This window comes from Eretmochelys imbricata, chromosome 9, assembly GCF_965152235.1.
Source record: "Eretmochelys imbricata isolate rEreImb1 chromosome 9, rEreImb1.hap1, whole genome shotgun sequence".
NCBI lineage: Eukaryota > Metazoa > Chordata > Testudines > Cheloniidae > Eretmochelys > Eretmochelys imbricata.
This window is the reverse complement of record NC_135580.1, coordinates 41,348,430-41,492,608: the sequence shown is the minus strand read 5'-3', so window position 1 is coordinate 41,492,608 and position 144,179 is coordinate 41,348,430. Positions and strand designations below refer to the sequence as shown.

Sequence of the window (144,179 nt, the reverse complement as noted above, 5' to 3'; positions counted from 1 at the left end):
GCTGGGGAGAAGTGATAAAGGTTAAAGCAGGGGATTTGGAAGCCTAGAAAGGACATTATAAGCCTGATTATTCTCTGACTTACACTGTTGTGAATCAGAAGTAACTCCAGAAGAGCTACCTCACGTGAAACTGGGGCAAGTGAGAACAAAAGCATGCCTATGGGTCAAAAAATGCCTTCAGTTAAACTTGTGCAGCTCCTCTGGGGGATTCCATGAACGCAGATAAGGACAGGATTCATTTCTATATGCTGCCTACTTCCTCTGTGAGGACTAATGAGACAAAGTGGGTCTTGCTGTCAGTAAGCTTTGAGCTGTGCGACCATCTCTCCAGAGGCTGACAGCAGGATCTGAGTTCAGAGATTAAAGCTGTTTACTGGGATAAGTTGATGATGCAGAAGTAGGTGTAAGGTCAGAGAGGAGTAAGTTAGCCAAGAGCTGAGGAAGAGGGTAGAACTGGTTACCAGCTGAAGAGCTGGCATGGATAGGATCAACAAATGATAACAGAAAGAGAGGTGAGTGGTTGGGATAAGTTAATGATGCAGAAGTAGGTGTAAGGTCAGAGAGCAGCAAGTTAGCCAAGAGCTGAGGAAGAGGGTAGAACTGGTTACCAGCTGAAGAGTTGGCATTGATAGGATCAACAAATGATAACAGAAAGAGAGGTGAGTGGCTGTTTGGGGCAGGTTTTCAAAGGTCCTTTGCATTGTTGAAAGTCTCTGTTACATGTTTTCAGGGGATGTTAGGGGAATAAAACTGATGGCAGTATTGGTAGAGGAAAGCAAGGGTGTGTTCAGTAAATGAATACACCAAATTGTTCAGGCCATGATCCCTTAAGAGGTCTTTTCGCGGAACTCCCACTGACTTCCATGGGAATTCCACATGTAGAGGGCTTACAGGAACAGACTCAGATAGAACTGGCAATTTTAAAATAATGTGGAGGGGAAAAAAAGCCTTAGTAGTTTTAAAGTACAACTTCAGCAGCAGCTAAATTATAAGTGACAAAATATACTTCCTCTCTTTACTTTTAAATATAGAACACTACAAAGAGGTTTATCATAGAATGACAGGAAAGATTCCTTGCTAGAAAAAATGTAATTAGTTATTGCCCTCACAAATCTGGGAAACCTTCCTGATTTGCCTATAAAATAAATATTTGCAATGTGAAAGAAAAATGCAAATTACCTGCACTTTAGAGACAAACATTCTCTAATATCTGTAAATTGCTTTCCATTATTTTTAGTCAGGAAATTTACAGAACTGCTTGCCCTGTTTTTAACTGCAGTGTACATGGAAATCAAATACTAAGTGTATACCTGCACAACTCGGTTGTCAAGCCCGTTGGTGTTTTCTTCAAATGCCACTCCCACAGAGTAATTCAGTTCATAGTTTCTGAAAGTGCTCAGTGTTTTTGTCTTAAAATTGACTCCATCTTGAACAATTTCTTTCGTTTGTTTCAAGTGTCCTGCAATCTTACGAGTGGCAAAATCAATGCCTATCAACAAACAAAACAGAAGTGTATGATATACCTAGCCAAATTCCAACTTCTGGTACAAAGATGCAAAAGATACTTTTATATATACTCCAAAACTATGAAAACTACACTATGAAAAGCATTTGCACATATAATCCTCTCAATTACAGGTAAAACAAGGTGGAGTAACTCTCTTCTAGAATTGGCTGACATTTCTCACTTGAAACTTTTTTTTAATGACAAAAAAGGTCTTTTTTTTAAATGAAAAATTGAGGAAAGTTTGTGTTTTTTCAAAAAGTGTTCTAGTTTTTTGATGAAAAGCCCGTTTTTTTTCAGTTTTGGGTATTTTTCCACCTTCATATACCTCTCTTCTTTTTTCAGTGACAAAATGAAGGGCAAAGGGAGGCACGAAGTGGGAGAAAAACTGAAAATCTCCAAGATTTTCCGTATTCATGTTTTTGGAAAAAATAAAATTTCCACTGCTTTCGGTGAAAATTTTCAAGAAAACAGTACCGCTCCAGTACTACTCTTTGACCAGGTCTCCTCACATCTAGAGAAGGATCTCAGAATGGGTGCAGTAGATATGCAGTAGATGTGTCTGATCCAGTGAATTTTGGCATGTATCTTTTATTTCACCATAATCACAGATTATTGTTTGGGACTGTGTGTAATCTGTGGAACTGATTGCATTTATATTGACACTGGGACTATACTGCATGTGATTTAACAGCCATCTGTAAAAGCCATTATCCCCCTTATTGTAAAGTAGTTTGAATCAGAATCATATTAATTAGGAAACCTTTTGCAGAAATGATGCTTGCATGTAAATAAGTAAACAAATAAGAGCTATATTCACTAATTGTCCCTAGGAAAGAATGTTAGAAACAAAAATCAAAGTTGGTCAGACTTTAAAGGACAAAAATGGATAGAAAAAGATTATTTTGCAGCTTCCATATGGGTAAAGGATGGAAAGTTAAAAACAAAAAGGCAAATAGCCAAAGAGTACTGCATTTGACGCCCTCTTTAATATTCAGTCAGCATTTTGTGCCTGATCCCCTTTACCATTCCGTACTCTGTTCATGATGAAAACTAACATAATATAAACAACTACTTGCAACTGAATGCCCTGAAAGATATGTCAAATATATTACCATCATGACACAGTTTACTCTAGACAATACACTTAATGCCAGCTGCATTGCCAGGTACAATAAATATCTGACCATTTGGCAGTGAATCTTGTTATGGTGTTATATGCAAATGAAATAATCTAACATGTTTCTCTCAGAGACTGAAAAATAGTGTGGCTTGTTAACCATCCTTGAGCTTTTTCACATACAAATTAATCATTTTCGTCTCGGCACAACCTTGTACAAATGGAGCCCATTTTCTTTTGGTGGATTCATTATGCTACTGCTAAGGCAGTAATTGAATTGAGTGAAAGGACTGGCTGGAAAACAAAACAAAAAATGTTACTTTAACATAGGAAATAATGTTCATATTCAAGTATTTATACTCAAGGGTTCTCAAGTATATTTTTTCTGTTGCTGTGGTTTAAAGGTATCTCTGGGTCTGATTTATAGCCAGGTAACAAAGTTTAGGTCTCTCGGAGGAAAGAAGTCTAATTTTCCAAAGGAATGCTATTTCTGACTAATCTATTAATCTTGCACTACTGCAGAAAATCAGGGGAGGTTTTATTAAACACATTTTGAACACATAACACATTTTGAACAATACAAGCAATAAAGATGAAATATGGTTCTATTAGATTAGATTGAAATACTTTGTAACATGCTTATGAAAAAGTTAAAGTTTCTGGCTTAAAGGGCAAAATGATTTGTTAATTAAAGTATAGGAATGCATATGTAGCAATTATAAGGATGAATGAACCTCAAAAAGTTCAGCTTCATTGTGCTTTGAACCTGAACTTCTTAATTCTTAGAATACCAACCAAATGTAAAATCGGGAGAAACAGAGCAGAAAAATCTCTTTTCACTATTTCCATATAATTTCTTTTTCATTGATAACACAGTAAGTGAGGGACAAATTCTCAGTACCACACACAGAAATACACATCTAGATACTGCTTTGTGGCAAATTAGGTGAGGCACTTTTCACTAGCACTGAAGTGCAGTGCATAAAACATGGCCAGAAAACCCACAGAACAAAGGGCCTGATCCAAAGCCAATTGGTGTAAACATGGCTCTCACTCTGCAACCTCACACCAAGTTTCTTAGGGGGAGGCTATCTTTAAACTCCATCAGGAGGTTCAGTAGGCACATCTCCAGTGGAGGCAGTACAGGAGATGTAATGAATCAGCCTGTCTCCCAGGCAAAATGTCCCTGTTCCCACCTAGTCTGGGCCTGCCCATTCACTGCACTGCACCAACCGCTTCTGAGCAACCCAGCAGATCAGGAATTGTGGGTGGCTTAAATTTCTGCAAATCCTTCTTCAAGTGGACTTCTCAGTGCTGCGCCAACCGCTTCTGAGCAACCCAGCAGATCAGGAATTGTGGGTGGCTTAAATTTCTGCAAATCCTTCTTCAAGTGGACTTCTCAGTGCTGGGTTCCTGTGGTCCTATTTCCACCTGAGGGGCCCAGGGGCTGAATCAAGCCCTTTATTTTATAGTCTAATGTGTCAAACACCCCAGAGAAATCCAGTAAGATAATTTTAGGATGGTTTCAGTCAGGTATCCTGTTGTCATCACTAACTGAAATAGTCCTGAGGATGGAACAGAGATGTGACAAAAGCACTGCTATTAGTTATGATACAAAAGGAAGCAGAGAATTGGGAAGCCCATTGCTTATTGTAGCAGGATCGGGATTAGAATGTTTAAAGATGAAATAATACACATCCTATGGGAGTGAGGCACCAAGCGCCTATTGAATTTCAATGAATATCTCAGTCTAAATTTTAGAGGGGAAGTACCAATCTAAAGAGAGATATTAATAATATTATTACCAATTACTGGCCTTCTTGGTAAAAGTTTTTAAGAAGAGTAGATATGAGCAGTTATGACCCAACTGACAGAATCAATACAACAATATTAGCAGATGATACCCAAGGGAGAGTTTAGGAGAGGAGAAGGGAACAGAGTGTTGAGTGACATTACAACCAGATTAAAAGACTTAGTAAAACTCTCAGTCCTGTTGGAAGAGAGACTCATACTCTTCAAGTGCATGCCTAGACTAGCCTATAAGGAAGAAGGACATTTAAACAATGAAGAGGATTTGTCAGTCACCAAGAATGACAACAATATTAGAGCTCTTTTAGCTGCTTTTCCCAACAGTACATTTGTTCAGAGATCACTTTTGAGTTGAGTGGAAAGGATTTTCCATCCTTCGTGTAGTCTTGCCAGCATCAAGCACTCAGAAGTCATGAGTCCACCCACTCCAAATAATGAGATTGGCTTATAATCTTGATTTTAAAATAATAATAAATGTTGGGCTCTTTTTATCAGCCTCCTGGTTCTGAGCCTCTGGGGTGCTCTCATTTCACATTTTCAGGCTGTCCTCTGCAAAAATGAGGGCTATTTTTCCCCACCCCCCAAAAATTAAAGCTGAAATTCTCAGATCCAGTAGCTAAGACTTTAAGAAAAATACTAAATATCATGAAACTCGCATGAGTCAGACCCCTTAGGTATCCATAATGTCCTATAGGGTTAAGATAGTTTTATCTGCATGCAAACTAAAACATCTGAAATTACATTTGTATTGAAAAGATCAAATATAAAATAGTCCTCAAATTAACAGAAGACAATTATCCCTTGTAAAACTTTTACACTGTCATTATAATAATTGAAGACACTAATGTGGGGAAAATAGAGTGACATTGGCATTACTAGGAGCTTGGTCTCCATTCACATTTCCAGCTTTCTTAATGTGCTGCTTGCACTAAATTAACTTTCTTTCAGTGTTCTTTTAACATCTAAATAAGGATTCCATTTATTAATAACTTTAATTTTCTTGCTGTGGAAATATGCTCCCATAAAAATTGTTAGAAGGTTCATTACTATGTAAACTTTTTACTATACCTGTTAGTTCAGTTACAGTTTTTGCTCCACTGCTATGGAGTATCCTGTTACTTGCTCGGGAAGTCACTCAATTTTATCTAGACATATTATAGCAAGTGTATGATTTTTTAATATTACTGCCAGAAACTCTTATCCCCAAAACATATCAAAGGAGTAAGACTGCTGTACTATTAATTTTTTTAAATAGGCATGATTGATAAATAAAAGCTCTTGTCCCAATATCGTATTTTTTTCATTTACCTAAGGCAACCATGTAACCGTCGAAGTTTTCATTGGATTCCATTTCCCATGTTCCATTGTAATCGGCAGGCATGCTGGCTAAGAAGGGCAGATCAAATGCTGAGCCTGGAAGCAAGTTCTGCAGAGAGAATGTGTTATAACTGTCCTTTTTATATCTTCCTTGGATAAAGTTTATGATTTTCCATATAATAAAGTCTGAAGATCGGAGATATAACCCGAAAGAACTTTGCTTCATTAACAAAGTTCAGGAGGACAGCAGACAGGCCAGGAATGGGTTTCTGAAGCAAGAACTAATAGAGAAAGGTATTTTACAGTGACCTTTGTAAAGAACAGCAATCTCATATAGACATTCCTTTGAAACGTGCCACAATGTCAAACTGTGCAACCCAATGTAAGTTCTCTTTTTCAATTCACTTCTCCTACATACAATAAGTCCCAATTAAGAGCCTGGCCTTGCATATTTCATGCGCCCTAACTCCCATGTGAAGTTGGTGGAAGTTTTGGATGTATAATGAATGCAAGATTGGGCCATTAAAGAGGAAATCCCTATTTTTAAAAGAGAGAATATTTATGATTTTATTTTATTTTACTTCTCAACTTTATATTCCAATGTATTAAAATAGAGTTCAAAGATATTCCTGTTTTCCCTCCCCAAATGTCCCTTTTTATAGATGTCAAATGTTGGCAAATATGCATCAGGCATAAATTCACTTGAATACATTTCATTTAACTGATTGTACAAGTCACAGGGCGCCCCTCAAGCTACCCTGGGAGCAGCACTGTCTAGCCCATTTTTAAGCCTGTTTCTTTTTCATCAAGTGCATCTTTATTCCTGGATTTCCAACTGGGGCAGGATTACAGCACAGGTGTACAGCAGGAGGGGCTTTTCACAGAATTTTTCTCTCTCCCCCGCATTCTCCCTCTTTGTTTACCTCATCTTCATAGTTATATATCATCCCCATTACTAAGCCAATTACCTCATTAACCCAATGGTTGCTTCCAAGTGTTAGTAATCTCCTCCAGTAACGGTTTGGTTGATTCCAGTTAAGCCTTCAGCCTTCTCTGTGCTGCAGCAACCTCAGTGACCAGGGTACAACAACTCACACTCTGCTACAGTGAAGATATTGAGATAATCTGCAGAAAGTCCCACAAATGCAGGAAAAGGCCAAACTAATGCAGCTAGGGTGCATTTTAGGCAGTCGCTTCAATTAGCCTGACTTTTGGTGCTTTGGGTTAGACTCTTTCAGAGTCAGATCAAAAGTCTGTGTTTCAATTTTGAACCTCACAAGATGCACCTACTTAGAACAGAAGACAGACTGTACAATTTTTACTCCATAGCAGAGGCAGGGAGGATCACAATGAGTCATGGAAGTGTGTAGCTGATGGTACCTCAGCAGACCTCGCAGCTGTACTCTGAAGGCACCTTGTCTTTCCAGTGAGGCCCACTGAAGGGGAGTCGCAGTCTGGTGGACAACAACAGGGCTGTCAAATCAGGACTACTGCACAGGACAGTAAAGACCTCCCTGGAGCCTGGGGAGGATGGACATAAGGAACGTGGTGTCATGCTGTCTGGAATGGCTCATGACCATGAGTGTCTACCTCAAGGCAGACTGTCAAAAGCAAGTCAGACACCCCAGTTAGTATTATTAGATTTCACCAAGCCAGTAACAAATGTGAACTCCTGGATCACTAGAGCAGTCTCACCACGGAAATCACAGACAGTCCCCTTAGATTCTCTAGTCTATCTTGCCACCCAGACAAACTAGACTTAGTGATACGTGGTCACTAACACGAAAAATCCCACAATATTCAGGTTGCTTCCAGTCCCAAGAGACCAGTCACTTACTCCAGATCAGTTGGTGCCCTAGATCTTACACCAAAGACAATGCCTGTAGCCCATCCTGTAATAAGCTATCTACAGATTTATTAACTAGGAAAAAAGAAATAAGAGAGTTATTTACAGGTTAAAGCGAGCAAACATATACACACAAATGAGTTATTATCTAAATCCTACAAGTGACAGAGTTGCAGTGATCTGTCAATTCAAAGTGTCTTTCAGGGTGGACCCAGGAAATAACCCCTGGGGAGCTTTGGCTTCAGTTCGGTGTCTCTAGCCCTGTGAGAATTCAAAGAGTGAAGAGAGATGGAAAATTTTCCTGTGTCTTTATTTCCTTCATTCAGCTTCCAAGTCTGCAGAACAAGATTCCTTGGATCTAGTATTGCACCGCTACAGACTAGGGACCGAATGGCTAGGCAGCAGTTCTGCGGAAAAGGACCTAGGGGTGACAGTGGACGAGAAGCTGGATATGAGTCAGCAGTGTGCCCTTGTTACCAAGAAGGCCAATGGCATTTTGGGATGTATAAGTAGGGGCATAGCGAGCAGATCGAGGGACGTGATCGTCCCCCTCTATTCGGCATTGGTGAGGCCTCATCTGGAGTACTGTGTCCAGTTTTGGGCCCCACACTACAAGAAGGATGTGGATAAATTGGAGAAAGTCCAGCAAAGGGCAACAAAAATGATTAGGGGTCTGGAACACATGACTTATGAGGAGAGGCTGAGGGAACTGGGATTGTTTAGTCTGCAAAGGAGAAGAATGAGGGGGGATTTGATAGCTGCTTTCAACTACCTGAGAGGTGGTTCCAGAGAGGATGGTTCTAGACTATTCTCAGTGGTGGAAGAGGACAGGACAAGGAGTAATGGTCTCAAGTTGCAGTGGGGGTGGTTTAGGTTGGATATTAGGAAAAACTTTTTCACTAGGTGGGTGGTGAAACACTGGAATGCGTTACCTAAGGAGGTGGTAGAATCTCCTTCCTTAGAAGTTTTTACGGTCAGGCTTGACAAAGCCCTGTCTGGGATGATTTAATTGGGGACTGGTCCTGCTTTGAGCAGGGGGTTGGACTAGATGACCTCCTGAGGTCCCTTCCAACCCTGATATTCTATGATTCTATGATGATTCCCAAGTGTGATACAGCCATTAATCAATCCTCTGTATAGCAATGTTCCTTGATGGCCCATCTGACTTTGATAGTCCTTCTGGACAGGCAGGGGGATGATTCCTGTGCCTGGGTTCACAAGTTCAGACCAAACATTTTCAAAGTTATAAAGCGAAATTTACATATTTTCTTATAGCCTGAAATACTGACATGACAAGTGAGATTAATGCCTGCAGCAACTTACAAACATTCCATAGCATCTACACACTAAATACAGGCATGACTAAAACCTATTTTGAGCAAAACTAATATACAAGTCAACTGGTCTGGTTTCCAGCTACGAGTTGTCAGTTTCTAGTTAATGCCTGCAGCCTGGGCAAGAGCTGGCATCTGGCCTGATGTTGTCACATATGGATTCTTCCGCCCTCCACATCCCTGATAGTTTGTGGCCTGCCAGATCTCTGTTCACTCCTAGCATCTCCCATGGGCCATCTCACTTCCATGTCTCTCCACCAATCTGTTCGTTCTCCATATCTCCTACTCCATGGCAGCCCGCTCCCTTAGTGGATGGGTGACATGAGGTTGCGAGGGGAATCACAGATATGCCGATGGCCTGGGGCAGAGGGAGTTCAATGCTTCCGTGCTGAGGCATCACTGATGGAAGGACTGTCCTAGTGCTGGTGTCTTCTGTCTATTAAGCTGCAGAGCTGTGGGGAGCCGTTGGTATACAAAGCCTCAGTGCAGAGACAGTTGTTCCCATAGCAGTGCTACCCCAGTATGGCAGGGAGCCTAGGCAGCAGTTGTTGGAGCTGAGTGTCTCCACATAAAGACAGGGCCTCACCAAGGGCTCTACATGGTGTTGCTGCCTCCAGGAGCCAAGGTAGCAGCAATGACGGAGCCCTTCAAGAGCTAATGCCTCAGTGCAGATTGGTGTCCCCTCAATAGGCCTTTTGTACAATTCACTTCTTTCCAACCTGGCTTCCCATCCACACAACTTTACACTGGGCTCACTATATCTCCCCTATTCAGCTCTCCTCACTGCATCACTCAGTTGCTGAGTTTTTAGTTAACCATTAGATTTACAAACATCAATTTTCCTTTAACAAATCTCTTTGTATATAATTTCAAAACATTTCTCTGGGTTTTTTTTAGTTTTATTCCTTAGTTTTCATTGTGTTTATCATTTCCAGAGATGAAGCTAGTTATCAGGCAGTGGTTTAAAGGGTTTGGGCTAAACATCAAATCCTATTGGTTTTCCTCCTTCAGTAAGGGAGGACTTCCTGTTAGGGGTCAGGGGCTGGAAGGGTTAGTCCACAAGCCTGAAGGGCAAGGGTTTAGATCATAACAATTTCTGTTATACTGTCATTTCCTGTGACATCATAGCTAGCATTGCCACTTCCTGTGATATCACAATCCCATATTTTATGACTCTATGATTCTCTTATCTCCATCCATCAATCTCCCTGACATTTGCTAGGGTCAGTATGCTACTCAGGGGAATGCAATGCCTGTGAGAACACAGTAACTCAGGGATGGATTTACAATGTGGCTTCTCCCACCTGGGCTAGACTAATTTGGGCACTCATCACCTGAGTTAACTCAGCAGTGAAGACATATCCTTTATGACACTATCACCTGTTGGATTTTGGAATTAAGAAAGCCATATTCAGCAGCTCCACCTTGCCATGTTATCCAGGGTTCTTGCGGTTGTGTGTGCTGCAGTGGACAAGAAGCCTTGCAGTCATCAAAAAGCAATGAAAAGCAATCCAAGTTTGAAGAGACATGTGAAGTCATGAAAATTTTAAAAATAACTGCATATGCAATGGAACTTTCTGAGAACTTAAAGTGCTTTAGTATGGACATAAGACAATTTCCTGTAATTAAAGTTTTAAATGCTTAAGGAGCTTAACACAGCTAAGGCAACTTAATTGACCTAAGGTCCTAAAGACTGATCAGTTAAGGCAACTGAAGAGGACTCAACACTCACAACTTTCTCTCCTCTCTTCTTTTACTCCCTTTTTTTTAAAACAGGGAACTGTGAATGATTTCCTCTTGTCACTTGGTACCCGAACACCATGGTTACTGTCCCACTTGCCCTCTCAGGCTTCGCAGGATTCTATGACAGGGTCTCTTGCCTCAGTAGTACCCTCCTGGGGGGCTGATTTATTACAAACATAGTGCAAATAATCCATAACAAAGGTCCATCATCCCCTGTGCACGTAGTCCTTAAAATTCTACACCATCTAGTCTGTCAACACACCACACTCTGGCATCTTTCACCGTACCTGGGCTCTTCTTCAGTCCTCTCCAGCCCTTTAGCCACGACAGCCATCCCAGATCATCCAGATGAAGCGCATCACCATTCTTGCCAACACAAACTCCCCCAGCCTTTCTGCTGTCAGGTTATCATCACTAGGGGAACATCCATCTTCCCCTGTTCGATTATCCTCTCACATCCCAGACAGGCCAGCAGCTAGGTCCTTGCTGTGGTCTCCTGGCTCTCAGCTCTCTCCCGCCCTCTGGCTCTCACACTCCAGCACTCCACTACTCACCGGCCTTCAGCCTTCTTTGGCCCATCTCTCCAGTACAGAAGTCAGTTAAAACCCTCTGCTGCTTCCCTGCTTTCAGCCCTCCCCGGCCCTCAATTCAGCTCTCCATTTGGAAGTCATCAGAAACTCCCTTGCTGCCTTCAGCTCTTGTTAGCTTGGGAAGCAGAGCTGGCAAGCCTCTTCAGCTTTCCCCAGGAATCTCCTACATCTTCCTTCTCTCTGGTCCTTTACAGACTCATGTGCTGTCCTGGCCAAATTGGGAGCAGCTGTTCTGGAACAGGGGTTTTGGTCCAGATTCATTTAAAGGGGTCAGCCACTGTGTGACAGGAACTTAAATACAAAAACTAACATTAATCCAATATTACGATCGAGAAATCAAGCACACAGAGAAGGAAGTTTGAAAGCAAAGATATTCACTGTGTTGTGCATGTGTAATACTTTCTCATCCTATTTTACTTTGTTGAGAGGCAATCTTAATCTCCACAAAGGATGCTGAAAAATTGCAGATGGTTCAGACAAGAAGCACCAGAGTTATGTGAGACCTTACAATGGAAGACTTAAGGAGCTCAATTTATTTAGCATAATAAAGAGAAGGACAAGAGGGATGTTGATCATGGTTTAAGTACCTTTCTGGTGAGAAGATTCCTGACACTAGGGGGCCTTTTAATCTAGCAGACAAAGGCCTGAAAAGATCCAATGGCTGGAATGTGAGGTTAGATAAATTCAAATTGAAATATTAGACATAGATTCTTAACTGTGAGTGTAATTAATCACTGGAACAGCTTATCAAGGAAATTGGTAGATTCATCATTGCTTGAAGCCTTTAAGTGGAGATTGGATATATTTCTAAAAGATATGTTCTAATTCATAGACAGGATATTGCACTTAAGTAGTAGGGAAGAATAATTTCTTCCAGTGCAGAATTTATTGGGTGAAATTTGATAGCCTGTGTTATGCAGGAGGTCAGACTAGATAATGGTCTCTCTGGCCTTAAGCTCTGATTCTCTGTTGATATTTTAAAATAAATTTAATTAAATATACAGGGTGTTTAACAAGGACAAGTTTTATGCTGCAGGATAAGTTTTAAACTGAATTTCTTTCCTTTGTCTACTCCCTTTCTCAGCCTCCACACTATATTAATGAATATATACATTTTACTTGTATAATACACACAAAAAGTAGGTTAAAAGAACAGGTTGCAAAGTCAAGCACTCAGAAGTTAGTCTGAATTCTGGCATTTCCTATCTGTACAACCTAAATTCATCCCCCTGATGCATAGGGTATGATACAATCTTTAATTACATGATCACATACAAATCCCCACCCCCCCCCCCCCCCGGGCTCCCATTCCCAGTCTCTTCCCCCCTCACCCCACATATACATTCACATTCCCATGCTCCTTGCCCAGCCAGTACCACTTCCCCATCCTGGCTCCTCATCCAACCTGTCTCCCCTCCCCCTGGCATCCAGTCATTCTCCCCACATCCCCAGCTCCTAGTCTCCCTCTGTTAGGTACAAGAAATAAAAAAAAATGGAATGGCAGCAGGGAGCCCCCTAACAATATATGAGCTCACAGTCCTCTATTGCAACATCAGCATCTGTCAGCTGGTTGGCAGCCACCCTCTATTATGTAACCTCCCTTCCTACCCTATGATGGAATAATGCACATGGAAGCAGACGTATATAAACCAAACAAGGTGTGTTTATTTAGGGGAAACTGAGGTACATAAATGGGAATGGAAAGATGCATAAACATTAACTAAAACTTATTTGCTTTACAGGTACAGTAACTCAGTGAATGTGTGGCCTGAAGCCAAGGCCCAAACTAGTCCCACGTGGAGTATAAGGTAAGTATAATGTAAAATATCACCCTTCTGATGGTTACTCAGGACCTCTATCCTTTGGCTTGTACAGAGCCTCAGGAGAGGAACGCTGAGGTGATCCTTCGCTGACTTGTCCTTCTCACCAGCTCCTGATGACACAGAGGCAGGTTCCCGAAATGGCAGCTGGGCGCTCACAGGCGGATAACAACGACGGACGGTGATTGTTGTAGATGGTAATGGCTGTGGATGAGCACTGTCCAGAGTCTCGACGCCCTGTGGAAGCAAAACCTGCACACCTGCCTCTCGGATGAGCAGCCCCTAACTGAGGTAACTGCCGGCCCTATATAGATTCTATGGCACCAAACCGCTTAGGGAAGCCCTGTAGAATCCCCAGTTAAATCCAGTCCAGACTGGTGCTTGTTTACCACTTGCGCCGCTACTGACCATTAAAAAGGGCGGGAAACACTCCAACTTCCCTTCTAATCACATGACCAAATTCTCCATGTTGGGTCACAAAATGGATTTCATAATGATATGAACAATACAAACACAAACCTTAGGAATTTGCCCCTAACACCTCCTCGGGCTGTTCATCCAATCTCATTCTCCTACCTCTACCCCTACACTGACCTTGGCGCCCATTCTCCTTGCTCAGCCAGTCACTGTGCGTATGATGTATGTGCAGTCTGGTCAGTGGTAAGAGCTGTGAGGGGATGGAGCGTGCTCAGTGAGGATGGAATCTTTGGAGATTTTTAACTGCTAAATTCTAAATTACTACTGAGCATGTGTGAGCTGAGATTTTTCAAAGGTTTATAGCTTGGCTGTTAGCATTTCGCAAAGTTATAAGCAACTTACAACAGGGCCTTATAATGGAAAGTGTTGGGCAGTCTTAGCAATAGGCGGTGCTACCATCCCTGCCTATAATATATTTACCTCTCTATAGGGAAAAGGGTATATTCATGGGTGAACAGGATGCTTTGCAATTCATTGTCTAATGGCTAGTTTTTCAGGTCAGACCTGCAGGATTCCTGTGCAATATTCTTTTCAAACCATTCTGGGGACTTGTGTTTTAGTGCAGAGAGAAGGCAACTGTCGGAAAGAAACTTCCACCTCCTTTGTGCCTCTGCACAAGTGTCAGGCACAATCACAATTCCTGTGGTTGGGAAGCATGGGGACTGCACACACCATGCTTGCCCAGAGATACACATCACCCCAAAGTGGGAAGGACGGAGGCAAGGCCTTGGCCCTGTTGTCTCTACACCAAGCCATGGTATGCCAGGGGAATAGACTGAACCATCCAATATAATGGTGCAAAATGCACAAGTCATTTGCCCTAGGGAGCTTTAGGGATGGATTCCTGGCAGGGGATGATTCAGCAGAGCTCCTTGAGGAACAATCCTTTGCTGAGCCCCTCCGGGATGACATGGTTATGCATGGCTCCCTATTTAAGGCAGTGCTAAATGGCACAATCCTGTGTATTAATGTACTTCCTAACAAAGTAGCTTTTCTTATGACTACAACACCAGCAAGAACAGTTTTGCACCTTTGTGCTTTGAAATGAAAGAAAGACTTTGTACCTTTTCATTCAGAGCAGCTAGCGGGAGTGCTGAGTAAAGACAGCTCCAGATTCATTTAAAAATCCCTAGTGATCTCTAGCTTGTGGAGGTCTCCAAATGTAATATTACCTTCTTTTAGTGCAGCACAGGCACATACAAAAAGAAAGCACTGGCACAAAATGTAGATGTCAGAAGATCTCTGATGATTAATATTAAAATAGCACAACCAAAGTGAAGAGCTTCATTTTGTCTGCAAGATAGGAGGTTGTTAAGAGAGTGATTGATAATTAGAGCAAAATTGCACTGTAACTTTTGACCAGTTGCTTATTTGTTATCTGTCTATATCTGTTTGTGTTGCCTTTCAAATTGTAAAGCTTCAGGGCAGGAAACTGTCTTCCCCTCTGTACAGTGTCTAGCACAATGGGCCCTGATCTTGGTTGGAGTCCTGAGACACTACTGTGATAAACATAATATTAATATCATTTTATAAAAAGATGAGGGCAGAAAATGTCTTTAAGCTCTGGATCCATTTTCAGTGACAGATGTGTAAATCTGGAGAAACTACTTTGAAGTCAATGGAGTTACAAAGGTTTGACCTAGAGAAGAATTTGGCTCTGCACCTTCACATGGGGAATGGTGAGCATTTAAGAAACATATAAGGTTAAGTGTCTACAGTCACCTTCTAAAATCAGAGCACATTCCACAAGACAGAGAGACCAGCTTCATGGACAGAGAATTGAAGTAATTTACTATATCTTTGGAAGGCATTCTGGCAGATGACAGAGTGGGTAGAGCTAAGTCACATGAGCCAGTGATTGCTGATTCTTCCGATCTGCCTACTGCTTAATAAAGAAATAGAAGAGGCCATTTGAAGGTAGCTGGACTTAGTAAAATTCAAAGAAAATAAACGATCAGATAAGAAGATATTTTTCTTTTTCTCACAAGGACGTGAATTGTAGCACAGATGTTTACAATGAGGTTTCTGTTTGTCGGATCCTTAATATTACTTAAATAGCATTTTTATAAATTTCATTGTAGGAACTCCCTAAGCATGTCTTTATTTACCCAACAATCTGTAACAGCTCCTTAGGTAAATATGTAATTCAGAAATAAACAGTGACAACTGCTTCATGCAGGTTCTGTTAACACAATATTATTTCAAGCCCCACATGGAAAATTTTTAGTTTGCTGGTCATTGTTCCAGTAGCCTTGTGATGGTCTGTTGGGTCAGTGCTCCGCCAACTAGAATCATCTGTCCCTGGTGACATTGTGGATTAAATAATCATGCTAATAACTCATTCCCAAATGAAAATAGCTCCCGTTGCTTTATATACATACTCTCCATATGGCAAAGTTAATTTAATTTCTGAACTGACAATATGCCATTGTGGAAATTAAGGGAAAAGTGCCCAGTGCTGTTTGTTGTTTTAATTCCAGTGTTCCTTCCTCAAAAGGAACTCCAGCTGAAGTCAATGGGGATTTATGTGTGGCAGGACTGCAACAATGGGCCACGTTGATTCTTCTTCTGGTTTTCCAGTATTTAAAAACAATTGTTTCTGAGCTAACAATTGTTTCTGTGTCAAGTTTCAGCCAAGAGCAAAGTTTTACTGCTGAGTTATAAGACCCAGTAAACAAGGCAATACCATGTGAAGTCAGAAAGACCCTTCATTTTTAAGGTTTAAATTGCCTTCCTATTCTGTATTTGTGTATACATACGAAGAAACAAAGAGGGTTTGCTTGGCCTCTAATGAAAGCCCTTTCCTGTAAAACAAAATTGATTGGTAATTGTGTGAAATAAAATAGATGTATATTGAAGGGCTCATGAAAGCTGCCAGATTGAAAACTGAGGTTCAAGTCTTCTTTCTACAGAACCAATGGTCATAGAAACTACCCCATATGCTGCCCAGCCATTTCTGGCACTATATCTCAGACTTGCCCTGCGCAAGGATCCCGTATCACAGTAAGAAGGGTATTCAGTTTCCTTGCTCTTCAGAAGGACTTGTTTCCCCATTTTGTTAGGGTAGATTGTACTGTAGGCACTGTTGGGTGCATTGGAGGGGTACAGAGCAGCTGGAACCAGACAGAATTCTTCCTATAGATTCCCAGGCAGTACACAACCACTACACCACCCTTGGAGATGGTGTAGCATGCTCCCAATCCTTAGCATGCCCTTTGATTTCCCTTTTTAATCATTTAGCATGCCCAGGGACCTCCGGAGGGAGCATTCCTGTGCTCTCCAGTGGAATCTGACAAGCCCGAATGCTCTTTTTGCTCTACCCCCAAGACTCTGGCCCTTCGTCATTTTGTTGTCATTTAACAGTATACAATTATAGTAGAATCACATCTTGGCAACTGGGAGGAAGCCAGTTCATGGGAGAGTGAAGGGAAGTGGGATGCTGGCGTCAGGGGATGGGATGGAAGGAGGAATCTAGCCACTGGGAGGAGGAATCTGTCACCAGTGGGAGGGAAGGTGGGAGAGAAATGCACAGCGGGAAGGAGCTTCAAAAGGGACATAGCAAACCTAAACTGGTCAGCCCCCACCACAAATGGAACTGGCCACTGTCGGTTTTCCTAATTCGTACTGTTTATTGTCAAACCAAAAACAAATGAAAGTAGCTCATATCAACTCTGCTCTGGAGATTCTTTGAGCTAAGTCATCCTGGCTTCAGAATGAGAGAACAGAAAGATTGGAGAACTTGGGGAATTGGTAACAAGATCTGACGTCTTTTACCTTTATTTTAGGTTACTGGTTCAAATCTGGCTGCTGTCGCTAGAGAATCATGTATGTGGCTGTTGGCTGAACTGCCCACTGGTTTGTGAAGTGACTTGTAAGTTTCACGCTTGTACCTAGCTGTGCATGAAAATAAAATCAGCAATATCAACATAGTGGCTTTCAGCACAGACCCCGAGTAGCCTGGAGAATTAATTATATTCATTCCCCAAGAGGTGATCTCTCCAGGACAGTTCTGCAGTGCACTGGCAGACCTCTACAGAGTAGATTTCATTGCCAGCACTGTGCTGGACATGCTCTATAGTGAGGGGATTTGCACTTCAATTTTATCAGTCTGACACATTTCACAAGCACTTAAATTTACTTTAAATGAAAATACATAAAAATCCATTTTAAGTAAATCTTTAAAAAATAAAATAGTTGGCTTTTTCCTCATCTGATCAATGACACTGTGTCCTCAGTCAATTTCTTGCCATCTTTTCCCATCCCTTTTAATTCTATTCTTGCTGATTTCAAACATAGGTATCATAAAAATCTCGACCCAACTGTAGCCAAGAGAAGTTTCGTAACTGACTTCTCTGGGACCAGAATTTTCCCTACTAAGCATTCTGTATTGTCTGAATTCCCCTTATGAGTTGTGCATTAATATCTATATGTCTAATCTATAACTTAATTGTATTTATTGTGTGACAAAGTTTTCTAACTGCCATTGCCAGTTCTTATCTTCATCAGATAAAGGTTACATTATTCGGACTTTGAACTGGAGGACTGATTGATGGATTTTGAATGGAAAGGTTTCCTAGAAGGCAATGTGGGTTTGTTTTCCCTGTGACAAGCATAATTTAACTAAAAGAATATATATCCCACTTAGCCTGTTCATGCCTGACCACCCTAAGTGCCATAATGTCATTTATTACAGGCTCATCCATTAAGAGAACATCTTAAAGAACTGATTTTGTCAAATAAAAACAGAAATGGGTCTTCTTTAACTCAACTGGAAATCACTTTAATGGGGCTCTCTCAAATATCCTAGACCTTACCCTTTCATGTAATTTATCATTGTTATAATCTGATGAGGAAAATTCTCCACGCTCTAAATATCTTCTTGTTTTAAAATCTATAAGCCCAAAAGTAGAAAAAGTCACACCACCTTCAGTAATGCCCGTTACTGTACAGGCAACAAATAAACCCAGTGTTTTCCCCTATAGAAAAAGCCAACAAATATTCTTAATGAGAGTTTTATTCACACAGGGTCAGTACCTCAGGGCTGCTCTAAATTGGGTGCAACTGCAGCAGCTCTCAAGTGATTGCTGGAGCACAGTAGCACTCTCCCTAAACTTCTCCTCAGCTAGGTTCCTAGCCATGGCTTCTGTGCTGGGGCCTGTGAGGTGGGTTGTATTGGGTTTTTGCCAGTTCTGGGGACACAAGTGCTGACTTTTGTTTTTGCCAGTCAGTGCTCCACTGTCGCTCCATTCCAAGGCCAATCTAAATTTTCTTGCTCCTAATCACTATGACCACAATTATGAGCAATATTTTACTTATAAAAAAAAAGTACTTGTCCAAGGTGACTGGGAAAGTAGAACCACGCAAGTCTGTCAACAAACAAGCAAGTAAAAAATAGCAATCTCCTACAAAAATCCTAAATACAAGTTCTTGACAGGTTTCCTTTTCAAAACTTACCCTTAGTTAATTAACAAAGTTCAAAACTATAGCATGAAAGTCTGGTCTTCGCCTACTAAGGGCAGGGGTGAAAGTAAGTCTAGGGACTTACCGGTATGGGGCTGGGCTGAGGCCAGCTCTGGCCCCCGAAAAGAGCAGGGCCTCAGGTGGAAGGGGCGGGGCTGGAGGAGGTCAGAGCCAGCCCCGGCCTATCCTGTACCGGCAAGTGCCTCCTTCCCCGTCCCCAGGGTAACAGCGGCAGCCAGGGGCTCTGGCAGTGGTTTAAAGGGCCCTGGGCGGTTGCAGCGGCCGGAGCCCTGAGCCCTTTAAATAGTCCCCGGAGCCCCGCCGCTGCTTCCCCAGGGCTCCGGCAGCAGGGCTCCGGGGATGGAGCTCTGGCTCTTGCCAGTACGCCATACCAGGGCATACCGGCTTACTTTCACCTCTGACTAAGAGCTACCCATATACAGTACTAATAATGGGGGGAAGGCAATATGTATGGTCCTGAAAGAGCTCTTGTGATTGGAAGAGCTGGCAATTTTAAACACTCATTTTTTATTTATTTAAAGATCTTTTGAAAAATATGATTGCTCAACATTATGATACCAAGACATGAGTTTAGCAAGATGACCAACACGATTTGGAGTGCTAGCAGCATGGGAGTTTATTGTTGTAGTTAAGAGGCCATTGATAAACATTTAAAAGTTCTAGCTTTGGGGGCCAGGATAAGAGGGATTTCAAATTCCTGATCAGCTGTCTGAAATGTTCAGGTCCTTTTCAGAGAGACCCCGAAGAGAATGCAAGGAGCTCATTTCCAAATACATCAAATGTGAGAGCTTTTATTAGGAGTTATAAGGAATACAGAGATGGCAGTGACCTTGAGGGAGTTTCACCTTGCTCTGCAGCATGGAGTGTGGGTCATTTGCTGGGATTGTCCATGTATGTCTCACTGAATTAGTTCCCTGTCATTGCCGGGCATTGGACATTGGTGCACCTTGGTCCCTTCCATTCTCTGCCTGTGACACACAATAGTTTAGTCTCCTGTGAGCTGTAATATTTTAGTCCAATGTGGGTTGCTGGGTTTAGTGTGCAGGTGGTGTTGGTGGTAGATTAGATGATCTGGTGGTCCCTTCTGGCCTTAAACTCTATGACTTTATGAAATTAAATCAGAGATAAATGCACTAATTAAGGCTGCAATCCTGCTTCAGGATCCACTGGCACAGACCCCCTGTAGCCATGTACAGGAACACCACACAGGCACAAAGGGTCTGTGGTAGTGGATTCTAGGGCAGAATTGGGTCTCATTGATGTGATGTTTTTGTGGTGTTGAGTGACACCTGAAAGCTGCTCAGAACTCCAAAGTCCCCCAGACATGAATGGGAGTTTAAGGTATTCAGCACCTCCCTGGATGAGAGCCATAGCTATAAAATGAAAGATACATAGGCAGCTGGAATGTAATAACAAGCGCCTTCAGGCTGCACTGCTCCACTCACCTTTTCTCCCTTGTCCATGACAAGACCAGGGATAGGTAGTGGTGGCATGGGGCTCTTGGGTTTGTCTGTGCTGGGATCAACTAATTTCAGGTGCATCGATGATGTTGCTGTGGATTTGCGTTCAACTTGGGGAACTGACTGGTCTGCTTATTTTAGTATATTTGTAAAAAGTTGTCAAGGGTGCCCCCTTCTAAAAGTTCGTATAAATAAAAATAAATAAATGCATGCCCTGCTTGACAGAATGGATATATTTTAGTAAATTTTATATATATTATATTACAAGATGGCAAATGGTCTTTCACTGGAAAATCAAATGGAAAAAGAAAAGGGAAACTAAATGAACTAGATGATGTTCAAGTCCCAGAATGAGGTCTCAAGTAAAAATTGAAAGCAGAAGTCTGAGAGAATTCCACAGGGATCCAGGCTACTGCAAATTTAGCTGAAAATAAATGTTGGTGACAGTTTTCTCTAATTTATATGTGGTGGGCAGCAGATTAATCCATTGATTAACAGATAATTGAGGGTTATCTTTACAGCTTTGCATTAAAAGTTTCACAGAAATTGTGAGAAGTATGTCAATGAGTTTCTTAATACACTAATCAGTGGAATAATCAGACCTATATGAATTACTAAAGATAAATTTAATGTGTAATCATAGTAATCATTGTAACAGCCTGCCAATAACTGAGCTGAAAAGGTTAGAACTTAAGGAAGCCAAAGGAGAATGACAGGCCTTCAAATGGTTGAGCTTCTTTTGCTAAAACTCATTTGGACTGTATGGAGGACAGCATATAGTGGAGCCCAGGCTGGAGACTGGAAAGGTTTTACCCTCTCACCACTTTCTGTTTGTATTTTAAGATGCAGCTTTAATTATTGTGAAGTGCTCAGGTGCTGTAGTGTTTGATCTCCAGGGACATCCTATACATGAATAAATACAATCTGCTTTCTAAATATCGAACAGAAAATCAGGCATCTGAGAGGGATATTGGTAAATAATTTGTCAGTTTGGGTTTCTGTATGGCTAGTACCAGCAAAGGAAATTATAATGTAGGAGCTATTTCCGTAGGAGTATCAGAGGCTTTCCAAGGAAGGAAAGTACAACATTCCCAAGCAGGAGGAGATCCCACACTGAAGTTCTATGTATGAAAAACTGTAGGTAGCTGGGTGATTATTTTCTTAACTCTGTGACCATAATTAGTATGTTTTGTGTATTATGTCATGTAAAGTATTGATTATAATGGGCTTACCAAGTATCCCAGGTCTATCATTTGTTTTAATTGATTTTAAATTGTAGGTTCAATCCTGGAACTGTTGGAGAAGAGATTGTGGAGTCAACCTTGAGCTTCACTCCTCTCACTCTGCTCCACTCTTACAATGTGAAGGGAGCAGAAGCAGTCATATTTCTCTTACTGAGGATTTCTCCAGCCCTGGGGAGTCCCAGCCAGCAGAGAGATAGCATAGCCAGCTCCTGTGTCTTCTCCCATGCCTACCTCCAGTGAAGGGTGCCTCTTGGGATTAGGAAGGGATTTTCTGGAATGATGTGCTCCAGCAATCCCCAACTGGAAGATGGACTGGAAGATGGACCAGCCCCAGAACCAGCCCCACAATCAAGAAGCTGCAGCTAGTTCCCTTCTGGCTTCCCTTCCCAGCTTCACTCTTGGAAGTTGGCCACTGCTAAGAATTTGGGCTAGAGGCTGTTCAGCATCTAATAAGAGACCGGTGTAATTAGTACCCCAAGCTCAATATAGTTTCTTAAGTTGTTTCGCAACACCCCCATCCCCAAATAGCATCAGTGCTACAAATGGACACACAACCAAATTCACAGCATGGACAAACAGCAAAAGGAAGGGGCCATTTCAGAGGCTGAAAGGGACAATATCCAGCTGGTTAAATGGAACAAAATATCCTTCCATTTTTGGAACTAAATTCATAACTACATTTCCAGCCATCATTGCCACAACCTTGATTATTATCATGAATTGTAATGGTCACAGTGGCAAAGTGCAAAATAGTAGGAGGCCAGAAAAGCATTGTGATTGGGTAATCATGTAATCTCTTTATGTCTCCAATTACATTGGAAAATGCCAATTATCTTTGATTTCCTATCTTCTGTCAAATATATATGCCCTAGCTGGTTGTTTAAAGGTTATGTTACTACGTGGAAGTGAGAGATGTTCCAAGTCTGAGACACTGTCATTATAGCAACCTTTTGTACGGTGGCTATAACTGCACACTCACATTAAAGTAGAACCAATAACTGGACTCTTGGGAAGTTCAGACTTAATAGGTGCAAAAAAGACATAAAAATGCTTTCTCTTGTCTGGCTCAATCCAGCAATGTACCAACGAGTCTGGGCCCTATTCAGCAAAGCACTTAAGCACATGCTTAACTTTGACATCATTGGCATGTGTTTAAGTGCTTGTGGTTTGGGGTCAGAGTGCACAGCACTTCGCAGGACCAAAGCCCTAAGCATTTCTAATCCATACATCACCATAAAACCCAAGTATCTAGGTGTCTTCTTATAAGAAAAAAATACCATATCAATTTGATCCATGAAGGAGTCTGGCCTTTGAATCTCCTAGGTTCCACTGCAATTATGGGAGGTTTTATTTTCCTTTTTGGGCGGGGGGGGGGGGGCGGGAAGCAAGTCTTTCAACAAGTACTCTTATTGCAAAGAGGTCAAACTATTGGCAAATATGGGACAAGGTGATAGCTTCATAGGGCTGAATGTTAAAAAGATAAGAGAAACACTGAAGGAAGAATAAAGCTCTTTGGTCTATCCCAGATCCAGTGACTCATTTCCCAACTCTCCTGGGACCCATAATGTCCTCTATAGATGTATTGTAGGGGTGTAAGAGTCCAAGGGAGGTTTCCTGTCAGAAAACAGTGGTCTTCAGGATATACCCCTCTTTTTGATACCTAAGAGCTTTAGTTTCCTTTCAGATTATATTTGTATATTGTATTTAGGAACATCAGAATTGTCAGACTGGAACAGACCTGTGAAGCTCATCTAGTCCAGTATCCTGTCTGCCAGTACATGATTGGCCAGTACATGATGCTTCAGAGGAAAGTGCAAGAAACACTGCAGAAGGCAGTGCTTTAAAACGAAGATCACAGCCTTGGATTGTGGCCAGGTATGAAAGACAAGCCACTGGTGCTCAGTATAATATTTTTTATATCTATTATGCCTTTCTTTAGTGCTCAGCTCAAGTAGGTCTTTTGGCATTCCATTGATAAAGCTGGGTATTCCAGACTGCATTCTGCTCTGTTACACCAGTGACACTTTTTCCTCTGGAGATTTCTGCCTAAGCACCATATTTAAAGGTAGGTGTTTGTATTGGGAGAAGCTGAGAAGAAAGGCTGAAGCCACTTTAAATGGTCTCTTGGGTAATTGAGCCACTCTCTGAATCAAGAAAAGGAGTACTTGTGGCACCTTAGAGACTAACAAATTTATTTGAGCATAAGCTTTCATGAGCTACAGCTCACTTCATCGGTTCCTTCCCCACTCTGAACTCTAGGGTACAGATGTGGGGACCTGCATGAAAACCTCCTAAACTTACTTTTACCAGCTTAGGTTAAAACTTCCCCAAGGTACAAACTATTTTACCTTTTGCCCTTGGACTTTCGCTGCCACCACCAAACGTCTAACCAGTATTATTATTAGGAAAGAGTCCGTTTGGAAACGTCTCCCCCCCCCCCCCCGCCTCCCAAATCCTCCCAAACGTTACCCCCCCACCCCTTTCTGGGAAGGTTTGGTAAAAATCCTCACCAATTTGCATAGGTGACCACGGACCCAAACCCTTGGATCTTAAGAACAATGAAAAAACATTCAGTTTCTTAAAAGAAGAATTTTAATAGAAGAAAAAGTAAAAAGAATCACCACTGTAAAATCAGGATGGTAAATACCTTACAGGGTAATTAGATTCAAAACATAGAGAATCCCTCTAGGCAAAACCTTAAGTTACAAAAAGACACAAAAACAGGAATATCCATATCTCTGAATCAGAAGCATGAGACCTATTGACAAGTGGCCTTTATTTATTTATTTATTTATTTTTTAAAAAACTTAGAAGTGTTTTGGAAGCTAGTTGTCTTGATTTGGGAAGTATTCACATTTGCCCTTTATTGAGATGAGACTTAGAAATCTCTCCTCTAAATACAGGTCCCTTAAATCTTATTTTAGACTGATAATAAGTTGACCTGTGTTGTGTACTTACAATCATTCATTTGTGCATCAGAGGGATATTATAGGAAAATGCATGCCTGAGAAAACTGTTGGACACATAGAAAATACCTGAGGTAATACAGGTGAGCAATGTAAAGAGGAAGTAACAGAGATATTGGGCCCAGTGCCTTAAAGATGTTCGGATGTTTCTTCGGTCAGCATAGCAACACCTAACCCCAGGTGTTCTGCTGCCAACTAGAGAAATTTTGTGCCCTGTGCTCGGCCCCCAGGCTTCCAGTACAATCAGTGCTTGGGGAGAGCTGAACACCTTAGAAAGGGATGTTCAGATGCCAGCCAGCTGAGCAGAGAGCCACCTGAACTAGCTAGGAGTGAAATGCTGAGGAGAGGGGATCAAGCATCTGGGGATATGTCTATACTGCAATTAAACACCTGTGGCTGGCCCGGACCAGCTGACTTGGACTCGGGCTGCAGGGCTGTTTAATTGCATCATAAACTTCTGGGCTTGGGCTGGACTCCAGGCTCTAGGAACCTGTGAGGTGGGAGGGTCCCAGAGATCAGACTGCACTGCAGTCTGAGCCTAGAAGTCTACCCTTCCCTTAAACAGCAGCGCAGCCTGATCCCCACAAGCCCAAGTCAGCTGGCAGTTTTTAAATGCAGTGTAGACATACCCTAAGTGACTGACCTAGTGTGGCTGGCTGACAGGCCAAAGAAAGGTATCTCCCTTCGCTCTGCAGCCTCATTTACATACCCCCTCCTGGAGTTAGACACTTACGCCAGCCCTTGCCCTAGCTGCCAAAATCATCTCTCTTTCTTTCACTTGATCATGCCTGCTTGCGCTCTCACTCTCCATTCCCTTGTGTGTATTTTGCATGGGTGCTCTGCTGCACCTCCACCTGGCGATAGCCTGCCTCCAGCCCTCCAAGCAATCTGCTGGCTGTGGGGTGGCATCAAGGCTTAGGTAGTTTTGCAACTGCAGGCCAACTGAAACTTAGGTGCCTTGGGGATCAGGTAGCAGCTGTGAAAAGGTTAGTGATGCCTCAATGGTGGATTTAGGTGCCAAAGTGGGGTTTTCAGAAACACCCAAGCTGGACATGCACCTAACTCCCATTGGTTTCAATGAGAGTTAATGACCGAGGCATTGAAAAATCTTACTAGGCACCTATCTGCATCTTCAGGAACCTAAATAGCTTTGAAAAATCTGTGTGATTAAGCATCCAGTGCTACACTGAGCATGTGGTTTGGTGCAGTGTCAATTTGCAAATATGCAGCAGCCAGACACACACTGCAGTTGTGGTTAAGGTACTTTTCAGGTGATACTGTAGTTGTGGGATGTTTTAGAAACCATGTGTTCAGTGACCTGTCTGCTCACAGCTCCTTCAGCAGTGATTTGAAAAGGGGAGGTCAGATTAATTAACAATAACAAGTGAGTTGCGGAAATTTGTGATTATTTTCCTTTGGAAACTTTAACATATGGTGGGGAGCTGGTGAGCTGATCCATTCAGAACATATCCTAATATTGGACTATGGAACTTCGGCATTTTAGTTCCTGTTTGATTCCATTTTCTGTGTCTCATCTGTTTCTTCCCCATTTAGGACTGCAGAATGTCTGGCCTTTAGTTCTTGTTTATTTCAGTCTTCTTAATTTAGTCTCTAATCCTGACATCAGTAGGAGTGTATTTTCTCATCTGAAACTGGTGTGAAATGTCACAGCTGGAGAGTTTTATGAAAATCTAGCCTCTGGTTTGTAAATGTTGGGTGGTTTGTTCAAGTGATAGCAGGTCTCTGACTCACCTGGACCAATTTATTCAGATTAATCTTTTCTGCTACCATCTGTTTGTGGCATCAGGAAAGCGGCTGGAAATTAAATCTGGGATAATGAACTGTATTTATTGGGATAAGGCAGTTGTGATGGCTGTTCTTTTAAAACCCATATAGTGTTTAGAAAGTGTATTTTCAGCTCTTTCGTGTCTGTAACAGACATTGATTTCAGAGGTAGAGTGGAGAGGGCTGACTGCTTTCTTCACAACCACACAGTGTGTGTGGTATGAAAACTAGTCTTAGATCTTTTAGTTAGACAGCCTCCTACTATTTTTGTGAAGTTTGTGACTGCCAGTCTCCTGGCTGCTTTGCTAGGCTGCTGAAGATTCTATTGTATTCTGCAACATTTTCTTCCCCATATAAATCTGACAATGTGAGAGTCAAGAGTGAAACATGCTTCTGGACAGTAAAAAGATTTCACTGAAAGAGAACTGAAATGTGTTAATTTTTATTCATTCCCTTAGCATGCCACAGGTGAAAGCAAGTCCTGGAAAGAATAACAGCTGTGGCTAGTGATCAGCAATTACTCAGTATGGAACAATTATGACGGATCATGCTAATTTAGGATTACAAAAATTAAAAAGGAACCAGCGATGAGTCATGTTGAACCTGATGAAATGTTAAGTATCAGTGGGCTGGCCTAATCTGTTGTATTTTTAAGTAATAACAAATGATAGCGGTGACTGCATGCGGTTAGAAATGACTCTCCTCATCCAGCATGGAACAGCGGGGGGGGGGGGGAAGGTAACAATTCCAAACACCTGTAAGTAAGCTTTACTAGAGTTAGGCTTAGCACTTCCTCTATTACAGCCTCCTTGTCACCTTTCCTCTCTGCCTTCTCCCCCTGCTTCTCAGAACTAGTTTATTTAGTTAAAAGGAGAAAACAAAATAAGGGCTAAATTTTCAAATGCAGGCACTTTAAAACTGAGCCCACAAAAGTGGTGAGTACACCCATTGGAGCTGCAGATTCTGCAACTGTCCACAGAAAGGTAGTTTTATACGCACATTTACCCAATTTGCACAGCAAATGCTGCTTTTGGGGGGTGCACTATTTTTATGTGCATAGGCAATTGTAGAGTAGCTAACTGTTCACCCTTACCCATATCATTTTCCATTAATTAGTGGCACATTATATTTGAATACAGTGGCCTACATTAAAGAGGAATCATCGTTCTTATCACAGTATTGGTCTTTTTGTAATTAGTTGCAACACTTTTAATCCTGAGTCAGTGAACATAATCAGACATGCTTTCTTTTTACTGTAAAAAAGTGTATATTCAATAGTTGTAGTCACAGCCTCCACCTGCCCCCCATTCCCTTCCCTTTGCAGGTTCCTAAATGATACATCCAGTGTATGAGGAGGAAGGCTGTGACTATGAATACTGAATTTACAGTAGTTTACATTAAAAAGGAAGTTTTTGTCATATTGTGCAAACCAATACAGCCTAAAACAACATTGCAACTAATCACATGAGATATTTCCTTTTAATGTCAGCCACTGTATTCAAATGCAATGCATAACTAATGAACAGATTCTGCACCACTTGCTCATGTTAAGTAGCACCTCACTCTTCATCTAATCCCATGAAAATCACTGCATTTCAGTAGCTCCAAGTGGATTAGGAAACCTCACATTCCAGGCTTTTTCAATTCCCAGTCTCCAAGATGCTGACCAAGTCCTAGTTTTCCCTGCCCTTCCAGTGACTTATGTGCATGAGGCAATATAGAAGTTTATACCAGTGGTTCTCAACCAGGGGTCTGGGGCCCCCCAGGGGTCTGTGAGCAGGCTTCAGAGGGTCTGCCAAGCAGGACTGGCATTTGACTTGCTATGGCCTGGGGTGCCAAGCCCTGCCACCTGAGGCTGAAGCTGAAACCTGAGCAATTTAGCTTTGCTGGAACTGCTGTGGTGTGGGGTCCCAGGCAATTGCCCTGTTTGCTACCCCCTAATGCTGGCACAGTTTTTGTGGCGCAGGTGGGCTGTGAAGTTTTTATAGTATGGGGGGGGGGGGAGAAAGAAAAAGGTTGAGAACCCTGGTTTATACCACTCTGCCCTGGCTGTGCTTTGAAGTTTCCCAATGGCACTTCTAAGGGAAAATCACACAGCCTGACTCACTACCTGTGATGAGCGAGCAGGAACCCAACCGTATTACATTGATTTGTCTCTGGTCAGGGACAGTATTAACATAAGAACGGCCATGTTGGGTTAGAGCAATGGTGTACCTAGCCCAGTATCCTGTCTTCCCACAGTTGCCAATGCCAGATACTTCAGAGGAAGTGAACAGAACAGACAGTCATTGCGTGATCCATCCCATGTCGCCCATTCCCAGCTTCTGGCAAACAGAGGCTAGGGACACTCAGAGCATGGTTTTGCATCACTGAACTAATAGTTCAGCTAATAGTAATTGATGGACCTATCCTCCATGAATTTATCTAGTTGTTTTTTGAACCCTGTTATAGGTTTAGCCTTCACAACATCCCCTGGCAAGGAGTTTCAGAGTCTCTTCAGCCAATGCTGTCCTCAAATACACACCACCAGTCACTTGGATTTCATCGACCAAATGGGCTTTTCATATCAACTTGGATACAAAAGAGAATATGCAGAAAAGGCAAAAGTTTAACCATTAACTCCATCACTCAACATGCTCTCTAGAGAGCCAGTGATGCTAGGCTGAGCTCGCAGTTCCAAAGAGGAAAATAATTATTAATAATTTAAAAATATCTGAACTATGTTTCTAGGCTCTGTGGTTCATTCTGATCCTACAGGGTATGCCCTGTGTCTCTCCTCAGAAGGAAATCTGTCTCTCTCTCTCTGCCACCATGCAGGGGGCCTGACATTTCCTTTATGAAATCTCTCCCTTGTTCCTAACTTATATAGAGGTAAGCACTTTTCTTCCTCTGAGTGACAGGTATGGATCAATGCTCCAAATACACATACACCTTTCATTAGAGGGCTTTGTCTGGTTAAGTCATTTTCCTCCAGATATTTCAATACGTCATACTTTGAAATCCTTGCAAGAAAGGTGCTATAGAAGTGTGAGGTAGTATTATTTATAATTAGTGCTAATTGTCTTTCCAAGTCCTGGTTGCCTAAAGTTAGCAAAACCCGTTCTGCCAAATATTCAGAACAGATAACACCACCTGAAAGACTAGGGAATACAAAACAGAGGTAGAGGAAAGTCTAGATTACTGCTCCTAACTTTAAGTGAGGCCAGGTTTTGCTGATACTCAGTATACAGCCATTCAGAAGAGGAAGGCAAGAGAAGCATGATATACTGAAATTTGTGGATTTAGAAGTATTTTGTTAGAATGTGTTCGCTAATACCTTGTACCTAATAGATTTGTATAGACTGGGACTGACACGCCTACAACTATACTGCATATAGCATAAACAAGGCAGGGTAGATTTTAACATGAGCTAAAATTGTTGAATTGAAGGCTAGGCTCCTCTGATTTGGTTGCATTTTATATCCATTTTGCATTCACTTTGGGCAGAAATAAATGACTATGATGTGTGCAGGGTGGGAGTAATCAGGCCATGCATTTTGATTTTGACTTTTGCAGAACCAACTACCTTGCCAGCGCTTAGTAAATAATATTTCCTAGTTTATAAAAAGACCAAAGATTTTTTTAAATGTCACCTCTAAGAAAATCTGGGAACTATGATATAGTAAAGCATGCTGTTAATATCTTCGATGTGAAGTGTTAGGTTCAAAATGGGAAACACATTTCTCATACACTTAATGTTTTCTAAAATTCATTCTAAGGGGGGAGGGATAGCTCAGTGGTTTGAGCATTGGCCTGCTAACCCAGGGTTGTGAGTTCAATCCTTGAGGGGGCCATTTAGGGATCTGGGGCAAAAATTGGGGAGTGGTCCTGCTTTGAGAAGGGAGTTGGACTAGATGACCTCCTGAGGTCCCTTCCAACCCTGATATTCTATGATTCTGATGGATCACAGGCTAAATTATGTCACAAACAGGCCAAGTATTCCCAAGGCCACACTTACAGGTAGGGTTTTGGAGACTATGTCAGAGTTTGAGCTAAAAACTTCTAAGTTTGAGAAGTTCATTCTGGAAATGTCTGTACAGCATATCCCACCACTGGTGCTATAGTTAAGACACTTCATGCTGAAATTGACTTGTCAGCTGGCCAAAATTAGCTTCACCACAAGATAGGTCAGGTGAAAATCTCTGGGAGACATTATGCTAGAAGCATAGTAGTCTTAGTTTCCTGGAAGCTTACCCACCTACAGAACAAATACTTTATGAAAAGGCTTCAGATTGGAGCTGGTTGGGAAATTATCCCCCCCTCCCCCAACAAATCTCCACAAAAAGAACATTTTTTGAGTTTTTCTACAAAAATGTCTGGGTTGTTATTAAACTGCAGAAAAACACAAAATTGTCAGTTTTGGGCAACGAACTAAACTTTTCCTGCTTTTTACAGCAATCAAAAACTGAAAATTTCAACTTGTCAGGCAAAAGTTTCAGCAAAACCAAACCATCTTTGCCCAACACTTTTTGTTTTTCACTTGCAATAATAATTTTCTTTTTTTTTTAGTTTTTCAGGTTTTTCACTAACTCCTCTGCTCAAACATGACGCAGGACATGGCCATTTTCCCTGGAAATTTCCATGTAGAAGAAATAGCTATTTTCTCTCAAATGGTGATGAAGATTTTTTTATTAGTTCTACTTCTAATATTGAGACCACTTATGAAGACCTATGCCGAAGTGGAAAGGTGTTGTTGAATAGAAAGCATAAGGGATTGTGAAACCTCCCCACATAGACTCTAACAATCTGGAGCTAGTCATCCATTCACCTGCTGTCAGAGCAGTGGGACACAATGCTAAAGTATCTGACTCCCACTACTTCTGTATAAGGCAGTGGGTAAGCCAGTCACCCGTTGAAGATCTAAGCACAATGAGGATGGGGAAAGGAGATCAATAAACACTAAGGAGGTGAATGGAACAGATGTGCAATTGTTAAAGGGAAACGGTTGCATTTTATTTACTTTTTATTTTTGTGACAGATTTCTCTAGACCCAAGACAGAAACAAGACTGGGTTTAATTTCTTGAAACAAGGACAAATTAAGCATGCTTTACTCCTTCTATCCCTGCTGCTGTTTTAATATATCATCTATTCTTTCCCTGCAAAAATCTAATCCAGTGGTTAGAAGGAACGCATTGTGCAAAAATAAGGAAAGCTGGATGTATTGGTTAACCAGAGTTGGATGGTTGTGGAAGATCAAGGAAATAATCAGTGTCAAAGAGAAATCTCTGAGTAGCAAACTGCTGGGCAAGAACTTACCATGAAGGTCTTAAAATTAGCCGATAAGTAGCTTTAGGAGCAGTAGGGGAAGCTGGTATTGTTTGTCAAGTCATAGATAAAGATTTTGACTGCATAACATCCAAACCAACAAGGTATTTTACAGAGGAAGTTAAAATTCTACTTTGATGCCTTGTTGTTAAGGTCTTAATAGGGATAAAAGCATAGCTAGCTCTGTATGCGTTGTTTGGAGGGCACTGCCCGGTAAGCAATGAATAAGTTGAATTTTCTGTGTCTCTTTCAAAGAAAAAGTGGTGTGGGAGTAAAGATAGCAGATAGAGATTATAATGATGAGTAGTTGAGGTGATTTAAAGAAAATCTACTGAAAGGTAAAGATATTTGAAAAGTTTCCATAGGTTCTATAAAATGTCAAAGCATTTCTTGAGTCTGCCTTTTCTCTATAGTTGTAAACAGGTTACAATACCCCTGTTTGATAACCCATTAGTTATTAACTACAGTACTAAATTTGCCCTTGTACCAAATGACCCCACAGAGAAAAGCTGTCTGTTTGATTACAATAATAACAAGTCTCTAACAATTGGATTTACTTAGCTAGATGTTAATTGATGCACTTAGAACCTTCCACAAAAGAGTCTGTGAATGTTGCATAAGATTGCAGGGAGCTGGCGCCAAAAATTAGAAGAGATTTGGTGAATCAAGGGTTATGAACTGTCAAGCTCTATTGAAGGAAAACTAATTTTTTAAAAATATCTGAATGGAGCGGAGCATTAAAAAGAATTATGCAAATTTTAATTACAGATAGAGGCTTGTGAACCATTTTGTTACAGTGCAATCTTAATTTTCACCTGAGAGGAATAATCGTGATCCTTTAATGAATTGAGATTTGGGTTATAAATAAAAGGCAAGGAGATCCGTCATTATTGCTCATTGTATTACATTTCCCTTGGTCAGAGATGTCTGAAATTTTGCAGTGTAAAATCCATAGCCTGGATAGCTAAAAGGCAATTATTAGCTCCTACACCAGTAACTCATCCAAGAGAAGGAAACGTCTGATGATTTGGATTATGAAGATTAGGGCTTCCACCAATCCTGACCTGAGGTGATGTTGACCAGTTTCTAATGGATAATTTTAAACAACTGAGCAAGGGCTCTCCTTTAACAGAACCAGATCCTGACCAAGAGATTAACTAGATTTTTGAGTTTCCCCTCTCCCATTTCATTATAGAATGCCTGTACTCCATTCACTTTCAGCCATCTTTGCATTGTCCTACCTCCATTTTAGAGGAAAGACAGAACATGTGGCATGACCATTCCATGTATCAGCTAATAGGGATGCTAAAAGAATGACACAACTCTTTAGGGATTCAGATACTGCAGTGATGGCAAAATATAGAAACCAAAGGAGACAGACAATTAACACCCTCTGCACAGTGTGTGAACCCATTTTCTCTACATGTCTAAAGCCCACAAGCCCAGTGAGTAGGAGTCTAAATATCACTCCCAAAACCTAAGCACGTGCATTGTCATTAAATAACCACAGAGGACTAAAGTAGAAATATCACACTGAATTTGTAACTTTTCATACAGAGACCTAAACCACACACAAAAAAACCTCCATAAAAAGTTACATGCAAAGGGGGTATTTCATCATGCCCCTTTGTTAATTTCACAGATACATAGGACAACTTGAGTGGGTAGATTTTAATGTACAGTAGAATGACATGACCATGTCATGTACACATTACAACCTGTCTACTATTTAACTTCCATATCATAGCGCTATAATTATGGCTAGAGAATTACATAAACAGTTGATTATCTGTGCTGCATTTCTATATTCGTAGCTATTACGGGCCAGCAGTGATAAAATAAATTAAGAGGGGGAGCTCAGAAAGTGAGAATATAAACAGCCCATTTCAGCGCAAATATGCAAGATGTTTCACATCTATTATTTATCTCAGGTCTATCCTTGGTTGGTCCCGTGAAAACAGCTCATAACAGTAGTTTTTGTGTAAAGAACACTTAGTGCTATATATCGGGTACTACAGGTCTGATGCTTAATGTGCCGAGGGCCCTCAACTTTCACTGAATTAAATGGGAATTGATGATACTCAGCACCTTGCCCACTTGGGTCTAATTTACTATAGCAGTGGTTCTCAAACTTTAGCAACCTGAGGACTCCCCTTTTGATTTAAAATTTTTTGCTGAGCCCCCCGCTCAGTCCCTGCCCCCACTCCATCCCTTCCCCCAAAGCTCCACCCCACCCTACCTTTTCCCACTCTCTCTTCACCCGTGGCCCTCCTCTTCCCTGCCTCTTTCCGCCCTCTCCCCCGAGCGCGCCCCATCCCGCTCCTCCGAGCACCTCCTGCACGCGGCTGAACAGCTGTTTCCAGACATGCAGGAGGCACTGGGAAGGAGTGGGAGGAGTTGAGGGATGGGGTAAGGAGTTGATCAGCAGGGCCCATGGAGCCCCCCTTTGAGAAATGCTGTACTATAGCATTTCAGTACATTGATTGATGTTCCAACAATGAAATAAGTTTTCAATTACTTTTAATATGCTTATTTTTAAACAGATTTAATCACTGTCAGATTGATGCTGTGCTCTACTCCTCCCTCAGCACAAGAACATGAATATTCTGGTATGTCAATTAAAGTTACAAATACTACCTGTGCATTAAATCTTCTACACGGCAGGAGATTATTATGCACAATTTCTAGCAGCCACAGTAAAAACTTCCTTGTAGTTTTATCTACTTACCTGCTAGCCTCTTTGAAATAAGAAACAAAATCAATGTGGAAAGCCTTGGATAATACCCTTAAAAAGGGATTGGCCCTTGGTCACAAGCTTTAAGTACTATTTTTGCTGACTGTTGGTCCACAACATTGCTTAACTTCAGAAACTACAATCTCTCTTCTATTACAACCGTTCAGGTGAAATCCTGCTCCACTGAAGACAACAGCAAAACTGCCATTGATTTCAGTGGAGTCAGGACTTCAATCTTTGGGTTTTTTTAAAAACAACAAAATACTTTGGATCTGATCCACATTTACACGAATGGCCCTTTACATTCTCCAGCACTGAAAAAGGGGCTGTCAAAGAGGGACTCACCAGCTAGAGTGACCCTTTGTGGCAGGATGTGGTGTGGTAGGGACTTCTCCTGTGGCGTCCTCTGCCAATTATCCCTCTGCCCCTGCAGTGGTCTACATCTTCTTGTTACTCAATCCTCTTGCCAGGTCACTTTAAAGTCTCACCCTTTCTCGGGTATGAATGTCCCACACAACTCTAATTATCAACATGGCATCTTCCATCTGTCCTGGGCTCCTCTGTAGTCCCATTCTTTTTTTCCAGGGCTGGGGGTGGGGTTCCAGATTTCTTCCCAACAGAACTCAGGAAGCCCCAACTACTGCTAAAACAACCTTCATCTATCTGGGTTTGAGCTTTCAATCCCTCCAGGTTCTCCGCAGCTCCATTCCTGTTGTGGAAAACTGATCCCGAGGGCTACTTCTCTAGAATGTAGACCCTTTCCCAGGGCCTACCCCTGAGGCTAGTTTCCCTGTGGTTTCTTTCCTCTGCCTCCTGGGTCTTTCTGTCCTGGGTCTCTCTCCTGGACCTTCTCCCCGTAATTTTCACTTCCTTCCATCAGAAGACCACCCAGCTCCTCCCCAAGCCTGAGACACCCTCCAGTTACAGCCAGATGGACTAATTTGAGGTCTGACTCCTGCTAACCCCTTTGTTTATCTATGTGGTTTACACCCCACCACAAGATATTACAAAGAAAGTCCACCTTAAGGATGCTTCACATGACTACTGCAATGTAAAGTGGCCTTAGTGTAAATGAAAAACAGCAATAACAATACTTTAAAACCCTCAAACTCACTTATATTAAACTACTTTAGACTTAGATCTACCATAAAGTAAGGCACACACAGTGATTTATGATTTTCAGTATCTTTAATTGGCATTTCTAAAAATGATTGTGTTTAGTTAGAATGATTTCTTTAAAAAAAATCCTTTTTGCAAAGACAGCACTACACAGTTCTAATTTCATTTGCACAGATGTTCAGGGGGTCTGCTCGCTAGATGTTAAGGATATACTTGGGCACTAAGAGCAGGTGGTGCTTTGGTAGCAAGTCCATACATTCTATTCTGTTCTTCTTCATCTCTGTATCAGCAATGGGCAGGTTAGGTTCACTGTACCTTCTTAAAGACTTGTTTACATTTGACACCGCCTACTCTGATTTCCTGAAAGGAAAATATGAGTCATAAGTGTGACTTACACACATGGATGTACTGTGTAAATGTCAGTTTCTAAAACACCTACTTATATGGTTAAGTCAAATATTAGATGGACAATTACGGTGGATTCAAATTAAGGAACAAGTGTTAGAGTAATCTGATAATAGGAATGTATGATGATGCAGCAACAATAACTGAAATTGGATAGAACTGTGGAAAGAAAAAAGCTAATAATTAGTACAAGGGACAAATATCCAGCCTAGGATTCCACTGTTGTAAGGATTCTCACTTTTGCACACGTTACTTTTTGCACACATCTAAATGGACATTTATCCATTGTGGGCATATAAGCAGCATATCTGCATATGCAAATTGAATAGTACCCAAGCTACATGTGCAAAAATAAGTTTTTGCATCTGCATAAGGACTGTGTCCTCACTGATGCATGGGTAACCAGTTGCAAGTGTCAAAAACAGAAGGCCGCTGAAAAATTGCCTCAGAATCTGACAAATTAACTGGAAGAAGTATATTGAACAGTGAGTGGACCTGGTACTTTTCTGTTTCATTACACATTATGTAAAAGAGGGAACCAAGAAGGGTGCAATCCCTAATTGATGTTTGGATAGCTCCATGAAGATAATTGGTAATGGAGAACTGACAGGGCAGAGAAGAAGCAGTTTAGAAGTGATCCAGTGCATTCTGCAGTGCTCCGTAGGACAGAGGATTTTACCCAAAGGCTGGATTTGAGTGGAGCATGCTTGGCTGGATATCCAGCACTTTTGTCTGGTGGCTGCCATGTTGCGTTTCATAATCTAAGACTTTAAAAAAAAAATCAGTTGGTAGTAGAGGCTGCAGAGATAAACTTCACAGTGTGAACTGCAGCATGTAAACAGATGCACTTCAGGGTGTACCCATCTTGAGAGAACAGCTCTGAGAGAAGTATGGAACATCTTGTTTATCTTAACGAATGTTCGTGCTGAAGCCAAATAAGAACACAATAACACTTTTGTTGCTCATCAAAGCACCTAAAAAAGAAGAACCATTTTATGAAAATCTGCACAATATGCTGCAAGTAGCTCCTCATTTTGGGGTCACAAATGAGCAGAGATTAGGAAACAGCCACCACTTACTTTTTCAAATCTGCTCATTGATTTTACTTGAGCGAACTTAGAAAGAACGCAAGAAATTAAATCAATATGATAAAACAAAAGAAGAGGAAATGAAATGTGTTCAAAGATAAATTAATAAATGCCCATGATCTAGCAATGGATATTGCAGGAATACAAAAGACCAATGAGGGTGAAGGAAAGAGAGCAGAAAATGATCAAGAAAGAAAGGCATGTACAAAATAGGACTGCAGTTAAAAGGAAGGTATATAGAAATCGTATAAAATGATTAGACAAACGAAGGAAAAGGAAGCTTCTATCTAACTCAACAATTATTTAAATACTGTAGATAGAGGAAAAGAGAAACAGATAAAAAAGCCTTCAAGTACACAAGGAACATAAAGTAAAATAAAAGAGACACTGGTGCCTCTGAAAGATGGGGATGATAATTGGTTTGGATCAAGTGTTCGCAAAGGAACATTGGTTAGGAAGGAAACCACTACTGAAGAAAATCAAGATAAAGCCTGAACAAATAATTAAGACATTAAACATCTGGAGTGAAATCCTGACTCCACTGAAGACAACGGGAGTTTTGTTACTGACTTCAACAGGACCAGGATTTCACCCCGAAGACTAAGGTTCCAATCCTGCAAGCTGCTCTGCATAGGTAGACTCTTATTCCCGCACAGAGCTCTACCCAGGCACAACAGCTTGCAAGACTGGGACCTAAGACACAGAACAAGCAAAGAGGATCTGTTCCAGAATCATCAAGGATGTAGCAAGAGAGATGGAGAGGATATCATTAAAAACTGGACATCTCCCATAAGCAGTAGTTACATTTACTATGCTATTTGCAGTATTTTCCACATTAAATATAGGAAATACGGCAATAAAGATAAATACCACAAGGTGGTACATGGTCATTGAAAAATGAGAGCCACTGTAGGTGGTGTTCTGGAGAAGATCCAGCCAATTACAGCTTCACAAACTTTACTTCAGCGGTGGGGACAGTATTGAGAAAACCTCCTGAAGAATAGGAAAGGGCTGAACTTTGACATTTCTGACTTAACTGAACTTAGAGACCTAACTTGGAGAAAATTTTTGAAAATGTCTTACTGAACGTTTTCAGGGCGTGAGACAAAATTGACAGGGAAGCCATGAACATAGTTTGCTAGGACTAAAGGAAAAATTTTGATATAGTATCACACAAAGACTAATCTAGGACAATAAGTATATTACTGGGCTGAGCTACTTGAATGGATGGCTGGATTTCAAAGATACTAGTAAGAGGACACAGTTCAGGATGAATGGAAACAACTAGTAGAGTTCTACAAGGATTGGTATTAGAACCAATTTTGTTCACTCTGATATATCAGTCTGGAAGAAGGAACATGCAGTAAAGTTATGAAACCTACTGATTAAAAAAAACACCACAAACTGTGAGAGGCAGTCAATACAAAAGAAAAAGGTTATAAAATTCAGAAGGAATTGGAGAATGGCCAGATAAGTGCCTGTTTTAAGTCACTGTAGTGAAACAGAATTTGAGGAAGAAAGGGGGGAAAAAAAAGAAGGAAAAAGAAGACCATCATACTACAAAATTCAGACCAGGAGAACTAGCAGGTTGGGAAACTACTAAACTCCAAGGCATAACACTCAATATATTATAAAACTGTGCAAATGTTTAAATAAATATTTGGATCATTGTGTAAAGTTCAATAGGATCATAAAATAATTATTGAAGTATCATAAAATATGTTTATGATAATTTGCCTTGGCACCAAAGGGCTCTCAGAATGACAGAGACCTGACGATCTCAATTATTTAAAAGTTTTACAAGTTTTAAATAAGGTCAAAGGAGAGGAGACCACACTGAGGATTCCAATGGGACTGATGATGCCTTTTTGAGTTAGTGAAACATACAAGAAGTGACAAAATGTACATCAGAAAAGGCTGGGCATTAAAGCAGTTTAGAGACTTTCTCCACCCAGAGTATTTTATATACAGCAGTGTCAGTACTTGGCTGGTAGAAAAGAGTGTGATTTGGCACATGTCATGCTGAGCTGGAACTGGCAATGTTGGTTATGTGTATGCTTGAATAGGAACCCTCCCAGTGGCCTTTTTTCAGAGAGCCCTTGAAGCAGCAGGTCTGGATGCTAAAAAGTCAATGGCACTTAAGCACGTATGTAATTGCTTTGCTGAAAAGAGATGGAGAAATACATGTCCTTAAAGTTAAACATAGCAGGACTCCACATCTGTGCTGCCATTGTGACAAGGATTACTTTCTCCATGGCTCCTAGCAGACTTCCCCTGCCTGGAGCCTGAATACGCCAGACATATGTAGGAATGGGGACCTGGACAGCAACAACAACACATGTAAAGATATGTGTTACAGATAGACGTGAAAAATCGGGACGGGGGTGAGGGGCAATATGAGCCTATATAAGAAAAAGACCCCAAAAGCGGGACTGTCCCTATAAATTGGGACATCTGGTCACTCTATTTACAGAACAAACTAGCAAAGGCTACAGAGCAATTAGAAGAAATGTTTTTTAAAAAGAACTGGCTGCTTTTCCCTGTGATAAGTGCTCTGCAATGTCAGTGGGAGATCCAGCTTTGACTTTTGACCCCCCTCATTAACTTCTCTCCTCAGCAAGGTTTGGGAGCATTACTGAGACAACACGTGTTCAGCTCCACAGAGGGAACGAATGACTGAACGAAGGAGCTGTCACGCAGATTGATTCAGAAGCAGGATTAGCAGGCTCAAAGGGGATTCCTATCCATTATTTCTTGATGCAATGATGGTAGCTCAAGGCCAGTGTGCCAAGTGATGTAAAACTGGGGACAATGAGGCTATACTGACTGTGAAAAATACATGTGTGGGTGAAATCTTGACCCCACTGAAGTCAGTGGGAGTTTTACCATTGGCTTCACTGGGGCCATAGTATCATCCATAGAGGTCACGCACAAAGGCATTAGGCAGTGTGTGGACAAAAAAAATTGATTACATGGGACAGACCTAAATGTGTTTCTGGGCCTCTTTCCCTCCTAACCTTTCGCAGACCCTTCTATGCAGTAAAGTGGAATTCACTTGGCTCTGGGTGCTGTTGCAGAGATCTCTGATGGCATTGTGCTACTGATCTGGAGACAGGGATTCAGCATTCTAAACAGAAAACTCCTAGGTGCTGCGTGAATTGAACGGTGAGTGGGACTAGAGATCTGATTTGCCCCCTTCAGTGGGAAAAGAACATTTTACCACATCAGGTAAGCCTCAAAGAGGATGTTATGAACCTCTATCTAGAAAAAAAATGTTATAAACTTATGTTAGTTGCTGTTAACTAGGAAATATAGATACAACAGTCAGAAAGAGCATGGCGTTTTACAAACAAAACTGCTCTCTTTGTTTTCTAAGCCAGCATTCATTCTGGCCCATATTTAAAAAGAACAATGGTATTTTTTTCTCCCTCTGGCTTATGCTGCTAGATACAGAATTTCTTCAGTCCCCATACTGTTTATATCACTGAGTGCATGAAGGATATTTCTATGACACGTCTTCCTCTGTGCACACAATTTAAATGGATAGATCTGGGAACAAACAGTTAACACAAAGATTGCCTGAATTTAGAACATTGCTCTTTGCAGAAGGGGCATGAGAGAATAATGGCCCGGCATGAAATTATTGCTCTAGAAGCAAGTCAAATGCAACACCAATGTTTAATTACTCCACAGTAAGCCAAGATAAGGTGCGGCAAGCTGTGTGCTGTTACTTTCACCATTTGAATAAATAAAAAAAAATTGTGGCATCTAAAACATGTTACATGACCATACCAGGTGCATTTCATCTCCTTCGATCCACTGGGTCCAACCACGGCCTTCTTTTTCTCCTTTCTGTACGCAAAGAAGTTTATCTCCATCCCAACTCACGTTAGTCTAGCAAAATATATACATGTTATTCAGCATTATTATGGCATTCAGTTTCATCTATTACACTTAGGTGGAGTCAATTTCCTTAAAGGAAAGCTTCAGTGTAATACAATAGGTATTTTAATCACACTATCACATTACTAAGAAGAGAAGAGTATAACTCACACACACTTTTTTTTAAACTTCTTGAAGTCATTAAAAAGAACAATTAAATGTAGTTTGATGGCAAAGCCTGAGCCACAGGAAATGAAGCTGGGTGTCTCAATACACCAGAAAAGCAGGAGACTCTTAAAGCTGTTGTAAGAATCCATGTGGTATAGTCAGATCTATGATTTTTTGGTAATGTAAGCACTCTACATGATTTCTTCACAAATGCTGACCCTCGAGCTCAGGAGAAAAAGCTGCCTTAATTCACATGTATGACCGCTCTCCCTTTTTTATACACACATGCACTCTTTCCATTGGTGCTCAAATTAGTAGTATGTTTCCAAAAGGGCCTGAAACTTTGACCTTCTAAAAGTTACGTTTCCCATCAATAGGTGGCCTCCCCAATCCTTCCTTCAGATCCTACACATGCCTGGGACCAACTACACCCTGCCTTAAAATAATAATCGGCTGTACCTAACAATAACTGTCTAGGCCTTTCCTGTGCATCCAAATGCTGAGCTGCCGTTCATGTCCCAGGCTGTCTGACATCATCGATCAAGACTTTCTGTGGAAGTAGCATCTCTACCTGGGAGACCCTTCTTTAGTTATGGAGATGCTGAAACTATGGCAGATTTCCTTCATTACGTTTTTGGTTTTATTAAATACCCTTTTAGGCCCTGGCTCAGCAACCCTTTCTTATTTAGCAAAGCACTCAAACATGCCCTTAACTTTAAGAAAGGGTGTAAGTCCCAGTGGCTGTGCTGGGTTGGGCATAATTCTGTAAACATTTATACATGACTACCTGAGTAGTTCAATGGGACTTCTCCTATGAGTAAAACAACTCACATGTGTAAGCATTTGCAGGCTCAGGCCCTAAGGCAGTACAGCTTATTTATCTTTAAAAGCAACGACTAGGTTTTTTTCTTGTAACAATGTACGATGGATTGAAATGAAATATTGTTTTGTGATATAAAAACAAAAAGGACCTGATTTTTGGCTCCATTACACTAGTTTTACTCCAGTGTTACCCTGAGCACTGGTCGAATAATACTGGTTTTAAACCAGTGTAACAGAGTGGAGAACTGAGTCCAAGGAATAAAAAAGTAAGGAATTACTGTGCAAATCTTGAAAGCCTTGAAGACATTACCTCTGTGAGCAGTCAAAAATGGAGAAAAGGTTTAATTCTACAGACATTATGGAAATTCACTTGTCTCCACCTTGCTTTTTTTTAAAAAGAAGTCAACCTACATTTGTCATGCTCAGGAGTTGAACACTGAATAGGGCTTAAGTACTACTCATCCCTATTCTTTTTTGAGGATGTGTATGTTACAAACAATTAATTCTCAAATGATAACCATGATAGCCATCATCTATAAATCCCAGGGGAAGCTTCCAACTAAACAAGCATAGAAAATGAATCATGAGAAAGATTGCCAGGGTAAATAAATGTAAGTGAGGCACTGTCAGTCATATGGAGTCTCTGAAGACAAACTATTCAACTGTCCTTGCTAAAAGTCTCTCCACTTTTTACAATGCATTCAGAAATGTTTTGGTCTTTCCCTCTAAAATAAACTCAGCAGCAAATCACATTCATAAAGAACCACCTACATTTTACTGTCTTAATACCTTACCACATGAAGGACTACTGATTACAACATGTTCAGCACATTCATCTGACAGGAGAAGATATGCATAAAAATTATTGTGAAATAAGTCACAAAGGGTTAAAATGGCCAGTTAGAAAATTCGAACTTCTAAGATGTAGATGTTCTAGCCATTCATAAGATTCACAAGCGTAACACTAGTTTTCATTTGTCTCTTTTTGCAATGTCTATTTTAAAACCAATTTCCATTAAAGATTAAGTTGGCTTCCTTTACTGGTGGGTTCCTCACAGCCTGAACCCTTCCATTAAGAATTAATGATAGCTGCAGATATGCACAATGCTGCCATGGCAATCAGCAATATTGTTCTATCCACCCCCATACGCACTAGTAAATGAAGAGCAGGAAGGCTATGCGGGCTCATGAAATATACTAATGGAAATGATTAAAGCAAGATGTTTAAGAAATGTTGGTGAATATACAGGACATACTCAAGGGACACTTGTTAAGGAAAAAGCATCAACAACCTCCCATTATTATTTTTAACTACGTACCTTGACTTTTGCAGGTTTTCAGGAGTCTTTGTACCATAGAAGAAACTAATCAAATTGTATTGGAACTAATCAAAAGCAGTTTGTGATGAACAAGATTAAGTGACAAAGAGGGAGGACAATGGGGCTGCATAAACTGAGGGCAAGATCTGCACCCTAATTATTTACATAAATATAAAGGCCATAAATATTCTATAAAAAAGAAAAATTAGAGAAGGTCAATATCAAGGCATTCAAAGAGTGTGTGTGGGGAGGGGAGGGGAGGGGGGTAATTTCAAAACAGAAGAAATATTCATTCACATTACTGAGCTCGACTCTGAAGCTACACTGGTTTACACTGGCTGAGAATCTGGCCCACTCACCTTCCTAGAGAACTGAGTGAAGTGCATTCTTCCCATTGCATAGTGGGTAGCGGGGAACGGAACTGACCGGATAACTGTGTTTTGCCAAGCACAGCCACAGTGAAACTTAAAGCCTGTTTGGCCTGTAATGCTGAATACAGCATGGAAAAATCACTTCAGTGAAAGAAACATTTACAAATAAAAGGCTCAGTCCTTCCCCAATGAAGTCAAGCGGAGCATTTTCTACTGACTGCAAGTGGAACGGGAGTGGTCCCCATGAAAGCTAATTGTAGAACAAGTACCTATGAATATTAGTTAAAACTGGACAAATATGGCAAAAAATAAATTTCCAAATATTTGTCCTAATAAAGCCTGTAAATTCACTTTTGTGGCATTCACAATACTTTATATTCATTCCTATGAACATTGAACCATTGATTTGTTTTTGGTTTTTATTCACAAATTAGGTAAGTCTCAAACATACTTGTGAAAAATGCATTTGGTGCCATGGGTTTTGAGAGGAGGGTGAATATATCCATCTTAAAATTTATTTGATTCCTTTTTATCCGTTTATAAATTCTTCAGTCATCCAATCCCAGAGTGTAAACAATAGTTGGTGACTTAGGCAACCAATAGCAACTAATCAAAGTGAATAATGTATCAACAATTCATAGTCTGAAATAAATTCATATAAAGCTGTCAAACAATTCTGAATAATGAAAAAAATCTGTAAAAATGGACCACCCCCATGTGAAGATAACTTATGGACACAAAAAAAGCTAAATGTATGTAGTAAGTAATTCACTACATATAGTTTGCACAGATAATGTAAATCATAAGCCACAAAGCAGCAACACACTGGGCCTGATTCTATTCTGATCTTACACTGTTGTTTACCAGGAATAACTCCATTTAAATCAGTTGCATTATGTAGGTGTAAAGCCAGTGTGAGATCAGAATAAGGTTATGTTCATCCAATGCTCATATCAACAATAATAAACTTTATGCATCTTTGTCTAACTTGTAAGAGGTCTGATAACTCCTCTCTAGTCTAGTTCAGCTGGGGAAAATAAAGAAATCTTTCTAGCAGCACAGGGAGACAACTTTATTCCCCCCCTCAGCTTTCTAAGGTGATTAAAATGCTGTCTGACCTCAGAAAAATGCAATGTTTTTATGTTCCTTTTTACCAATCAAGGTTAGACATTCCTTTAAGTGATTTAGCATGACCCCCCAGAGGCACAAGGCAAGAGATTGCATTAATTCTGCAGTTTTATTACCTAGAATTCCCAATAGTCTTTTTTGCCTTCTCTTTGGATGCATGGATATACATACACACTTGAATGATGCAAGCAAATCAAATCTTTTCTGACCTTATGTTGTGCTCATTTTCCTACAGGATTCAAAGAGAACAGAACCTATTAGAGAAGAACACAGTGTTCTCCTCATCTTTGTTCCAGAGGTAGCAGAAATTGGTATGTCAGGAGAATTAATCTTAATCAGTAGTATTTTATCATTGGGGGTTTTCCCTTTAGCTCAAACTCTTAATGGCTGATAAAAAAAAAAGCAACTGAGAAAATACTACTGAGTGGAAATAGGGCAATATTTTTAGAACAGAAGAGATCTATTTCTATTTTCCATGAGATGTGACCAGGTTAGCTACAAAAACCATGAGGAGTCCAGTGGCACCTTAAAGACTAACATTTATTTGGGCATAAGCTGTTGTGGGTAAAAACCCCACTTCTTCAGCTGCATGGAGTGAAAATTACAGATACGGGCATAAATATATATTGGCACATGAAGAGAAGTGAGTTACCTTACAGGTGGAGAACCAATGCTGAAGGCCAATTTAGTCAGGGTGGATGTGATCCGCTCCCAGTAATTGAGGGGGAGGTTTCAATACCAAGAGATGCACTTTAGAAATCTCTCCCCTGTAGAGTACATTACTCACCATATGGACAAGCAGGAAGAAAGCTTGCAGCGCTGCTGCCTGTTGCATAATGCCATCTGCTGGACACCACATACATTGAACAGACAACTAAGACTCAAGAGGAAACAGGCGAGAGAGAGATGTGGAGATAGAGTTTGGGTCTCTGAGTGAAAAATTTTAACCCTGGTTCATCTGTTAAAATCTTGATGTCATAAATTAATAACAATTCACTGAAGCCTGGGATTCCTTGCTTCCTTGAAAATCTTACACTGCCTGGAGGATAAAGTGAATATTTCAGTTTCCATTTCTGCCAGTTTGACATCCTTCCCATGAATAGGGCATATTATAGGGAAATAATATAGGAGACATTAAAAAAAAACATCCAAAGGGTATAAACAGTTTTACTTCAGCACAAACACGGCACTTTAATCACCATAATATTACTATATTATTGGAGTGCATTACACAACTTCTAAAACATTTAAATCTTAGATTAAACATGCTGGGAAAAGGCTCTATGTCTATGATTCAGACATTCAGAAGGAAGCTATGGAAGTACCCTGCTGGGGTTTACATTGGAAGATAAAACAGTTCTTTTCCGCTATAAACTAATTACTTATACAAAGAAGAAGAGTATTTTAGAGAGACAAGGTGGGTGAGGTAATATCTTTTATTGGACCAACTTCTGTTGGTGAGAGAGACAAGCTTTTGAACCACACAGAGCTCTTCTTCAGGTCCAGGGAAGGAACTCCAAGCATCACAGCAATACTTAGAATATTTCAGTGACTCTTGGCTGGGAGACACCCAGTTATTTCAAAAATGTAATGTAGATTTTTGGATTCATAACTGCTTGTGCTGCCGCTTCTACTTCAAACAGTAAACAAACCCTTTAAACCTTCCTTACACTTTTCATTCTCTTAAAAGAAAAGACCCCCTTAAATTATTGTAAACATTAACTAAGGCACAGAATACAGTGCTGAAGTGGAATATTTGTGTAGTCTGTAATGACTTTAGTTTGAGGCAGAAAACACATGACAGTGGCAGGCAGGCATTTGGCATGATGATTGTGTCTCACTGTGTGCCTGTTAGGATTACTTACTGGCTCGCTGTAACTCCTGTTCCCGACAAATACAAAACACATTGACATCTTTAAAAAAAAAAAAAAAAGGACAAGACCTATAGATCTATGTGCTGCAGACCTACAGAATTCCCAAGCAAGCAACATGTGCTTACCTGGGGGATACCACCGGTCCTGAAAATTGCACAACACTTCTGATTGTTAAACTTTAGTTAAACTCCATTTTTGCAGGTCACAAAAAAGGATAGACTGGACAAAAGAGCTTGTTAAGGGGCTTAAAGTTATTTCAGTATATCCATTAACAATCAGTTAGGATGCATGAAATTAAGTGGTATTGTGATGGGAGCTGGGCACTGAGCCAGGACTTCTTGCTTATATTTCTGACTCTGCCACTTAGCTGCAATGTGACCTTGGACTAGTCACTTAAACCTCTGTGGGTCAAATGCGGCTTAAAGCGGGTACAATATCCACAGAAATTTTAGAGGGAAACCAGTAGTGATGTCCTCCTGATAGTACTGTGTCTGTGCACAATCACATAGCTCCTTCTCCACACACAAGCCACAACCTTCAATAGCTGCTTGTATTTCAGGCCTCTATTTGACACTGGGATCTTTAAAGTCACCCCCAACAACTTATTCACCTGTAATAGTTCTATTTTGCCCCCATTTCCTTTTACCTTTTTGTGCTAAAGCCTCTCTGGGTTTTCTATTTCCAAGTTACAAGAAGGTGGTTGTAAATACTATTAATTTACTTACCATGTTTTTAATTCTAACTGTACAGTACTTGAGTGCTTTAGTTAGCAGGTCTGAGGTGACTCTACAAAATAGATTGTACTGTATCCACTGCCCCAAATAGGTATCCTGGAGAAGTCTGAGAAAGCACAAGCTTTTAAACACTCAGACAGCAAATAAATCTTTCTTCTTCTATCTCTGAGGTTTGTTTTATCATTTGTTGCCTTATATTATACATATTCTTGATGCGCTGAGCTGTATGGTCTCAATTAAACTGCTTTTCTTCAGATGTCTTTATTTTGCTTGGGTGTTTAATTCACTAAAAAAAATTGATTGCCTCATCTGTTTGTGAGTTATGAACATTGTAATTTAAATATGCATCCAAAGCATCTTCCTGAAAAGGAAAGCCCAGAATACACATTACACATGCCCATTTCAGCAGTAACACTATAGTCTTCAAGTGTGGGCCAATGAAAATTTATGAATGGAACATTCAGTAAAACCAAACAAACCTATTGACTATCCTTTTGCATTTCCCCCAGTGGCAACCACACTAGTGTAGTCTTCATGGAAGTAAGGTCAGTCACAATTCCTACATTTAGTGATAAATCATATTGACACGGGGTCACAAATATCGACTTCTGAGATTTACTCCAGTATTCATCAGAACTGTTTTATCAGAAAACGGTATTTTTCCCTTTGTGGCCCAAATGCAAAAGCTTTTGATGCTGGCTTTCCAGAATGTTTCCTGCTGTACTATCCCTAATGTGCTCACATGCACAGTGCAGCATATAATCTAAACCTGCTAGCATATTTTATTGATGAATAAAAGACAATAACATGAATTGTTCAAAAATTAAAGAACTATTTTTTTTTACTGATCAAGAACAACAATGGACGTTTAAGAAGAATCCCACCTTGTAGCATCTAAAGATGTGAATTGTAGCTACTGCCTTTCATCAAAAATGTGTTATTGATTTCCCTTCCTTTAGGGACTACAGCATAGGCACTTCTGTTTTTCTTCCTAATAGCACTCAGAGAGGTGTCTTTATATTGCCATGCAGCAAATGGCTGCAGTGACCCAAGACTGTATGCCACATTCCCGAACATAGTCCTTCTCAATCCAGTGATTCTGTTCGTATCTTACTCAATGAAGCCAATAATAGTTGAGGGTGCTCAGTACTTTGCAGGATGAGCCCCTTTTGTGTCATTTAAAGCAAGCCAAGAACACTGCAAGGAAAAACTGCGCAAACTTCCAGGGCACTACAGAGAGATGCAGAGTTATTGTTGCTGACTCACCAGACCAGACCCCAAGAGTAGAAAAAGGGTATGTGTCTGAAGCTGAGAAAACTAGGGGCAAAGGCCCTGCAGTGACAAACACAGGCAATATGCCTTAATCAGGAAAAAAAGCTTAGATTGAGGTTCTGTGTTTTGTTAGCTACGGTAACAAAAGTTTGCAGCACCTCTGCCCTTTCACTCTTCTCTACAGAGCTTTAGAGCAGACCCAGTACCAGGAATCCCACAGTTTATTGCTGAAATGAACAAAATTATGGTCATCATCTGATGTGATCAAACATGGAGCAGAAAATTCATCTTTCCCTTTTGACCTATGTCAGAATTTGAATTTATGTCTCCAGCAATGACAGGTTAGCTGAAACAATCCATTAATCTACCTTCTTGTACAATATTTTAACAATATTTCAACTACTACACAGAAATTGTGAACACAGTGGGACTGAAGCAATCATTAAAATAGTCGTTCTTTACATCTACAAGTTGTTTGAGAAAAATGCAAAGTTACAGGAGTTGGAAGACTGACTCAGGTGAGGAGAAGAAATGGTAGGCCTCCTCTGAACCCATGACCTGGCTCCTCTGCAAATAAAAGACAACATGGGTGATATAGTTACCACCGGACTAGCGACACAAAGACAAGCTAATAAAAACAGAGTACAATTAAAGTGACACAGTATGAGTTAGTGTCACATGGACATTCTTCTGACACTTCTCTAGTCATACAACAGGAATCATAGGATGAGATTTAGTTGATGGCAAAGGCTGATACAGTAATATCGAGTACAGGTGGACAATCAAAAATCCAGGAGATCCAGGATATCTCAATAAATATACAAAAGCTCACTGAACATCAAACTCATAATAAGTGTTGCCCAAACTGTGACTCAGAACCATAAGCAGGAATAGGACAATGTCAGCAAAAAGACAGCCTAGAGCTGAACAAGTGAACTAAGCTCAACAAGACATTCTATCTACTTTGTAACAAAGAGTTCCATCTGGTAGTGCATGAAGCAACCCACTCTCCTGAAAATGCAGTTTCTCTCAGTGGACCGTCTGAATCAAAAACGTGTGCACTTTTTATTTTCCGGCTTCAGTTGGGATTTGCACATGAAATCCAGGAAGCTGAATCCGCTACGGAAATGCTGAGAAAACAAAGCTATTAGGTTCCCAAACTGTTGAAATGCTACAGGCTCTGAAACGCAGCAAAAGAAGAAGATGATGACCTAAAGAACATGATGCCTGAACCATGTGTAAGGAAATCAGTTCCTTCATGTTTCCTATTTGCCTGTCTCTATGTGTGGCTTTTTCTTTGTTTTATTTTACAATCATGAACCTTGATAAGCCAGAGACAAATAAAATTTCTTGAACAGCATCAGTGTTGTGCTGGAGAAAGTATGCAAAACTGGCTTCCAACAAGGTTCTCAAAATGCAAGTGATCTACAGTAGTAAGACAATGTTGTATCCTAAGAGATGCTCTTACTACATGTTCAATGAGTTTCATGACAGACTTGCCAGAAGTCCAAGAAAAATTGAAGTTAGATGCAGGGAAATACATTTCTTCCGCAAATGACTCATCCCAAGTATACAAAGCTTTTCAGCATCTACAAAGAATTTTAAAATGTTTGGTTTCTCCTATCAACTTGGAAATGATCCAGGTGGGCAGGAACTGTAGCTAAAGAAGTGGTGCCAAGAGCTTGGCTGTTTGTGAACAGAAGGACCACGCACAGCCTACAGAAACATTTGTGTCATTTAGACTATGGATCTGAATGTATTGCGTTTTGATCTGACTATAGAAATTAAATGCACTTGAAAATTGTCTTCCATTCCACTGGAGACTCTTCCACTGGGTTTGGAAAAGTGGACCATTGAGCTGGAATGTGGCTTAGAGATGGAGCCTGTGCTGGAAGGGCTGCAAAGTTGCTTCCTATTGAAAGTGAATCCCCAGGATTCTTCAGACAGATTTCTTCCTGGGGTGTACGTGGCAGTCGCACCTCTGCCACCCTGTCAAAGGATGCAACAAATATTCCCAGGAGCGGAGGGGAGAATGGGGCCAGGATTAAGGTATCCCACTGGTGGCATTATCTGTGTGTTGAGCCTGTGCTTCCTAGCCACATTGGGTAGATCTACACAGCAGCTGGGAGGGGCTTCCCAGCATGGATAGACACACATGCTTGAGCTAGCATGCTCAATATAGGATGGTGGCTGTGGTGGCATGGGTGGCAGCTTGGGCTAGCCTCCCATGTGTATACGCAGGAGTTAGTCAGGATTGTACTCGTGAGGCTGCACTGCTATTTTTAGCACACTAGATAGAGCAGGGTGAACATCTACATACATTGTGTATGTACACAATGGAGCTGTTTATTTCATCCTTTCCCCCACACTCACACTTGTACTCTCGCTACCATGATCCGGCCCCCAGTGTCCTGTCTTCTGCTTCACTTTGCAGCACCAAAAGTTAATTCAAAGCAAATAGGTTGGTAGGGTGTACCACAATGTCCCTCTCTTGCTGTGGGTGCTCCTCTGAGTTCTGGCACCTGGCAACAGAAATCTGCCACTATAGGACTCTGGAACATGTTTGTTCAACTAGGGTATGTTTGCACAGCAACTAGATGCCCACAGCTGGCCCATGCCAGCCAACTCGGGTGCTCAGGGCTCTGGCTGTGGGGCTGTTTCATTGCTGTGTAGACTTCAATGCTTAGGCTGGAGCCTGGGCTCTAGGACCCTGCGAGGAGGGAGGGTTCCAGAGTTGGGCTGCAGCCAGGGCCCAGAAGTCTATACAGGAATGAAACAGCTCTACAGCCCGAGCCTGAGTCAGCTGGCACGGGCCAGCCGTGGGTTTTTCTTTGCTGCATAGACATACCCTTATAGGCCTGCTCAAATCTCTACTGAAAGACAAACTCGCCAGAATTTGTGGGCTCCACAGCAGAGGGCTGTAAATTCTAACGTGCACTAGCATGTCCCACACTAACTGGCCTCTATGGACACTCTGGGTATGCACCAAAAGTTCCTTAGTGTACCTCAACGTAGTACTGTTTGAAACAAGCCCAGAGGATAGAATGGTAGAGAGACGACAGGGACTGAGGGATGTTTTATCCTCGAGATGGGGGATGTAAGGGCATACTTGAAAGCACAGAGCAAAGAGCCCAGAGGAAGTAGAACTGTTACAGGAGGACAGAATCCGAAAAGGAGGCAGGAACACAAGACACATGAATCAACCTGTGGGTCAAGTGGAAGGGCTGCGGATTTAGAAGCAGGTTGTTCAACACATCTCATTAAAATGGCACAATTGATAATGGGCCTCAGACTTGTGCTGAGTACTACTTTTCTCTCTGAGCGGTCCCATGGAAATCCCTGTGATTATAATTACAGGGTGCCTGCTCTTCAGGTAGACATGGTCTTAATTATGATTCCTGATATAAAATAGATTAGCAACAGTTCATTCCTCTTGTAGAATCCAGTAATACCGTGGACTAGATCCTCCCTAAATACTTGTTAATTAACTTCACATCTTATGTAATGTTATAATGGGCCCAATTCTGACCTCACACTTGTGTAAAGCAGAAGTGACTTGAAAGAAGCAGGTAGCCTTGTACCTGGTGGGAGAGAGATCAGAACCAGTCCTATCAAGTCTACTTATTCCATTACTGAATGTAATGGAATAAGGTTAAATTTATTTGTAACAGTCAAATAATTACTTTAAACTATTGTAATGTACATGCAGAATAGACACATCCTTTCACAAATTTAAGGCTCGGATAATTAGTAAAGGTAAAGAATTTTTCTATGGCTAACACAGTTAAAGTCAAATCCAAGTAATAAAAACTCAACAGCAGAGGGAAAATACTGTGAAAATATACATTACTGCTGTGGACTGATATGAATGCAGGCATCCTGCTTGCATTTCTCAAAAAGATAAAATTACATGTTATAACACAGCTCTTTCTAAACAAGCACTCTATTCTTAAGGTGAACGCATTGCAGAGAAAACCTATTAAAAACAATAAAAGAAACACTTTCTAAAAAGCTTACCAGAGATCAACCAACTCCAACAAGGACTCGGGTAGGTGTCAATCCTTCCAATCCTTTCTCAAGGATTGGAGCCCTTCTTTGAACAGAAGGTCCTGTCCATTTGTCCATCAGACTATTTATCCCAGAGTCATTTATTTGGCTCTTGGTCCCTGGAGAATCAGTATATGTGAGCCTTTCCAGGAGTTGGTATCTTTGTGGTGGGGTTACAACTGGGCTGATTTGCCTTAATCTCCACATGCTGTTTTTAGTTCTTGGAGGAGGGGCAGTAGCTCTCCCCCATGGTGTAGAACACATCATACATAAACCATTCTTTTAAAACAATGGACTTGAAAGATACTTAAACTTAATTCAGCAAAGGTCCAACAAGCCCTGTCTGGCCTCTAGCAGTGATCAGTATTGATGCTTTAGCAGAGTATAAGGACAAAAACCCTGATAAAGCACCTAGCTCAATAATACCAACCCCACTCGTGACATTCTGTACGTCCTTTATGCCACATCAGAGTCTTTGTTCTCTGATAAGAATCAGCTCAATCTCTTTAGTCTTTCCTCATCACAGGTGCTATTGATATTTGGAATTATTCTAACTATCCCACAACCTGTCAAGGTTACATTTTCCCTATGGAAATATGACCAAAATGTAAACTAAGTGTACACAATGAAGAGTCACCAATTTTTTATCTTGTATCGATATAACTTACTGTTTGTATTATCTATTAATTCATCTGCTTTTTAAAAATAATCTACACACAGTGGACTAGTGGCATCACAGGGTATTCTGATATAAACCTATGATTCCAGGAGCTGGTGCTTTAAAAAAACCACGAAATATTGTGAGGTAAAATTGCAAGAGTTGGCAACACTGCTGAGAAGTCAGGGAATGAGCAAGCAGATAGGATCTAGGAAAATAATAATTGTTAGTTAAAAGGAGAGCTGCTGTACAGATGTTATTCACAACCTCTGCAACTACGTAGTTATTTATACCGGTATCATCAAAACATTGAGGTCTTACATTAGATGCTTACATCCAACACAGTTATGTATATTGCCAACAAGAATTTTCTCAAAACTGAACTTCCTGATACCTCATAGGCAATATCTCTGTAGTATCTTCTAGTACATCAACTCAGTGTAGGATTTACTTGAACCACTTTTCTATCAAAACAATATTTACTTCTACACTGTGACTCACAGGATGGGCTTCTGCCTAGTTTCACAGATGTGAAAAGGCAGCAATTTCCTGATTGTGCTTCATTTGGAAGCACTCATACAAGGCCCGGTTGTGCTTCTATTATCATTTACTAACAGTACTAACATAACGCCAAAAGGCCCCAGTAAATGTCTCATAGTAACAGTGTCTGCCCTGAAGAACTTCCACTCCTTGCCTTGTCTATTTAGATTGTGAGAAAAAGAGATATTATCCCCAGCCTACAGATGGGAAACTGAGGCACAGAGAGATTTAGTGACAAGCCCAAGGTCCTACATGAAGTCTGTTATCTCAAGTCCCAGTTCAGTTTCATAACTACTGAACCATCCTTCCTCTCAGGATACTCAAAATCACACTTCCCTCCACAGAGGGGAAGTGTGCAAGATGCAACATCTATTTGGAAGATGAAGCCATTCTCACTTTCCCAGCTCATGCCAGTGTGGAAGAGAGGAGGAATCAAGGCCAAATTCCACCTTCTCCCTGCTCCTTTCAGAGTGACTTGCCCCCAGGAACACTAGGCAGGAACAGTCCCTGTGCTTCTTGTTCCGTCCCTTATTTGTGCCAGAGTCAGAAACTAGTGATTAGTCACTCAAAGGCTATGGGCACCTGTAGCGGGGTGGTCACCCTGCTCCGGCCCTGAATGGGTTAAAGCAGCCCTGGAGAGGGCTGTGGCGGGGAACAGCAAGGCTGATGGGAGGAAGCAGCCACAGCTGCGGCCATGCCCCAATCAGGCCACAGTTGGCCTTTATAAGAGGGTGGAGGGCCAGAAGGTGAAAGAGTCTCACTCTAGCCTGGGAGCGAGAAGGGCTAGCTGCCTGGGAGCAAGGTACCTGAAGCCGAGCAGCGCTGGGGAAGGGCAAAGGGAGCTTGGGGAGCTCCAGCCTGATAAGTCCCCAGGCTGCAGGCCTTGGTGAAGGCCTACACAGGTACTGGGGCTGCAGAGGGGCAGCCCAAGACTAGGCAAAGGCAGCAGGTCCTAACCCCTTGCCAATGATGAGTGGTCATTACAGACTGCAGTCTGCCCCAATGAGCAGAGCTAGATGATGACTGGCAGTAGCCACTGGGGCAAGGTGGGTTTAGAGGGTTGGGGGTTCCCCTGGGAGGGGAGACCCAGAGTGTGGGGGTACTGCTGGGGCAGAACCCCAGGGTAAAGGGCACCGGGGTCCAGGAGGGACACGGGGCCAGCGGCAAGCGAGACATCGGCCTGCAGAGAGTGCTCCAAAGCTGGAAAAGAGCTAATTCCCAGGACAACCAGCAGGAGGTGCTGTGCCAGTTAGTCATCGCACTGGTACAGCACCACATTGCGTATTGTTCCCAGGGTCTGGAGAGCAAAATAACCTGAGACAGTTCCAGTGTGCAACCCTCCTATGATATAGGAGAGCTGGGATCTCATTCTTAAAAAAAAAAAGGAGTACTTGTGGCACCTTAGAGACTAACCAATTTATCTGAGCATGAGCTTTCGTGAGCCACAGCTCACTTCATCAGATGCATACCGTGGAAACTGGATGGGCTATCACCAGCAGGAGAGTGAATTTGTGTGGGGGGTGGAGGGTGAGAAAACCTGGATTTGTGCTGGAAATGGCCTAACCTGATGATTACTTTAGATAAGCTATTACCAGCAGGACAGTGGGGTGGGAGGAGGTATTGTTTCATATTCTCTGTGTATATATAAAGTCTGCTGCAGTTTCCACGGTATGCATCTGATGAAGTGAGCTGTGGCTCACGAAAGCTCATGCTCAAATAAATTGGTTAGTCTCTAAGGTGCCACAAGTACTCCTTTTCTTTTTGCGAATACAGACTAACACGGCTGTTACTCTGAAACCATTCTTAAAAAAATAATCCATTTATAATTCCATAGGAAGCACTAAACTATAAACCACACTATTACCCAAGGCAATTCTGGCAGATATAATGAGGCTAACATTACTAATGTAGTTATTTAGTTGCAGAGCTGCAGTTCTAGATTGTTTATAGCATTGGTGACCAAGATGTAAGATCAGACTTGGTGAAAGTGTCATATCTCAGGTATATTCCACCAGATTCCTGACCGGAATTTTGGACCAATTGCAGCAGATGATGCCACCCAGGTAATCCATCCTGGGTTTTAGAGCAAGCCCAGTGAATTCTGGGACAAGTCTTTGAGAATTCAGTCAGTATTGTGACTCATGCAAATCACACAGGGTCAATAAAGCTTAAATAGTTGTATATCTCTCTATTGAGCCTCTATGCCCTGATTTAAGGAGCTGCCAGTAACTAGAAATGCTGTACTATACTATACCACCTTTTGGGGGGAAAGAGAAGAGGGAAGGAGGGGAAAAATGCCTTTTTTTCCCGTCCGGGTGTCTGGGCTCTGAAGCAAAGAGTACTGAAGGTTTAGCCCATGCAGTGGCTTGACACATATCTAGCCATTCCCTTTCACTGGATCTCGTAAACCTTCCTTTTTCTGCCATTGCTGGATCAAAAGTAAACTTCTACATCCTGATGTCAGAGAAAAATATTAATCAGTCATAGAGATGGCCAGGTTTTTTTAAGAATGGGAGTCTATTATTTCATTTCTGCTTTGTTTCCCTGCTACAATGGCTGGTAAAATAATTTTCTTTAGCTCGTCAGCAACTCCTGTGCTTTAGGAGATTGCAGAGATGGCATGCCCTAAGACTAATGGGAGAGATAACATCCAGTCTCAGACTTATCTAAGTAGCTTGATAGTCTTGAGCCTTTTCTGCTAATTGGTATTATTGGTCATGAGATACCTCTTGCCAGAGACAATATTTTGTAAAAGCTCACAAGGGAGAGCACTTGGAGACACTTACTTACTGTAAGATTTGCTCTGGTTTTGTCTTGTTAAATGGATGTGCTAAGCCTGCTGTCTGTAGTGTAGCGAAACTCTCCATTGTCGACCAGTATATACTGGCTACTTGCATATATATTATATTGATAACATGTATTATCCACACCATATATATTAAGCATTAAGCACAAATATTACTAAACATAAATATAGCAGTTAAATAGCCTAAATTGGCCTATATCTTTATTATACTCCTGTTCACTTATGCTCAGTATTCCATAACACTTTGCATACCTGAAGTAAGCTATGGCTTAAGTAGATAGGAAAGCTGTCAGGATCAGGACATGTGATTATTTTATTATAGCAACAGAACGGGAGTTCCCCTCACAGGCTAACTACCCTAGGACAAACCTAGGAGGTGTCTTCACGTTCTTTAATACCTCAAACACATGTGTTCAGAACAAAATATAAGGGGTACACCATGCTACCAGAAAAGCCAGGTAGACAGCTGATCAGTTAAATCTACAAAAAGAAAAGGAGTACTTGTGGCACCTTAGAGACTAACCAATTTATCTGAGCATAAGCTTTCGTGAGCTACAGCTCACTTCATCGGATACATTCAGTGGAAAATACAGTGGGAAGATTTATAGTGAAATCTAGTTTCACATGACATCCACAGTACCTTTCGTTGGTAAACAGGTAGTGGATAAAAAGGGTGTAACTGCGGGAGCACACCTTCTGCGCAAGGTGAATGTAACAACGCTGCATGAGACAGCTTCATGGAAAATGGTATCATCCATATAGATCCTTTTTCCTGTACTATATTATAACTGGCCTAGAGCAATAAACCTGACTGGCATTGGTTATGGCCTCTTGTATATATTTCATAACAAAGAGTGTGGTCAAGTAATTGACTATACAACTTCTCAACACCACAGAAGTGAGGGAAGGTAGAGAGAGAGAGAGAGAGAGAGGAAAAGCACCAGTTCCTAAACATTAGGGGCCTCCGTCCTGTCACCCTTGCTCATATTAAGTAGTAAATTACCCCACTGAGATCAACAGGGTTGCTTCTGTGGTGAAGCACTACTCAATATAAGGGTGGCACAATGTGGCTGTAAATGACTTTTTGAATAGCAAATGTCATTCTACAATTACATTATACTAGAGACAATTTAAACCTAGAGCCTGTTCTTTAATAAAAGAAATAACTTCACATTCAAGTTTAACATTAACATTCCTTTATTGTAAAGACAAGCTAAAAACAGTTTACAGCCCTGTCTAAATGAAGCTGTCAAATACAAAAATAAAAATTCTAAGAATAACCACATGAAAATGTCTTGCCTCTGCATCCTGCTGCAAGACCTAGGATTATTACTAATTATTTCTAATCTTTTTTTGTCATGCAATAGTAACAGTTCTAATACTTACCATGCATTTGCGATCATCTACCCCTGCTAAATCCTCCTCAAACTCTTTTCCTACATCAAATTCCATGATGTAGTTTCTAAAAGTGCTTAGCGTTTTAATGATCATATGATCTCCATTCTGAATGATTTCTTTGTCAGGTTTTAGCAAGTTGGCAATTTTTCTCACAGCAATGTTTACATCTGAAAGCAAAACAGAAAAAAAGATTTGCAGTAAAGCCACAAATCTACAACAATACAAGACTTGTACAACTTGAGAGGATTGGGATGGACCAAAATACAAGTACATAGTTCCCTGGCTGTTTTACTAAAGTTAATTACAAGTGAATTAATTTGCTTACTTGGAAAAAACCTTGTACCCTTTACATTTATTACCACAACAAACGTGTTTCTAAACAAACAGATGAAAGGAAACATGACATTACTAATTCCTACTGAGCTATTTGACACAAATTCATTCTGATTACTTAAAAATGCTACTTCTATAGAAATAAGCATTTTACGTACCTCCCTGCCAACTGCATATACACAAACTTCTACATCAAGCACATTTTGTTTTCTTTCCACCTACATGTATGTTGAGAGAGTAATTTTTGCTTGCTCTTTAAAGTTCTGTAGCTGAATCTCTGCATAGATTAGTGGTAGTAAGGTAAAAAGCAAACAGGTCGCTTAAAGCAAATCAAACAAAACTTTGCATAACACAGAGTAATCATATTTTTTGAAGAAAGCATTTTTTAAAGACTGCATTAAAATTGTGGTTGTGACTATCCCAGAAGAAATCAAATCCAACCCAAGACTAAGAGAGGTGGCATTTTATTGATTATTTGCTAAAGAAACATGAAAGAAATCTTACCCAGTGCTTTCAGATACTCCTCAAAATTGTCATTGCTAAGCATTTTCCAGTAACCATTGAAATTTGCAGGCATTTCTGGGGTATATGATAGCCAAAGCCTCAGAACAGCGAGTTGATTCTGCACCACACAGCTCAATGCCTGTCCTCTGTGGCGAGTTTGAACTCTGGTTTCTTTTATCTGTTCTTCAGACCATGCAGTTATATGAGCCCCTCTAATCCGATTACCGCTGAAGGGTTACCATTAAATCCTTCCACGAAGCTGAACCTTTTAGATCTATAATGACAGCAGGATGGCTTCATTTAAATGGAATGGAACATTCACCTTCAATACAATGGCTGTAAGGCCACTGATTATCCGGGTGTCCATTTTATCCACATTACTCCTCCCCTTCTATGCTGCTTAGAAAATAAGATGGCTGGTTTAGGCATATGGATGGATATTACAATAGGTGGCTGGCTGTAGTGGACACATTGGGTGGCTTCTGCAGACAATTGAAATCCTGTTTGTTTGGAGTATTTGAGAATATTTTCAGTGGTTTTTTTAATCTCTTCCCCTCAGAAGAGGATCACACAAGCTCTACCAGTGAAAGTAATTGTGTGTTCTGTTTCAGAGTTTAGTAATAAGCCATGATTATACAGTCATCTTCAAGCGAGGGGTGATGCCAGCAGATATTGACTGGTTGGTGAATTGATGGCTCAGGAAAAGCCAGTCATTATTCAGCAGAGGTTATTATTAGGGAGTAATGGCCAATTCCAGTTATCTTATGTCTTCATCAGTGCTGCATGTCTTTATTAATCAGAGTGTGCTGTTAGTTAAGGGAATGCAAACCATGTTCAGACACTGGAACAAGAAGCATTTCAGGAGACATTAAATACTGCTGAAATGAGCAAGTGAAAAGTTAGTGCTACAGTACCAGATTATTCAAGCAATGATATATTATTGAGCCTGAGATTGTAAAATCTTCCTACACTTAGGGATAGGTCATGGCTGTCAATTTAAAAGCAAATAAAACACTTCACACAAGCTGTAACCTGCCTGTGGCATCCACTAATGCAAGAGTTCATAAAGTTAAACTGCGTAGCTAGATTTGAAAAGGGGCTGGAGAATTTGATGACCAAGTATACCAGTGATAGTTGTGCAAGCTGAGATACAGATAATCAAATCTCATGCTTTTGGACAGAAGCTAAATCACCACAGGGCCAGTAAGAAATGTTTCCCCTACATATCCAGCATTGCATGATAAGCTCAGTGGGTTATGTATAGTGGGAGAAGGTGGAATGTCACCTGGAAAGCATCATGTAAAAGTAGGTACTTGACATTACAATGTACCAATGTGATATGACGCAGTATTGCAAATACTATATTCGTATGTTCCTAATGCAACAGTGGGCAGGGGCAACCAGGTTGACATCATTCTTGATCCATCAGGCATTGGAAGTTCACTGATAACTGATGAATATTCTCTTGGATCTTCAGAAAAGATGTATGTGGAGTAAATAAAATGTAACTGTGCATAACATACTGATGCAAAAGGGTGACATGTGTGCTCCAGCTCCAATCTTCCAACTCAGAGACAAAAGGTGTGTAGTCAATCTGATTTTGGAGTGGGAAAACGGCATCTGAAATCAGATGCAAGTAACACGACACATGTCTTCCTTGACCCTTTATCTTGACTCATGTTGCAAAGGGTATCCTGCTGCAAAGAGCTGAACTAATGAAGAGCTACATGACCTATCCAGACAAATCTCCATAGTACATACCAAGCTTTATTGTAAGTATAAAATGCATGTCAACACCCAAAGCTCATTTTAATTTATAACCTTGTAATTTCAGATTATGTAAATATGGAAATTAAACAGCTACACGTCTCTATCAGTGCTACATCATATAGTAGCGACCACTCCCTGAGCTATGGGGCAGATCCTGAGATAACATACTGCTACTGAAGGAAGTGCAGTGAAAATGTGCAGCCAGGGACAACAATCAAGACATGATGATCCTCCAGTACCTTCCCATTAGCCTTGTGACTGGAAGTGGATTATCACTCTGCTCAGCTCCCGCTCAGTGTCCTACGTGCAGTTTGCCTTGCAGTTTCTCCATCTTCACGTCTGCTGTCTGATATAGGAAAAAAATGCCTACTAACATACCCATGTATCAGCATGCAGTCACCAGAGAGGGCAGACAAGTTGTCCCACAACACCTGCCAATGTGAGCATAGATTGGCACAGTAAATTGTGTATATGAATCTTGCAGTATGTGCCCAGATAGCTGTAATGCTTGTCACAGGATACAACACCAGTGCTGAGATGGGATACGACAAAATAGAGATGTGGTTGCACTACTGCAGGTTAGGCTACCTTAAGTTAAATTACCCCACCTACCTACTACCTACCTACCCCATGCTTAACATGCATTGAAACACAGCCAAAGCCACAGTGCTCCAGAGTCCACTCTTGAGGCAAAAAGAAAAGGAGGACTTGTGGCACCTTAGAGACTAACAAATTTATTTGAACATAAGCTTTCATGAGCTACAGCCCACTTCATCGGATGCATGCATCTTACACAATCCCTCCCTCCCTCCCTTTCTTTTGTGGAGTCTTCTACATCAAAATTGAATTTGACAGGATCCGTAAGATGTTAGCCCAACATTTGAATGGTTTACCATGTCCGTTGTGACATGTAAGGAACAGCTACTCGGTAGGCATCTTAACTACTTTCACTGCATTATTCATTACAGAAACACTACAGTTCAAGTTGCACACAGGTACACTAGCAATAACCCACTGTCTTAGGTACAAATCATATCCCTTTCAAATTACATCAGACTTTCTCATTATTAGTAAACAAGATGCCCATTAACATAGTATCTAGCTCAGGGGTGGGCAAAATTTTTGGCTCTAGGGCTACATCTGGGTATAGAAATTGTATGGTGGGCCATGAATGCTCACAAAATTGGGATTGGGGTGCGGGACGGGGAGTGGGCTCTGGTTGGGGGTCCTGGGTGGGGCCAGAAATGAGGGGTACAGGAGGGGGCTCCAGGCTAGGGAGTAGGGTGTGTGGGGAGGGAGGGGGAGGGCTCTGGGTGGGACTGGGAATGAAGGATTTGGTGTACAGGAGGGTGCTCTGGGCTGGGATCAAGGGGTTCAGAGAGCAGAAGGGGGATCAGGGCTGGGGCAGGCAGTTGGTGCACGGGGAGAGGCTCAGGGGTGCAGACTCCGGGCAGCTCTTACCTCAAGCGGCTCGCGGAAACAGCAGCATGTCCCTTCTCCGGCTTCTACGCGGAAGCGCAGTCAGGCGGCTCTGCACGCTGCCCCATCTGCAGGCACCACCCCTGAAGCGCCCATTGGCTGCGGTTCCCAGCCAATGGGAGCTGCGGGGGCATTGCTTGGGGCGGGGGAAGCATGTGGAGAGGAAGCCCCTGGCTGCCCCTATGCATAGGAGCTGGAGAGGGCCATGCCGCTGCTTCCAGGAGCCGCGTGGAGTGGCCCCCGATCCTGCTCCCCGGCTGGAGCACCGGAGCGGGGCAAGCCCCAGACCCCGCTCCCCAGCAGGCTCGAGGACCAGATTAAAATGGCTGGTGGGCCAGATTTGGCCCGCGGGCTGTAGTTTGCCCACCCTGATCTAGCTACTATATGAATTATATAATTGTGTCTGGCAACCAAAATGTTGCTACGATTGAAAATATATATAGCCACCTGACTATCCAAACACTTTATAACCAACAATATCTGATCATATCACCAGTTAATGCTGCATTTGTTGTTTCTTTTATTCTTTTTCCTTAAAAGTATTTTCTCAACTATCAGCTGTCCAGTAATCCAGAGGACACAGCTGAATTAGGCCTTCCCATATCAGGCCCAGAGAAAACAGGTTTTTGGAAAATATCCTCTTTTATTGCAACTTCTAAGCATTATACACAAAGTAGAATGCAGCATGTGTGTGCTATGAAAGCCAAAGCAAAACACAATCTCATTGTTGAAATGAATCCCATGACACCAAAAGAGCATATAGTGTGAACAATCATTGTATTGAATTTGTATGATTTTATACAGGACATCCACAGACTGCTGAGTTGGGAAAACTCAAAGATTACTTAAGGGAAAGCGGCAGATAAATTTCACCACTTCCCATAAATTATTAACAAAATCTTTCAAAACTTTGGCTGGCATTACTAGGCTTCAGAACTGCTGAGACATCTCTAGGGGCTATTCATGCAAGAAGGAAAGGGAACAAGAACAGTAGAATCAAGTGAGTAGTTCAGATAATTCTCATCTGAATGCAAGGAAAGAGAGTGTAGAATCTCCAGTGCTGCTCACTCTTCTTGATGTTGACATAGGGGGCATGGCTGGGGCTCCCTTATAACTGGGCTGCCATATCAACAGCTTCAGGGTTTTGACAGCTAGTTGCTCTAAACTACGCCAGGGGACTGGACTAGCATATAGGACTAAGAGCAAAGCAAAGAACCCCCTTTAAAGGTCTCATTATGAGCTGGATTGAAAATAATGGGATTTAAGCACATGCCTAAGTGCTTTCCTGAATCAGGGCTTTATTTCTGATCTGCCAACATATATACGCACAAAACTGAATGGTATTAAGTAATACAGTGAAATAATTTTTTTCAGGATCCTATAAAGTAGAAATGTGCAATAACTATGTACATTTTAGCAGTTTATTGAAAATATTCCTGAGAAGGAAAATGACAATAATTTTACTCTCACTATCTGCTAATGGCCAAGACCACTGAAACAGTTCCTGGTATTAGAAGATTATAATACGGGAAAGCACTAACTACAGCCCTTGAGGTCATTTAAGTCATCACAAGAATCCCTCAACAATTACTAAAGATTTTAATATTTGTGTTAAAAATAGAAGAAATGTAATATAAATTAACTCTTAGTGGAGATCTTAAAACTGATAGCCCTTTGCACATAACAGCTTAGGAAAGCATGACCTCAGTAGTAATATAATACAAAAACTTTTCTGAATTACTCTACAAATGTTCAGAAGTATAGCTAGTTGCATCTCCCCACAACCTACTTCACTTTCCTCCATACACAAAGATTGTGCCTTTGCAGGGATTTTCCAAAAATAAATGCCATTGTGTTCTCCCCATTTGGTGGAATAAAGACGTCAATCATTTAGTGTGTTTATCATTGTGTTGTGTAGTTTAAGAGGCTGAAGTTAAATCCCCTTTATTTTTCCCTCTCACTCTCTTCTGTGTAGATATTATAGTGCTTAATATAGGAAATGACAGAATCTGGAATGAGGTACTTCACACTTAGTCCTTTGCATAAAGCATGTCGTATATGCGTGGCACTGATTTCATTCTGAATCCATTCTGTGACCAGGTGGATATTGTGCTGGAATCGAGTCAGAAGTTCTGATTCACTGATGTACTGAACAGGGTCAGAGCCAGCACGGCTAATACACACCAAACCAAACTTTTCTACTATTTCTTTAATATGCTCCTCCTTCCAGAGATTAGGTGTACTAAACGTCTTCAGAATGTCAGCTCCGCAAAGCAGCTTTAACTCTGGGGAAACTGGAAAAGCAAAAACAAATGGAAGTTTTATGAAGATCCTTATTAAACATGAAAAAAAGTTGATGAGATGACATTAAGTTTTTCACTTATTTCTGGTATTTTACCCAAATTTCTTTTGAAAAGTTACATGAAATATTCTGCTTGGAAAAAGAGTAAGGAATTTGAGACAGAGGTCCACTGTCTAATCACCAGTCAGATCCCAAAAGAACCCAAACTCCATTGGCCAACTATATCTTGGCCCATAGGATTTAAAAGGTGATCTGTATGATTGTAAAGGACAGTTACTGCAGTATTTTTTATAAGCAACAAAGATGAAATACAATCAAGGGGTATTTAAGGGCATGAATTTGGCTCATAGGGTATTAGGCTGGATAATAGGCCATACATTGAGAAACTAGTAGTCCACCCATTGAGGTTCTATTCACTACTCGATGTAGGCTTGATCTTATATTCAAGTTAATGGAAAAATCCCGTTGACTTCCACAATGAAGGATCAGGCAGCTGGGGTGCATACAGCTCCCACGAGCATTTTAGCCATTTCATCTATGCACTGGGGAGTGATGATATCTCTCAGCTATGAAGTCATTATGTTTTTTCCAGAGTACTTCTGACCGAGCGGAGGCAGCTTCCAGCATTTTCCCAGAGCAACCAAACTTAATATTACTGTTGTGTACTGGTAAAGTAAGGCTATTAGAGACCTTTCTTCTATCTCAGCATCATCTCCTAAATATAGGTTAGGAGTAATAAAATCTAGTAATATTAAATCAACCTTTTTTAAAAAGTGAAAAATAATGGACAAAAACCCAGAGACCAGGAAATGCAGCATTAAGGCTGCTACTGCCCTTAATTCACCCTGTTCCATGGGAGTACATCAGTCCTTGCAGTAGGCAAGATCACATATTTTTCCAGTACCTGGTAACCATACATGCAAGAGGTGGTGAATTCAGGACAAACCAGAATTACTGTAATGTGGATGTTCTTCCTTTAGTGGTTTATCTCAGAACTTCCTTACAATTATTCTCAAAGTAAGTGTTTATGGTTTACATTTCTGCTATGTTTTGTTAGGTTTATATCACAATTACACACACAAGAACCATGTTAAAAGGACATTATTAAGGTTGCAAAGTCAAGCACTCAAAAGTTAGGAAATTAAGGTTGCCTGTGAACCTTAGTGTAGCCCCTCTGTGCACATGCTTTACGACACAGTCTTTAATTACATGTTCATACACACTTTTTCCCCACAGGACAGTCTCATTCAGTACACAGAGTGGACAGGGCTCATCTAATCATCAGCTTTTCATTCCCCCCGCCCCCCCCCCAGTTGTTCAATGTGTGGCCCCATACTTTATTTACTGCACTCTATTCAAACCCTGCTCCAAAGACAGTGGAAAATTATGACAGTGATTTACCAACATTAATTTTTTTCACAATAAATTATTTCACAATACCCTTGTAAGCTGAGGAGACATTATCCCCATTTTACAGTTGGAGAACTAAGGCACAGAGAGATTAAGTTAAAAAGTATCTACTAATTTTGGGTTTCCAATTTGAGATGCCTAGGACCATATGTACCATTATATAGTGTTTCATATGTTCAAAGCATAGCTTCCATTGACTTCAGTTGCAACAGTGAGTGCTCAGCAATTCTGTAAACCTGACACCATTCCCTCAAATCAGGTACTCAGAAAATGAGGAACACACAATTAGTGATTACCTGGTTTCAGTGACTAGCCTAGCATCACTTAGGAACTTTGTGGCAGAGGTAGGGATAGAATTTAATTCTCCAGAATAGCATTCAACTGCCTTAACCATGAGATCATCCTTTCTCTTCCTACAATCTTCTATCTCATTCACTACACACCTTCCAACTTTCGTAGTAGGTTGCCATCTTCCATGTGAACCAGCACTACAGGGGGATGGCATGCTTTTTGCCTGTGGATTTCACAGACATTAGCTGACAGCAGAGGAATGGTGAGACTTAGAATTTTGGATTCCATTTCAAGCTCTTCAGAGGAGTGTGCTCTAGGATGCCAAACACTGACCCCTGCAGCTCCATCTCCTCCAATCTGTCCGGGCCCAATCTTGTCTTTCCTACTCCTCATCCCGGACCCAATTTTCCCGTCTGGACTCCCTCTCCTGCTCTCAGTCTCAATCTCCTTGCTCAGCCATTCCCAGTTATCTTCCACCAGCACCTTGTCCCAATATCTCTTTGCCCAAGCAGTCTCTGCTCCCTGCTCCTCATCTGATTTGTCTCTCCCCTCCCCACCCCACTGGCCTCCAGTGACTCCCAACCTCACATTTACCAAACCCACAGTCTTCCTCCCTGGGCTCCTTGTCAAATATCAGTTTCAGCCTCTTACCTTCTCCACCCCCACCACCCATTTCCTTCTCTCTTTGCTCAGCAACTCCCAGTTCTTCTCCTGATTTCTGGCCCCTCATCAGATCTGTCTCTCTTCCCCTTGACCTACTGGTTCCCAGTCCCACTCTCTTTGTTCAACCAGTCCCCGCCACTTTGTTTCCCTCCCTGGCTCCCAGTCCTAGTCACTTTGCCCAACCAGTCCCAGTCTCCTACCCCATTCCCAGTTTTCCTCTTTCATCCCTTACCAACTTCCATGCCAGTTCCCTCACCCCAGATTTCTTGTCCCAGTCTACTCTCCCTGCCCCTCGTCCCCGGCCCTCGATGCTAGATCTGGCTCTTGTCCCTCTGCATTTGAAACAGGCAATTTCCCCCTTGGGCACCCTGGGCAGGGCCGGATTAACTTTTTGTGGGACTGGCGCCAAACACAATTGTGGTCCCCCATGGGGCAAGGTGCAGGATGGTCAGTCCTCCCACCACAACCGCACAGCACCCTGCACACCACACCGCTCGCTCAGTGCCCCCCACCCATAGACCTCCCTACTGCCCACCCCTTCCTCACAGTCCCACCATCACAGCTGCACAGCACCCCATATTCCTGAGGGGGTTCTGCACTAAAAAATTAAAAATTCTGTGCACAATATTTTAAAGTTCTGCACATTTTATTTGTCAGTAAATAAATGTGGAGGCGTCAATACGGCAGTGGGGAGCACGACCACTGGTGGCATGGAGGTGGGAGATTACCCTGCAGGGTGGGGGTGGGGCTGGGACGGAGCAGAGGCAGGGGCTTTGGAGAAGAGGAAGGGCGGGGGTGGAGCAGGGGCAGCTTTCCTGGCCAGCTTAGCCAGCCGGGGGATCGGGCTGGCTGGGGCCCCTTCTGATTGTGGGCCCGGCGCCATGGCGCCATGGTAAACCTTGTACTGACCCCGGGACACACTGAGAGGACAGGAGAAACAGACTCCCTGCTCTCAATTCAGGTGCCCAACCGGGCGCTGTCTGCGATCATAGGGAGCAGCAATTACAGGGAAAGACCTGCTCATCTCTCAGCTGGATAAAATCTTTGGAAAACAGAATGGAAAAGCTCCAACAAGTCTCTACTGAGTACTTGTGAACTGCAATTTTTCAGAGGCTTATAACTTAGCCAAATTTAGGCAGATATTCATGGGGGTGGCAAAAGGAACATCCATGACATAAAGGTCACCTCCCTGCCAAATATCAAGTCACTGCTCCAAAGCATGGAGGCACAAGAGTGTCTCAAAGAAAAGGTCACCAGAATTTTTTAAAACTGGGTTAAATGCTGTTTGAAATGACTGGGTTCTTTTTTCCTGTAATTTTCCAGCAAAGTTCAGCCTGAAACAGGTACCTGGCATGGCAAATTTCATCCTGAAAGCTTAAAGCTTGGCAAAGTTAAAAGCAACCAAAAACTTTTAATGGGAAGTGTCAGACAACCTTAATAATATAAGGCAAGGTGGCACAAAGCCCAGATAGACTAAGCATAGGATTGGGAAACAGAAATTCATAAGTTCTAACCCAGACACTCAGTGAGCGTTTGGGAAAGTCTCAACCTGCGTCTGTCTCAGACTTTGCCTGCAGTAGGGATTTGACCCAATTACAGCCATTGCTGGCCAGCCTCCATACACCCTATATAGGCAAGGCTGCTATTTGCATGGGTGAAATTTAACTTACTTTCAAGGAGAACTTTACACAGAGGTCTGCTGTATCACTCTTACATCGAGCTGATGCACATCATTCTTAAGATGAAAAAAGATATAAGTACTAATTAATAATACTTTTAGGGCCAGATCTGCCAATAGAGCAAAATATGTGGGCCCCTCACAGTGTTAAGTCCAAAGGGATCAGAGATTCACCAGCACAATCCCCCTGGAACACCTGCTCCTCCAAGGAACCTGGAGACAATAGATGCAGACCAAAAAGTAAGCATTGGCAGCATAGGAGGGAGCAGGGCCAGGCAAAGCAAGAGATAAGTTGATTCAGCACATCTCCAAGGAGCCTTTATTGACAGGCTTCTATGAAGCCCCAGACAGAACTTCAAGTGACTTTCCCCCTGGCAACACACTTAGGAGAATGGGGACAGTACCACTGCCAGACCCCCTTGAGGATTTCGGGGTGTCAATGTCTCTATGTGCTACAGCTGGTCAAAAAAAAGTCAGAAAATTCTTGCCATTTGTCAGTTAAATTTCTAAAATCAAAAATTCTTGACCAGCTGTATCACAGTAAGGAGGGTGGGCTGGCAACTTTCAACCCCTGCACATTCGCCGGTTAAAATGGGCCCAAAGCATTTAAAAGGGGCTCTGCAATATTACAAAGAAAAACAGCAGCAGCACCAAAACTCTACACATGCATGGTGCAGGTGTTGGACAGAATCGGAGCTAGAATTTGCCCACAAAGATAAAAGAGGGATGGGCAATCAAGTTTAGCTCAATGCAACCAGTAGCCACGCTCATCTTTAATGTGGAAGTATGGCCTGCAGAGATTGCAATACCCAGCATGCAATGCACCATCTTGATTCTGGCAGCCAGGAAACTTGCTCCATTTTAGGTGATTTAGGTGCAGCCCTTAGAGTCTTGGCATGTTTTCCATGCAGTTAAGAAAAGTCTGAACGTCTCTCAGCATTATAAGAAAGGATATTTTTTAATATGGTACTGTGCAGTTCTCAAAGGTAGTTAATACTCGAAGTATTTAATATTAAACAGGAATTGTGCCATACTAGAAAACTACAGTATCACCTTGTCTCCTTCTCCAGAACTGTTGTGATGTCACCAGCACTGTACACAAGGAACAGAAAGCTTGCTGAGAAGCTCCATTGCTTATTTAAAAGGACAACTAAAAGGTCATGTTATCGGTAGACCTATTGGGTCTCACAGCTGCCTTTCATTACAGGATAAATGTAAAAAGCAACAGAGGTCCTTTATGGAATAGATAGCTGAAACAACAGGGGCCTCAACCCAAAACAAAGTCACACACAAGTCTGGAGAAGGAGAGAGATTAATGTGGCACAAGAGGCGGTGGTATGACTATGATCATTCAGAGGCAAGGGACTGATTGGATTGGAGAGAGATGTGTGTATCTGTGTGTGAGAGAGATGAATTGAAGAAACCCCTCAGAAGCACACAAAGGAAAGGAGCAAAGTGCCAAGGAGATATCAGAACAAGCACTGGGAACACAGTCCTGAGTAAAAACCTAGAGAGAGTTTTTTGGGCTGAGTGCTGGTTAACAGAGGCTTGGACTATGAGCAATGAAACTATCTCCTGTTGTTTAATTCCTCTGTGTTCAAGGAAACAGGACTTTGTAATTTCTTCTTGTGATGCTGTCTAATTAAAATATGATCATGCAAATCATTGTTGCTCCCACTGTTATATAATTGCAACAAATCTTATACAAAGTGTGATGTATGGCCAGAAAGGGTTAAGCAGCTTGCAGGCTAATTGACCCAGAGTCAATCATTAGAGACAAGTTAGAAAAGTATGTGAATGGTAATTAGGGCCACTCCATGCTAGATAGGCTAGAACTTTGAAATGCAAACCTGTATTGTTAGAAAATTGGAGGTGATACTAATTGTATGTGTATATTTACATCTTGTCAAACATTAGGAACTGACTGTTTACATGGCTATCTGTCACTATAGCTATTGATTCAGAGATAAAAATGGAATATTAACATTTAAATTAACTGTAAACAGGATATCGCTGTGTTCGTCTCTCTTTGAAATGTATAGCAAATCACCTGAGAATGATGGAAAATGGGCAATTGCCTTATGTTAACCTGTGTGGATAATTACCGGCAATGCTTAGGAAGTACATCTACCTCAAAAGTACTCATAATTGCCTATTGTTTGCCGAAGGACTCTGAGCTGTCACAAGAAGGCCTGAAATTGTATAAAGATGCCATGGGTCCCAATCCTTTTAATCTCAGATCTGCTTGATGCTTCATGCAGGGGAAGCTTCAGCCACAAGGCTGGACCACCCTGAATATAAACATTTGGACTATAACCTATGAACTAATTCTGAAAGAACTCTTTGCAACTAGAAAGCTCACCATCTCTGCTATGAATCTGAATTTCAGAAATTGTAGTCATGTCTGTAGGTATACTGATCTTTTAACCAATACTCTTTCTTTTCTTTTTTAATACATTTTAGTTTAGTGAATAAGAATTGGCTGTAAGCGTGAATTTGGCTAAGATCTGGAAGATTCATTAACCTGGGAGGTAATGTTTCTGATCCTTTGGGATTCATAGAACTTTCTTATATGACGAATAAGATTTTCAGTAATCCTCATCATCTTTGACTTGGGTGTCTGGGTGGAGGCCTGAGGCTGAGCTTCTTTTAGGGAACTGTGTTGTTGGCTTCTGGGTAACCAGTGAGGAGTTATAGAAGCTGTTTAGTGCTGGCTTGGTAAATCTAAGTACTGGAATATCCACCAGCTTTGGGGATTGCCTGACCCATTCTTTGCAGTTCACCCTAATTGAGTGATCTCAGTTGGCTCCCCTGGGACGCCAGTCACACTTGTAAATAAACAGGACTCATCAAAGAAATATCCAACTCCATCATCAATTTCTCCACCTGTCTGAAAGTCTCTGAATTTTGGCTAACAGCACAATTGAAAAAGGAATAACCGTGCAATGAGACAATAAAGCTTCCATGAAGAGTCTCTAGTTGGTGTGTGGCTCATTAGAAGGTAGCAACATTTTCTGTTTAAAATGAGGTAGATGGCTTTTTTCATTATAAAAGGCCAAACTAAAATAATTTTTTAAAAAAATCCTGAAGTAGACTCTGGCCTGTGTCCCAGATACTACATAATACTACATCACAAAATGCTTTATAGCTTTAGCTGGTTTGTTCATAGCATTCTCTCTCTGAAGGTACATGCACTGCCCTTTGATAGATTACTTTAAACAACCAAGCTTGCCATAAGTTCAAACTACAGACAACACACTATCCATCCTCACAGAAAATATCCAAACAGAATAAGAAATCCTTTGAAAGAGGAAGCAAATCTTGGACTATTGTCCAAATTTAACAAATGGCTAGTTTTACAAAAGGCTGCCAATATAACCAGCACATTTTTCCCCCAAAGGCAATACAGTGAGGAAAAAAATAATGTCCTTAGACTTTCAAGGACATCCTGCAAAATAATGATCTCCACCTTTCACAATTGATAATAGATCTAAAGCCCAAATGCCCACAGACCAGTGCTGCAATTTTTGATGAGTACAACAGCCTTTATTTCAGGCCATGTCTCTATAAATCCAAAAAGAAGAAAGACTGGGAAAATTTTTGCAAGTTTTTGATTGGTGTGACTGAATCAATAATGGACAGAAATGAACTACCATACTCTGCAATGTCATTCAGGGAAGAAGGACAGGGTTAGCCAAAGGAGAAACAATCATTAACACAAAGAAAGGAGCTGGATTTAAGATCCAGCAAGCTTTAATTAAGAAAGACTGCTGTTGGACTAAGCCATGTAAAAGCATTTGAAAGGTGCCAAATTTATTCATGTAAGGCAACTTGGAGACTTGAAATGCAAGGAATTCAATTTCAAATAAAACGAAGATCAAGTGTCTCATAAGCAGAAAAAGAAATACTGTATGTGAAGCTTAATTCAGTGAATCTATCAAGAATGTGAAACCCTGCCAGAATATCATACAAGGGACTGAGGGAAGAATTAACATGGAATCAGCAACCATAAATCATTTCTAAGTCCTTTCAAAGCAAATTATTAGCAAACAAATTCCAAATTATTAGCAAACAATACTGTTATAGTATTTACTGTAGTTTTTGAAAAGAATACTATCATCATAAAATAAATAATTAAAGTATAGCAAAAAGTTCCAGTGCCATCAGGAAAAATAATTTGGAGATTCTCAACGAGTTAACTTTTCAGCAGCTATTATCTTCCTTTTACATCATCACAACCCTGAGAAAAAGGGCTGGAGGTGAAATAAGTCTGAGGCATCCTATGAGGCTAGAGGGTTTTCCAGATCATCATAGGTTACATACCTTGAGAATAATGCAGGTTTTGATAAGGCCTTGTTTTCAGGTGGCTGTAAAGTCCTGTGGCTGGGAGCTCAGGGGGAAGGCAGATGACATAAGGAGCATCGATGGCCTTCCTCCTTTCCATTGCTGCCAGGATGGGTTGCACCGAGTAGCAATACCATTGCAGAATTAATAAAACTGCAGTCATTTGGTCTAAAATCCAGATGTCTGTATCTGTCCTCATTGGCCCCTTCTATTTAAAATGTACATTAAGTACAGATGAATTCAGTGAGGGACAAAATTATGACAACTAGGCTGTACAAAAAACCCTAGGTGTCACTTTGCGTACATTTTGCAAAAAAACAAAGTATTTGTTGGAATTTTGCTTCAACTTTTTTGTATGCAAAATTAAACTTAATTTCATCATGCTTCACAAACCTGCTATTAGATTCTGATTATTAAGCCTTTTTGCAAAGATGGTGAAGAGCCCAAATTCACCCATTTCTACTTTTTCATACGGCTCTGAGAATTCTATAGTTGCACTGGCTTGCCACTAAAAAGTCAGCATTTACTAACCTCTCTCTCAGGATTACTGAGACACTGCAGCAACTTCCTGGTCTAGGTTGTATAGCAAATCTTGGCAAATGCTGACAATGGCCCAGATTCTTTGTCATGTGGCACAAAAGGAGCAGAGACTTCCTGCATCTTCCTAGAGAGTGCAGAGACGACACAGGCAACAAATATGCCATCCTCCACAGCAGCCCAGTGTAGAGGGAAGGGAGGGTGAGTGACAAGATCACACTGTGCTCCCACCATCTCCAGATAGTTCCAGCTGGCATAGATTAGAGCAATCCTTAGCTACTCTAACTCGTGTCTGGAGATGGGCAGAGAATCGTGAAGCTCCCTGACGGTATGTCTGCACTGCAGCTGGGAGCAAGCCTACCAACCTGAGTAGAAAGATGCACACTACCCGGAGCCCAGCTAGTCTGAGTCTGTCTACCTAGGCTGGGAGGCTCATTTCTAGCTGTAATTTAGACATACCCTCACTGCCCCACTCAGTCTGTGCCGCATTGAGTGGATCTTGGTTGCAGGTGTAAATCTGGCCTGTCGACTGTAAATCACCTACAAACTGAGAAAGACTTTATGTGAAACTAAATGATCAGTTTGAAAATTAGTGTTTTCCTTTTACTGTTACATAAAGTGCTACCCAGATCATTATTCAATTCACAATGGCTACAGAGCATAGTCTTACAGTTGTCAAAAGACAGTTGCATTCAGCAGTCTATTAACCCATTTACACCAGTGGCAGTTACCAATGTGAATCCGTCACACATCAGTGGTTAATTAAACCTTCTTAGACTATGTAAGGATGTTACAGTCAGTGGATGCAATAACTAGAAGTCTGCAGTCTCTCCTTGTGGGGTTAATGGCTGCCTTAGCAAGTGACAATGACAAGATTCAAGTGGAAAGTCAGATGCAGCACAAAAAACTGCTTTCCGGAGGTTTCTTGGCAGCAAGAAATATCATTTGGAAGTGCCAAGTTATAATATCTTCATAGTCATAGATACGAGTGATGAATTCATCTAACTACAGTGTATGGTTTGAGAGGGGAGCAACTTCTTCCTATTCTGTGCATAATCAAGATGAGGAAAAACAGATCCACTGTGACTCTCTTCTGGGCAATCTGTCAACATGTAACTTAACCTTCCTCTAGGCAGCGCTCATTGGAAGAGCGGGAGCTTTTAAAGTCCTTATGTCATCATGAGAAACTTTAATGTAAGAGAAGAGAGATTATCTATGCCTAAAAACGTTTCAAGTACTGTGGGGGCAAAAGTAAATGCCCTCAGAAATCTAGTAGTGTCTCAACAAACCACAGACCCAGGGAGTAGAATGATGAAATAGAAAATCCCCAAGTAGAGCATTTCTTCTGTTTTTAATTCAGTATTTTTAGAGTTTTCCTACCCAAAATTGTAGTAATAAAATAAATAAATAATAAACTAACATACTACTGGGGCATTATGTATGCACTTTTTGAATCATTCTTGCACATAGTCCAATGTTAGCATTACAATGAGAAGTAATTTTATATTTTTCAATATGTTTTTTTAACCTTTTCCTCATTTTTTGGCTTATTCCCTCTATGTAAGATCAGCACGATAGCAACTCATATTCTCACAGTTACAGCTTCAAGAGAAAATATTTCAGATTTTTAAAAGATTTATCAGGGATTAGAAACCCAAAACCTGAAAATACCAACCCAAAATGGAGTACAATTTTATCTCAATATGGCAATCACTGCAACCAAAGGTGAAGCTGCAGTTCTGAAGGCATTTGGATTTGTTTATTTTTGGCATAAAGCTCCAACCATCAGAAGAATGAGCTACTATGTCCAACTTTCCCACCGCAGTTAGGTTAATCTGGTAAAGGTGAATTGGTTTCACTTCTAAAACAACGATCACTGTTTACCATAACAAACAAACCTGGGTCCAATGAAGAAAGGAAATCCTCAGTAGCTCTTTCTATAGGCCAATTGTTTCTCATGAGTTCCTTCCTGAACTGGAGCGATCTGAGCGACTCATTATAATGGTGCCTGTGTTAAAATAAAGGCTTTGGTGTGAGGTAATCCTCTCAGAGATACACAAAGCAATTACCTGGCACTTTCAGCTTCCAGAACACAGTCTGCTTCTATGCACTTTAAACTTTAATGAGATGTGTGAAGAATTCACCATATTCATTCTCTACGTCACAAGATTAGTATCAATGGTAGTTAACATTCATGCACAATACACAAAAGTTCCATGTACTGGTTACAGTCCCCAGTCCCTTTTAAAGCCCTCTACTTATTACGGCAGCTATGGTAGCAACTCCACATTTAAAGCATCGTTGAGATTTTTGCTTAAAGCAGAATTAAAATCCCTCCATTTTTCATTTTAATTGTTACATTTAGTTTCCATATTAAACACAGACTTTCCATTATTATTATTTTATTAAAATATTCAATCTTGGAGAGGAGATTTTAACAATGATACTTTTTTCCAAAGCTTATTCCCCAAGAGTCTACCTTTTTATTTATTTATTTTCCTCGTTCCTTTAGTTAAAGAGCCACAGTCCCCAGAAACTCCAAACACATAATTCTCATGAGATTCCAGATATGGCTACTTTTCAAATTTAAATGCAAAGGGAGTTATTGCCTTATGTGTCATAACTGAGTTTAACCCTACAAAGACAGGCTGACGTAGCTGCCCAGATCCACCAGCAACTTACATTTGCCCTCACTGCTCTGTCGCCAGCCCTCCTGCTCTGTCTCCAGGCAATAGCCCTTACCACTCCTACTTGTCTCTGTGCTTCCTTGACACCAGTCTCCTTGCAACTTGACTATCTTCAGTAGTGAGAGTCCCAATCCAACAGACCAGCTACAGTCTGTTAGAATGGGACTCCCATCTATGGGAGGTATGCCAGACTGAGAGATTGCCTTTATAGAGCTCCAAAATCGACTCCTCAATATACTTGGCCTACAAGAATCCTCCTCCGACCATGTTCTAGTCCAGAGGTGGGCAAACTATGATCCGTGGGTCACATTTGGCCCACGGGACTGTCCTGCCTGGCCCTTGAGCTCCTGGCCGGGGAGGTTAGTCCCCGGCCCCTTCCCCTGCTGTCCCCCCTCCCCTGCAGCCACACTGCTGCGCGGGCAGAACGGCTTGTGCCCACCCACCTCCAGGCTTTCCAATAAGCCAGTCCTGCCGCTCTGAGCAGCATGGTAAGGGGGCAGGGAGTGGGAGGGATTAGATAAGGGGCAGGAGGTCCTGGGGGGCAGTCAGGGGACAGGGAGTGGGGGTGGTTGGATAGGTCGGAGGTTCTGGGGGTTGGGGAGCAGGGGGCAGTTTGACAGGCATGGGAGTCCCGGGGGGCAGTCAGGAGACCGGGGGCAGTTGGATGGGGCGGAGGTTCTGGGAGGGGGGGCAGTTAACGGACAGGGAGCAGGGGGCGGGTTGGATGGGGTGGAGGTTCTCGGGGGTGGTCAGGGGATGGGGGTTGGATAGGCGTGGGAGTCCCAAGGGGCCTGTCAGCGGGCGAGGGTGTGGATAGGGGGCGGGGAAGTCAGGGGACAGGGAGGGGAGGCTGGATAAGGGGTGGGGTCTCAGGGGGTGGTTGGGGCGGGGGGGTCCTGGGAGGGGGCAGTCAGGGGACAAGGAGCAGGAGGGGTTGGATGGGTCAGGGGTTCTGAGGTGGGCAGTCAGGGGGCAGGATGTGGGAGGAGGTGGATAGGGGGCGGGGGCCAGGCTGTTTGGGGAGGCACAGCCTTCCCTACCCAGCCCTCCGTACAGTTTTGCAAGCCTGATGTGGCCCTTGGGCCAAAAAGTTTGCCCACCCCTGTGTTAGTCCCCATTACCAACTGGTAGCACTGAGAGAGTAAGGAGAGGGAAAGAAATTTAGCCAAAGTTGCCTGAGAAGACAGATTCTCCACTGAATGAAATCTCTTAATGAACATTAGAGCTAAGACCCTTTTCAATGGACATTAGCAGGACTACTGGAATGGGACTCCTGATGCAGGGGTTTAAGATATTAGAGGGAAGATGAGGGCCTGGATAAATGGGTCATCAGTGGCTTTCTGCTGGCTCTGTAAATCCCAACGCACAGTGTTCCCAATCCCCAGCTTGCCAAGTCCAGTTCCCTGATGGCCAATAGAATTTTTTTTTCCAGTTCACAATATATTAGTGAGGCCACAAGTAAATATTTCTGCATTCTTCTCCTTTACTACTTTGTTTTTGTCAGTCTTTTACTTCTTTGCATTCTCTTTTGGGTTTTGCTCCTTCTCACCTGTCCTGTTTCTCCCTTGCTTCACTCTCCACTCCTAATTCCTGGTTTTATCCAGCTCCAGCTCCCCGCTCTGCCTCCAGCCCTACTACCCGACTCCATCTGTGAGCACAGAAGATCTAAAAGCACCGCTGTGAGGCCAGAAAGACTAAAGGGTAACACTTCTTCCTTAACTCAGGCTATATGTTATGTATAAATTCACTGGTGATCCCCGACATCTCTTCTGGTGGTATTCCGAGAGGTGACTTAAGTTTCCCCCCTTCAAACAATATAAAACACAGTTTTAACGGTTTCTGCCGTTATTTTACAATGTAAATTTTTTTTAAAAATCAAACCCTTTTTTATAAACATATAAGAGTTGAAGAAATATATAATGCAAGGCATCAATCTACAGTATGAAACTCTTACTATATTAACACAATCTTCAATGCATTAATCAATGCAATGCAATCCAGAATCCTTCAATAACCCATTGCACAAAGTTAATTGCGGACCGGGGTTTTGTATAGGACAAAAACTGAACCACGACTCTGTACAGTGTACATTGTAAAGGCTGTTAGCTTTTCATTTAAACAATGGCACAATGTACCTACTAATCTACAAATTCCCAGGCTTCTGAATTTATATATACAACTTTATTTAAATACATATGTATCATGTTTTATAGAGAAACACACAATATTATATTATAAACATTATAGTAAAACATGGGGGATAAAAGGCAGCAATTTTAAATTTATCTATTCTCTTTCTTCCAGAGAATGCTTCCTACATTACTGGTGGAATTAAAATATTGCTATGTCTGATCATTAATATCAATACAAACCTAATTTCTCTGTCCTAAATTAATCCCTGGTGTAAATACACTGCAGTCAGGCCTCAGTCACAACAGGGGTACAACATTTAGTTCATTGTGTTTATTAACAATGCTGATTTATACTCAGAAATATACACAATATGCCGTAACTGACTGGAATTAGATCCAGTGAGTCCCTTCCTCCCCAGCTCATGGTGCATGAGGAACATATTGCACTGCCATGCAAAACCTGAAACTCACAAAGAACAATTCTCATTTCCCCTCTGCATTGCAGGACCTGCTACTCATGTTAGAATTTATTTCACAACCAGAGGAGATTTTAGCAATCCACCAAAAATGCCTTTACTGTGACCCACAGTGAGAAAAGCTCACAGAACGTAATTCAGGAGTGGGGTGAGGGGGATAAAGTCTATTAATCTTTCTCCCTATACAAGGCAATGCAAAGCTGTGGAAGCCTTTGACTGGCACAGCAGCCAGGGTGATGTTTTGTCAAATCATACCCATAATGAGGAACGAAAATTCCTTAAACAGATACTTTTTATCTTCACTGTGCCTCCCGATCCCTCAACAAATTTCAGGGACACGTTCCCCAAAACATCACGCAAAATAATCTACACTGCCTGCATAAAATCAGCATATGTAAATCATGTTTATGCAAATTAGAATTTTGCTTTGCTACCACATTTTTAATCATAAAAAAATAAAACCCCACACAGAACTGTAAGTTATTCCCATGCCCCCTAACAGGACACAATATACCAACACAGTAAAGTGTGTGATTCAAATTGCTGATGAGAAGGGAGAGCTATGTACAATAATGCTTGATTTTTACCACTTTTTTCCGGTATCAAAATATCTTTCAGCTTGCTACTAAAATTATAGAGAAACACACAGTGAGGAAAGCAATCAGTCCTTAATTTAGTAAGCAGGATAAGAGTATATTGTATGGACCTGATTCTCAACTGGTATAAATTGGCATAGCTCTACAATGAAGATATGCCAATTTATGCTAGCTGAGGCTCCATCCCTATTATTTCTTTAACAAAAATGGAAGTGACAATTAAGATTGCTTGGCATGCCATTTTACCAAAACACTGAATTTATATTTAAGGGACTGGATTAAGCACAAGGCATCAGGTATTAGTGCTTATTTCAGCTAGAAAGCAGAGAGCTCAGTCACTGCTTTGAGGGAAACTGTTACTCTTATTCTTGCTAAAATGCTTGTTTCACTTTTTCTTTTCTATTACCTGCTTTAATTTTAGCGTTTAGGTAACAATTGATTAATAAAAGAAAGCATGAGAAATTGTGACAATAAAACTTGGTTATTAGTGTGCTCTAAACTCTTTGATGGGTAAAAAGCTACAAAGAAATCAGAATTAACACAGTTTATCACATTAATAAGTGAACTCTCCACCTGAACTGTTAGTGCACAAATTCTTGGTGCCTCAAATCTCTTCATAGTTCTCTTTAGGTACCCTCTCTGTACAGATTGTGCACTTGGTTGCTCACATGAGACTGTGGTTATAATCACTGACAAAATACATACATATATAGTTTACATTTATACAGCACCTATTCTCCCAAAGGACTCAAAAGTATCTTACAAACCAGATGCTTACAAGCAGCATGTCTACTGACTTCAAAGGGAGCTGTGAGTACAGAAGGCTGGTAGGACCAAGCCCTGGATAACCACAGGGCTCACTTCACCTTGAAAACCTGCAGCTGCTTCTCTGGTGGAAAGCAGCAGTTGTTTAGGAATGATGCAACGTGATTGTTTAGGAAAACAAGAGAAGAATAACATGCCTAATTGACATTACTTTCCGGACAATCCTGGAAGGTTTTTGTCTGAGCCTCTAAGCTTTGTGCAACAGGTCTAGAAACTGGCTCTAATCAGAGGGAGAAAAAGCACATCCCATAGTGAGGACAGATGGCTGTGGCTGAAAATGTTGAATCAACAACATAGCTATAGCACACTCATGTTCCTTGGAGGTCTCTCATAAAATACAGGCTAAACCTTCTATAATTTCTATGTTCTAAAATAGAAATAGGACAAGAAGTAAAACATGTTGTGATACACTCACCATAATGTATTTATTTATATGTATGTGTGCGTGTGTATAGCGGAAGTTGTAAGGTTTCAGACAAAAGGACACAGCAAGTTCAGGTGGTTTTAAAAAAACGGCAGCTGCCATGGAGTTGGGTTTTACTAGTTGCGAGTTTCAGTAAGAAATCCTTCAAAGCACTGGTTTGAACTGATAAACATGCAGAAAAAAATGGTACTGAGGGCAAAAATATCTCAACTAATTTAGTGGAAGTTCAAGAAAGTAGACTGGTTTGCAAGTTATATTAGCCTCCTGTTTCTTTGTACTAATCCATCCAGAAAGGCCTTGGCGAGGAGAGTTTTTTCTCACAGCCACATGGTTCCTAACCTATTTAGACCATGTGACCTAAGAACAATGTCCGTTTAATATTACTTAATTTCTTAAACTTACCCGGTGAAATTAAGGACAATTTTCTAGAGTGACTAGTGACTTGGTGTGCCTCAATTTTGGGGTGCACAATTTGAGTCGTGTGCACTGAATTGAAAACCAGTCCCCTCTAATGGGTCTCAAGTCAGACGTCTAAAAAGTAGGGCATCCAAAATTACTGTTTGCTTTTGAACATTTAAGACTAAGAGGCAGAATATGTAGGGCATTCAGAATCAACACTTTGGTTATCAGACCATTCAAGCTCTGGGTTTGGAGGGCTGATATTGGTTTCATCTTTAGGGGACACACACTGCATGTGAGAACAGTGATATCATAGGTAAAGGTATGTGTCATTTATAGGTACTGTATGTAAATATTAGTAGTAGATGTTCGGTCTATAACACGATAGCATTCCTTTTTAAAAGTGATGATCAGGACCACAATCAAAAGGTTTTAGTGCTTTCATAGTCTTAATCTCTATCCTCCTGGGTAGATAAGATCTTTAAGTAATGAAAATTATAAGTATTCTTAAACTCATGTAGGTATGTCAGTACAGAAACATGTAGACTAAACATGCACAGGTACTTTAATTTTCAGACAACTCACTCAATTTTTCACCTGTGAACATATGCATACACATATTTTGCCCATGAAAATTCAGAGACCATGGCTGAAAACTTGTTCCTTAATCAGCTGTATGCACCAAAATCAACTGTTTAAAAATCCAATAAAAATCCTCTCAAAAGATATTTCTAGATTAACTGTTGGCTTCTTTCTTGTTTCTCTCCCTCCCCCCTACTAGAATCCAGAGATATGCATTTCCAGCATGCCAGGCAGACTTTAGAACTGTCATCAAGGCCAACATGGAAGAATTACTTACCTAGTAGTTTGGCTTCTCTGAAAGCATTATTCTGGTCAGAGTCTCACAGCTGGCTCTTGTGCTCCCTAATGTGAGATGGGAAACTCCCCAAGATCTCAAATTCTAAATCCCCAATGTCAGCAGAAGTACACTGAGGCACATGTCATATTACTACTGGTGGTCTCACACCACACACACTCCACCCACCCCCAGCCTCTCTTGGAACTGTCCAGTCAGTTCCTGGTTAAGTAGAAAATGATATCTCCCACCGCCACCCTGAAGAAATCCTGCCAAAAAGATATCTTTAGAGAAGCAAAATTACACAGTAATCTTCTCTTACTATAGCACCTGGAAAGAATTCTCCCTCTCCGAGATTGAAGAAAGATCAAAAGTGAAACCATAAATAACTGCAACAGGAAGCAAGAACAAGGCTGAGGCCAAGAAATGAGAAGAATATAAAAGAGAGGTAAGATACACACCAAAACCCGTCACCTTTTGACAGCTTTCAAGATGCATGCTAACAGAACTCTAGCAGGTGGGAGAGTTTGCGCTCCCCTACATCCCTGCAGTACTGAACGACCAGAGTAGGATTCTTCCCCACAGACTGAATTCAAGCAACAGTGCTTCACAAGCTTATGAAGTGAGGACTACATAACTGCTTTGTGTAAGATGGAAACAGCCCTGAGGCAGACAGAGGAAACCACCCTACCTTGGATCAAATGAGCCTTGACATCATTCTTGAGTTCAGGCCAGCCACACATTAAAAGCAAAAAGAACTGGACCTGACTGGAAGGCAGGGGAGGGACACAGCAGAAAAGGACCCCAAAGCAAGGTCAGTGCTGAGTGTATTGAAGAACTGGAGCAACACGTGAAGGGACATGGACTTTGGAATGGAGCTTCTTCAGTGACTCTAATCAAGAAGGAACTCACTGAAAGGTTCCCATGGTGGCAGGTAATGTCCTGGATGGTGTGTGACCACTAGCGTAAGGGTGTGTGTAGTGGAACTTGTGCCACAACCCAATACTACTACTCTTATAGACTAAAAAGCCTGAGAGCTTGGGGACTTCCACCCACCTTGCACTGGGGAACACTAGACTCCAGAGAGAGAATCCTGCTCAGAGAAAAAAGTTTAGTTCATGAGTGTTCGTAGCCCACAGACCTAGCATCCTTATCACAAAGCAGATGATTCATGAACAATCCGTAAGAGGCTTTTCATCTCTGGGCAAAGATGAATCACATCCCTTTGTTTCTGTTTAAGTGAATGGTCTAAAAGGCCTACTCAACTAGTACTTTGTCCTAGTGAGCATACTTTGCCCCTTCCATTGCATTGTAGCCCTGTTAAAATGCAGACATGACAAATGCTGTTCCTTGTGAGCTGTTGAGGCCTCTGGCAACTCTATGAATAAAAATAAACACAATTACCTCAGCACCTTTACAGTCTCAGTCCATTTCTCCTGTTCACTCTCCCATGGATCCACTCTAATCCAGTCCGATGTCTCCAGTGCAAGTTGAGCCATTGCTATCCGGTGCCTCGCTGAAACCAAGCCTCTCTTTCCATAGTTATCACTGACTGGAGAAATGATACCTTCAATCACCTGGTACCTTCCTTTGGAAGACAAGAAAGAAAATCAGCATTTTAGATCTTTTTTAAAAATGGTGATAAAAAGGAATTTATGTAAACACTGAAAAGCAATGTTCCTGTTCTTCTGTGATCTAAGTTCTATTATTGATATGTTAACTCCATTGGACAATATTAAAAGGAAAGCTGGATGAGTATATAACTTCCTGCAAACAGAAATGTTTGTCAAGCTCACTGAAGAAAAGGTTAATGAATTTTTAGTTCAAGTAACTGTACCACTGCAGCTTTCAGACAGCCTAGATGATGAATGTTTTAATTGACCAAAGTTTGTTTCCAAGCATCTCACGCATACCATTTAACAAGATTATCATGCTTCCTCATCAGGCTAAAACAAGAATTACACTATGTAAAATCGGAGCAGTTTTCTGCTGTATTGTTTAATAGCACAAACCAGTCAAATCAGTAGATTCAAAAATTCTATTTTTTGTATAGCACAGGATGGGTGATGAAGGTGTTTTAAAACAAAACTTAAAACACTGTGGAAAAACATCCTTGCTGAGTTTATCTGCCATGAAACCAGCTTTCCATCTGGTTGATCATGTTAACTAAATGTGAAAATATGCCTGTCTTTTCCAACTACTGTAATGTAATGAAATCATTAATGCTATAAGCTGTCATAGTCAGATTCTGCAGCCCCAAATTCAAGTCAGGAAATAAAAGCAGATAAAATCTTCCCACAAAAGCTATAGCATTCATCCAAATAGAAACAGCAGAGAAAGGCAGCTCCAACATGAGCTTCACGTCCTTAGAATGGATAAGAACAGAGTGCAGAATAGAGATGTTTCAATAAATACAAATGATCACGCTAAGATCTTTATGAATCTAACATAGGTATTCTAAGGTATATGGGGAGAAAATAAAATAAAAACAGATCTCTTTATAATTTACTTATTACTGAATAAAGAAAAAAAAATGAAATCACCCTGCTGCGGCCAATCTCTATTATTCTACAAAGAGGGCTATCTTGAGAGCCTCATAATTTATTTCTGATACTTGAACATGACACCGTAATCTAATAGCTTGCAATTTCATTTTATACATTGGGGTGAGATTTTCAAGAGAGTCTAAGGGAGTTAGGCACACAAATCCCATTACAATTCAACAGGATTTGCATGCCTGTTTGCTTTGAAAAACCCAGCTTAAAGTATCTTCTCTTTTAAACCATCCTCATATAGGCAATGCAGCCTGTGGAGCTGGAAAGTGTCATTAAATCCACCTCAGTCTGAAAGTGAAAACATTTTCACTTACATATGGTGAAGGTTCATCTAAAGTGTTGAACAATATATGACAGGTACATAAAATATTTTAATTGTTGTGTAAACTTACAGTGCTACCTATAAGATTTTTATTAATAACACTGATAAATAAATCAACTGCTTTGATAATATAGTGCTATAATAGATCCCCAGTTAGGGAGGGAGTTGCAATACAGTATGGATTCATATATTGTATTTACATTATATAACGTACTTTGCTTATAACATACTATTCAACAATTTTCATTTTTGGGCTTCAGTTAATTAGTTTTCAATATTTCTATAAAAATAAGGCGGAATATATTTGTTCTTTTATAACTATATACCACAGCAAATATATTTAATAAAAGAACTAAAAGCTCAAGTTGGAGTGTGGTCACATTATCCAAGTAAGGGGAAATTACTTTTAATTGCAGTACCTTAAAGTACTGTGTCTTTGTTAGATGTACACACCTGGATCTTTAGTCTGAACTAGATTTGCATCTTTCCAGTGGGGTAAGCAATGATGAAAATCAGAATCTTCTGCTCTAAAAACCACAGAGGTAAAGAAGAATCTCCATTAGCTGTAACAGAATTAGGTCTTATGTCCTCTGAAATAACTTACACATCTTAGCAGGTCTGACCTTCCACTGCATGATATACACACACATTGGTACTTTGAAAAGGGGAACAAAGAGGACCCAGGGAATTATAGACCAGTCAGATTAACTTTGATCCCGGGAAAGATACTGGAACAAATTATTAATCAGTTTGTACCCTGGAGGATAATAAGGTTTACAGGAATAGCTAGCACGGATCTGTGAAGAACAAATCATGCCAAACCAACTTAATTTCATTTTTTGACAGTGTTACTGGCCTAGTGGATAGGGGAAGCAGTACATGTGATATATCTTGATTTTAGTAAGGCTTTTGACACAGTCCCACATGACAATCTCAAAAGCAAACTAAGGAAATGTGGTCTAGATGAAATTACTATAAAGTGGATGCAAGCCCGTACTCAAAGACAAGTTATCAATGGTTTAGTGTAAAACTGGGAGTATCTAGTCCCACAGGGGTCAAGTCTGAGGTCCGGTATTATGTTCAATATTTTCATTGATTACTTGGATAATGCAGTGGAGGATATGCTTATCAAATTTGCAGATAACACCAGCCTGGGAGAGGTTGCAAGGTCTTTGGAGGATGGGATTAGAATTCAAAACAACCTTGACAAATTGGAGAATTTGTCTGAATTCAACAAGATGAAATTCAATAAAGACAAGTACAAAGGTACTTCACTTAGAAAGGAAAAAAAAATCAAATGTACAGCTACAAAATGGGGAATAACTGGGTTGGCAGTTGTACTGCTGAAAAGGACCTGGGGCTATAGTGGATCATAAACTGAATATGAGTCAACAATGTGACGCAACTGCAACAAAGTCTAATATCGCTCTGGGGTGTATTAACAGGACTGTCATATATAAGACATGGGAGGCAATTGGTGAGGCCCCAGCTGGAGTATTGTATCCAATTCTGGGCACCACACTTCAGGAAAGATGTGGACAAATTGGAAACAATCCAGAGGAGAGCAATAAAAATGATAACAGGCTTGGAAAACTTGACCTATGAGGGAAGGTTAAAAAAAACTGGGCATATTTAATCTTAAGAGAAGAAGTCTGAGGAGGGATGTGATAACAGTTTTCAAATATATTAAGGGCGATTTTAAAGGGGACACTGATCAATTGTTCTCCATGCCCACTGAAGACATGACAAGAAATAATGTGCTTAATGTGCAGTAAGGGAGATACAGGTTAGATATTAGGTAAAACTTTCTAACTGTAAAGGTAATTAAGCTCTGGAATAGGTTCCCAAGGGAAATCATGGAGTCCCCATCCGTGGAGGTTTTTTAACAAACCTGACAAACACCTGTCATGGATGGTCTAGGTTTACTTGGTCCAGCTGCAGTGCTGGGGGTTGGACTTCATGACTTCTTGAGCCCTACATTTTTAAGATTTACAAGCATTTATTCAACATTGGCACTTATATTTTCTACTTGAATTCTTGTTTCTTTCCCAAACCTCCATCAGAAGACTTCAGTTCCATTTTAGTACACTGATACCAAATATTCTTGACACTCCAACTATCACTTACAATTCTCCTGAAACTGAGCTTACAATAAGACACCTATCACCCATAATAATTATCCTTAAAATAACCAGAATTCAGTTTTCTCCAGGTTTTCCTCCCTCAAATGAGCACTCAAACTTTGTCTTTAGTAATCAATTTCTTTTGGGTGCCATCTGTGGTCACCCTGAATCTTTACAATTACTGTTTGTCGTGGTGTTTGTATTTAACATGGGCTTTTGAAAATCAATTTTTACTTTAAACTAACAAAGTTTAGTTGACTACAAAATAACAAAGACTTCGGAGGTGGGATTTTTTTTTTCTTGAGCATGAGAATCCTACTTTTTCTAGTGCCAGTGTCTTCATACTACCTTTTTTTTTCCTGGTAAAGTTTTTTTAAACAGAAATCTTCAAAGATTCCAGATATTTCTTTTGTTTGGTGTTGTAGACTCCCCTTCTGATCTCGGATATAAAGGATTTCTGCTCTCTTTCCACCCTCAGATATGAGTCATTCATTTGCTTTGTCTCCTTACGCACAGCAGTTTTGCTCTAGCCTATTAAAGTCTCTGTTTTTTTCAGACAGAATCGTGTCTAGCTGGCCTCTTAGGATTGCAGGTTTCCTCAGGATTTTTATTCGAATGTTCTCTTTTGTTCTCCTTAGTTCTTTTAGCTTCTCTGCCTTTTCCTCCACCCTTCCTGATATTATAACATACAGTTTATCATTTCAGAGCCTGTGGCCCACTTGCATCATGATTTGAAAATATCTTCCTAACTTATCTGAGTTCAAAAACACATCATGTCTTAATCAGTGGTTGTTGATTGGGAGTTGTGCCCCTGAAGCCTGACCAATATTTATCTTTACTATTACTTGGGCATCGCCTGGCCCTACAATCTGGTTCATCTCTGCCTACACTACGGAATGCATTGCAAGCAAGAATGCATACTATTATGTACTCTCAGATGTGGTATAGCTGATGTGAATGAGGGAGAAAAGGTGTTCATGGTTGCTCTTAATTCCACCCAACTCTTTAATAATCTTACTGATTTTTTTTTGTCATTTTTTATTTGCATTAGGTATTATCCTGTGTTTTTATCCTCTCTCCAGCTGCAATCTGACCTGTCTAGTTTGGGATATATTGTAAAATTGAGATCTCCTGTTATAATGTACTGAGTTGTAAATTCTTCCAGTATATGGGAGATGGTCTCAAAGAAAGGCTGTTGTCCCCCTGTTGGGAATATGTACTAAGCCCAATGAGATTTCTTTCCTTTTAAAAATAATGTAACAGATCTCCCCAGCTATCTTCATGCCAGCAGATTTAAACTGTGTGGCCTTCATGACTTAAAGGTACACTGTAAAAATGGCCATATTTATTGTCTAGTGATATTGCTCAGTTTACAAATACAAAGAGCTTTTCCTTACTGCCAGCCATATAAACTCAACCTGGGATATGAAAGCTAAACTGGGTTATTTCCTTCCTTCCTTGGCTTTGTCACCAGTAAAACCTGACCAGTAATAAAGGTCCTGAAGGCAAATTTCTGCTTTCGCATTGAGTAGAAGTCTAGCTGCAGTAGCAAGGATTGCACAGCGAAGCCACGGTTGAGCTGTGGCAAGTACAAATCTGCCTGAAATTGGTGGGTAATACTTAACCTGACTCAGCTGTGTCTCCACTTGCCACTACGTGGGCTGCTGTGGCCACACTGCAATTTATATTCATGCTAGCTCGATAAGAGGTGGTGTGAGTATGAGTACACGAGCAGGTGAATCACACCCCTAGCTCAGAGTGTAGAGGTTGCCCTTAGCTATATTGGCGCTGCAGAGATAAGAGGTAGAACAAGTAGTTAAAAACTAATGTCAGGCAATAAAGTAAACATATGACTCTGAATACATACATTGAAATGGAGAAAGGATGGTCTTCTGGTTAAAGAGCTCAACTGAAACCCAAGCCACCTGGGTTCAGTTCCTGGCTCTCCCATGCAGTTCTTATGTGACTGTAAGCAACTCACTTAATTTTTCTCTGCCTCAGCTACAGGTAAAATAAGGCTTCCTTTGTCTATGTTGTCTACTTAAACTGCAACCTCTTTGGGAGAGCACCTAATACAATGGGTCCCAGATTTCAGTTGGGGCCTTTATGCACTACTATAATATAAATAAGAATCAGGTAAGAACATGCTAATTTTATGTTGTCACTTTTCAGAATGGAACTGTACCTTTGAGATTACTACTCTCTGTCTTCTGACTCCTGGCAAATAGAGAATTTCTGATTGAAAATACCCCTATGGCAATTTCCCTTTCTTGGCCTGCTCAGAAGTCTCTTTTGTATAAACAATCTACATGGCTAATCTCTGAAATTTAGTTACCACTTTTTTTGTCTCAGCTAGATGGGTTAATCCCTTTGCGTTAAATGGACATTGGCTAATGTTTTTGAAGTCGGGTGTCTAATGTTTTGCACCAAAACCTTTTCGGCACCTAAATAAATGGCTTGATTTTCAAAGGTACCTTGAATGTGAAGTTCCTGCTGATCCAAAATGAAACAGTTGCTTGTTATTTACTTGTGTTCTCTAAGAGCTACTTATAATCAACAAATAGTTGTAATAATTACTTAGCATATTTTAATTATTTAAAGTAATTAAAAGCTAAAAGAACACCCAAACATCATAAAGAATATATATAATTTGGGAGATGGATAATGGTCATTAGAATCATGGAACTGGAAGGGATCTCGAGAGGTCATCAAGTCCAGTCCCCTGCACTCATGCCAGGACCAAGCACCATCTAGACCATCCCTGACAAGTGTTTATCTAACCTGCTCTTAAAAATCTCCAACGATGGAGATTCCACAACCTTCCTAGGCAATTTATTCCAGTGGTTAACCCCCCTGACAGTTAGGAAGATTTTCCTAATGTCCAACCTAAACTTCCTTTACTGCAATTTAAGCCCATTGCTTCTTTTTCTATCATCAGAGGTTAAGGATAATTTTAAAGAAAAAGAATAATTTTTCTCACTCCTCCTTGTTACAACCATTTAGGTACTTGAAAACTGTTATCATGTCCCCTCTCAGTCTTCTCTTTTCCAGACTAAACAAATCCAATTATTTCAATCTTCCCTCATAGGTCATGTTTTCTAGACCTTTAATCATTTTTGTTGCTCTTTTCTGGACTTTCTCCAATTTGTCCACATCTTTCCAGAAATGTGGCACCCAGAACTGGACACAATACTCCAGTTGAGGCCTAATCAGCGTGGCATAGAGTGGAAGAATTACTTCTTGTGGTCTGCTTACAATACTCCTGCTAATACATCTCAGAATGATGTTTGCTTTTTTTGCAAATGTTACAGTGTTTGACTCATATTTAGATTGTGATCTACTATGACCCCTAGATCCCTTTCCGCAGTACTCCTTCCTAGACAGTCATTTCCGATTTTGTATGTGTGCAACTGATTGTTCCTTCTGAAGTGGAGTACTTTCCATTTGTCCTAACTGAATTTCATCCTATTTACCTCAGACCATTTATCTAGTTCTTCCAGATCATTTTGAATTTTAATCCTATCCTCCAAATCACTTGTAACCCCTCCCAGCGTGGTATCATCCACAAACTTTATAAGCGTACTCAGAATGCCATTATTTAAATCATTGATGAAGATACTGAAAAGAACCAGATCCAGAACTGATCCCTACAGAACCCCACTCGTTACGCCCTTCCAGCATGACTGTGAACCATTAAGGACTGCTCTCTGGGAATGGTTTGCCAACCAGTTATGCACCCACCTTATAATAGCTCCATCTAGGTTGTAGTTCCCTAGTTTCGAGTAGATCATGTGAGTTAATGAGTAGGTCATGCAAGACTGTATCAAAAGTCTTACTAAAGTCTAGATATACCACATCTACCACTTCTCTCCTATCCACAAGGCTTGTTACCCTGTCAAAGAAAGCTATCAAGTTGGTTTGACATGATTTGTTCTTGACAAATCCATGCTGACTATTACTTTTCACCTTATTATCTTCTAGATGTTTGCAATTTGATTCCTTAATTATTTGCTCCATTATCTCTCCGGGCACAGAAGTTAAGCTGACTGGTCTGTAATTCCCAGGGTTGTCCTTATTTCCCTTTTTATAGATGGGCACTATAGTTGCCCTTTTTCCAGTCTTCTGGAATCTCTCCCATCTTCCATGACTTTTCAAAGATAATCACTAATGGCTCAGATATCTCCTCAGTCAGCTCCTTGAGTATTCTAGGATGCATTTCATCAAGTCCTGGTGATTTGAAGACATTTAACTTGTCTAAGTAATTTTTAACTTGTTCTTTCCCTATTTTAACTTCTGAACCTACCCCATTTTCACTGGCATTCACTATGTTAGGTGTCCAATCACCACCAACCTTTTTGGTGAAAACCGACACAAAGAAGTCATTATGCACCTCTGCCATTTCTACATTTTCTGTTATTGTTGTTCCCTCTTCATTGAGTAACGGGCCTGCTCTGTCCCTGGTCTTCCTCTTGCTTCTAATGTATCTGTAGAATGTTTTCTTGTTACCCTTTATGTCTCTAGCTAGTTTGATCTCATTTTTGCCTTGGCCTTTCTAATTTTGCCCCTACATACTTGTGTTATTTTTTTATATTCACCCTTTGTAATTTGACCTAGTTTCCACTTTTTCTAGGACTCTTTCTTGATTTTTAGATCATTCAAGATCTCCTGGTTAAGCCAGTGTAGTCTCTTGCCATTCCTCCTATCTTTCCTATGCAGTGGGATAGTTTGCTCTTGTGCCCTTAATAATGTCTCTTTGAAAAACTGCCAACTGTCTCCATTGTTTTTCCTCTTAGACTTGCTTCCCATGGAATCTTACCTACCAACTCCCTGAGTTTTCTAAAGTCTGCCACCTTGAAATCCATTGTCTTTATTTTGCTGTTCTCCCTCCTACCATTCCTTAGAATCCTGATCACTTTCACCCAAGCTGCCTTCCACTTTCAAATTCTCAACCAGTTCCTCCCTATTTGTCAAAATCAAATCTAGAACGGCCTCTCCCCTAGTAGCTTTCTCCACATTCTAGAATAAAAAATTGTCTCCAATACATTCCAAGAACTTGTTGGATAATCTGTGCCCTGCTATGTTATTTTCCCAGGAGATGTCTGGGTAGTTGAAGTGCCCCATTACCACCAAGTCCTGTGCTTTGGATGATTTGGTTACTTGTTTAAAAAAAGCCTCATCCACCTCTTCTTCCTGGTTTGGTGGTCTGTAGTAGACCCCTACCATAACATCACCCTTGTTTTTTACCCCTTTTATCCTTACCCAGAGACTTTCAACTAGTCTGTCTCCTATTTCTATCTCAAACTCAGTCCAAGTGTATACATTTTTAATATATAAGGCAACACCTCCTCCCTTTTTCCCCTGCCTGTCCTTCCTGAGCAAGCTGTACCCTTCTACACCAATATTCCAGTCATACATATTATCCCACCAAATCTCTGTGATGCCAACTATGTCATAGTTGTGTTTGTTTACTAGCATTACGAGTTCTTCCTTCTTATTTCCCATAGTTCTTGCATTAGTATACAGACATCTAAGATACTGATTTGAGTCCCCCTGTTCTGTCTTGTTTTGTGCCTTGGCTTAGTATTCATTTATTATAAGTAGCTATAAATTATTGTCAATTAATAAACATTACTACAAATTACTTGTAAAATGTTCTAATGTAATTATTTCAAGTACCAATTTTATGGAAACTGTAAATATTTTTCCTTCTGGCACCATAATAAAGGCAATTTAAGGTTAGGTTCACAACTCTTTTGTTTAGTTTATGGATGTCAAGTCCCATTAATCACTTAGTAGTCATTTGCAGCCTGGTTATTGCTTAAGTCAATAGCCAAGTCCCAAGGGGGCAGCGTAAGGGCCTTCGTCAGTGAATCTTTAGTCACATTTTACTGCTTACCCCAATTACTACCTCAGGGTGTGCATGTGTGTTTTAATAGCCCCTTTTTTTAACCTGTGACCTTGCCTTAGTTTGGCTAACTGCCACCATTCAGAGGTCATTTCTCCATGGCCTCTCCTGCGTCACCAAGCTGATACTTTCTCCCTCACAGTTTCTTATGGTAAATTTCTGGCTTTGGGGACAGGCTGAGAGCTACAAACATAAGCGCACATGATTCCACACTCTTAGGTTCCTTATTGTCAGAATGTACCTGTCATAAATATAAAGGGAAGGGCAAACACCTTTAAAATCCCTCCTGGCCAGAGGAAAAACCCTTTCACCTGTGAAGGGTTAAGAAGTTAGGATAACCTTGCTGGCACCTGACCAAAATGACCAATGAGGAGACAAGATATTTTCAAAGGTGGAATGGGGGCAAAACAAAGGTTCGCTCTGTCTGTGTGATGCTTTTGCTGGGAACAGAAAAGGAATGGAGTCTTAGAACTTAGTAAGTAATCTAGCTAGATATGCATTAGATTCTGTTTTGTTTAAATGGCTGATAAAATAAGCTGTGCTGAATGGAATGTAGATTCCTGTTTTTGTGTCTTTTTGTAACTTAAGGTTTTGCCTAGAGGGATTCTCTATGTTTTGAATCTGATTACCCTGTAAGGTATTTACCATCCTGATTTTACAGAGGTGATTCTTTTACTTTTTCTTCAATTAAAATTCTTTTTTTTAGAACCTGATTTCTTTTTCCTTGTTCTTAAGATCCAAGGGTTTGGGTCTGTGTTCACCTATGCAAATTGGTGAGGAGTTTTATCAAGCTTTCCCCAGGAAAGGGGGTGTAGGCTTTGGGGAGGATTTTGGGGAGAAAGACGTTTCCAAGCGGGCTCTTTCCTTGTTATATATTTGTTAGACGCTTGGTGCTGGCAGCAATAAAGTCCAAGGGCAAAAGGTAAAACAGTTTGTACCTTGGGGAAGTTTTAACCTAAGCTGGTAAAAATAAGCTTAGGGGGGTTTCATGTCCCCACATCTGTATCCTAGAGTTCAGAGTGGGGAAGGAACCTTGACATGGTGGCAGAGGGGTGGGATTAACTTGAAATCATTTTGAGATCAATTTGAGATTTTTTTGAACAAGAAGCACAGATTTTAGAAAGGAATTTTTTTTTCCTTTGGGCTGCTGGAAAGCAGGTTTTCAGCTGAAAGCAGTTAAAGTTTTTTTTGTCTCTGCTTGGGAGCCAGAGCAGAGACAAAAGGGAGTTGTCTTTTGTGAGCTGGAGCTTTCTATATTTAAAGGCAGGGTAGTTAACCTCCTTCAGGGAAATTCACAAGTCTTCACAAGAGCTGAAGAAGTTTGTTTTGTTTTTTTACCTATCTATTTGCCTGGAGACAAAGGTGTTATGGTTTTATTTAAGGATTTTTCTGTAGGCTGACAATCACTATCAGAAAACATAGAGAATCCCTTTAGGCTAAACCTTAAGTTACAAAAAGACACAAAAACAGGAATCTACATTCCATTCAGCACAACTTATTTTATCAGCCATTTAAGCACAACTTATTTTATCAGCCAGGGAAAAGGTGATTTCCCTGAGGCTACACAGCTAGTCCATACCAGAGCCAGATTAGAACTCAGGAGTTTCTACTCCTGACTCCGCGCCTGGTGCTCAATCCTGCAGACCATGCATGCCTATTCCCCTGGCAATATTAGTTATGAATCATTAATTCATATGGCGCTTGACACTTTATAAATACTCTGTAAGACAGCTCCCTGCCCAAAAGGATTTACAATCTAAGTAGACAGCTCATCGGGATTGGGGAGGCATTTTTGGAGGCTGGAAAGAGGGTATTTCCATCCACTCATACTTTCCTATTCTAAAAAAAAAAACAAAAAAAACCTAAACTTTCATTTGCCTTGTTTGTTTCTTAACCCTAGACTATGAACATATTTATTGTTAATTATTTGGATTATAGTGCTGGTCATGTCCAATCTTCACGCTCAAAGCCATCTTAGAAACTCTTGCCTCTTCCTGTTGCTTTCAAGTGTTTCTGGTGTTTTTTTTCTTTATTATCATAGGTATGCTTATTTCTAGGGTCCTTGGGATCATCTCCACTTCCCATAAGGATCAGAACGGTATTAGAAAGGCAGAGTGCCATGTTTAGAGAGGTGTGTTAGTTCATGATGTCACCAGGTCCATTCCAATTAGTCTTTTAAAAGTCACTTTAATGGTACAAGACTTCATTAGGATGGGCACAAGGGCAGGAAAAGCAATGGCACACTAGTCTAATTAACACTGAATTTAGACAGCAGCTCTGCAAGGAATTTTGTATGGGTCTGTAAAACTACCTTTTAGAGCCCTGTAGTGGGAATGGGGTCCCAGAGAACCCGCTAACATAATAGCAAGAGTAGATAAAATGTACTTTGTTGCAGGGAGGATTGCAGGCAAAACATACTGCAGTAATTTGCAGAAAAACAAAATGCAAGTTTAAGTACACTGGCTGTTTAAGTTGACCTTATTACTGATCACTTAGTTTGAGCCTCTTTTTAAAATTTATTTCTATCAAAAAACCTAGTGTTGTGAGCAGTTTTTCCATTAAATGTTTTTCAAAAAGCAATAATAATCCTGACATATAAATAACCTGAATGGTATGTTTTAAAGTTCAACTATATTTCCATTTTTAAAAACTTACTTTTTATAATCATTAAAAAAATCTGCACCTTTAAGGCAAAATTGTGGTGAAATTTGTTTTGACATTCTGTGATATACACGACAGTAGTCTGTCAAATAGAATTTCAGCGATATTGTTCTTTTTTATTAAAGGTTTCAGTACTTACATTTAAATGAGGGAAAGAAAGATTTGATGTCTATTAGAACAGGAGGCAAGTATTTTTACATGGTTTAAGCAAGATTTGTTTTATCCTTCTAGTGGTAAAAATTGTGTCTGAATTCCGTTTATATAATATTAATCAACCATGTTGTGAGTCTGTGTGGGGTTTTTATTATTTTTTTAAGTAGCGGGATGGGGAGAATCTGCCTCTCTTGCAGCATTTGTGGGATCTAAGGTTTCTTCAGGTGAGAGTGGGATAAAAATGCAAGAAACAATGCCGGAGTGGGAACTGCAGTGTGGGATGGAAGCGGGATTTAAAAAAAAAAAAAAAAAGTCCCACACAGGGCTCTGCCACCTTTATCTCGATAAAAAACTTGTTTAATTGGATTAGAGTAAATCAGTTAATCTTTGTAAAGTACTTTGAAAATATAAAGGTGCTAAATGCTGGTATTCATTTAGCATCATCTAGATTAGTCTCTAGGAATCTGATTCACTGCTGACAAAATTAATGAAATTCCTATTAATTTCATGCAGTTACACCTGCATATGCCTGTAGAGGATTAGGCCTCACAGTTTAAATCTAACCAATTATTTTTCCACATTAATTGACAAAAATAGAACCTTCCCAATAACACAGGAGAGTTTAAATTAGCAGTATGTCAGGATAGATGCGAAATGGAAATGCATACTATATTAGTTATTACCAGTTCCAAGGGTTCTGTGTCCTACTTCTAGCTCACCATGTGGAAAATTTACTTCTCTCTACTGAAATGGTTTCATTTGATTAATAAATCTTCTAAATTAAACCAACATTAAAAACATAAAGTTTATATATTTGTTTTATGTTGCCTGGCACCTCTCTAAACTTCAGAGTTTTGAAGATCGCACTGCTGCAGGCTTAAACAGAATTACTACAGATTACACTTCAACCTCACCTCTAGATTTGACTGAAATACTTTATCATGCAGTATTTAATTCTCCCAACTTACATTTTGTAATGGAAAATCAAAGTTAAACTCATAGCAGTAACTGCTGTGACATTAATTAAACCTGACACTGACCCGACAGCTGGGAGCAGACATTTTCCTTTACTGCATTACGGCTGCTGGTTTAAATACATTACAACTCCCAGACAAAAAAACAAACCTTTCTCAGGCAACATGTACTCTTTCACCCTAGACCTGATGTGGGCGATTTCCACTAAATATCCAGAGTTGCTCAGTGTCAATTAAGGGAAATTCCTTGTGCACTGGGATACAGGTTTAGTACAGGAAAGGACCCCTAAATTTATTAGTAGGCAATGGACAGCTGGTGACTGATGTCCAGAGGCCTTTTGCAAGTGCAGCAGGCAGGACCTAACCTGAACGGGTGAAGGAACAGATTTAGTGAGTGCTCCTCACTCCCTTGGTCACTTGGTGGCAGAGCAGGCGGAAGAGAGACAGGACAAGCGAGATGCTGGAAAGTTGCATGCTGCCTAAACCACAAGGAGCTACACAGAAGAGCCTATCACTCTAACATGTGACAGATCTACGAGTGGTCCCTGAGGTGCATGCGTATGCACACAGCCTACTGTTCTTTTCACTAGCTCGGCTAGCTGGCAACTCCTTGAGGTGACCAGTCTGCTGGGGTTTACAGCATCAGAACAAAACAAGAATTCCTGTAAATCCCTCTAGGAGCAGCCCAAGGCCATTCCTGGTTTTGGTGGGATGCAGGGTCGCCCTATTCATTTAAAATCCACCTGAGATTACTTTGTCCATTCACATTAATGCAGCATAGTGCATGATCACAGCAGACAGGAGCTGGGTTTGGGAGGATTTGGGTGATTTTGGGAAGAGGGAGAGCACAGAGTCAATTTTTTTTTTCTTCACTTCAATGAGGCTACTCACAGTGCGTAGAGTTAATCCCATGTAAATCTTTGCACAAACAGCCTATATCAAAATTTTACAATTTTTTTTTTTATTACACACAGACACAAACACCCTTTGTTCACAACTGAAATGCAGGTTTCAGAGTAGCAGCCCTGTTAGTCTGTCTCTGCAAAAAGAACAGGAATACTTGTGGCACCTTAGAGACTAGCAAATTTATTAAAGCATAAGCTTTCGTGGGCTACAGCCCACTTCATCGGATACATAGAATGGAACATATAGGTATCATAACATCCAAAAACCGATGGGAGAACACTTCAACCTCTCTGGCCACTCAGTAAAAGATTTAAGGGTGGCAATTTTGCAACAGAAAAGCTTCAAAAACAGACTCCAATGAGAAACTGCTGAGCTTGAATTAATATACAAACTAGATACCATTAACTTGGATTTGAATAGAGACTGGGAGTGGCTGGGTCATTACACATATTGAATCTATTTCCCTATATTAAGTATCCTCACACCTTGTCAACTGTCTAAATAAGCCATCTTAATTATCACTACAAACATTTTTTTCTCCTGCTGATAATAGCTCATCTTAATTAATTAGCCTCTTACAGTTTGTATGGCAACTTCCACCGTGTGTGTGTGTGTGTGTGTGTGTGTGTGTGTGTATATATTCTTACTATATGCTCCATTCCATGCATCCGATGAAGTGGGCTATAGCCCACAAAAGCTTATGCGCTAATAAATTTGTTCGTCTCTAAGGTGCCACAAGTACTCCTGTTTTTTTAACTGAAATGCAATCACCTTCTGGGGGGCAGCTGCTCAACACCTCATAGTGAAGAATACTCATGTCCATTTGGAAATAATAAAGAGGTAATCTTGTGTTTTAATGATCAAACTATAGATGCACAGCACACTTTAGTGAATATTTATAAAAATATTTTTATTTCTTCATTAAAAAAACCAAACTACTAAGACACTTGCTTGGTTTTCAGAACCTAGTTACTTAATTGGATTATTTAATTTTTCTAACTATTCTTTGTCTGTGTATGACTATGCATACATTAAATCACAAAATAAAAGATTTACATTAAAGTAATGTTTATAGTTTGCCTTAGTCCACAAAAGAGTAGTAATGTTCCTTGGAGACCTTTTAGCATATTAATGTCAGTGAAATGAAAACAGTATTTTTTCAACATTCTATTTAAACCAAATTCTTTATCTTATGTAGAGATTATATTTAATTGTGTCAAGCAGTATTAGACGTCCAGTGTTTTGGCCCTACGGCCATTTGCAAAAGTTCAGATATTAGTCACCCAATACTCTTTACAAATTAAAAAGTGTTATAAAGGGATATCATTCCAGATTTATACTCATAAAACCAAAAAGGAAGAGACTGTCAAGTACAAAAAAAAGAGACAGTGGGAGGAAGAAAAAAATTAACAGGCAAGACAACATTTTTCACTTTTGTTTCAGATAATCCTTTGGGAGGAAATAAGAAACAGCAATCCATGTGAAGAAAAACATTGAGATAGCTTTCAGAGTAACAGCCGTGTTAGTCTGTATTCAAAAAGAAAAGGAGTACTTGTGGCATGTTAGAGACTAACCAATTTATTTGAGCATGAGCTTTCGTGAGCTACAGCTCACTTCATCGGATGCATACCGTGGAAACTGCAGCAGACTTTATATATACACAGAGAATATGAAACAATACCTCCTCCCACCCCACTGTCCTGCTGGTAATAGCTTATCTAAAGTGATCATCAGGTTGGGCCATTTCCAGCACAAATCCAGGTTTTCTCACCCTCCACCCCCTCACACAAATTCACTCTCCTGCTGGTGATAACCCATCCAAAGTGACAACTCTTTACACAATGTGCATGATAATCAAGTTGGGCCATTTCCTGCCATTTGTGCAGGAAATGCCCCAACTTGATTATCATGCACATTGTGTAAAGAGTTGTCACTTTGGATGGGCTATCACCAGCAGGAGAGTGAATTTGTGTGGGGGGGTGGAGGGTGAGAAAACCTGGATTTGTGCTGGAAATGGCCCAACCTGATGATCACTTTAGATAAGCTATTACCAGCAGGACAGTGGGGTGGGAGGAGGTATTGTTTCATATTCTCTGTGTATATATAAAGTCTGCTGCAGTTTCCACGGTATGCATCCGATGAAGTGAGCTGTAGCTCACGAAAGCTCATGCTCAAATAAATTGGTTATTGAGATAGCTGTGTCATCTACACATTTAGAAAAGGAAGTAAACTACTGAGCCACTGATAAAAATGGTAGTGGAAGACCCTACACTGCAACCTTGCAAATCTCTTCACAGGTTGGGTGGGAACTCCTTAACTACCACAGATGGGTGTTAGAATAAATTCATTAACATATATGAGGTTTAAAGTTCTACATGGTGCCCATCACCATACTGAGTCTAGTCAGACATGAATCCTCCAAGCACTATATGGCTTAATCCATCTGGCTATTGTGGACTTCGAAGCCTCTTTACCTTTAACTCGTTTGTAGTTGAGGATGAACAAGATCAAGATCTTTTTAAGGGGACAGTCCTTAGATAAACAGAATGCTTTTCACACATCAAGTTTATAATAAAATAAAAATTATTTTCCATTCATATCGCAATTTTCACACCACATTTTCTCAAAACACCACCCCCACTTATATAGGGTCTTTTGGATTTGGACAGAAGAAAGGAAAAGCAGCATCTTGTGATCTGTGAAAAACAGTGTTTTGTTTGGGAATGAAGCATGAAACCTCCATCCTAAAAATAACTGTGAATAATAAGGTATTGTGGTTCCATTTATGAACCACTGAACGCAGGCAGTGGCAGGAAAGCGACAGGCAGAAAAAGAAAAGAAAAATAAGGCCTACAGTAGGGTTGCAATAGAGAGGATGATAAAAGTTTTGGAGCAGCAAACCAACATGCTGCAGTACCTCATAATGCTGCAGACTGAGCACATGTGTGCAAGCCCTCCCCTTCAACACGTTCAGAACTTTTTCCCATGCCCTCCCCAAACTCCACCCGTGCATTCCTTTCTGTATTCTGGGACTTCTCACTTTCCCGGGCACCCCACCCCGCAGACATCTTCACAAACGATAGTTGGACTTATGCTCAGCTCTGAAAGTCAGCCCTCCCCTAGTACCTCCTCTCCCCTGAGAATGTGCATTTTTCTGTATGTGTGTGCTGTTGTGGTTTTTTTGTTTTGCAATAAACGCAAAGTTATTTGAAAGATAAGCACTCTTTATTTGTTTCCATGCAAATTATGCTAGCAAAAGGCATCAGCAAATACAGAAGCACTGTAATCTTTTGCTTACATTGAATCCTTGGCCTGAACAATTGCAAGTGCTTCTTGGCCTAGCAAAACTCAACTTCATTAAGCATTGCAGTCCCAAGCATAGCAAAAAATGTTACTGGTTCTCATCTTCCAAGTGTTGCCTCGAAGCCTCCCTGATTTGAATTGCCCCCTGTTATGCCCCTCTAATAGCTCCGGTATCTGGCTGCTCAAAAGCAGCAGCCAAGCATTCTGCCTCAGCAGTCCACCCCTGAACAAACTTTTCGTCCTTCCCCTCACAAATATTATGCAACATGCAGCAATGACTATGGGAATATTTTCCTCACTGAGGTCTAACCTCCCATAAAGGCATCACCTGCGGGCCTTTAATCTACCAAATGCACATTCTATGGTCATCCTGCACCTACTCAGCCTATTGTTAAATCGCTCCTTACTGCTATCTAGGTTTTCCCGTGTACGGCTTCATGAGCCATGGCATTAAGGGGTACGCCAGGTCTCCCAAGATCACTGTGGGCATTTTGACATCCCCTATGGTGATCTTCTGGTCTGGAAAGAAAGCCCCTGCTTTCTGTAAAGGCTGGTGTTCCTGAAGATACGTGCATTATGCACCTTCCCGGACCACCACGTATTGATGTCAGTGAAACGGCTGTGGTGATGGACAAGCACCTGCAACACCATGGAGAAGTCCCCCTTCCTTTTGATGTATTCCATCGCAAGGTTATCCGGAGCCAAAATTGGAATATGCATGCCATCTATCACTCTTCTGCAGTTACGGAAACCCATTTCTGCAAAGCTCTCCACTATTTCATGCACGTTGCCAAGAGTCATGGTCTCTCACGGCAGGATGCGATTAATGGCCCTGCACACTTGCGTTAACGCAGACCCAACAGTTGACTTCCCCATTCCAAACTGATTCATGACCGAACGGTAGCAGTCTGGAGTAGCCAGCTTCCACACTGCAATCGCCATGCGCTTCTCCACAGTGAGGGCAACTCTCATTTGGGTGTCCCTGAACCACAGGGCTGGGGTGAGCTCAGCACACAGTTCCAGGAAGGTGGCTTTCTGCATCCAAAAGTTCTGCAGCCACTGCTCATCATCCCAGACCTGCATAACTATGTGATTCCACCACTCAGTGCTAGTTTCCCGAGCCTGACACTGACATTCCACCATATTCACTTGTTGCATGAATGTCAAAAGCAATCTAATTTTGCTCCTATCCATGTCGGACAGCACCTCAGACAACCGTGATTCCTGTTGACTTTGGAGCTTCAACACTAACTCCATTGCCATTCACCACAGGCGCTGACTCCATGAGTGCTCTGGGGCTGGAGCACCCACGGGGAAAAACTGGTGGGTGCTTTGCACCCACTGGCAGCCAAGCTCTCTGCCCCACCCCAGCTCACCTCACCTCCGCCTCCTCCCCTGAGCGCGCCACGTCCCTGCTTCTCCTCCCAGCACTTGCTGCCGAAAACAGCTTTTTCGCGATGTAACAAGCTGTGGGAGGGAGGGGGGAGAAGCAGGAACATGGCGCGCTCAGGGGAAGAGGTGGGGCCAGGCCGGGGATTTGGGAAAGGAGTCCAATAGGGGCAGGGAGGGGGTGGAGTTGGGGCGGGGAAGGGGTTGGAATGGGGACGGGGCAGGGGTGGAGTCGAGGCGGGGCCGGGGGTGGGAAGAACCGAAGACATGAACCGAAGACAGAAATTTACGGAATGCTGGGACAGAAAGCAATGCATCGTGGGACATTGAGCCCGGACCCATGATGCACTGCGATCCTCTCTGCCTTCCCACAACACCTACTGGCAGAAAGTGGAGAGCTGAACTGTGGGATAGCTACCCACCGTGTATTGCTCTCACTATCGATGTGACTGCCCCAAGTGTGGATGTGCAATGCTGACAGCGTATGACAGTGTGAACATGCAACAATGATTTTCTTTAAATGCTTTTTGATCATTGACCAAACTCTCGGTGACAAAACTCTGCCAGTGTAGACATAACCTTAGAGAGCATTTCTCTTTTAAAACAGTCTCTGACACCTTTTCTCTTCTTGTGTTTCCACTTGGAAATTTCTAGGCTCCAGTGCCCATCAGCTTCTGGGCAGAGTCATTCAAAGACACTGACCCTGCTAGCTACAAACCCATTGTTCAGCTGGGGTAGAGCAATTCAGTGTTGATGGCCCTTAATGACTCTGTCACTGCTTCCTAGACACAGACTGTCCATTAGGTGTCAAGTGTCAAGAATGAACACTGAAAGCCACGCTACAGGTTTCATTCAGACTGGAGGCTGACATGTAACAAGACATTCACTAACCCAAAATAGAACTCATAAGATGACATAGACATGTTCCACAATCTGTCATAGTTACAGTCTCATCACCCAACAGTAGGTAACAATAAAGTGGCACAAGGTAGATGAGGGAGTAATGAGAACAGAAGGGGCAGTGAGTTTGAAGTCTCCAAACTTTGAGTTCAGTGCGTGATGAGACGCTGGTTTTGGAACAGAGCTAGGAATGGAGAGAACTAGATGAGAGAAGGCGTCACATTCTGGGGTGCAATCCAGACCAGTGTGGGGCTGTGTCACCAGCTGCCCTGTAACTCTGGGCGTCACACAATGTTTTGCTCCTGTAGCTCCCGACCTGTGCTGCTCATAACTAGTCTATTAAGATGCAGGTCACACCCTGGGTGTCTGTGTATAGCTGCAGCCCTGATCCTGCAGTTCGCAAACAACACACCAGTCACACTCTAGCTTCCACAAGCCTTGGTTACCAGGGTAATCCCAACACACTCCCAGTCTTGGATTTTCCCCAAAACGTGTGTTCTGCAAAGTCGAGCCCTCTTCTGGACAATTCAGATATTACGAGTCATTGCCCCACGTAAAGAGTCAATATTCAACAGTTTGTTGCCTTAACTGAAGTTACCAAACACTTCAGTTTATGCACAGCACTGGACTGGTTTGGATTAAAAAAAACAATCAAGTTTATTATCAAAAGATGATATATTGAATGAACTTCAAAGCCTAAGACATAAAGTTAGAAATGGTTACGAGCAATTAAAAGTGAAAATACATATAAGAGCCTAAAACTTAATCTATCAAGTTTTGGTTCAAGGTCTTGTTTATGATGGCCTTTTTCACGCCCAGTCTTCCAGCAAGATGGAGACTGACCTTTTTCTTTGCCAGGATCTCTTCCATAGACCCAAAAGCGCTGGTGCCTTTGTCTTCTTAGGTGAGAGAGATGACTTGGAGTTCTCCTCTTTCTTTTATAGTCCAGTGAATCTTTGAAGTGGATTTTTCTGAGGGTTTCCCTTGAAAGTAAAGTATATTTAAGCAGAGACTGCCCTCCTTTTCACCCCATTGTGTTTGCTAAAATGAAAATTGTTCTGTTTCATGCGATCTCCTCCCCCTGCTATCTTGAAGGTCCCATTTATTACTTATATGTAAATTGAAGTAAGCAGACATTCCTTGGACCTGTCTAACAATATTTGCATAGGCAAGGCTGTCTGGTTTTGAACGTTTGCTAATAATATCATACAAGGGGCATTCATAACTTTACATATCACCATATCAACCACTGAATTATTAGTTCTCAAACGATACCCTCACAAGCCATATTTTGTACAAAGATTATTACAATGGTGTTGTGGCAGGACCAGCTCGCTCTTGCCTCTGCTCAAGCCCACAAACAGCGTAGAGCCCTTTTTGCTGGTAAAACACCCCATGCACTTTATTAACAATATTTGTTTCCACCACCCTTACACACCAAATAGCCTTAACCCCTACAGTCCTAGGGAGCCTAAGGCAAGGAGGGGAGAGAGATCTCTCTCTCCAGGATATCTTTTTGCAACCCCCTTTCCCATATGGCCTTTTAGTTCTCAGCCCATCAATTAGGCACAGCTCTTCTTAATAAGGTCTGCTCTAGTAATCAGTTAAGAGTTGTAGTGGCTCAGCTGCTGTTGCCCAGCACTCTGTCACAGGTGTGTAGTGTGGTGAATACAAGGGTGCTTTCGGTCACAGAAGGACAGAGCAACATTATGATATTATAGTCCTCTATTGATGGATTATTAGCTACTAGTAATAAATGTAAGAAGGGCCTCTATAATCAACATATTGCACCAGAATATATGGAAGAAACCAGGATATATCAGGGACACAAAGAGGAAAAAAAAATCTCTAATATCATCTGATAAACATGAAGAGCTAGGAGACAAGTTGATTTGACTCCTGTGTGTCATGGACATGCTTTTTGTAAGTTTTTGAGGCATCATGCATGGAGTACATCTGAAAAATGGGGACAAGGCAGCAATCATACTTTGCCAAGAAGAAGCAGCAAGGTGTGAATAGTAAGTAATACTGGTTACAATAAAGCCTTTACACACGTGTACAAGTTGTAAACTCTAGTGGTTCCCAACTGGTATTTCTGGCACTCTCTCTTGGGTGTCACCTCCCCCTTGAACAATGTCCTAACACAACAGCAACCATCTCATCTTCTTTCAGTCCATTTTCTTTCATTCCCCCCGGCCCCTTCTTTCTTTCCTTCCTTCCTCCTTATTTTTTTTCTGCTGACTCTTCTCCTCTCAATAACTTCTCTGTTAACTCCAATCCTCCTCCTCAATCCTCCACTCTCCTGAAGACTATATGCTTCGGGGTGAGAGGGGAATCCACTGAGGGGAATCCAGAGGAAAGTCACAGGTGCAGAAATGAGAGGCCATCAAAGCCTGCAGTCTTTTACATGCCAGCTACTCCTGCAGCCAGTTACCCTAGGGGCCACAATGGGAGCTTTACCATGCAACAACATGTTTACGGCATGTGCTGGGTGAATGGATCTGGGGTCCCTGCAGCTTCACTGATCTTCACTGTTCTTCTCTTTGGTCCTCCACTCCTCTTGAGCTTGTCTGGAGCACCCAGGTAGGAGACACCAACCAACAGAAGATATACAAACCAGAATACTATCAAAAATATTTCAAAACACCAAATGTCAGGCAGCTTCTAGAATTGGCTTTTCTCACTGTCTACTGAAACCGTGTGAATTCATACAAACTATAAAGATGGCAGGGGAACATGAGCATCTGACAGAATTAGCATTAACAGATTGTGCCAAAACCCTTCACAATCAGCACAAGTTCCAAAAGACACTTGCAGAACAAGGAGCTGTATCACATATGGAAAAAAATCTATGTGTGAGGATTCATGACAAGTCAAATATGGTTTCACATGAGAAAAGATAAAATGCAGACTAAGAGATGCATTATTCTCATAGCTATTCAGTGGTGTATAGACACATCTACTGCATTTATGAAGTGATTTCATAAGACTTGTCTACTGATATTAACGAAAGGATGAATCTCTTGACATCTGCTGATAAGAATGCAGTTATCACTGAAGATCTAAAAGGAACTCAATAAAATGCCATTCCTAAAGTGGGAAAGTATACGAAATAGGAATATAGAGACTGCATTTGAAACTGAAGAGGTGTGCAAAAAGATGGAAAAAAATTACCAGAGATGATGTCAGTTATGTTACATAGTGATTACATAATTACACGGGTGATTCATGCCATTCATAACAGTGAAGCGGGACTGTGAAGAGAAATTGAACCATACTATTGCATAACTGCTATATAGCTCGTCTGACTCATCATTGAGCATACACAGCCAGGTACCATCATTAACCAAAAATGCTTTCTTCTACCTTCAGCTTGCTAACAACTTCACACCTTCTGAAGAAGGACCATGCTACAGAGTCCTTAACATTTGTTACTCAGAGAGAGCATTATTACAACTCCTGTATCTGTGTCTGAAGATGGAAGCAATGCAAAATACAGCAGACCATGGTCCCACTTTAGTGAACAGGCCTCTGTGGCACAGCATCACTGAGCTCCGACCCCGCCATAGGTTTCCAGTCTGGTTCTAGGTCATGGTCCTCATCTTCCAAGCCATCAATCGATCAGGACTCAGCTACCTCAGCAAGCACATCTCTATGCACATCCTGCCCAGATATCTTCACTCCTCTGGAACAATGCAGCAGACAAAGTGAAGGACAAAGCATTTAAGCTTTCTGGGTAGAGGGATTCTACTGTGAAATGAGCTTCTGGAGGAAACTAACTCGGACTGTGACAAATGTCTAGGGCATGCGGCCAGACCCTTCTCTTAGAGAGTTCCCCACCACAGCCAGAATGACTTAAAAATGTCTATCTATCTATCTGGTTACCTCAAGTAAAACTTGCCATAGCCCTGGGAGAAGATTCCACAAAGCTATTGGTATGCAGATCTAGTTTACCTGGGAAGCACTTAGAAAGCACAGTCATGGTGCTACAGAAAACCATGACAGAGATAAAGATTACCCCCTTATTGCTTAGACTATTTATATTAGAAAATCTGTATGCATTAACAGGAGATACACTTAGATGGTCACCATCATAATAGTAAATTAAATAAGTGAACAACAGGTTTATTTGCTTTATCAGAAAGATGTACTATACAATGTGCATTACTCAATTACCTGTGCTGGCACTTGTCATAAATATAAAAGGGAAGGCTAACGACCTTTAAATCCCTCCTGGCCAGAGGAAAAATCCTTTCACCTGTAAAGAGTTAAGAAGCTAAGATAACCTCGCTGGCACCTGACCAAAATGACCAATGAGAAGACAAGATACTTTCAAAGCTGGAGGGGGAGAAAAAACAAAGGGTCCTGTCTGTGTTTGTGATGCTTTTGCTGGGACCAGAGCAGGAATGCAGGTCAGAACTCCTGTAAAGAGTTAGTAAGCAATCTAGTTAGATACGCGTTAGATTCTGTTTTGTTTGAATGGCTGATAAAATAAGTTTTGCTGAATGGAATGTATATTCCTGTTTTTGTATCTTTTTGTAACTTAAGGTTTTGCCTAGAGGGATTCTCTATGTTTTGAATCTGATTACCCTGTAAAGTATTTAAGGTATTTTACTTTTTCTTTAATTAAAATTCTTCTTTTAAGAACCTGATTGCTTTTTCATTGTTCTTAAGATCCAAGGATCTGGGTCTGTGTTCACCTATGCAAAAAGGTGAGGATTTTTATCAAGCCTTCCCCAGGAATGGGGGTGTAGGGCTTGGGGGGGATTTTGGGGGGAAAGACGTTTCCAAGTGGGCTCTGTCCCTTTTCTTTGTGTAACACTTTGGTGGTGGTAGCTTTTAACCTAAGCTGGTAAGAATAAGCTTAGGGGGTCTTTCATGCAGGTCCCCACATCTGTACCCTAGAGTTCAGAGTGGGGAAGGAACCTTAACAGCACTGATTAAATGAAAAAGTAAAAAAGACAAGTTACATCCCTCACAATACCAATCACCAAACATTAGCCCACTAACCCCACAACTTATCACACTGACACAACAACAGCCTAACTCATTCAATTTCAATTCAACAACACTATCACACATCAAAGAACTGACTGTCACATTGCAAAGCAAAACTTTCATTTCAATCTTCCAAAGGTACATTTCTAATAAAATTTGGGCTAAATTGTTATTTAACAATCTGCCAGCGAAGACCAGGGAATGAACTGTGATTCAGACAGTCATAATTCATTTCCAGGTTCAGTCCTAGCTTCAGGGAAAGCAATCAGCTACTGGCCTGTTACAGTATCAGATTGTTTCCCACTTCACACCACCTCAGCTGTGCTGCCTGCCATATTGGAGCAGATGACCCACTCCTACCCCTGCCCAACCTCTCTCTGTCCAACTGTACAGCAGGGGCAGCAGTAACCCAAAAGAAGGGAAGCCCACTTCAAACCTCCTTTAACTATTTAGTTCTGGTGCTCCTAGATGATTGAAACCCTTTAATACAACAAAGGCAGCTTAGCAATTCTCCATCCAGAAAACCACTCAGTTTCCTCTTAAAGCATGCTATTAGCATGCAATTGCTGCTCTCTAACCAATGCAGGTTAGCAGCATTTCTGGATCCCCATGTTTGACCAAACAATTCCTGCTACTGCTATTCTCCAACCACTTTCAAATGCCTTATCTCCCTACCCATTCTTTCCCTCCCGCACACTTCTTTATCCCCACTCCCTGACAATTTCTGGGAGAAAGCACTCAGGAATTAAGAATTAATCAATTTTAGGATTCTTTCCTTCCTAGCAGTACTGTGCTGCTTCAGATTCTTGCTTTCTTTTAGACTGCTGATTCTCTAGGCCACTACCCACTTCCGCTTAGCTGCTGAGACTTCCTAGCTTGCTGAAATTTTGACCTCCTGTCCCTCATGTAGACTGTTTTGCTAGAGGAGGAAAGTTCTACCCTTTAACGAATATGGGTAATGAGTAATTAAACTCACTTTTTTCCCCTTCCCAGTTTTGCCTGGTAGTCAAAACTGCAAACTATACCATTTCTTCATATAAAATTACATCATCATAAAACTGCAAAATTTCAACATAAATGCTTCTCCTCCATTCCAAAGAACGGTGCACTTTCACCGGAGCCAGCCTGCAGCAAATTTCCAAATCTGCAAATGAGATCTTAAAACTGTTTACAAAACTATCTGCACTTGTGCGAACACCTTGTTATGAAATCTCCACAGTGGGTAACCAGACTCAACAGGAGGAGGTAACAACATTAGGATTTCTTTATTTAACATTCCATCAAGTGTGTTATCAAAGACTCATACTTAATTAGCAAAAAATAATACCATGAAAATGAGAAAATGTTAAAATGACACCCAATCAGCCCTTAGTTCCGAGACTGGAAAATCCAACCTTCCTTTCATTTCAAATACTCCATGTTCCCCAAGAGGGCTGCACAAACTCCATCCTACTGACCTGTTTGATGAAGGTGATCTCTAGCCAGCTCAAATAAACGCATGTGCATGTTTGTGATGGGGTTAAAGGAGCCGCATGCAAGGAGAACAAGAGGTAGCCGGCTCTTCATCATGACCGATACTGCACACCAAGATCTTGACCGGCATTTCACCCTAAAGGAAAAATAACTATTAAAATAACTCTTGCCTCAGAGAGGTATTCCACAGCTGTTTCTCACAATAATAAATAATGAATTACCATTTTCAGAACTGTCCATCATTGGAACATTAGTAAAATGTCAAGACATCAGCAGACAGCACCATCAGAATATATGCCAGGTGAGTATTAAATCAAAAAACCCTATATTTGTACAGAAATTAAACCTATGGACACACCCCTAATAATGTTCTGGAAACAGAAAAGTTAGGAAAGTAATGCTACCAGAAAATAAAACGGTCTTCTGAACAAAATAATTGCTCTTGAGAGCGATCACCAAAACCTTCATGATCTTAATGTTTTTTACAAAACATACATTTTTGTGTCATGACAGGTTTCAGAGTAGCAGCCGTGTTAGTCTGTATTCGCAAAAAGAACAGGAGTACTTGTGGCACCTTGGAGACTAACAAATTTATTTGAGCATAAGCTTTCGTGAGCTCACACACACCCAGCCCTCTGACCTGACCCCTGCACCCCCCACACACCCCAGCCTCCTGCCCTGACCTCTGCACCCCCCACAACCCCAGCCCTGACTCCTGCACCCCCCACATACCCAGCCCCCTCATGCCCCATGTCCTAACTCTTGCACCCCCCACATTCCCATCCCCACCCCTTGCACCAAATGGGAGCTTCCCAGGTAAGCACTCCACACCCAAACCTCTTGCCCCAACCCTGAGCCCCCTCCCTCATTCTAGCTCCTGGCCAGACCCTGCACCCCAACCCCCAGCCCTGTGCTCAGTGCACTCCCACCCTCAGCTCAGTGCAGAGAGAGAGGAAGAGAATGGGCTAGAACCAGGGAGAAGATAGGTACCCACTCTATGTGGGTAGGGCCGGGATCCCAGACCGGCAGCGGGCTAAGCGAGGCTGGCAGCCAGAACCCTGGCTGGCAGGAGCCGGTGGACTGAACCCCAGACCAGCAGCGGGTTGAGTGGCAGCAGGCTGAGCCGCTCAGCCCCTTGCCAGCCAGGGTCCTGGCCGCCGGCCCCGCTCAGCCTGCTGCTAGCCTAGTTGAACGGAACCCCAGGCTGGCAGCGGGCTGAGTGGGCCAGCAGCATAAGATCAGCATTTAAATTTAATTTTAAATGAAGCTTCTTAAATATTTTGAAACTCTTTTACTTTACATCTGACAATAGTTTAGTTATAGAACATATAGACTTATAGAGAGAGACCTTCTAAAAACGTTAAAATGTATTAATGGCACGCGAAACCTTAAATTAAAGTGAATAAATGAAGACTCGGCACACCTCAAAGGTTGCCAACCCCTGATCTAGACCATCCCTGACAGGCATTTATCTACCCTGTTCTTAAAAATATCCAATGACGGAGATTTCACAACCTCCCTACACAATTTATTCCAGTGCTTAACCACTCTGACAGTTAGGAAGTTTTTTCTAATGTCCAAGTTAAACAGCCCTTATTGCAATTTAAACCCATTGCTTCTTGTCCTATCCTCAGAGGTTAACACGAACAATTTACTCCGTCCGCCTTTTACGTACTTAAAAACTGTTATCATGTCCCCCCTCAGTCTTCTCTTCTCTAGGCTAAACAAACCCGCAGACTAGAATGGGAGAATTACTTCCTGTGCCTTGCTTACAAAACTCCTGCTAATACAAAAAAATCAATCATCATTCTGGGATATACGAATGTTACAGAGTTAAATATGCGTCTGCAGTGTAAGTGTACTCCCTATGCCATTATCTAAATCACTGATGAAGACATTGAACAGAATCGGATCCAGAACTGAGCCCTGAGGGACCCCACTTGATATGCCATTCCAGCTTGACTGTGAAGCACTGACCACTACTCTCTGGGAAGAGTTTTCCAGCCAGTTATGCACCCAACTTATTGTAGCTTCATCTAGGTTGTATTTCCCTAGTTCAGCGGTTCTCAAACTAGGGCCGCCGCTTGTTCAGGGAAAGACCCTGGTGAGCTGGACAGGTTTGTTTACCTGCCGCGTCCACAGGTTCGGCCGACTGCGGCGCCGACTGCGGCTCCCACTGGCCGCGGTTTGCCGCTCCAGGCAAATGGGGGGTGCAGGAAGGGCAGCAGCACATCCCTTGGCCCACGCCACTTCCTGCAGCCCCCACTGGCCTGAAGCGACAAATCGTGGCCAGAGGGAGCTGCGATTGGGCGAACCTGCAGACAAGGCAGGTAAAAAAAAACGGCCCGGCCAGCCAGGGGCTTTCCCTGAACAAGCGGCGGCCCTAGTTTGAGAACCAGTGCCTTAGTTTGTTTATAAGAAGGTCATGTGAGACAGTATCAAAAGCCTTACTAAATTCAAGATATACCACATATACCGCTTCCCCCCATCCACAATGCTTGTTATCCTGTCAAAGAAAGCTATTAGATTGGCTCTAGACTGTTCTCAATGGTAGCAGATGACAGAACGAGGAGTAATGGTCTCAAGCTGCAGTGGGGGAGGTTTAGATTGGATATTAGGAAAAACTTTTTCACTATGAGGGTGGTGAAACACTGGAATGCGTTACCTATGGAGGTGGTAGAATCTCCTTAGAGGTTTTTAAGGTCAGGCTTGACAAAGCCCTGGCTGGGATGATTTAACTGGGAATTGGTCCTGCTTCGAGCAGGGGGTTGGACTAGATGACCTTCTGGGGTCCCTTCCAACCCTGATATTCTATGATTCTATGATTGGTTTGACGTGTTTGTCAACAAGGGTTGTAGCATGATTCAGGGATATAGTTACAGCACAGCTAGATCCATCTACACAGCAAGTCAAACCTGTGTTCAGGTTCTCCAACATGATTATTGTTGTAGTGTAGTTGACCCTTAATGATCCATAATGAGGAAGCCTCTTCTCCCCTTCACCGCCCATTTTTACTCAGAACAGCTTAAATGTAATGATATGGCAATAAATATATTAAGCAGTACACATTTGCTGCCAATTTTTAAAGAAAGCCAAATTGCTGAAGTCACTAGCTAAGCACCTGGAACCAGAGTTTGTTGAAGTGCTAAACCACCTTCTGACAATAGTAGCCTCTTCTGCAGTGCAGAGAGGGAGTATTTTTTTTCATTTCAGTTTATTCAACTACTTCAGTCCAGTGACTAGTTCATTCAAAGTCAAGAAACTGAGTGGCAACTGAAAAAGCAGAAAAGCTTGTTTTCCTCTCCCAATCTATGAATAAAAACTAGGCGTGAGATGATGAGATTTACTAGTTCTAAAATCTTGAATGACATGGTGACCAAAAACAATCAGTTCAGTTCACTAACTACAGATAATGCAGTACTTCCCTTGTTTAATGAATCAGTTAGTTTTAAATGCAAACCACGTTTTGATAAAATATTTTTCTTATGTATCCAGACCAATTAAGGTGGCTCTATTTACCTAATTAAAAAATCTGGTTTTGTGTATTTTTAATTGAATTTTAATTTCCATCCAAACAGAACTTGGAAAAAAATATTCATCTAGTAAATAAGATATAAGATTCACCATTTTCTAGCATAATAAAAAAGTAAAAATCTGAATACACGTAAATCAAGCTATATATTTGCGTAAAAGAGTATAGACATAGCAAAAAGGAAGCACCATATTTAGTGTAAAGACTATATTTAGTTGCAAATCAACATATCAGTGGTTCCTGACCAATAAGAATCAACCTTTCTTTAGGAAAATAACTAAAAAGTACAAATGCAAAACACATTTAAAATTCATGATTTAAATGGTTAAAATCATTGATCTCAATCAATCCACCCTATTGCCAGCCTGTCTAAGCATTCACCAAAGGCCCCAGATTTTTGCTGAATGAACTCTGCTACCCTCCCTATATTCGCAGCAAATCAATCAAAGCTTCCCCCTCCCACTCCCGGCCAATAAATCAGTTCAAGCCAGGCCAAGTTGTCGTTACTGGGGATCGCCTGGCCTCAATAATTCAATTTATGCTGTTCCTCCCCAGCCCAAGCCTCCACGGAGCCCTGTGTGCAGACAGCAGATGATGTCAGCACTACAAACACACAGAGCCCTCCTCTGGAGTGGTTGTGTCCCCCACTCCTCCTGGGGCTCCCTATTCCTAGGAACAACCGTGGCAGCCACACTCCCTTCTGCCAGCAGAGGCAGTGACACCACAGCTGTTTCTTTGCAGACTTAGGAAGACATTACTGCATTGGTTATACTTGGTTTATGCTTCACAGCTTTCTTTTGCCCCCATGAAGGTTATAAATGGAATTTATTTTTAATGAAAGTGTATTTATATTTCACAGAAGTGGATGATTCCTTCCCCCCGGGAAAGATTTCTACGTTCCCTGGAAAGCTCAGTCCCTGGTTTTACATATTTATACTTCATGGACTCTAAAGGTGGACTCAAAAAGTACATTTTTATTGATAATAACCAGACAGCACTGCTAGTACAAACCAAGTATTTATTTTCATTTTGACTTAAAAGTGCCACACAAAATGCAGAGCTCTAAGCTCCACTGACATCAATTTAAATGCACAATAATGAGGAGTTACAAAGCAACTCCTCCTACGACCCAACACATTGCATCCTTGCATAGCCATGCACCTAAGGGTAGCCTAGAATTCCTTCTTACCTGTAAGGGGTTAAGAAGCTCAAATAACCTGGTTGGCACCTGACCAAAAGGACCAATGGGGAAAGAAGATACTTTCAAATGGGGGGGGGGGGAGGGGAAGGCTTTGTTGTGTGTATTTTCTTGGGAAGCAGAGAAGCATCAGGTCAGAAAACTCCTTCTCCTATAAACCATCCTAAAAGTCTCTCATATTACAAAAATTGTAAGTAAAAGCAAAGCAAGGCGTGTTAGATTATCTTTTGTTTTGCTTGTGAATTTTTTCTTTGCTGGAGGGAGGTTTATTCCTGTTTTTTGTAACTTTGAAACTAAGCCTAGAGGAAGTTCTGCTGTGGTTTTGAATCTTTTATTACCCTGTAAAGTTATTTTCCATCCTGATTTTACAGAGATGATTTTTACTTTTTTTTTTTTTTTTTAAATAAAATCCTTCTTTTAAGAACCTGACTGATTTCTCTATTGTCCTAAGACCCAGGGTTTGGGTCTGTGATCACTTTGTAACCAATTGGTTAGGATATTATTCTCAAGCCCGCCCAGGAAAGGGGATGTAAGGGCTTGGGGGGATATTTTGGGGAAATAGGAACTCCAAGTGGTCCTTTCCCTGATTCTTTGTTAAATCACTTGGTGGTGGCAGCATACCCTCCAAGGACAAAGAATTGGTGCCTTGCGGAAGTTTTAACCTAAGATGGTAGAAATAAACTTAGGGGGTCTTTCATGTGGGTCCCCACATCTATACCCTAGAGTTCAGAGTGGGGAGAGAACCCTGACAATCCTAAACAACACTCAGCAGGCCCCACATGAATTAAACCTCCCAGCCCACCTTGTCCCCAAAAAGAAAACCCACCCCCAAGGGCTTTAGCCCTTCTTGACAGCCCAGTCAAATAGATGGGCTTTGCAGTGTGCTTGGAAGGCAAGCAGGCTTAGGTTATTTCAGACCAGGGGAGGGAAGGGAGATGCATTCCAAAAGGGAGGTGCCTTCATGCTGTCAGCACCTTCTCTTTTAAACCAAGGGGGGGAAGGGGGACAGCACAAGAGTCCCTGCTGGTCTAATTGCACCCAATATAATCTTCTTCCCTTCATCTCTAATCTGGCAAATTTTGCTGGATTTAAAGGTTCCAATCCCCTGAGCAGCTTTAGATAGCTGCCATTAAAAACAAAACAAAAAAAACTTCCCGAAGTGAAGGAGACCCCCACCCCTTCCACTTATTGCACCCCAATTCAAGCAAAATTAAATCCTAGGGCACATAACAGTTTTCCTGTAATGTTAAATCATGACCACTTAAACCCCAATATTTTGTAGCACAAGATGGCTAGGAGCTGAAGCTTTATGCCACTGGAAAGAGAAGATTTCTAGCTTCCTAGTGTGACATAGCGTTTGTATCTACCCCAGATTAAGTATCTAAAGAAGACGTGTGCCAGGAGAGGAAAACCCTCAAAATGAACCTAAGACTCAGGCCTGGTCTACACTACAATGTAAGTCACCTTGTATAGAACTATTTGTGCTCATGTCTACATTCAACTTTTTCTTTGGCTGACACAAGCACCTCACTACAGCGATGCATAAAACCCCTCCTCAAATTGCATAGAGCCATGGTTGACTTACTGAGGTCAACAGTGTAAGTGAGGATACTTACTTCTGGGGAAATTCTGCGCCACTGTGCATGCACAGAATTTATGTCCCTCACAGATTTCTTTGTTTCCCTGCAGAAAGATGACTTTCTGATGGGGAAGCCACAACAGTCATGCAACCCTCCCCAGCAGTATGATTTGGGTGCCCAGGGCAGCCAGCAGAGAGGTAAATCACTGTGAGGCAGTAGGCAGGACTGGGGAAGACCCAGCTGGTGGCTCCTACCTTGCATCAGGCTCAGCTGCTAGTCCTTGATGGGGGAGGATGGGACTTCCTCTTCCCCTGTATGGCATCCGGGTCCGAGTCAGACCAACTCCCAGATTTCTCCCCCAGCTGCAGGAAGCTCTTCAAACTCCCCCCACACCAGCTTCCAGCATCCATAGCTCCTCAGCTGCAGAGGGAGGGATCCCTCTATAACCCCGCCCAACTCCCATGCATCCAGAACCCCTCATACCCAGACTCTCCCACCAAGCCTCATGCCCCCACACTCAAACCCCCCCCACAAAAAGCCCCACTCCCTCTGCACCTGAACCACCCCAACAAGCCACCCGCACCTGGATCCCAACCCCACTGAGACCCACTCCGCTAGCATCAGGACCCCCAACTAGGCCCCCCACATCCAGACCCTCCCGCTGAGCCCCAATCACCTTCACCTGGACCCCGCTGCAGAATCCCATTACCATTGCACCCAGAAGCCCCCAACAAGCCCCTGTGGATCCAAATCCCCCCTCTCCCCAATCTGGGTCCTCCACTGAGCTGCCCACACCCAGATAGCCTCCACATTTATTTGACAAATAAAATTTGTAGAATTTTAAAATATTCTGCGCATAATTTTTACTTTTTTTTTTTCCCACAGAATACCTTCAGGAGTAGATACTATATAACTTGTGTTGACCCTAAAGGTCCTCCAGCAGCTGTCCCACAATGCCCCATTCCTTGCGACAGTGATCGCTCTGGACTGGTCGCAAAACTTTAAACTTCACTGCCCCGAGGTCACAGAGAACAGATGTAATCCCTGCCCCCCATCCCCCCGCATGTTTTTGAAATGCCTTTTTCTAATCACTCCTCAGCGAGTTCACCTAGCAGCTCACCCTTGTTGCGTGCAACTGCCTAACAGTGACAAGCGCCTATCTGGAGTAAACAGAAGTACTGGATTTCCTGGGCCTGTGTGGAGAAAGGATTGTGCAAGCACAGCTACGGACCAGCCATAGAAACGTGAACATCTACAACTAGATTGCATGGGGGATGCAGGCAAAGGGGTACAACAGGGATCAGTAGCAGTGCTGCGTCACAGCAAAGAAACTTCGCCAGGCATACAACAAGGCCGAGGAGGCCAACAACAGATTTCATGCTATGAAGCAGACCTGCCGCTTCTACAAGGAACTGCATGCCATACAGAGGTAGAGCCGACAAACAGAGGTAGAGCCGACATCTGCCTTTTAGTCCCCTATTGGGTTGGGCAGGGGGGCAGGCGAAATAGAAGGAAGAGGACTAGGGAGGACATGTTCTGCAAGATTCTCAAGCCACTGCTGCACTGGACCGTGACCAAAGGGCTTGGAAGGCCAATGTGTCTGACAACATGGAAAAAGGGAGGACAATTAAAAGGCCCAGAAGTCTCAGCAGAACAAGAGGGAAATGCATCAGGACATGGGTCTTCTGAGGCAGCAAATCCAAATGCTGCAGACCCAGGTTGACTACAGGCTTAAAATAATCCGAGTTTTCACCCTTTGCAGGCTTTAGAGAACACCATGGTTGCTGCTCCCTACACTCCTCTAACATACCACGTGGTATCTCAGTGCACATCATTACCCCTCCACTCTATGCAAGGGAACAGCAAGAAAAAACACAGTTTACATACACTGACCTGTGAGAAGCACGGTTGGCGTATGCATACAATGGACTATAAGCATGGTTGGCGTATGTATACTCAAATGTACTAATGTTTATTTCCTTTCTAATTTTATATTTTCACCCACTAAATTATGTTAAACATGTGTATAACATTGCCTGGGGGTTTGCACACTGGTTTTCCATATTGTTTTTTCCCCACTCAATAAAGTTCTATTTTTGGAGAATCAAATTATCTTTATTACTTCACAACCAATACTGCAATAATGCATAGCGATAGTCAAAGCAAACACTACTTGTAAACATATAGCAAGCACCACATAATGCATAGCTTCAGGAAAACACCTAGTCACATTTACAAACTCGTACAACAAGCATTACACAGTTCTTAGCAGCACCCATAAAACACCAGCACAGAACACTATTGTAGCTGACCACTGAAGTGCTCTTTTCCAACCTTCTTCAACCACACAACTCCAAGTTGGGCTCTTGAATAGTCCTTGTGTCTGGCTGTTCAAAGTCAGGAATCAGCTGCTCTATCTCCACCCTGGTGGCAGCTTTCCCCCTCCATAATACCTATGAGGCAACAAGACACAAGAAGCAGTGTAACTGGTCTACAAACCCCACACTGAGCAGAGGCAGAAGGGAGAGGAGAGCCTCTTCTGCTTACAGGCAAGCACCCTGACCCCACCCTCATGCAGCTGCCACAACTGACTATAATGGAGGCTGGCACTCACAACTGCAACCAATATAGGTCTGCTAGAAAAGGAGAGAGCTCAAAGAAGGTAGGGAGGCATAAAGGCCTGGGATAGCAAAGGGAACCGCAGCCAACAGGAGCAGTGCCTGGTGGAAGCAGCGTGCAGAGCTGCCTGGCCACACCCCCGCCTAGCAGCTGAGCAAGGGGGATGTTGCTGCTTTGGGGAGCCCCCAGGTAAGCACTGCCCAGAGCCCGCCTCACTCTATCCCAACCCCCTCCCACACCCAAATTCTGCTGCTGGGGTGGGAGGAAGGTGCGTAGCCAGATAGGGAACCTGCTGGCCCTGCCAACCCCTCCTGCCAGCAGCTGCAGGGGTCCCGGGCTGCACAATGCTGCTCCCCTGACCCCCAAGCACCCAGGCTTCCCTCCCCAGATACCCCCCACCCAAGTTTTAGTGAAGGGTAAATAGTAAAAGTCATGGACAGGTCACAGGCTGTGAATTTTTCTTTACTGCCCATGACCTGTCCATGACTTTTACTAAAAATACCAGTGACTAAAACGTAGCCTTAATTACTCAAAGTTTTATATTAATAAGCAATCTATTTGTCATAAAACATTTCCTGAATCTTTTTTATCATCTGTATTGTTACAGACATACTTGCTGACAGATATTTGAAATAAATTACCAAAATAATTGAAACTGGCATAATTACATTGTGTTTTGACAAATAAAATATGCAGAATTTTAAAATATTGTGCACAGCATTTTTAATTTTTTGGAACAGAATTCCTCAAGGAATAAAATGCCAATCCCTTCTCCACTGTTAGTGCAGCTCTCATTTTGGTGTCCCTGTCCTGGAGGGCTGGGGCAAGCCCGGCACACAGATCTAGGAATGTGGCTTTTTACATCTGAAAGTTCTGCAGCCATTGCTCGTTGACCCAAATCTACATTATGATGCAATCCCACCAATCAGTGCTCATTTCTCAGGCCCAAAAGCTGCACTCCGCCATCTGCAGCTCCAAGACCACCACTAACAACCTTGAATTGTTTTTTGCTGTCCCTCAGTAAACTGACCCCCCCAAAGACATTCTAGGGGGGTTGTAGAATCCCCATCACTGGAGATTTTTAAGGGCAGGTTAAACACACGCCTGTCAGGAATAGTCTAGATAATACTTAGTTCTGCCATGAGTGCAGGGGACTGGAATAGATGACCTCTCAAGGTCCCTTCCAGCACAGGCACCAGCTTCTAATTTTTCCCAGTGGTGCTCAACCCCCACTCCGCCCCAGGCCCGCTCCCACTCCACCTATTCCCCCAAGTCCCCACCCTGTCTCTTCCCACCCCTTCTCCACTCCCTCCCCTTAACACACCCTGTCCCCACTCCTCCCCCTTCTTCCCTCCCAGTGCCTCCCCCACGCCACAGCGGGTGGGAGGCACTGGGAAAGAGGGGGAGGAGTTGATTGGCAGGAGTGGGGGGGAGGGGGAAGGAAGGGGAGGTTGGCTGCTGGTGGGTGCTAAGCACCAGTTAATTTTTTTCTATGGGTGCTCCAGCCATGCACAAGCACTCAGGATAAGCATGCACAGTGCCGGTGCAAGTAGTCAAGTATGCACATGCCCGAGTGATTTACAAACTTCAGCAGATGTATGCCGACATAATGTGAGCTGACCAAAGTTTGTAATGTAGATATGGCCACAGGAATAGCCCTGATTCAGCAGTCAGGGTACCTGACCCAGTGCCAACCCCTAAACACAGAACGAGGCAGGTTAGGATTTGCACTAATTGAGATAGTGTTATCCTTTCTTGAAGCTGTCTAACCATAGAGATATGCACTAATACAGGGGGTCCCTTGTATACACTGGGGTTGCGCTCTTGGAAAGGGCAATGGATATGAAACGACATATACCAGGGAATTTTTCCCCCATAAGAAATAATGGAATAAGAGGGGGATGCATTCACAACTTCACCACACCCACCTATGACAATGTTCTTTTCGCTTAAACAGCGTAGCATTTTACAATGACAGGTTCTACAGTACACATTTTACACATAAAACATTGAAGAAAATAATGTAGAACCCTACTAATGCCGTTCAAACACACAGAACATTTTAATATAGTAAATACAATACAGTAATACAGTATAAAACAGCGTTAATTACACTAAACTTAGGTAGGATAGCTAGGTTTTCTTGGGCTGGCTTTTCCGTGGCTGGCTTTTGGTTGCAGAAGTCTTAAAAAAGGATTTTATTGACATTTGCTCTCCTGCATGAATCTTTGCACGATAGATCTCCCTGTAGCAAGCCACTGCATCATTGAGAGCCCTTCAGACTTTGGCAGACCGTTCACGAAAAGGATCACTGCTCTATATGATTTCCATCATCTCATCCAGCAATCCAAAGAAACGGGAGAATTTCTTTGTTGTCAGACTCCTGGCTTCCTGCCCTACGTCAACATCATTCTTGCTTTTTTCGTATATCCATTATTGGTCCAGCTCAATCAGTTCCTCATTTGCTCAGCATGAGACTCCAACAATTCCTGTACACCCTCCTCCTCCACCTTCTCGAAGCCGACATTCTTCGCCAACTTGACAATTTCTTGCTCGAGAGCAGGAATGACATCAAATCCCACAAAGCTGTGGACAGCATCTGGCCATGCACAGCGCCAAATGCCATATATACATTGTGAAGTGACCTCTTCTATTGACGTGGCAACGTTTTCCACGACATTCAAGATGTTGTAGGACTTCCAAAACTCCTTTACACTGGGCTTTCCTTCACCGGCTGTCTCCTTAATTAGCATGGAGAACGTTCTCCGTAGGTAATAAGCCTTGACCATGGCCGGTGGACGCAAGTACAGTACTGTACTATACTATACAAGAGGGGAACATGTTCTAATTTATATCAGTCCCGATCCGTGCAAACGACAGATATGCAAATCAGGACCAACATAAATCGGAACATGTTCCCCTATTGATGAGCGATGGATATCAGAAACAATGGATAAGTGAGAGATGTATACCAGGGACCCCCTGTATAGCTACACTGACTGCTGGATGAGGTTATTCTCAGGTGTAGACAAAGCACACATTTGCACAACTTTCTGTATGACATTAATTAACTAAAGGCTTAAAATCAAGCAGAGTTATAGCAAAGGGAACAGGATGAAGAGTGTTAACTGCCTTTTCATCTAAGCTCCTGAGAGAATCAAATGCAAGGGAAATGTTAACTTTAACTACTATTATAAAAAGGAAGGATTTGATCTCCCAGATTCGAGGCAAGATTGGGCAATTTACCTTTTCCCCAACGGGGAGTATGTCAGCTGTACTGATGGAGCTAAAGAACTGAAAAACAAATGTGCTTGTTTTAGAAACTACTGAGAAGGTTCTAGGCCTGAATGGAAATGGATCATAAGTTTAGGCAGGAAGGTCTGGGAGGGGAGGGCTCCTGCCTCATACTGAGAATGAGGGGCGATCAGCAGGTTATCTCAAGTGCTTATATACGAATGCACAAAGCCTTGGAAACAAGCAGGGAGAACTGGAGGTCCTGGTGATGTCAAGGAATTATGACGTGATTGGAATAACAGAGACTTAGTGGGATAACTCACATGACTGGAGTACTGTCATGGATGGTTATAAACTGTTCAGGAAGGACAGGCAGGGCAGAAAAGGTGGGGGAGTAGCACTGTATGTAAGGGAGCAGTATGACAGCTCAGAGCTCCGGTACGAAACTGCAGAAAAACCTGAGTGTCTCTGGATTAAGTTTAGAAGTGTGAGCAACAAGAGTGATGTAGTGGTGGGAGTCTGCTATAGACCACCGGACCAGGGGGATGACGTGGATGAGGCTTTCTTCCGGCAACTCGCAGAAGCTACTAGATCGCACGCCCTGGTTCTCATGGGTGACTTTAATCTTCCTGATATCTGCTGGGAGAGCAATACAGCAGTGCATAGACAATCCAGGAAGTTTTTGGAAAGCATAGGGGACAATTTCCTGGTGCAAGTGCTAGAGGAGCCAACTAGGGGGGGAGCTTTTCTTGACCTGCTGCTCACAAACAGGGAAGAATTAGTGGGGGAAGTAAAAGTGGATGGGAATCTGGGAGGCAGTGACCATGAGTTGGTTGAGTTCAGGATCCTGACACAGGGAAGAAAGGTGAGCAGCAGGATACGGACCCTGGACTTCAGGAAAGCGGACTTCGACTCCCTCAGGGAACGGATGGGTAGGATCCCCTGGGGGACTAACATGAAGGGGAAAGGAGTCCAGGAGAGCTGGCTGTATTTCAAGGAATCCCTGTTGAGGTTACAGGGACAAACCATCCCAATGAGTCGAAAGAATAGTAAATATGGCAGGCGACCAGCTTGGCTTAACGGTGAAATCCTAGTGGATCTTAAACATAAAAAAGAAGCTCACAAGAAGTGGAAGGTTGGACATATGACCAGGGAAGAGTATAAAAATATTGCTCGGGCATGTAGGAATGAAATCAGGAGGGCCAAATCGCACCTGGAGCTGCAGCTAGCAAGAGATGTCAAGAGTAACAAGAAGGGTTTCTTCAGGTATGTTGGCAACAAGAAGAAAGCCAAGGAAAGTGTGGGCCCCTTACTGAATGAGGGAGGCAACCTAGTGACAGAGGATGTGGAAAAAGCTAATGTGCTCTCTGCTTTTTTTGCCTCTGTCTTCACTAACAAGGACAGCTCCCAGACTGCTGCGCTAGGCATCACAACATGGGGAGTAGATGGCCAGCCCTCTGTGGAGAAAGAGGTGGTTAGGGACTATTTAGAAAAGCTGGACGTGCACAAATCCATGGGGCCGGATGAGTTGCATCCGAGAGTGCTAAAGGAATTGGTGGCTGTGATTGCAGAGCCATTGGCCATTATCTTTGAAAACTCGTGGCGAACGGGGGAAGTCCCAGATGACTGGAAAAAGGCTAATGTAGTGCCAATCTTTAAAAAAGGGAAGAAGGAGGATCCTGGGAACTACAGGCCAGTCAGCCTCACCTCAGTCCCCGGAAAAATCATGGAGCAGGTCCTCAAGGAATCAATCCTGAAGCACTTACATGAGAGGAAAGTGATCAGGAACAGTCAGCATGGATTCACCAAGGCAAGGTCATGCCTGACTAATCTAATCACCTTCCACGGTGAGATTACTGGTTCTGTGGATGAAGGGAAAGCAGTGGATGTATTGTTTCTTGACTTTAGCAAAGCTTTTGACACTGTCTCCCACAGTATTCTTGTCAGCAAGTTAAAGAAGTATGGGCTGGATGAATGCACTATAAGGTGGGTAGAAAGTTGGCTAGATTGTCAGGCTCAACGGGTAGTGATCAATGGCTCCATGTCTAGTTGGCAGCCGGTGTCAAGTGGAGTGCCCCAGGGGTCGGTCCTGGGGCCGGTTTTGTTCAATATCTTCATAAATGATCTGGAGGATGGTGTGGATTGCACTCTCAGCAAATTTGCGGATGATACTAAACTGGGAGGAGTGGTTGATACGCTGGAGGGCAGGGATAGGATACAGAGGGACCTACATAAATTGGAGGATTGGGCCAAAAGAAATCTGATGAGGTTCAATAAGGATAAGTACAGGGTCCTGCACTTAGGATGGAAGAACCCAATGCACAGCTACAGACTAGGGACCGAATGGCTAGGCAGCAGTTCTGCGGAAAAGGACCTAGGGGTGACAGTGGACGAGAAGCTGGATATGAGTCAGCAGTGTGCCCTTGTTGCCAAGAAGGCCAATGGCATTTTGGGATGTATAAGTAGGGGCATAGCGAGCAGATCGAGGGACATGATCCACCCCCTCTATTCGACATTGGTGAGGCCTCATCTGGAGTACTGTGTCCAGTTTTGGGCCCCACACTACAAGAAGGATGTGGATAAATTGGAGAGAGTTCAGCGAAGGGCAACAAAAATGATTAGGGGTCTGGAACACATGACTTATGAGGAGAGGCTGAGGGAACTGGGATTGTTTAGTCTGCAGAAGAGAAGAATGAGAGGGGATTTGATAGCTGCTTTCAACTACCTGAGAGGTGGTTCCAGAAAGGGCTGCATGGGGGGGGAAGAGGGGAGAAGGACGCGGTAGTGCTCTGCCTGCATTGCTACAAGTGCCTGTATCGAGTCCGCTTGGCACTTCATAATGCTTAGCAGCCGCTCCATGCTTTGGTGCCAGCGATCCGCATTCTGCTGGCGGACCCTCCTTTCACTCTCCTGCCACTCCTGCACTTTTTGATTTTCATTAAGGGACTACTGCATTACTTCATGCAGCATGCCCTCTTTGCTTTTACGTGGCCTCTTCCTAATTCTTTGGAGTCTTTCAGCCGGGAAGAACAAGGATGGCCGAGATCTAAAGGTTGCATCTGTAAACCCAAAATGCAACACTTAGCAGCCTTGTTCACACCAGACAGAGCAATGATTCGCCCATACCCAAAGACAAGCACAGTCTACCCAAAAGCAGAATTTGTCTGTCCCAAAGCGAGCCCACATAACCCACAGGAGCCCCAAATGGTGAGTAAGAACACAGGGTTAAGGGGGACAGACTGTTTCACTGCCATACTGTCCTCTGAGGCTCTGTGCCTTGGGGAGAGCTAACAGCTGCAGGGGTCTGCTGAACTGAACACTGTACCCACATTTTCCACTGGAGTTCGTCCTGGAAAATATCTCGCTGCTGAGGGTGACCTGGGAAGCAAGGGAGGGTCTTCTACTACAATGCGGCTTCAGCCCTGGCTCATATGCAGCTTGCCTGTGTGCAGCAATGGTCCCCCCCTACCCCACACGGCACAGTGGCGTGGACTGTTAAGCTTGACTGGGACAAGGAGCACAGTAGCTCTCCCAAGGAACCTGCACAAGTACGTTGCCCAGCTTCTGCATGAGACCTTCGAAGAGATCACTGAGACAGATTACCACAATGTGAGAGAGCACATCAACGCTCTATTCCACATCCAGCCCTAACCCTCCTTGCCCCAAGAGCCTGCACCGAACAACTTCCTTCCCAAAATAAAAGCCGCTTGCCAGGCACCTCCTCTGGTGTTTATCCTTCCCCAGGCACCAGCTGCTGCGACTGCCTACCTTCCTTCTGGCTTGAGAACAGCTCCTGGCTGCATGCATCTAAGGATGCCGGGGTGTCTGCCGGGGTGTCTGCCTCCTCCTCAGCACCCTCACTCCCACTTTCCTCCTCCTCCTCTGCCTTGTTGAACTGGGCTCTGAAGTGTCCATGGTGGAGGTGGGGTTGCCCCCAAGTATTGCCTCCAGCTCTTTGCAGAAAGAGCAGGTCACAGGGGCACCACTGGAGCTGCGGTTTGCCTTGCAGGCTTTTAGATAGACATTCCGCAGCTCCTTCACTTTAACCCTGCACTGTTGTGCATCCCGGTCATGGCCCCTTTCCATCTTGGCCCTTGATATCTGCCCGAAGGTATCATAATTCCTACGGCTGAAGCACAGCTGGGACTGGACAGCTTCCTCCCCACCAAACACTGATGAGGTCCAGCACCTTGCTATTGCTCCATACTGGGATTACCTGGCGCGTGGAGGCATGGTCACGTGGAAATATTTGCTGAGAATCTTGCTCAGCAAACAGGAAGGGGATTTTCAAAATTCCCAGAGAATTTAAAGGGCAGGTCTGATGGTTGATTGCCTGACGGCAGGGCAAAAGAGTTCAAAGTGATAACCAGAGTGGCTAGAAGAGGCATTGTGGGACACTTCTGGAGGTTGATCAGAGTGCATTAACAGAGCAGGGCGTCCACACTGGTGCTGTGGCTCTCCAGCCGGGGTGCAGCAAGCATTATGCTTCTCATCGAGGTGGATTACCAGGAGCGCTCCAGCCGTGGAGACCAGGCGCTCTAGGTGCCTTGCCAGCGTGGACGTGTCGTGAGTTAGGGTGCCCAGGGCTGCTTCAATGCACTCTAACTCACAAGTGTAGCCATGCCCTTAGTTTCCCATCCAAATACGCACCCCGGCATGGCCCTGATTAGTTGGTTAAAACATATAGGACCAGAGCACAGGGTGGTATGACTACAGAATTGCAATATATAGTGTCGATTCACTCTACTATTTTTCTACAGTAAATTTGGGAAACAGAACTATTCAAATGTGTCCTAAAAAAATCTCTAGCTGTTATACTCTATTATGCATCCATCATTTTTTAAATTATGGCTTGTCACTGGAAAAACTTTTCTTTTAAACCGTTGGTGCTAAAAAGGTGAGAAGCAACGCAAACAACAAAGCCTGGCATTTGCAGATCAGCTAGCCAGACCATTTTATTCAGCAAGAAACAGAAATATTAAGTTGCATGGTAGCATTTTATGATTGTGCAATTACCGCACAGCAAACCAGATTCAATTCTGCTCTGCTGCATGACAAAAATGGCAATAATTTAAGATAAGGTTACATTCCCATGTAGTTCTTTTTTCAAATAACTGCTGGGCTTCAAAACCGTCTTGATATGCTTAAAGTTATTTGCTGCTACATTGCTTAAAAACTGCAAGACAGCAGAGCATAAGCCCATTCAGCTGCTTACTGCCCAGGTATCATATATAGGAGATGTGTGTGCCTCAAAGCATCACAAGGTCTCGGAGCCTGAAATCCCATTAGTAAAAAAATAAAAAAAAAAAAATGTGCCTTGGGAATGCTAGAAAAAAATATTTCTACTGCATTTGTGAAATAAGGGTAATTAAAGCAACAGATCAGAGCAAGAGATATGCATGTCATGTTTGAGGTTTAAAAGGATTTTTTAAAGTACTTTATTGTCTATGATACTATAGCTTTGATAATTTGGCTCTGTAGTATGAAAACACCTTTATATTTTACTACTGAGAAAAATAAGGATGCAAGCTTGAGAGTAACAATATTGCTAAGAGATCATTATTATATACAGGCTCAAGTATCGCCACAGTAAATGGTTTTGTATACTCATTCAAAAATGTGCTTTTCAGGGTATTCCAATTCAGATGTTCAAAAAATCACTTCACAAAAAGTTACGATTCGTTACAATTAACATTTATCTGTAACTCTTTTGGACTACTTTGCAGGTAGGGCAGCCTTGCAAAACCATCCTGAAAATTTACCAGCCCAGGCACAAAATCTACTTGCCCAATTAGATCATGATGGTGTGCATAAGAAAAAAAATTGAAATAAAAAAATAGTTATTCAGCATGAGCAAGTCAAATTTTGTAAGGAGGAATGGAAAAAATTTTGGGGGTATAAGCCACTTCAGAGATTAGCGCACACTACCCACATTTTTAGCTGTTAATTTTTTCATTTTTTCACTTTTTTCACTTAGCTCTAGCTTGGTTTTAACAAAAAGAATGTTAAAAATGTCTTTAGACATTTTATATTTAAAATTTCCCCATCAATTTAGGTGGGTGGGAGGGCACTGACTTTGGCTGTGGTTCTAATCAGATAAAGCCAACATATCTTTCTGGTTCTGTGTTATCGGTCTTCAAGGATCATGAATCGGAGTAAGTGCAGCGATCTGGTCAGAGATTTTGTTAGCTTGCTGCTGCAGAACAAACAGCTGAAGTTCAGGTGTTGTTTTTAATGACCGAGGAGATGACTTAGTGCTCTAAGGCCATTTCTACACTACGAAAGTACTCCGATTTTACAGAAGTCGATTTTTGGGAACAGATTATATAAAGTCGAGAAAAGAAAAGGAGTACTTGTGGCACCTTAGAGACTAACCAATTTATTTGAGCATAAGCTTTTGTGAGCTACAGCTCACTTCATCTGAGAAGTGAGCTGTAGCTCACGAAAGCTTATGCTCAAATAAATTGGTTAGTCTCTAAGGTGCCACAAGTACTCCTGTTCTTTTTGCGAATACAGACTAACACGGCTGTTACTCTGAAACCTATAGAGTCGAGTGCATGCATCCACACTAAGCACATTAATTCGGCGGTGTGTATCCACAGTACCATGGCAAGCATCGACATTCCGATCGGTGCACTGTGGGTAGCTATCCCACAGTTCCCGCAGTCCCCGCTGCCCATTGGAATTCTGGGCTGAGCTCCCAATGCCTGATGGGGCCAAAAATTTCTCGCAAGTGGTTATAGGTAAATGTCGTCAGTCAACCCTCCCTCCGTGAAAGCAACAGCAGACAATCAATTCACGCCTTTTCCCTGAATTGCCCAAGCAGACGACATAGCACAGCAAGCATGGAGCCCGTTCAGCTCACCGCAGCAGTTAACTTTCATGACAGAGGAGATAACTTAGTGCTCTAAGGCCATGTCTACACTACGAAAGTTAACTTTCATGCAGTTTATGCAGAACCAGCACCTGAAAAAACAGGCGAGAAGGCGACGGAAGCACGGTGATGAGGACATGATCACAGATTTCTCTAAAACCGCGGTCCCCAGCAATTTGGAGATCATGGTGTTACTGGGGCAGGCTCATGTCATGGAACTGTGTTGCGTCCCTGCTGTAGCCTCTGTCCCTCATGGCCTCAGAGATTTTTTGAAATGTTTTGGCATAGCAGATCTTCTAGATAGCACAGATTCCTCTCCCCATACAGTGATCAGATCCAGTACCTCCTGTTCAGTCCATGCTGGAACTCTTTTTCGATTCTAGGACTGCATGGTCACCTGTGCTGATGAGCTCGCCTGGCCAAACAGGAAATGAGATTCAAAAGTTCCTGGGGCTTTTCCTGTACACCTGGCCAGTGCAACCGAGTTCAGAGCGCTGTCCAGAGCGGTCACAATGGTGCACTGTGGGACAGCTCCCGGAGGCCAATACCTTCAAATTGCATCCACACTAACCCTAATTCAAAATGGCGATGTCGATTTCAGCGCTAATCCCCTCGTTGGGGAGGAGTACAGAAATCGGTTTTAAAAGCCCTTTATGTCGAAAAAAATGGTTTCGTTGTGTGGACGGGTGCAGGTTTAATTCGATTTAACGCTGCTAAATCCGACAAACTCGTAGTGTATACCAGGCATAAGAATCAAGCTTGAAATACCTAAACTGTCTTGAACAACAGGTTCACACCTTACTAGATTACAGCAGATAGATTAAGTTCCATCCCATAGTTCTTTAGAATGAGTCCTTGCCAATTAGGTCCTGTTTGCCAATAAAAATCCCATGGCACTTAACATAGGGGGTTTTCCCTGATGTTTTCTGCCAAAATTCCCTATTCTCTATCACTGTGTGCCACTTGTCCCCAAATGCCACCTTACACTCAAAAAGTGGCTACACTATAGGCAAGGCTGTACGTTCATAAAGCACATCAGGATCCTTCAAGAGATGTGGTACAGCACTTCAAATTTACGCATGAACAAGTTGAGAGGGTCACTTTGAGAAATCTGGCAAAGCATGTGGTTGCACAAACAAGATATGCTGACATCTTTAGAAATGTGGAGGACACACTTTCTCCATATCAAATAGCTTTTAAGATAAAACAACGATTATAACATTCATTAAGGAATCCATGTGAGTTCTTCTTGTATTGCTTATATTCCTGCAATACATCAATAATAGATGATGTTACAGATGATCACAGTAAATTCTGCTGAAACAATCAGTAACTCAACCCATTTCTCATTAATTATTGGAATGTACAATACAGTGCTGAGCAAGTGCAGTTTAATATATGAACCTTCAAGTATGCAGTAAAGTTAGTAAACTGAAGGACAAGACATTGATGCTTGCACAGTAAGGGCCAGTTTGACCCTTACATTACATTAAATTTTCTGGACAAGCCAGAAAAAATTGAATTCTAGAGACATAGGACAGGACTCTGATCGTATTGCACTGGGCAAATCTGGAGTAACTTCACTAAAATTAGATTTGTACAGGTGTGAGATCACAACCTACCTCATGAACTTAAAGGGCCAAATCTTTAGATGATGTAGATCAGTGCAGCTTCACTGAAGCCAGCTCAGTTACACTGATTTACACCAGCAGGTAATATGTCCCCAAACTACATTTTTAGGCAATAAAGTTGGCTAAAGAATATAAAATCTCATTGATCCTCCCACAACCTCACAGGAAAATTTGACTAAAAATCCTGATACACACAACCCCCTTAAAAATACTGCCAATCGGTGATCAACCCATCCTAATACCATAAAATTATGGGACAATCTCCACAACAAAAAATATTCAAGCTAATATATTCCTGCCAGCGTGTGCTTTTGTCCAAAGCAGTACTGCATAACTGTTATGAAAATTTACCAGTGCATCCACACCTAGATACCTTGGTGATTAGCATAATATAAATAATTATATAGATGAGAGGTTTCAGAGTAACAGCCGTGTTAGTCTGTATTCGCAAAAAGAAAAGGAGTACTTGTGGCACCTTAGAGACTAACCAATTTATTTGAGCATGAGCTTTCGTGAGCTACAGCTCACTTCATCGGATGCATGCTACAGCTCACTTCATCCTATGAAGTGAGCTGTAGTTCACGAAAGCTCATGCTCAAATAAATTGGTTAGTCTCTAAGGTGTCACAAGTACTCCTTTTCTTTTTATATAGATGAGGTATATTTGTTTATTTCAGTGGTACAGAATATTCTATTTGTCCATCAACAAAATACTGACCCTGGCCAAGCAGAATTTTGAAAGGCTGGTATAAATATTAGACAGAGACACTCTCAAAATACCATACATATAACCACTTCAGGGCCACGTAACTGACCATGCTTCTGTGAAATGCCAGTGACTTAAGTGCACCTCATTTCATTTGCCAGTTTCATTTGCCCTCTATTTAAAAATGCATTGCAGGTGAGGATATAATAATCAATCATCAGTCCTAGCCTATTAAAATACAAAGCAGACCCCACCTCCTGCGCGTATAGTCAAGGCATATAACAGTCCATTCGTAGTTTTTATAAGTTGCAGATAAAACTCTGGTCCTCTTATTCTGACAGATCCTAGTCTTCTCCAAAGCAGTGACCATATAAGAACACAAGGGATCATCTGGGCTTTTTCACATTCAACTGTGGAGAGTTAACTCTGGCATTTAAATGCAGAGACTGACAGAGACAGGTATGCAGATTTTGTCATCTTGAAAATAAATCTGTTATGTAAATACAGTAGCTTTCTTGCTCAGCACACAAGATGGGGTGGAGCTTTATGGGGGGGGGTCCCTCCATTTTTCTTGGCTTTAAGCTTTAAAATATCCTTTCTTGGTCTAAGCAGTAATTTTCTGAGCAAACGGGAGCTGGCAGCAGCATATCAATGGGTATGGTGCCTTACAGATAAACTGCAATAGGTCTCCCTACCATGAATTTCAAATGCCTGAGGTGTTAACAGAGGGAGCTAGCCACTTTGGAATTGCCTGCTCTCCCTTCAAGCTGGCGCCCCTTCAAATCACATTGTTATACTTTGCTCTTCAGCTGACTCCATTAGAAGCTATATATATCAAAGGCAGATTCCCTGCCACAGATGCATCAATGTGCCTTCTTTGCATCATTTCAATTCAGTTTGGCATCATTATTTTCTTTTAATTTAAAAATACCAGACTAGCTAAACTCTAAAACAAGGAAAATATATATTAATTTCTTGAATTAAGTTTGAAAATTTAAATCTTGGAGAAGTGTTCATTGTTATTACATTTCTGAAATAAACATTTAAAAATGTCACTTACATTTGTTTTGTCCTTTTATCAAAAACTTTTCTCCTCTGAAATGCAAGCCACACCTGGATTTTTAAAAAAATTAAAAGAAAAGGAGTACTTGTGGCATCTTAGAGACTAACCAATTTATTTGAGCATGAGTGTTCGTGAGCTACAGCTGTAGCTCACGAAAGCTCATGCTCAAATAAGTTGGTTAGTCTCTAAGATGCCACAAGTACTCCTTTTCTTTTTGCGAATACAGACTAACACGGCTGTTACTCTGAAACCTAAAAAAATTAAGTTATTTATCCTCTTTATGCCATTGCAAAGAACTGACATCAAAGTCACCAAACTGGCAAATTTTCATTGACATTACACAGCGACAAGGCAACTCGTAACAGCCAATGTGGTTCGTCAAATCATTGCATATATGTACTAAAACTAATCCTTGTTAGTTATATTGTATTCGCTCACAAAAATTCACACACTAAATAATTCATCAAAAATTAATTAACTACCAAATCCACAGTGGGATATTCCAGCACAGACCCCTGCATCCCATTAATGGGACTGCACAGGTGCACTCACTTGAGGGTGCTGCAGTTGCAAGTATCTGAATTTCCTGATTTCAGGCCTGATCCTGCAAAATCTTATGCCGGTGGGCAGCTTTATTTACAAGAGAAGCCCCACTGAATTCAAGGAACTTATGTGCATAGCACTAAATATGTTTCAAAGCATATGCAATGTCAGGGCCTTTGTCAAGATCATATTTCCCTTATCGCAATTCATTTATATTATTTATGTTTTCAGTGTTAAAAAGGAACTCCTCAAGGTCTTTCTGCTTTTTCTTCAGTAAAGATATGGAACACTTCACACATTTGCTCTAATAAATTGTTACTTTTTAAAAGTATGCCTTTTATTGTAATTATATACAATATAAAAATGCAATATAATTTGAGTATGTTGTGTATTACTGTATACTTACACAGTTTCACTTCTTTATCTACTTAACAAAACTAGAGGAAATTCACTAACCCATAATTACCTACGAAAGGAGTCAAACGAGGCTAGCCACAAGGGCCTTTCCATGATCTACACATTTGGTGGCAATGTAAGCAGTTTGGTTACTCCTGGATCCCACTACGCATTGCCCGTAGGCAGACCCTGTGCTGTTCTTGAAGCCTCACAAAAATCAAACAATCAAACAAACCATGCTAGGAGTCTGTGCACAAGTTGCAGCTTATGCAACAATTCCTGATATTCCCACCCACTTAAACCAGAGCTGCTTCTATTCTTCTCACTTAGCTCCCTATCCTGCAGCATTAGAGTTTTGCCTGCACAAGGACTAGAGAACAAAGCCCACAGAGGGTACTGAATGAGAGATCTATCTTGACTCCTAAACGTAAGTTTGTTCATTGCACACAATTGAACAGTGCCCTGCAATTAGCAATCATTAATGTTGAGGAAAAGGTTACATGCATGACTAATCTGCGATGCCAGTATTCCCAGGCCAAGTGATCAGCCAATTTAGCCAAAGTAGCATCTCCATTTTCAAACCACTAGAAGCTCAATTTTAAAAACCTCCACAATTCCACCAGAATGGTCAGTTCAGAAATAAAACAGTTCTATTACCTAACTTGTAATTTTTTTTAGAGTTAGCAAAATTCATTTATTAGGGGTGAAAGCAGGAGCGGCGGAAACTCCCTAAAAGTGGGGGGAGTGCCAGCACCCAAACCATGCCCCCCCCATGTGGCCCTTCTCCCCACACCCGCTCTTCCGCTCATGACCCTGCTCCCCATTCACTCCTCTATGCCCCCTTCTCCCATTGCTTGCCGTTACGGCCAGTAAAAACTGATGGGGCCATGTGCCCCCTTAGCCCCTTCCAGCACCCCTGGGTGAAAGCCAGTACTTAAAGTGGTCTGAAAAAAGTGGAGGGGTTATTCCAATCTGGAAGCAGCATTTTTGTTAAAGAAGAGTGTAAAGTGTAACTTTCAGTAACAGGCTTGAGTTTATTTATTCACTTTGCTAGATCTGTGATGCTTTGTGCCTCTTCCTTTCTCCCTGCCCACATTTTAAGCACTAGTAAAGCCAAAATTAGTTATGAAAGCACAAACTACTTACAAATAATGCCTTAAAAAACGGTAAAGCAGCACAACAGCTAACCCAGACCAGCTTTGCCTGTGAATCTAGCTACAACATGGAGCAACCTAATGCAAGCAGCAGGAATTTCTACTGAAGAACACTCACCAAGGAAACCATATGCAAACGTTCCACATCCTATCAGCACACACACAAAAATCCCACAGTAACACATAGGATTTCCAACAGATTTTCGTAGGGGACGCTATACTCCCAAACTTTTTAAAAACCCAGTGCTTTCTTCACTCACTTTCCAGTTTCAAAATGTGATAAGTGTTTGCTCACATTTTACATTTCAGGTTTTTTTATTAACATGATGTCACTTTAATTGCTAATTTCTTCCTCAGAAAGAACATAGGTAACTAGCTCTGCATTGCCAGTAGTAACCAAACACTTGTATAGGAAAAGAAAGCATTACATTAATATATTATGCAAAGTATTAGTAACATGAGGGGCACTGAAAAAACAGGCCAATTGCATTAGCGTCTGAATATTTTGTGGTAAATCAAGTCTTATACCTATTATTATTATTTATTGCTTCTATTACTGAAGTGTCTGGAAGCCCCTGTCATGGACCAGTGCCTCTCTGTGCTATGTGCTGCCCCAAACAATTTACAATCTAAGAATACAACAAGAAACAACAAATGGATAAAAGAATAAGAATGGCCATACTGGGTCAGACCAAAGGTCCATCCAGCCCAGTATCCTGTCTATCGACAGTGGCCAATGCCAGGTGCCCCAGAGGAAGTGAACTTAACAGGTAATGATCTAGTGATCTCTCTTCTGCCATCCATCTCCACCCTCTGACAAACACAGGTTAGGGACACCATTCCTTACCCATCCTGGCTAATAGCCATTAATGGACTTAACATCCATGAATTTATCCAGTTCTCTTTTAAACCCTGTTATAGTCCTAGCCTTCACAACCTCCTCAGGCAAGGAGTTCCACAGGTTGACGTGCGCTGAGTGAAGAACTTCCTTTTGTTTTTAATGTGATACCCATTAATTTCATTTGGTGGCCCCTAGTTCTTATATTATGGGAACAAGTAAATAACTTGTCCTTATTCACTTTCTCCACACCACTCATGATTTTATATACCTCTATCATATCCCCCCTTAAGTCTCCTCTTTTCCAAGATGAAAAGTGCTAGCTTCTTTAATCTCTCCTGATATGGGACCCATTCCAAACCCCAATCATTTAGTTGCTCTCTTTTGAACCTTTTCTAATGCCAATATATCTTTTTTGAGATGAGGAGACCACATCTCTATGCAGTATTCATGATGTGGGCATACCATGGATTTATATAAGGGCAATAAGATATTCTCTGTCTTATTCTCAATCCCTTTTTTAAGGGTTCCTATCACCCCGTTTGCTTTTTTGACTGCCGCTGCACACTCCGTGGACATCTTCAGAGAACTATCCATGATGACTCCAAGAACTTTCTCCTGATTAGTTGTAGCTAAATTAGCCCCCATCATATTGTATGTATAGTTGGGGTTATTTTTTCCAATGTGCATTACTTTACATTTATCCACATTAAATTTTACTTGCCATTTTGTTGCCCAATCACTTAGTTTTGTGAGATCTTTTTGAAGTTCTTCACAGTCTGCTTTGGTCTTAACTATCTTGAGCAGTTTAGTATCATCTGCAAACTTTCCCACCTCACCGTTTACCCCTTTCTCCAGATCACTTATGAATAAGTTGAATACGATGACCAAAAGGGGAATAAAAGGGATGATAATAGATGCTAGGAACACAGTGGACACACAGAAGAGAGATCAATTCATCTAACAACTCAGCCTTTAAAAATCAGATAATGCTAACGCACCTGTTCTGCTGGGAGAAACTACGTCTTGCCTATTTACTGTATAGTCATTAAAAAAAAGTCTCCCAGTCAAATAATTGGTGTCTTCTACTGAAATAAAGAATTCAAACAGAATGGAAAAAAGATAATCTAAGAAAGGTTATCATTCTAATGCTCCATGGTGGAAACTGACCACCACTAGCGACCAAGGAGGAATTATTCTCCCATATACAGAACTGTACAATTTGCTAAGTGCATTATGGGTTTTCTCATCACTCTCTAAAGTTTCAAGTATTGGCTGCTGCCAGAGGCTGGATACCAGACTTGAGAGTCTGAGCTAATATTGTACATATTATTGTTGCTATTTTAAACAAAATTGCAAAATTCAATAACACCTAGGTGACCCTGAAAGTAACATATCACAATTAATAGGAAATTTGTGATTAAGACTTTGGGTAATCAGAGCACCATGCAAAAACATAAAACACGCAAAAGTTTTCCCACTAGGGCTAGGTATTTTGTAAATCAAGCCTGCTGTTCAAATCAACAGTTTAAATTGTTTCCCCCACCTCATGCACACAAGTCTATATGTTTAGAATTTCAACTAGTAAATAATAATCAAAGTGATCAGAGACTTCAAAACAATTTCGGCATAAAAAAAATTCCCTTTGGTGGCATATCTATGTTCTAACGTATTTTGCTTGCCTGTCCGGTGTGCTCATTTGCACACAGACTGCTGACTAAGATAATTAAGGTTGGGATTTTCAAAAGAGCCTAAGGAATTTAGGTTCCCAACTCTCATTGTATTTTAAAATTCCCTTAGCTTCTTTTAAAATACCAGGCTAAATATTTAAAACTTTTTCAATTAATTGGGATACATATTAATAATATAAACTATAAAAATGCAATACTGTTTGAATATATCGTCTCATCTAGCACTTTTCATCAGTACATCTCAAAGCATTTTACAAAGGAGTCCTTATCACCATTTTACAGATGGGGAAACTGAGCCGTGGAGTGGTCACCTAGCACGCCAGAGGCCAAGTCAGGAATAGAACCCAAGTTTTCTGAGTCCCAGTCCATTCTCTGTCCACTGCGTGCTATGTAGTTACGCCATGCAACCTTCAATTCCCACCCCCCACTACTATTTTGAGTGTTTCCTCAGCGAGACCAAGGTAGGTGAGGTGATGTCTTTTATTGGACCAACTTATATTGGTGGAATGGGCAACACTGCAAGTTACACAGAGCTCTTCCTTAGGTCCGGAAAAGGTAACCGAAGTGTCCAAACGAAATAGAAGGTGGGACAGATTCTTAAGCATAAGGGGATCTACACATGCTGTAGGTAGGAGACCACTTAAAATGAAGTGGGCAATTAAGGGTTAGCAGGTGGTAGGGCGTGTTATACAGTGTTGTAATGAGCTATAAAACCTGTCTCTGTCAAGTCCATGGTTTTTAATGTCCAGGAGCATAATGAATTTAAGTTCCAGGCTCATCATTTGAAGGCATTGTGTAGCTTTCCTTTGAAGGTGAGAACTGAGAAGTTAGATATGAAGTGATCACTTCATGAAAAGGATTTGCTCACAGGTGATAGGATGTATTTTTTTCATGAGTTCATTTGAGAGCACAGTGATTGTCTAGCTTCACTCACAAAGTTGTTGTGGCTTTTGATGTTCTGGATGAGATATACCACATGTTCTGATAGACAAGCGAAGGACTCATGGATCTTGAAAGGTGTGTTGGGGAGAGTGGCGATGGTACTGATCATCATAGCAGTATTGCTATGTCTGCATGTTTTGCATCTGTTGTTCTGGCACCACTTTGAGTCAGTGTGTCCTAATCTGTGGAGAGCTTGCTTCTGATGATGACCTTGGCAAAGCTAAGGGAGGGAGGTTGTTTGAAGGCAGAAATGGGGGGCAGGGGAAAGAAGGCTGAGAAAGATTTCTTTCAGGATGTGATCACCCTCAAGTATGGGTTGTTGTTGTAACTGCATAATGATACCCTGAAAGCATTCTAGTATGAGGTGGAAGGAGACAACTAGGGGAGTGCGATCAATTGGGTTACTTTTTCTGTATGGAAGCCGGTTCTCGCAGGGGTGTTTGGGTGATCCATTCCATGATGAGATCTACTTCTCTAGTGGAGTACCCTTGTTTAATGAAAGAAGCTTTAAGACTTTCTCTTCACTTTCCCAGTTCTGATTCTTGGTTGTGTTTGCTTTCACTTACTGTTAGAAAAGTAAAGAAAAAAGAAAAAACAAAGATTGCAGGGAAAACAGCGCTTAGTAATCATTTACCTTCATTTTTCAAACTACCCTTGCTCCCCAAAAATAGGAGCCAGAATGAGGTTCTACTATCTGTTCTACCTGCCGCCTAGACAACTGTCTAACAAAAAGTTAAAAACACTCCTAACTATAGATAAGCAATAGTTACATTGCAAGCTCTTTGGAGCAGGAACTGTCTTTTTGTCCTGTCTTTTTGTCTGTACAGCATCTAGAACAACAAGGTCCTGGTCCAATGAGGCTCCCAGCTGCTATCACAATACAAATACTAATAAAATAATTAGAAGTAAAAACTGCTAACAGGTTCATTTCTGAAGTAGTAACAATTATATTAACACCTTTCATCCTGAAGGATCCCAGAGCATTTTACAGTCTCTGTGTATAAGGCTCACTTTACTCACCCTTTGGGTTGAATGCAGTAGTCATTTAACAGCACATAGTAAAGACACAAAACCACATAGGACACTAAGCAAAAACTGATTATCCAGTGGTAACTACAGGGGAAATTTGAGTGTGAAGAACGTCATTACCCAAGTTGGAGTTCGGTCCAAACACTAAGGTCTTCATCTCTACTCTTATAAAAAGTTTGATCTGTAGGTTCCGATCCTGTAAACACTTGGGCATGTCAATAACTTTAATCATATGCATGTTTGGAGAATTGAGGACTTAGTGACCACAAGCAATCAGGGTCTCTGTTTTGTCTCTTATTGAATCACTAAAGGACAGAACCCCACACAATTCAATGTTCTTCTACAATTGAGCACTGGATCAGTACTGGTGGTAAAAGTAGGCAGAAATCGTTGTACTTCACAGAACAGACATTCTTAAAGCTGAAGGCAAGGAGGCACAGCCAAAAATTGCAAGAAAATCAAAACAGAAAAGTTGAGCAATCTGTTTTGTTTTTTTCCCCCTTTTCTTCACAGGCATTCTCTTGTGGACAGCTACCAAGCCCTACTTTTTTGATATTGTATCTAGCCATCCTCAGCTATCCAGGCCAGTCCATGATTTTAATTTTAGGTGCCTTTTTAAAGAAAATGTTTTGGCTGTATTTTGCAGCTCCATATAATATACTCTACACTCGTTTAATTTAAAGGCCTGTGTTCATTTATCTTGGTGTGAAGATTTGATTGATACTACAACCAAAAATGATAGTAAACGTTGCCTTTTACAGTACATAGAATTTAATTAATCTTCCTTCATTTGAAAATCCAAAACAGATTTAAACAGCAACACAGACCAAACACCTACTCCTTCATCAGACATACATCCTTACCTTCTCTTACACATACATCTTTTCCCCCCCTAGAACTACTCTCCTTTTCTTTCTCCTCCTCCTCTGGCTTAAGCACAGATCGGACAGGTCGAGAAAGATCAACTGACACCATCCATATCCAACAATGCTACATGTTATCCCTGCCTATTCTCTGTAAAAATAAAACACAGGCCCATACAGCACACAAGGCAGTTAAAGGAAGCATCTCTTATTTTTTCATATGGAAATTTGAAAAGCAACATTAAAGGTAGATAACCAGATTTGTCATCCACTCTTCTGGTGACAAGGAATGAATCAAAACACCAAAGAAGGATCTTACACAGACAGTGGATTCAGTAGATGTTCTGTGATTTGGAGGTCAAACCCAGACTTGCATGACTATGAAAGGTTTCAGAGTAGCCGCCGTGTTAGTCTGTATCCACAAAAAGAAAAGGAGTATGTGTGGCACCTTAGAGACTAACTAATTTATTTGAGCATAAGCTTTTGTGAGCTACACTTGATTGGATGCATGTACTATGAAAGTCTCCAATCACCCCCTCTCCCACCAAGATGCCATCTTAATTTCAGGAATCCCATTTAGTTAGGGGCCAAAGCGCTCAAAACCGTCACCAAAACACAAGTGGCAGAAACTGCAAGAAAAGCAGCAGGGTCAACAATCAAAACCTGATCACGGATCCTACAGAGCAACCCACCAGGCTTCGCCATGCCAGGTAACCTATGGATTACAGCCAACCGCATCATGGACACTGCAATCACCTGCTTTACAAAGGACAACTGACAGTACAGACAGGCCACTGTGGAGGAAGCAAGTGAAGGGTGGGGATAATGCCCATAAATAGCCCCCACCCCAGCGTGGGGATGTTTCCAGTTTCCCAATTTGTGCACACACAGATTTCCAGGAAGATGCTGTGGCGGCCCGAGCAGCCTGGCGTTCACATGGCCGGGGCGGCGGAGTCCCGCTGGCCGGGAACGGAGCCTGGCCTGGGCGGGAAGTTACTCTGAACGGACGTTGACCAGCCCCCCGCCTAGGCAGGGCCCGCGGCGCAGGGGTGCGGGTCGCAGCTCGCTGAGGCCGCAGGCGCTCGGGCCCTGTCAGCGCGGAGATAGGCCCATCCCCGCCGCCGGCACATACAGGGGCTGGGCGGGTGGGTGCAGCCCGCAGCAAGCGCGGGCAGGCAGGTCACCCGGGACCTGGCGCGCATGAGAGCCCGCCCGGTCGGGGGAGCCCGGTCTGGGCCTAGCCAGGCCCCAGGGGCTGCCTCCATCCCTTTCCTCCCTTACCCGCTGCGCGGGGACTCGGGGTCAGCGTCAGCCGCGTTGGACGAGCCCGCCCCCAGCCACCGCCTCCTTTCTCCGGCCCGGCCGCTGAGAGGCGGGGCTCGGGGCGGGCCCGGAGCCGGGGAGGAGGGGGCAACGCTGAGAGCGGCTTAACCTCCCCCGGGGCGCCCGGCCCCCCTCAAAACCGCGTCGTGACCTCCCTCACACGTTTACAGATCTCAGCCCCCGGCGACCCCCCCTACCCCTGGGAGCCCTTCCTCCTGTACAACCCCCCCCTGTGACCCCATTTCCCCCAGGAGCCCTCCCCTCCATACACATGCCACACTTCCCCCAGTGAATCCCCTCATACACTCAGCTATGGAGGGAGCCATCCCTACAGGGAACACCCACTGCTACAGCAAGATATGCAGCCAGAGGGGTTACCTGCCCCCCACCCCCACCACATACCAAAAGAGCTCTCATGCCAGAGGATCACAGCCAAGCCCTGGGGAGATTCCCCCACATACAAGCCAAGGGAGACCCCCAACACCAGGGAATGCCCCACACCCTCATCAAGGAATGAGAGCTGACACTTTTACTTGGCTACTGTACTTATCCCATATATGACCTGAGCGATTTGACTCCTCTGAATGAGCTACCAGCCCTTTAAGTTCCCTCAAAAGGTCACCTTTGAAAGGGGCAGGACTCTTCCCTGAAGTTCTCTGCTCCTTGTAATTGGGCTGGCTATACGTTTGAAGTACTACAGGAAAGGAGCCACTTGCTACTAGTCTAGTTTAACCTCCCTCACCCTTCCACACCCTCTGCCTTTATATGGCGTAGATTGAATATGACATGGGTGGGGAGAAAAAGGCAATGCCTCCCATCTCTCCTGGGGTGCTCCTGTTATACCAATAAAATAAAAACCAGCAGGATCTTATTAAAGGGAAAAAGGCAAAATACCACATTTATTGTGAATACAGAAAGAAACATAGTAAGCAGTTAGTTATAGCTATAACATTCCATTCAATCTCATATTTATTCACACATTCATTCATACAAACACACACACACACAGGTTCTGCAAGGTTGTTATCATAGTTACCAGCCTTAGAGTGCTCATGCCAAGCCACTGGCCAGGTGGCCTGGACATGAGGAGGGAGCAGGGCCTTGTCAGATGCTCATCTGATGCTCCTGGAAGTTGGTTTGCAGAATCAGACCCCAAAGTTCTCACTTTTTAGAGTCTATTTTTATAGGAATTTCTTCCTATGCCAGTCTATGGGAATTGCTTCATCATGCTGTTGCTGAATCAATCAGCAGATAGCACATTCCTGACAGCTCCAAGATGTTATCTTGTTCTTTGGTTCTCCCATTCTTGAGGCTGTTGGGTGGATTCCAGTCTGCCCTCCGGGGGGTCCTCTGGTTATTTCCACTTGACGCCTTCTTCAGCCGATGGACACTGGATTCTTAGGCTGGCACCTCCCTGATCGTTCAGTTATTATCCACACCAAGCATCCATCCACATACATCCTCTATCTCTATTTTAATCACAATTGTTAATACAACAAAAGGGTGGGGAGTCTCTGGGTGCTGTTTCTGTTGTTAGAGTATTGCTTTGAGTCTCTCTCTCTGTGAATTGCTTTGAGAATAGACTCTGTCTTAGACTAACACAATTAGCAGCTTGCAAGTTTCACACATAGAGGGAGAGAAACAGTACCAAAAACCAAGAGACCTCTTAATTAGTAATACCCTGGAATTTAAACTCTGGGGAATCAAACTCATTTGTGATTTTAATACAGAGCTTCTTTAATATGATCCAACACTCCAAAAGGCCAGAGAAGCCAATGTCTCAAAATGTAGCAAGAGTCAATGGGGAAGATCAGAGTCCAGGCAGAGAGTTTGGTAGCAGCTCTGGCTGCTTCACAGATCCCACATCAGCAGCACTGTAGCATTTGCTGGGTGTGGAGAGTTTTTGCCCGAAGGCCCCCTAACACAGCCGTACAGGTCTTTTTGCGTATGTGAATGTGGGGAAGGAGGGAATGGAGTCCTGGTTCCTCTTACGTTTCTCTCCGGGGGAAGGTGTTCACCTCCCTCCCTTCCTAGTCAGCAGGATCAGGGTTACAGCAACATTTACACTTCATAAATACACAGCTCGTAAGGGCGGTCTAGAGCAGGCCTGCGCAACATGTGGCCCCAGGGCTGCATGCGGCCCCCGTGGGCTCACTGTGCGGCCTGTGGGGGACGTAGGCAAGCGGCGGGATGGGGCAAGCCAACGGCCGGCTGGCGGGTGGGCGGGGTGGTGAAGAGGCCAGTGGCTGGGGGTCAGGTGAGCTGGCGGCGGGGGAGGGAGGCTGAGGAGGCGAGCCAGCGGTGGGAGGCGAGTAGGCGAGCTGAGGGGGATGGGGGGATGGCGAGCCAAGCAGGCGGGTGGGCAGTGGCAGCAATACCGGATTTACCATGGCATCACTGGCGCCTGGTCCAAAGGGGCCCCGGCCTGGCCCGCTCTTCTCCGTCCCCCTGCTCTCTCCTGTGGGGGCAGAAGCTTGATGCTGCTGGCAGCTGGGGCTCCTCCCCTGCCTCTTCCCCCAGCATGCTACATTCCCTCCCCTCCCCCTCTCCCTGCTGCCTCTTGAGGGAGGGGGAAGAGCAGAGCCTCAGCATGCTTGCTGCTCCGAGGAGGAGGAGGAGAAGAGGAGGGAGCGTGGCCTTGGGGAAGGGGCTAGAATCAGGGCACACCCCTTCCAGACTCTGGCATGAGCACCTCCATGACCCCAGCCCATGACCCCAGCCCACACCCCCAGCCCTCTGTCCACCCTGACCCCTGCGCCCCCTGCCCTGCACCCCCCCACACCTCCCCAGCCCCCTGCCCTGAACCCCCCCACATCCCCACCCCAATCCTGAGCACCAAACACAAGCTTCCCCAGGTAAGCGCTCCACACCCAGCCGGCGGGCGGGGTGGTGAAGAGGCCAGTGGCTGGGGGGCATGTGAGCTGGCCGTGGGGGAGGGGGGCTGAGGGGCAAGCGGCGACTTGGTGGCTGGAGTGGGGGCATCAATTTTCAGTATTTTAATTTTTGTTACCTTGTTGTACTTAAAGTACTGTACAGGATCTTTTCAGGGTTAATAAGGCAAAACGCCACATTTATTAGTAGTACATGTAATAATCAACACTATCCTATGCATATGATATGTATCACACTCATGCACTCACATACAAACACACTCCATCTTGCTGTTGTTACCAATGAGTTGCTTCCCTTAACTTCACTGGCCAGATGAGTTAGATGGGGGAGTGGTGGAGCCGGGCTTCTGTAGATCCAGATCAATGCTCCGATGCTGACAAGACAAAACCCAGGGTTCTCCGCAAGACACCTCACTTTTATAACAGCTTCCCTCTTATGCAAATCTCCCAGATTCAAAATCTGGGACTGTGTCCGTTGGTCCTTTTTGCTGCTTTTCTCTGGACTGGGGGTTGTCCCAATGCTGCAAAGAGGGTGTTCC

At 42.0% G+C, this 144,179-nt stretch overlaps 3 protein-coding genes across 3 annotated transcripts in view; all 3 read right to left on the bottom strand.

Moving 5' to 3' along the window:
- The window catches only part of RBP2 (retinol binding protein 2), a 9,237-nt gene extending 3,423 nt beyond the window's left edge, over positions 1-5,814 (bottom strand). Inside the window, exons 1-2 of the mRNA XM_077826720.1 lie at positions 5,742-5,814; positions 1,311-1,489 (exon numbers count right to left, since the gene is read on the bottom strand). Of these exons, the coding sequence (XP_077682846.1) occupies positions 1,311-1,489; positions 5,742-5,814 (252 nt within the window). The remainder of the gene's footprint in view (positions 1-1,310; positions 1,490-5,741) is intronic.
- A 30,146-nt stretch (positions 5,815-35,960) lies between these two features.
- On the bottom strand, positions 35,961-59,076 carry RBP1 (retinol binding protein 1). Its single transcript, XM_077826709.1, has 4 exons — positions 59,004-59,076; positions 58,155-58,333; positions 40,940-41,041; positions 35,961-36,014 (listed from the first exon to the last, which is right to left on the bottom strand). Exons 1-4 carry the CDS (start codon positions 59,074-59,076, stop codon positions 35,961-35,963), a joined length of 408 nt encoding a protein of 135 aa, XP_077682835.1.
- A 3,869-nt stretch (positions 59,077-62,945) lies between these two features.
- On the bottom strand, positions 62,946-140,765 carry NMNAT3 (nicotinamide nucleotide adenylyltransferase 3). Its single transcript, XM_077827035.1, has 5 exons — positions 140,708-140,765; positions 109,519-109,670; positions 83,277-83,460; positions 75,376-75,485; positions 62,946-64,546 (listed from the first exon to the last, which is right to left on the bottom strand). Exons 2-5 carry the CDS (start codon positions 109,628-109,630, stop codon positions 64,197-64,199), a joined length of 756 nt encoding a protein of 251 aa, XP_077683161.1. The 5' UTR covers positions 109,631-109,670; positions 140,708-140,765; the 3' UTR covers positions 62,946-64,196.
- Between the last annotated feature and the right edge of the window lie 3,414 nt (positions 140,766-144,179).

Excerpts from the sequence above, each read along its gene's own strand:
- NMNAT3 (XM_077827035.1), bottom strand. The coding sequence starts at position 109,630 with ATGATGAAGAGCCGGCTACCTCTTGTTCTCCTTGCATGCGGCTCCTTT. Across the intron at positions 83,461-109,518 it reads AGATCACCTTCATCAAACAG|GAAGGTACCAGGTGATTGAA; the intron begins GTCAGTAGGATG and ends TGTCTTCCAAAG. Across the intron at positions 75,486-83,276 it reads GAGACTGTAAAGGTGCTGAG|GCACCATTATAATGAGTCGC; the intron begins GTAATTGTGTTT and ends ATTTTAACACAG.
- RBP1 (XM_077826709.1), bottom strand. The coding sequence starts at position 59,076 with ATGCCTGCAAATTTCAATGGTTACTGGAAAATGCTTAGCAATGACAAT. Across the intron at positions 58,334-59,003 it reads GGAGTATCTGAAAGCACTGG|ATGTAAACATTGCTGTGAGA; the intron begins GTAAGATTTCTT and ends TTTTGCTTTCAG. Across the intron at positions 36,015-40,939 it reads AAGGAGATGAAATGCACCTG|GAAATCAGAGTAGGCGGTGT; the intron begins GTATGGTCATGT and ends TTTTCCTTTCAG.